Source organism: Eulemur rufifrons, chromosome 8, assembly GCF_041146395.1.
Source record: "Eulemur rufifrons isolate Redbay chromosome 8, OSU_ERuf_1, whole genome shotgun sequence".
NCBI lineage: Eukaryota > Metazoa > Chordata > Mammalia > Primates > Lemuridae > Eulemur > Eulemur rufifrons.
In genome coordinates this window covers 52,269,196-52,413,374 of record NC_090990.1, presented here as the reverse complement: position 1 = coordinate 52,413,374, position 144,179 = coordinate 52,269,196, and the positions used below count along the sequence as shown (strand labels likewise).

Sequence of the window (144,179 nt, the reverse complement as noted above, 5' to 3'; positions counted from 1 at the left end):
TTGTCTTTTACCTAAGGGAGTCCATTTATAGTTATCATTTTATGATTTATTTTATTTTTTCTATGTGATTTCATTTCTTCTTTCTCACATTCTTTTAGATTGATTGAATTCATTTCTTCAATTTTTGTTTTTGTACTCATTTCACTTTATCCCTTGTCCTCGTTTTAAAGTTAAGTTAATCACTCCACTTTATTCATTTTAATGATCACTTTAGAAATTTTACATTAAAATCTATAATTTAAGGAAAATTGCATATAAGCTTAAAATCCTTTAACCATAATCATTATCTCTTGACTTCCATTCTATTGTTCATAAGTTTAGTCTTTTAAAAAAAATTTTTCTAGTAGTTTCCTCTTTTATGATCTCAAAAATTATACATTATTATATTGCTATACTTATTAACATTATTATATTTACCCACATGTTTGATATTTTCTTCTCTCATCATTTCTTTAGCAAGAAGTTAATAGTAAATTGTTTTATACCTGAAAATTCCATGGTGATAATTGTTTTCTCTCAAATCTTTCAAGATTTTATTCCATTGTCTTATGGCTTCTCTTCCTATAATTGAGAAGTCAGTTGTCAGACCAGTTATAGTTTCTTTGTAAAAAAAAAACAAACAAACAAACAAAAAAAACATTCTTTTCTCTCCAGATGCTTTATTTTGTTTCTTCATGTTTTACTGTGTTTAATTTCTTCATATCTATCTTTCAGTCCCCTAAGCTATTTAACTCATTCATTTTATTTCTGATATCAAATGCCTGATTACCCACTTAAAGAAGTTTGTCTGGCTCTTCTTTTTATAGTTTCTTGCTTTGTTAGTTCAAAAATTTGTGTTCTATATATCTACATATATTTGAATAAAATATGGGTTGATGTATAAACCTAAGATAACAATTTTCTTATTCGAATATTTTTTTAAATATTGCCCAATTGTCTTCCAGTATTAAATGTTATTGTAAAGTCTATTTCCAGCTTGATATATTTTGTCCTTGTACAATTCAATCTTCTTGCCTGTATACAGTACACTAAATATAGGAAGAAATACAAAAAAATTTTTTTCTCGTTAAAAATTCTAAACTCATTGAATATTATAAATAAAAATAATATTAACATATTGTGGGGATTATGGTGTATAAGTAAAATATATAACAGAAATAGCATGGGAGGGTGGAAATATATAGCTATAAGGTTTTACATTGTTCATAAAGTGTCATAATATTACTTTAAAGTGAACTGTGATAAATTAAGAATGCATATTTTAAACTCCAGAGTGGCTACAAAAAAAAGAAATATAGCTATTAAAGCAATAATGAAAATAACATGAAATATTTAAATATGTTCATTCTAAACAAATGCAGAAATTGAGAAAAAAAAAGAACAAAGAGCAAATGCCCCAAATAGGAAAGAAATAGCAGATAGTAAGCTTAAATCCAAACATATAAAATTGCATTAAATATTAAGGGTCCTAACATGCCAATCAAAATATGAAGAATTGTCAGAATGATTACATTCCTCATATGGTTTTTTTGTGTGACAATTTGTCTTAGAATGGTATGACCTTTTAATTTACGGATTCAAATCTTTTGGTTCCAAAAACATTTTTAAAATTATATGTTTTAATTTTTTTCAGCCTCTGTTCTTCAGGCACAATAATCATTGGTAATTGGAATGTCTTTTTTCTCTTGAATCTTGTATTATTTCCTATAGCTGCTACAATAAATTACCACAAATTTAGTGGCTTAAAACAACATATACTTATTCTCTTATAATTTTAGAGGTCAGAAGTCTGAAGTCGGTTTTACCAAACCAAAACCAGACTGTAGGTGGGACTGTGCTTTCTCCAGAAGTTCTAGGAGATAATCCATTTCTTGCTGTCTTCAGCTTCTAGACCTGCATTCCTTACATTTCTTGGCTCATGGCCCCTTTTTCCATCTTCAAGGTCAACAGCATACCACCACCTCTCTGCTTTGTCATTACATCACCTTCTCTTTTTCTTTCCCTGTAGTCAAATATTCCTCTGCCCTCCTCCTGTGAGAACACTTATGGTTACATTTGGAATCTCCCATCACAGGTTTTCTAATTTAATCACATCCGCAAAGTCACCTTTGACATATAAGGTAACAGTCACAGGTTTCAGGGATTAGGACCTGAATATCTTTGAGGCCATTGTTTAATTTACCATGAATCTGTTTTAATTATTTGTTCATTTCCATTTCATTTTGTTTGATTCTCTCAATCTTACTGTGTTTGCAACAATTTTTATTCTCTTTTGTTATTATTCACATGCAATCGACATTTCAGGGATCATTTTATTTTACTTGTTAATTTTTTCTGAAGTCTGAGCTCATGGGTTTTTTAAATTGTTATATAATATTTGAAACCTTCAAAAAACAATGCGTTGATTTTAAAATATGTTTGCAAATTCTTTGATCCTCATGCCATTAAAAGTTGGAGCCTAATTTCCCTTCCTCTGAATGTGAGTTGGACTTGGTGATTCATTTCTAACAAAATATGGCAGAAGACATAGTATGTGACTTTTGAGGCTAGCTCATTGTATGCTTTGCCTTGTGGCTTTTGAATCACTCACCATGGGGGATGGGGACACCAACCATCACATTGCAAGGATACTCAAGCAGCCTCCCAAGGGCCCTCATAGGGAGAAACTGAAGCATCCCACTAACAGCCAGAACAACTTTCTGCCATTTAAAGGGGTTACCTTGAAAGCAGATTCTCCAGCCCCATTAAAGCTTTCAGATGACTTCAGCCCTGATTGACATCTTAACTGCAACCTGCTCATGAATTCCTGACCCAAAGAAACTATAAGGATAATAAATATTTACTGTTGCTTTAAGTTACTAAGTTTTAAAATAATTTGCTATGCAGCAATAGATACCTAATGCATAAATGTAATATTATAAATTAAGAAGCATAACAATAAAACATACATCCATGAAGTAACCACCAACTTAAACACAGAATATTGGCAATACCATTGCATCAGATGTGTTGACAATACCGTCTCTCTCTTTCATTCTGCCTCATTTATTGACTGTTTCTTAAAATATGGTACATCTATATGATTCTTCTTTTAGGTCTACCACACGTGATTTTCCTCTGTGCTAGTCTGAATCCAAGAAAGCTTTTTCAGCCAGCCCAACCATCCTACTCTTCTTGATTAAAACAAGGGGTTATTGATATTTTCCTTCAGATTATGGGTCTAATTTTGGAGACGGGTACTGTACTGATTTTCTTTCTTTTTCTTTCTTTCTTTCTCTCTCTCTCTCTTTCTTTCTTTCTTTAATCTCTCTCTGTCTCTCTTTCTTTCTTTTCTTTTCTTTTCCTTTTTTAATATCTTTACTCTTCAAAAGCCCAGATTTTCAGAACTGTTATATGAGAGACATATTCTAAGGTATATGTTAGTTTCTCATTTTTTTTTAAGATTTCTAAAATTTTATCCACATATCAAGGCAAAGAAAAGTTGCATTTCTGAACCAATACATTCTCTAGTTTCATTTTGTGCATCCAGTCACCAACTGCTAACCATTTCTTCACATATCTGTGCTTTCTCATTATTTCATTGACTTTCACTGAAGGCCATTATAAGAAACAATTAATGGAAAAACACTTGTACATTGCCTCTAAAATTGCTCTCAATTTCGTTTGCTATACTTACATATGTTTTCTATATGTTATTATACTCAATTCTCCTTACCACAAAGAAATTTAGTGATAAATGTATTTTAGGATTCAAGGCCAGGAAGGGAAAATGGGTTTCTGATGAACTAGTATATAATCTATTATCTATCTATTATATCTATATAAGTATCTAGTATCTATCTATTATATCTATATAAGAATTATGTAGTTCAGAGTTTATAGAAATGGGCTTCACGGCCATATATTTAGTGTCATCATTACATTAGGGTCAAGCAGAAAAGAAGATATGATAATAGATATGATAGAAAATAAATGATGGAAGAATTGAGTATTCACAGGAAAAACATTCATAAAATATTCCTTCTGTTAATAAAAATTATGTTTTTTCAGAATAATTTTATTTACAAGAATGTATAGAACTTTCCTAATTAACATTTTTTGTAATAAGGAAGATATGAAACTTTAGTTCCAAATCTGTACATAATACTTTCTTGCTCCTCCCATCCATGTTGAGACTCTCAAATAGGGATGCACAACAGTAGCCCTAGTTTACAGCATCATCTACACAACATTTTAGGTTAAGTATTTTCACTTAATGCCTTTTCATTTTATACCCTATTTGGGGAGGGAAGATGAAAGGAGAAAAATATATATAGAAAGAAACAGGTGTAGAGGGAGGAAAAAAATGGTGCATTAGTGGTGACTTCCTGGCTCTCTGCTCCCAAAGTAGGAGATAAAGAACGCAATAGCTACACACCAGTGGATTGCTCTCCCACAAGAACAGCATTGTGAATCTGCAGAGAAGCAGCTCATGAGAAGCAGCACTGGGGAAAAAAAGGTGAATTGGAGAATCGACCACAAAGTCTGAAGAGTGCGAGATATACAATAGGGAATAGAGCGTGGGACAGTTGCACCCATAGGCGGGCCAGGGCAGTGTGATCTGACTCACAAGAGGACGACTTTTCCTCTACTGACCTCCACATCCACTCAGGCAGGGAAGCTCCTGAAGTCAGTGCAAAGTTGAGGCACGGGATGACAGCCTATGTGGAGAAGAGACAATAGCGACAAACATTTTGAACTCTCCAGAGCTCTGTGCTAGGTCCGCACTGGGGGGAGGTGGGACTGGTGTGAGTGGACACTTCCCAGATCCACAGGAGGGAGTTTGGAGATAGGCACCTCACCTCTGGCAGTCACTGGGACCAGAACAAAAGAGGTGAATGCTGAAAGGGAGGCTTTGCCCCCAGAAACTGCCAAAGATTCGGCTGGCGCAAGGTGGGATGGAAAGTGCAGGACCCGCTAGTGGACTGACACGAGACTGATGGTTAGGGGAGCAGTGGGCACAGGGGCTCATTGAGACAGCATGCCAAACCTAGCATCTGCGACCCCCTCAGCAGTTGCCTACAGTGCTGGCTCTCTGTCAGTGGGCAGCCGTCATTTGGGGGAATACATAGCCTAGAAATGCTGTGGCAAATTGCAGTTCTGGGAACTACCCTGTCCCCAGCCCAGCAGGGCAAGCTCGGGCAATGGTCTCAGGCAATGCCCCTGCCCCTCACCCTGTCTGACAGAGCAGGCCCCACCCATGGACGAGGGGAGAAGCCACTTTCTGAACATTGCTCCCCCAACCTGGTCACTTGCCTTTTCCCACTGGCAGAACAAGCCCCTCCTCCCCTGGAGATGCGGAGTGACAAGAGAGGACACTTTCTGGTCTGAGATCCCCAGAGGCCTCAGGTAGTGCCCCTCCCTCCCCACCCCCCATCCCCGGCCACTTGTATTTCATGCCACAGGACAAACCTCACCCTGGGAGGTGCAGAGTGATGAGAGAAACCGCTTTCTGGGCTGGGATATGCAGTGGCCTCAGGCAGCATTCCTCCCCTGGCCAGGCAGCTTGACTTTCTCTTGGGCAGGGCAGACCCTGCCCTTGGAGGATGGGAGAAATGAGAGAAAACATTTTCTGAGCTGGGACGTGCTGTCTCCAGCAATGCCCCTCCCCCACCCTGGCAGGGCAGACTCCACCCTTGGGGGCAGGGAAAAGGAAGAAAAGTCGCTTTCTCTGTGTGACTGGCATGAATCTGTGGGGCCTTGGAACTAAGCAAAAGGGGGTAGATTGTTGATTTGGTCCAGCGAGTTGGTTTTGATCATCTAATAAGAACATAACACTAGGGCTCTCCCTTGGTGCCCATGCTGCTGCCAGCTTTGGGGCTTGTGGACTGGGAAGCAAATTCCTGGCCAGAGTCCTCAGCAATTGCACCAATTGACACCCCCCACCTGGAGCTGCCTCGCAAGTGTGGCAAAAGAGCCCTGAATAACACTCTAGCAGCTCTCCCCTAGCAGCAGATCAAGCAACTACAGAAGTATAGGCTCTCAGGCTTACAAGTACTTGTTGCCCTTACCCCACCTAACGTGGCAACAGGGCTCAAGTTACCCTTGGGAGTGACAAGACATTTCCCAAAGACCAGAGCACTTATATACCGCATTCAGGGGTTTAGAGCCTAACACAAAGGCATTGGAATGCCTTGATAATCAACTCCTCCACACAAACTACAAGCAACAACAGAGAGGGTAACCCCATAGCTTAACACAGTGCCTGCCATCCCAAACTATCGGAGGGCAGTGGAGTCACACACACAAGAGTGATTCACCACCTGAAAGCTTAAGTAAGGGGTCCAAACTCATTAATCTCCTTTGGCAAGTGGTGAAGACAACAGGTCAGAGATAACCCAACAATCTAAAACACCTCTTAGGCAATACTGGACCAGAGCGCATCTCCCTAACACTGTCAAGAAATGTCCCCTTGGGGATTTGGAGATAAGGCCATAAACCATCCCCAGCAGACCCAGTTCTTGACAAAGTTGCCTAAAAAGAAAGAATCAGCAAAAGAACACAGGAAACATGAAAGATCAGAGAGAAAAGTCAACCCCAATAGAAAACATTGAATCTCCATCAATAGATACCAACTTATACAATATGATTAAATTGACAGAGGAAGAATTCCAAATATGGACTGTAAGAAAACTCAATGGAATTGAAGAGAAAATAGAAACCCAACATAAAAATGCCACAAGAACAATACAGGAAATGAATGAAAAATTCTCTAAAGAAATTGAAATACTATGAAAAAAACCAAACAGAAATCTTGTAAATAAAGGAGGCATTCAAGGAACTTCAAAACACAGTAGAAAGCCTCAAGAACAGAATGGATCATGCAGAGGAAAGAATCTCAGAGCTTGAAGATAATGCCTATGTGCTAAACAAATCAGATGAAGAAAAGAGCACAGAAACAAGAGACAGGACCAAAACATACAAGAAATGTGGCATTATGTAAAGAAGCCAAATATAAGAATCATGGGCATCCCAGAGAGTGAAGAAGAAAATACACAAGGGCTGGAAAACTTATTTTGTGAAATTATGGATGAAAATACAACTGGCCTGGCCAGAAATCTAGATATCCAGATATAAGAAGCACACAGAACTCCTGGGAGACTCAATGTGAAAAGGCAATCACCATGTCACGTAGTTATTAGGCTGACCAAAGTAAACATGAAAGAAGTAATCCTTTGAGCAGTGAGGCAAAAGCAGTGAGGTTTCCTACAAAGGAAAACCTATCAGACTAACTGCAGACTTCTCAACTGAAACTTAAGCCAGAAGGGACTGGGTACCTATCCTTAATCTTCTAAAACAGAATAATGGCCAACCTAGAATTCTCTATTTAGCAAAACTAAGCTTCATCTATGAGGGAGAAATAAAGACCTTCCCAGACAAGCAATCACTGATGGAATTTGTGAAGACCAGACCAGCCCTACAGGAACTACTCAGACCTGCATTACACCTGAACAGCACAATAGAAACTCTCCAAAATAAAACCACTCAAGAGTTAAAATCTAGAAACTGGATTCCACAATGGCTCAAGGAGTAAAACAAAACAATAGGAATTCACCCAACAATATGAATGGAAATCTACCCCAAATATCAATTCTCTCAACAAATGTGAATAGCTTGAATTGTCCTCTGAAGACACATAGACTGGCAGAGTGGATAAAAATCCACAAGCCTAGTATCTGCTGTCTACAGGAAATGCATCTAACCCTCAAAGATGCTTTCAGGCTCAAGGCCAAGGGTTGGAAAACAATCCTCTAGGCAAATGGAAGCCAAAAGAAAGCAGGGGTAGCTACACTTATTTCAGATATCATAAGCTTTAAAATAGCAAAAGTAAGAAAGGACAAAAACAGCCACTATATAATGGTGAAAGGGAAGATCCAACAAGAAGATCTAACAACTCTTAATATTTATGCACCCAATCAGGGGCACCCAGATACATAAAGCAAACCCTGTCTGATCTAAATAGCATTATAAACAATAACACCATAGTAGCCAGAGCATTCAACACCCCACTGACTGAACTGGACAAATCTTCCAAACAGAAAATAAGCAAAGAAATAATGGACTTAAATAGGTCTCTAGAACAAAAGGGTCTAACACACCTCTACAGAACATTCCACCCAAATAAAGCCGAATATACATTCTTCTCATCAGCTCATGGAACTTTCTCCAAAACTGATCACATAATAGGCCACAAATCAGACCTCAACAAATTCAAAAAAATAGAAATTATACTGTGTATCTTCTCAGATTATTATGGTATAAAATTAGAGTTCAATTTCCAACAGAAATACTCACCACTTCACAAATTCATGGAAATTAAACAATCTATTGTTGAATAACTATTGGGTTAAGAAGGAAATACAGAGAAATCAAAAGATTCTTTGAATTAAATTATAATGGGGACACAAATTATCAAAATCTGTGGGATACAGCAAAAGCATTCCTGAGAGTAAAACTAATACCATTAAATGCTCACATCCAAAAAACAGAAAGCTCAAAATCAGCAAACTAACAAAGTCTCAAGGAACTGGAAAAGGAAGAGCAAATCAACTCCAAACCCAGCAGAAGAAAAGAAATAACTAAGATTAGAGCAGAACTAAATGAAATTGAGAATAAAAGAGCTATACAGAAGATCAACAAAACCAAAAGCTGGTTTTTTGAAAAGATAAACAAAATTATCAGCCCTCTTGCGAGATTGACAAGAGCTAGAAGGGAAAGGACTCTAATAAACTCAATTTGAAATGAAAAAGGAGAGGTCACAACAGACACCATGAAAATACAAAACATTATCTTTGAATACTATAAAAACCTATATGCCAAAAAACTACATAATGTGGAGGAATGGACAAATTGCTGGAAACATAAAACCTCCCTAAGTTCACACAGGAGGAAATGGAGTTCCTGAACAGACCAATATCAAACACAGAAATTGGAGCAGCAATTCAAAACCTTCCAAAAAGGAAAAGTACTGGACCAGATGGGTTCACTTCCAAATTTTACCAAACATACAAAGAAGAACTCATACCTATACTACAGAAATTATTCCACAACATTGAGAAAGATGGTATCCTCCCTAACTCATTCTACAAAACCAATATCACCTTGATACTGAAGCAGGAAAGAACATAACAAAAAAAGAAAACTGTAGACCAATATCCCTCATGAATATAGATGCAAAAGTTCTCAACAAAATTTTAGCAAATTGAATCCAACAGCATATCAAAACAATAATTCACCATGACCAGGTGAGCTTTATCCTAGAGATGCAAGACTGGTTCAACATACTTAAATCTATAAATGCAATACACCACATAAATAAAAGCAAGAACAAAGACCATATGATTCTCTCAATAGATGCAGAAAAAAGCATTTGACAAAGTCCAGCACACCTTTATGATAAAAATTATTAACAAAATAGGCATAGACGGGACATATCTTAAAATTATTAAGGCAATATACGATAAACCCATAGCCAATATCATACTGAATGGGGAAAAATTGAAACCATTCCCACTTATAACTGGAACTAGACAAGGTTGCCCACTATCTTCACTTCTATTCAACATAGTGCTGGAAGTCCTTGCTAGAACAGTTAGACAAGAGAGAGAAATTAAGGGCATCCAAATGGGAGCAGAAGAGATCAAATTCTCACTCTTTGCTGATGATATGATATTATATCTAGAAAACCTCAAGGATTCAACCAAGAGACTCCTGGAATTGATAAATGAATTCAGTAAAGTCTCAGGATACAAAATCAATATACACAAACCAGAGGCATTCATATACACCAACAACAGTCAAGCCAAAAATCAAATCAAAAATACAATAGCTTTTACAATAGCTTCAAAGAAAATTAAATATCTAAGAATCTCTTTAACAAAAGAGGTGAGAGACATATACAGGGAGAACTACAAAACACAAAGAAAAGAAATTGCAGAAGATTTAAACAGATGAAAAACTCTACCTTGCTCATGGATTGGCAGAATCAACATTGTTAAAATCTCCATACTTCCCAAAGTGATCTACAGAATTAATGTTACCTCTATCAAAGTACCATTATCATTCTTTACAGATCTAGAAAAAATAATTCCACGTTTTGTATGGAACCAGAGAAGACCTCATATAGCCAAAGCAATCTTAAGCAAAAAGAACTAACTGGAAGGTATCAGTCTACCAGACTTCAAGCTGTACTACAGGGCTATAGTAACTAAAACAGCATGGTACTGGCACAAGAACAGAGATATAGACCTTTGGAACAGGACTGAGAATCCAGAGATGAAACCATCCACATATTGTCATCTAATCTTTGACAAATCAGACAAAAATACACACTGGGGAAAAGAATCTCTTTTCAAGAAATGTTCCTGGGGAAATTGGATAACTACATACAGAAGATTGAAACTGGATCCCCACCTTTCATCTCTTACAAAACTCAATTCATGATGGATAACAGACTTAAACCTAAGGCATGAAACCTTAGGAATCCTAGAAGAAAATGTAGTGAACACTCTTTCAGACATCGGTCTAGGCAAAGAACTTATGAGGAAGACACCCAAAGCAATCACAGCAACAACAAAAATAAATAAATGGGACCTGATCAAATTAAAAAGCTTTGGCACAGCCAAGGAAACTATCATTAAAGCAAATAGACAGCCTACACAATGGGAGAAAATATTTGCTTTCTACACATCTGATAAAGGGCTGATAACAAGAGTCTATCTAGAAGTAAAAAAAAAAAATCAACAAGAAAAAATCAAACAAACCCATCTATAAATGGGCAAAGGAGATGAACAGAAACTTTTCAAAAGAAGGCAGAATAATGGCCAGCAAACATATAAAAAAATGCTCAACATCTCTAATCATTAGGGAAATGCAAATCAAAATCACATGAGATATCACCTAACCCCAGTGAGAATGGCCTTTATCAAAAAGTACCAAAACAACAAATGCTGGCGAGGATGTAGAGAGATAGGAACACTTTTACACTGCTGGTGGGGCTGCAAATTAGTACAACCTCTGTGGAAAAGAATTTGGAGATATCTCAAAGAGCTAAAAATAGAAATACCATTTGATCTAGCAATATAACTATTAGGCGTCTACCCAAAGGGAAAAAAAAAGACATTCTATAATAAGGACATCTGCATTCAAATGTTTATGACAGCACAATTCCACAAGGATGTGGAAACAATCCAAGTGCCCATCAATCCATGAGTGGATTAATAAAATATGGTATGTGTATATAATGAAATACTACTCAATTATAAAAAATGATGGTAATCTAGCATCTCTTATATTTTCCTGGATAGAGCTTGAGCCCATCCTCCAAAGTGAGGCATCACAAAAATGAAAGAATAAACACCACATGTATTCACCATCAAACTGGCACTGACTGATCAACACTAAGGTGCTCACATGGTAGTAATATTCATTGGGGGTGGGGAGTTGGGAGTGGGTAAACTCACAACTAATGGACATAGTGAGCATTGTGGGGAAAAAGGGCATGCCTCTAATCATGGCTTGGGTGTGGCAAAGACATAACATGTAACCAAAATCTTTGTACCCCCATAATATCCTGAAATAAAAAAAAAAAAAAGAAAGAAGTAGGTGTATACACATGCCAAATGCAGGGGAACATATGACTTAGTGGTCAGTAATACTTCCATGTTTTAAACAGCCATTTAATGTCAATGATCATTGTACTTCTTTTGTTGTTTGAATTGTACTTAATTTATACATTTTTTCTAGTTTCATATTTTTATAAGAGCCATAGATAGAAGTACCTACTTTATAGGTTTTATTTCATTTTCACTTAAGTAACTTTACAAGGCAGATAGCTTAACTCTACCTTATAAATCTATGAACGTATTGTTCTTTTTCTCTAAAATACTGATATTTACCATTGTTTTTCTCCCTTTGCCTCACCTGCTAACAAGATGAGAACTCAGTTTTGTGATCTATTGCTATTTCATCACCAACAGTTCTCTGTACAGTTTTCTTCTTCCTTATTTGTGTCTTCATTTCTTTATCTTTGGTAAGTTGCTTTTACCTTATCATATTTGGTTCTTTACAAGATGCCTAAAATGAATTTTTCACGTTGACAAAGTAAACATAATCAATAAAATATATGCAAAAGTCCCATGCAAAAATGCTAGTTTATTTCTGTAATAGCATTGTCAAATAGAACTGTCTACAGTGTGGACATGTTCTATATCTGCACCATCTGATAGGGTAGCCACTAGCCACATGTGTCTACTAAGCACTTGAAATGTGTTTAGTATGCCTGAGAAATTGAATTTAGAATTGTATTTCATTTTAATTAATTTAAATTTAAATAGCCGCACATAACTGGTGGCTATACCATCAGACTGCACAGCTATAACTTATATATCTTTCCCATAAGATGTAACCTTCTTATAAAATTTTACATATTTTACTTAATGCCTTAAGCATACCCATGCAAGTTCATAAAAGTTTAAATGAAAAGTAGGATAGTAATTCTTATTCTGTGAAAGAGTATAAAACCATTAAACATCTTGAGTCATTTTATACTTAATGCAAATCAATACACCACTATAAGCCTATGAGTTTCTTCATCTATAAAGTCCGGATATAATCTAATAGCTACTATATCTCATTAAGATATGTTAAGAATTGATACAAGATTTTATTACTATGCTAGAGACATAGGAAAAGTAGTAATATTCAGACGGTAACATTATTATTGTGTTATGACCTCTCTTTTATGGTTTGAGTGATGAGTTAGTTAATGTCCATAATATTAAACAATTTAAATAAAACTTTTGGAGATGGCTAAATTAAATGGTTTAATGGTATAATGTTTAGAGTTAAGCAATTGAATAAAACTGTAGGGAGCATCTGTAATCAAGCTAGATTTAAGCAACATCTGATGAACATTTATGGAATAATAGCCTTGATGATAAGCTAATTTGAGAAAAGTAGGTCCAGCTGTATATTCATTAGAATGAAGGAAAATGCTCTCTCTAAAACATAAAGCAACACACAAGAGGCAATCTAGTAAAATATCCATTAGCTTAAGGGTATGTATGATTCCAAAAGCAGTCTTAGCTCCATCCCTGACTAAGCAAGTGCATTTCGGTTCCTTCCTTTATGTCCTGATGCCTCAGGGAAAAAAAGGGGAGAACAAAAGCTCTACATTTGCCTCATACATATTATGAATACATTGTGAGTATAAGTGTATTGATGGAGACAGAGACAAGGTGTGCTGCACATTTTAGGCAGCCATTACTTCAATTTATTGAGACAAGAACCTTTCAAACCAAACAGTATTTCAAAAGGACAATATGTTATCATTGAAGATGATGTTATTTCTAAGCAGTTCCAATTTATTTGTACTTAATGACATTAATAAATGCCTGTCAGATTCTTTTAACAACTTGGCAATTTCATACAATGTTTTCAGAATGAAGATTTTTAAATGTTTGCAAATCCATGGGAAGGTACACAGTATTCCTCACTCTGTCCTCTTCACAGGTAAGGATAAGGACACCATGTGGTATATCATCAAAAAAGTGGGCTTTAAATGCCACATAAACTTGAGATTGAACATCAACCCTTACAATGAATACTTTGTTACTTAGTAGTATTGCCTCTTCCTGTCTGTTTTCTCATCTATAGTTATTATAAAATCCACCAATATGGTGTGAAGGATTAAATTAAAAACATACATATTTAGTATCTGGCATAACATAGATGCTTACAAATATCTTCTTCATTATTAATTCTGAAATCATTTATTGCTTTGTTCTCCCTTTCTTCTCTGGCTCTGCATGTCTCACCCTCTTTCTGTACCGGGGTTTGGTAACCTTTTCATGTTGGAAAGCTGTATTAATTTAGCTGATATCAAATAAGGCCACATTCAAGAAACTTCAATTAGATATACTTAAACTTAAACCGTACATTTTGTAAAAATATTAGTATGTACTTAATAATTTCAAAAAATGAAAACTATTTGTTAATTTTTATTAAAAAGAATTTGAATATTTGGTTGGAGCATGGAGGTCTATAGTTTCAGTTGATCCTCTAGAGGGGAATCAGTTATATGTGATCTTAAAGATGTCTTGATTTGGGTTAGGTAGGAAATGTAGATTAGCAGCAACAAGTGGTTGAAAAACAAGAAAGTATTTTTCTGGCATGTTGCCAAAGGTGTGGGTAGTCTACTGCATTTTTCCATATTTCAATTGGATCTTTCTTAGCATCAAACAATGACTTTAAAATTTCATCCACTGAGAGCTCAATTTCATCTGTAGTTCTTTAGGTGCCTTGGTGATATCAACTAGGTGAGGCTGTTATGCTAATTTGAGTGTGATGTCATGATTCTCAAAGTCAGTGAACCTTTCATTGTATTCTCTAATTAGCAGATGCATAACAGCTGTGTATTACTCAAATGATTCACATATATCACCCTGCTCATCAATGACCTTTGCTAACTGGGGAAAACGTGTATCTGAAATTTCCTTTTGAAGAAGTGGTGTTTTGAAAAATGATAGCTTTTTTCAAAACGCTTGGATTTTTTGCCACATATCAAATACAACTTCATGTGTAGTATCAGTTGATTCATCCGAAGTGATTAATATGTATTTTCATTTTGAAATATTGCATGAAGTTGAGGCTAATTCATCCTGTCAATCAGTTATGGTTCTTCTTGAAAGAGGTAGTAGTTTTTACTTTGAAATGTTATCAGGGTTTAAGCATCGTACAACTTTGACAATGCATCCTTTCTACATCATTGAATGGCTTCCCTTTTTTCCTGAGCATATAAGCTACTTTACAAGTTGCTTCAGTGACATTATTTCCAGGTCTTATAGCTGCTTGAAAGAATTGTCTTTGCATTTGCTTTTCATCTTTTAATTTCTGCAACACAACATTTAACACCTCTCCCTCTAATTTAAAATATTTGTGGTCCTTCTGAGTGTTATAATGCTGATGAGCATTGAATTTCTTTAATGTTGATATTGCAGTATCACAAAGCAAGCAAATCATCTTACCTTTAGCAGAAACAAGATAATATTACAATTCCCAGTCCTCATTAAAAAATCTATTTTTTTCCTTCAGCATTCTCTTGGTCTTTTTTGGCATGATGGGCTGTTAAGCAGACAGAATTAAAAAATATTGCCAAGCTGTGCAACTATTCACAAATTCCACTTCAAACAGAAACAAAGTGCACTATTGTCAAAAGCTGATAACACACTGGCATACTTGACCCCATAAACTCTTGCCAACCAGCCTCTTGTGGTTGTGGCTCCAGTCAGATGGGGGAAGTTAGAGCTGAATCATGAGCATAGCAGCTGTCAATTTAGCCCTTACAGCTTACTAATGTTCTAATTATGCTGGTCAACCTGGGAGAATTATTTCATTGAAAGTTATTTTTTCTTTGTTATTTTTTCAATTTCAAAATATTAAAGGGGTACAAATGTTTTAGGTTACATGGATCACTTTTCTAATGCCTGAGTCCTGGCCATAGTTATGCCCATCACCCAAATAATGTTCATTGTACCCACTAGGTAGGTTTTTGCCCCTCCCCTCCTCCCCCTTCCCCCCTAGTTGGTTTCCATTGAGTTTTACTTCCCTCTGTATCTCAAGAATAGAAAAACAAACAGCACACGTACTCACTATTCTTCGGTATTTTAAATACATTCATTTTAAAAATAAATAAAAATATAAAAGATGAATAAAATGTATTAATAAAAATAAAAAGATTTGTTCGGTAAAATTTGTATTTAGTCAAAAGGCTGCACTTAAGGACCTAGAAGGCCACAGGTTGCCCTCTCTTGTTCTACACCACAATTGCATCCTATGCTTCTATCACAGGGGATGATTGAAAATTCATGAGACATTTAGAAGAGAGAAAATTTCAACCATTTTCAAGTTCCTTTCTGGACTGTATTCATGGGTTGGAAAATAACCACCCAGGGACCAAAGTCAGTCAGCAGCCTGTTTGTGTATGGTTCATGAGCTGAGAATAGGTTACAAGGAAGAGGACATAAAGAAGGAAGAGGAGGATGAGGAGGAAAATGAGGAGGAGGAAGAAGAAGAAAAGAAGGAGAAAGAATATATGATAGAGATTTATGTGGTCTATAAACCCTCAAATATTTACTATCAGGTCCTTAAAAGAAAAAGTTTGCCAACTTCTAAACTCCATCTTGAATTCTTTCTGATTGGAGGCCTCTTGTTATATAGCATTGAGAATTCAGCATAATTACTGTAAGCTAATAATTAATAAAAACCTAGACTTGGAAATAACCATATTTATTAACAATAAAGAAAACAAAGGGAGATCAAAGGTATAGCAAATCTGTAAATGCTTTCAGATATTAGTAAAAATAATTCTTAGTTACCTAGAGTCTGAGTTAAAATTAAATTCACTTGAAATGTTGCTAAAATACTGGAGGGCTTCCAGTTTTGCAACCCAAAAGGCTCACTGCATCATACATTATTTGAATATTATGGTAGAGAAAGTTAAAGATGCTTAATTAAAATGCCTGGACTGTGATATTAGTAGTTATTTATTGAGCTGTTATTTCAGAGCTTTGGAGGGAATACAATTTATATTTTAAACAGGCAATAAAACCCCACCATGAAAGTCAAACTTCCACTACCTCTTACTCCAGAAGAAATTTAACTTTCTTTCCAAAGCCAATTTATTTTCATATATCCAGGCATATGGAAATGAGCATGGGACTGTGTCAGCCAAAGTACAAAAGAATGAAACTGTGGGCAAGAAATTTGACAAAAATTATGAATGTAACTGACAGTATTGGTGTCCTTACGTCCTATGAGTCATGATGTTCACTGTGTGAATATATGAGGGGTGACTGGACCACAACCATGTGTGTGACTCAACACACAAGCGTGAGACCCCTATATCCCTGTCTGCCACATAAGATCCTGTCAGCCTGGCCATATCATTTAAATTCAGTCAACCACATCTTCCTTCTAGAACTGAGTTTCAGATTCATTAATTAGTCTGTTAACAGCTTGAGCTCTTATGGAACTGAAGGAGGTTCACTTTCAGCCGTATGTATAGAGAAGCAGGGAAAAGAAAAAAAAAGAAAATCTTTAAACAAACAAGGAAAAATTCAGAAGGTTCACAGAGCAAATCCAGAACAGACAATGCCGTCATGTATCTAGAAAGGTCCCCATCGCTGCCTTTCTCCTGATGGCTTTTCTGTTTCTGTTTCTCATCCCTCAGGGGGTCCAACTGACCTTTCTCTTCCTCACATGTATTAAAGACTGTGGCTCCATATGTTGTAAACATGAATTTGTTCTGCAACACTTCTCCCTAGAGTTTCTGATTCACAGGCCTATGGTGGGGCTTGACCATTTGTAGTTCTAAAATGTTTACAGATGATTCTAATATGTGGAGAGGGGATCACATTTTGAGAATCATTACCTTAAGGTCATATACATGAGATTTGAGTGGGAGTGGGGGATGGGGTGATTACATAGTTCAACAAATTATGTTAAAAGGGCCTCTGGTCTTCAGTTCTAGATGATTTTCAGTTCTATGATGTTAACCGTCTTCTAATCACCCAAGTACCCCTCTGTACACTAGTGTTTCTACCCCCTCTGAACCATCACTTCCAGGAACTGTGGGGATTGGGGGAACAAGATGTTGGTCCCTATTACTCCTAATAGCCTTCCAACATCTGTGGCACCCAAACTCAAGGACTCTAACATTTTCTCCCCCAGGGTAGACCACTTCCATTGGAATCCTTCCCAGTCTAAAGCAATCAATTTACATCACTTGATGAGCCCAGGTTACAGCAAAGGTTCTATTTGATACCCTGTGAAGGCAAGAGCCTAGTTCACTGAAGAAAGAGGGAAAATCTGTGAATATAGAATGAAGGTACTTAGCTTTAGGCAGGTACCAGAGTGGACATATAATAAATTTGTAGCACAAGCTTCATCAAGTATAGTCTATCTCCCAGTTTTCAAGAGAAAATTCACCCATAATTCCTTAAGTAAGATCAGAAGTCTTTTGGCTCCAGAACTTCAAGACTAGTCACCTTGATATCAAAACTGATTCCAGAAGATGTTTATTTATTCAACAAATATTTGCTGAGCACATATACTCTCAGCAGAGGATCTAGGTTTTATGAGGTCTTAATCTTACAAAATTTGGGAGAGAAAGGGCTTCTTTAAAGTGTGTGTGTATATATATGTATTATAAATACAAAATTAGGTATAAAAATATTACTGGAAATAGAAAATAAATCACAACAAATTATAAAGTTTATTGAGTTGCAATATCAAAAACATAAAATCAGAAAAATAGCGTATTTGTGATAATTTGTTAAATTAACTTTTAATTTAATTTATCATTGGTAACATATAAAATTTGGGGATTATTGTCATATTTTGGAAAATCTCTACCAAGAAGAAAACCATTTTGAGTAGGTGTGGATGAGAACCCATTTCTCTACTTACACTTTACTCATCTGATATTTGGAAGAATTTTATACAAATTAACTTCTGGCTCTGAACATTTCTAACTTTGTTCTCCTCCTCTACCCACATACTTTAGGAGCTGAGGCTGTAGGATGAATTCATATTATAAAAAGACTGCCTAGGCTGCTTTGTGTGTCTCAACACTGGTTGAGTCAACACAGTGGGATATAGTAATATTCAGTAATGTTCGTGTAAAACATCCCTGCATCAGCATAGCTAGCAATGATTTAGCTATATAGGGGGATGACTGCAAACCACATAAATCTCACTAAATCAGGTATACAGTTAACCCTTGAAAAACACAGATTCCAGCTGCACAGATCCACTTATACTCAGATTTTTTTTCACTTCTGCCACTTCTGAGACAGCAAGACCAACCCCTCCCCTTCCTCTTCCTCCTCAGCCTACTCAACGTGAAGATGATGAAGATGAAAACCTCGATGATGATCCACTTACACTTATTGAATAGTAAGTATATTTTATCTTTGTTATGATTTTCTTAAAAATACTTCTTTTCTCTAGCTTACTTTAGTGTAAGAATAGAGACTATAATACACATAACATACAAAATATGCGTTAATTGACTTTATATTATTGATAAAGCTTCTGGTCAACAGTAAGTTATTAGTAGTTATGGTTTCAGGGAGTCAAAAGTTATATGTGGATTTTTGATTGCATGGGGGTTGGTGCCCCAACCCCCTTATCATTCAAGGGTCAACTGTATCCCCAAATCAATTTCCTCTAAGCCAGATCCCAAAACCATCAACAGCTACTTAAATGCCAACCTATTTCAAGGAGCAGTAAGACAGAGGTGAAGTGGAAAGGCTGTTGTTTGAAAAAAATTACAAAATTTTACATAAATATATGAACATTATTAGGGCTTCTCCCAAGACACTGGAATGGGCCTGAAACTATGCTTCCTTTAATTCATGCTAAATCTACCTCTGCATCTTCCCACTAGCAAGACCAGGAGTTAATTTTGTTTCAGAAACATGGATGATGTATAAAGGGAATATACACTGAAATCAAGGAGGCTGAGTAACAACTTCCAGGCTCCTACTTAACTCCTGTATGGCCACAGACAATGCACTTAACTTTAATTTCCTTGATGGCAATAATGTCTGCCAAAAGACCTAATTTAAGTGAGTGCAGTTTTTAAACTACAGAGCATGCTGTAGACTGTTTGTGTCCACCCAAAATTCATATGTGAAAGCCTAATTTCCAATGCAATGGCATTACAAAGTGGGGCCTTTGGGAAGTGATTAGGCCATAAGGGTAGTGCCTTCATGAAGGCACTGCAGGAGGGAACTAATCTTTTCTAAAAGGGACCACAGAGAACTCTCTGAACCCTCTTCCACCATTTGAGAACACAGAGGATGGCTATCTATGAACCAGGCTATCTACGAACCAGGAAACGGGCCCTCAGCGGGTCTGAATCTGCCAGCACCTTGATGTTAGACTTCCTAGCTTCCAGAAATGTACGAAATAAGTGTTTGTTGTTTAAGCCACCCAATCTATGATATTTTTGTTATAGCAGCCTGAATGGACTAAGAGTACCTTATAAATATTCATAATAATTTTTGTTAATAGTATCAGCACTACCATTTGCATTGTTATTAGAATTAATAATCAACTTGAGGTTATAAAAATTGCTTTTGTCTTTCTGCACTCTTAGCTTCAGTCTCTACACTGTTTTCTCCTCTGTGGCTAACCTAGATGAAATTAAAGCATAGCAAGATTACAGCCTTGCCATACATGGACTCCTAGGACACAATTATCCTTTCCCAGTGAGGAAAAGGTTTCCCTGGTAACTTGCCTTACAAAGTCCACTCCCCATAAGAACCTGAAATAGCCAAGCAATTGGCTGAGTATGCAAGTTATTTCTTTAGCAATCTCTGTAAGCTCCTAGCAATATTTTGGATGTGACTTCTTAAAGAGATTCATGCCTTTTTCCTCTTCTAAACATTGCTGAAATGCATTGTAACAGAACTATTTGATTGTTTTTATTTGTGTTTTTAACAAAGACATGTAGGGATTTGCTTATATCAAGTATTCCTGCTAATGTAACTAAAGACAGCTCATAGCTGATCTCTCAGGTAAATCTACTTGGGAACCCAGAAATGTTCCCAAATTTTCTAAGGAACTTTAAAACACAGCATTTGCTACTTTTCATTAAATTTTATTGATATTTATTGGAAAGATTGAATTTAGATTTAAATTTTCCCTTGAATGCATTCCTTAAAAATCAAGTTTTCAGAGAAGAAATTCTAAATCCTAGAAAAAGAATCTGGTATTTCAAAATGAATACAAAATTCTGACAAAATTATTTAAGTGCAAAAGAGATTATTATTTTTTTTTTATTTAATTTTTTTTTTTTTTCAATTTAGTTTTACAGAATCAAAGAGTCTAACAAAAGAGATTATTTTAATGTGATTTGGAAAAGAATGAATAAAAATATTCATGGCACTGTACCTTTTGATAATTATAAGTAAATTTGCGATCATTTCATAGTCATTACATTACAGCAGAACTCTCTATGGAAACACAGTAATGTTTTAAATTTATTTCCACAGTTCTCATAAAGTAATTATTTAACTAATAAGTATAAAGTGAAACCAAAGCATAAAAGTATAAAGTATACACAATAAACACAATGGCATCGAAGGGACCAATTTAAGAATTTTAGGTATTATAAAGTATTAAGATGACAATAGCAATTTCTCTGAGTGCATATTTCCAGGATTGTGTTTTGTCTATTGTATGCCATAGGATTTAGGATCAGTTTTTTCTATATATTACATTTGGCTTTGCATTCACTCATCATTCATACCTTCAACAAATATTTATCGAATGCCTACTATTTTGGAGATGCTGCGTTAGATATTGGGGATATAAAATAGAAAAGGAGAATAATGGTCCAGATCTCCAGTACTGACAAGTTAGTGGTGTGTAACATAACATCCCTATAGGATTTTGCCCTGTTTTCAGAAATTGCTGTAGAGGCTCAAAATTATACACGAAACATTCAAAGTGCTTGCATTCTAAGCTCAAAGATTCACTGGGAGTCTGGGCCAGACACTCATCTTTGGAGCCTAATGAGAGGCACCAACCAGTCCAAGAATATTTTCTACCACACCCAATACCCATCATTCTGACAGTCAAAACACATAGAAGTCTGTGAGGTAAGAAAGTGAGGGGCCTTTTCAGAAGTGCAGTGTCCAAGAAGAAAGACTCTTCTTCCTTTCTCGACAGAAGTCTACAAAAATATTTCTCCTTACAAACTTCACTGTGAATGAGAAGCTTCACGAATATCACAATAGTAGGATGTCTACAAGAAAAGGAGAAGAACATGTTGTTTTCCAGTTGTACACTTGTGTAATCAGCAGACTCACTAATCTACCTCCAGGTCACCATGAGCTGGAAAAAAAGAAAGAAGACAAGGCTACGAGAGAGGAAAGCAGTGAAACTTCCCTTATACTGTTAAAGACTAGGGCAAGTGGACACCTTGGAAGGTAGCTGGGTTTGAGCTTAAAGAAACTTCTCCCAAGAGGGACCTCAGTAGCAAGATGCTGCGGGACAAGGCAAGAGCAAAGGGTGCAGAAGGTGGAAAATACCAAGTCAGATTTCCCATATTAGGAAATCAGCAAGAAACCTGACCAAGGCCCTCCTGTACTCTATGACAGAAATGACCAGTGTGAGCCACAGACCTCTCATTAATTAACAAGTCACTGCTTCTGCCTCCTCTCCTTCCTCTCCACCTAAACCTAAGAGAGGCACTAGCACCTCAAAGACAAGGAGGGCTGGGGAAACTGTGCTCCAAGCTGCTGAAGACACAGCCAGTTCTAGCTATGCTTTGAAGAGAACAGAGAGTTTTGAATGGAATTTGAGGCAGAAGTCTTAAAATGTCCAAGACTGGAGGTTAAATATTGAAACAGTACTGTTCCCATAACTGAAAGTGTCTGGAATATTAGAGTTCATTCACCATCCCATTAGGAAAAGTGAATGGCATCGCTCTCCCAAGAGACTGGCCCAAGTCATGAACAAAGCTAACAGCAACAGAAATAGAACTAAGCAGGAGTTGTTTTGAAAGCAAAAGGTGGGCTTTAGGCAGGCCTGAACCCCAGAAAAGGGATCTGAACTGAAGTTACAGATTGGAAGCACTCAGAACTTCAAAATAATAACACTAATAAATAATGATATTAACAAAATATAATATTATCTTACCAACAATAATATTAACAATAACACAACATTTTTTGGCTTCTTACTATATCACTTTAGTGAGACTTTTATATGGATTATATAATTTAATCCTTTGAACAATCCTATGAGGTAGGTCCCAATTTGGGGCCCATTTTACATAAAGGAAAATGAAAATTTAAAGAACTTGCCCTAATTTCTCAGTTGGTAAATAACAGAACAGGTATCTAAAGTAGTTCTAACTACAACGGCCACTTGCTTCATCCAATTCCTTAAACTGCCTTCTGAATATTTTCAACAGTATGAAAATAAGTGTTTAGAAAGGAAAACTGTGAAAAACACTTAAAACAGAGAAACTAGAAAGATGGATGGGAAATCCAGAGAGATTAATTTAGATATTTGGTAAGATGAAGATCGTGAAATGATTACAGAAATATGAAAGGGTTTTTTCCCAGCCAGTGTTGAGAGTTCAATTTAGGCTAAAGAACATGAATTTATAATAGAAACTACCTTTGTTGATGTTTCATATGTTTTCACAGGTAAAATGCTGTTTTCTTTACAAAATAACAGTTCATTTAACAGCTCCATTCTCTATTCCTTGATAACAGCTTACAGAGAAAATTACATGATTAATAACTTCATTACCTGCATATAACTATATGGAAAAGATATAGCTAATGGATGAGTATACATCCCTTTTTAAAAATATATTTTGAGGATCACATCCTTTTAACATGATTAATTTTATGGGTTACAGAACATTCTATATTTCTGGTTAGATGCAGGAAATGGAACAAAAACTGTCAAGGTCCATTTTGTAGCTAAATACCTGAAGCTATTGCATTCCCTATCTCTCTTATTTTATATAGCTACACTTCATTTAACTGACATTGCTCAGAAATAAGGTATGCAACATAAATCAATTTTCCAAGTAGCTGAAGCTTACCCACTGTAGTATCAAACTGATTCTATTTTAATGAATTTGATGGAAACCTTCTAAAATATATCATATACTTTCAATCCTTCTTACGGAGGTGCATTATATAAAATTTATCCATTTCTTGATGATCTTGAATCATGCTCATAAACATCAGTGTTTGCATTACACTAAAATGTAGCAATGCCCTGAGGAGCTAGTCAGGTAGAGTTGTCTTCCTTTAGATCAAAACCACATCTAGTTGGCATAATTATTCAGAATAAAACAAAGCAAAACAAAGAACATCGTGTGCCTTGGATCCAGCCAGATTGGATTAAAATCTTGGCTCTCTCATTTAAGAGCTGGGTTCCTCTTTAGGAAAGTTATAAACTACTTATAATTCTTTGTTTTCCTATCAGTAAAATGGAATAAGGGCTAATATTGAGTATGTCCTAAGTGCCAGGCACTTTATACAGTGAGGTTAAATACTCAGATTCTGTGATCAGACCACTTCCTGGCCATGTGACCTTAGATAAATTACTTCTTCATGCTTTACTTTCTTCATTGGTAAAAATCAGATCATAAAAGTATCTTTCTTACGGAGTTATTGTGAGAGTTAATATATTTAAAATACTCAGGGGAGTGCTGGGATCTAGTAAGCACTGAGTAAGTAATGATGACAATGATCTCATTTTATCCTCATAGCAGTCCTGAGAGTTAGTTAATCACTCCTTATTCTAGAAATGAGGAAACTAATGCTCAGAGACCTTAACTTGTCAAGGTTTCATACCACTAGTAAGGATCTAATGATAGAACCATTAAATATGGCCACTATGTGTACCCTCCAAGATGTTCTGCTCACACTCCCAGTGACGGCTCTGGGCACAGCTCTGTGAAGCAGCCCTACCACTGAGACAGTCTGCCTCCCTACTGTGTGCAACATTTTTTGAAGGTTAAGTGAAATGTTATGTATGGAGGCAGCCGAGAATTAGTGGGGAGCAAAGAAAGAAATCTAGAGCTAAGCTAACAGTTTCTTGCACGTACACTTTTAATAAACGGTAGGCTTTTGTCACCTCTCCATGCTTCGGTTTGTTTTAGCCCTTTGGCTGCATCCAATCTGGTACATTCTAAACCTAAAGAGAAATTAGATAGCTTGTCAATTCAATAATTAATTTTAAGCCACTTCCTGGCCTGAAAAATATACCCTTATCTCCTGCTAGGAAAAGTTCATGGATGTTTTGACAGCTGTTTTATTCTGTGCGTAGTAGGCAGCTTCTAAAATGGCCCCCAGTGACCCCCTCCTCTTGATATTTATGCCCTTGAGTAATCTCTTTACCTTGAATGTAAACTGAACCTAGTGACTTAGTTATAACAAATAGAATATAGCAAAAGTGATGGATGTCACTTCCAAGATTATTCTATAAGACTGTGACTCCTATCTGGCTTGTACTTTCTTTCCTGTCCTCTCACTTGCTCACTCCGACGAAGCCAGCTGCCATGCTGTGGGCTGCCCCATGAAGAGGCCCACCTGGTAAGAAGCTGAAGGTGGCCTCCAGGCAACAGTAGCAAGGAACTGAGGCCCTCAGTCCAGCAACTCACAAGGCACTGAATCCTACTAAGGACCACATAAATGTGCCTAGGAGCAGATCCACCCCAGACAAACCTTGTGATAACTATAGCCCCAACCTTGATTGAAGCCTTGTTAGAGACCCTGAGTCAGAAGACCCCTACTAATCCAGACCCAGGTTCCTGACCCACTGAAACTGCCAGATAATAAATATTTTTAAGCCACTAAATTCTAAGGTAATTTGTTATATAGCAACAGGAAAGTAATACACTGGGGTCTCAAATCCCTGCTTGTGTTTCATATGGTACACCAAGACCACACTACTAAAAATAGACATGGTACCAGCCATAATTTCTAACATAACTTTTGCCATATAGCATTGTCATTTTCTGCTTCTTTTTTTTCCAATCATATTAGACTATGAGCTCCTTGAGGGCTTAAACTGTGATTTTTACCGTCAGTTTCTAAAAGCAAGAGCCTCATTATCTAGAATTCAAATATCTACAGCCAAAGATGAGGTGTAAGTGCAGAAGAAGCAAAAATGATTGAAGATATGGAGAGCAAAGAAAGGGGACTATGACCAAACAAGGGCTTTCCGAGTTCGAAATTCCATAAACAAAACAATCTGGAATGGAGATAAGATATGAAATGTGGCAGTACTCTGGTTGGCCTGCAAGCCATTTTTAATTAGCCCAGGAGTAGTAGCTTGTGAGAGGCAATAACCATGTGTGGACGAATTAGTGGTGGGCAAAGATTCCTCTCGTTTTTGAGAAAGAAATCTAGAGCTAATTGCTAACCACTCAAGCTCCCTCTACACCTCCTGGCCTCAGAAATGAGAGCCCAGGACCAGATCATACCCAATTTCATTTCCAGACATAGCATTGTGAAATGATGGGGCAAACACTTTGACATGTCACTTAGATTCGGCTGCTAGTCCAAAAAAAAAAAAAAAATTGTCTGTATGGAGTCTCATAAGCAGAACTTTGAGAGGTCATTGTTATATTGGATTAAGAAGAAGAAACACTTAGTATACTTTATCTGTCCAAGTTGACCTGATCTTTGATGAGAATTCATTTTCCCTAACTTTTGGAGAATATTTCAGAAATGTCATAATCTGGTTTTGTGTAATAACTGTTTTCTAACAGCTTAACTATTTCCTTAGTTTTACTGTCCTTATATTTTTGTGCTTTTAACTTAATAGAAAAAATATTAGAATATCCATGTTTTCCCAGTCTATTGATTATTACTTATATAATCAGGGACAAAATAGGAAAGAGATTACGTTCCATGGAAATAACACAGACCAGAACACAGGGGATTTAGTTTCAAGACTCAGATATCCAGCTAACTAAATGTGTTCTTAGATAATAGTTAACTTCTCTGTAGCTTAGTGTCCTTATTAATCCAATTAGTATGATAACTGCTATAGAATTTTTGTCTGGATAAAACAAGATGCTCAATGTGAAAAGCCTTTGACAAGGTTAAATGAGTTGTTCAATGAAAATTACCATATAGCCACCAATCTGTATCTATTACCTCCTTCAGGAAAGAATTAACTCACTTTCTCTAACTCCAGCCTTATCAGCAATTTCCACTAGAGTTCTCCTGTACTTATTGTGTGTTTTATATCATGTGCTTATTTATAATTATAATAGCTTTAATTCAAGTTAAAGTTATAAAAGTAGAAAATATTGTCTAAGGTAAAAATCAAAGTGAACTTCTACCTGCCCATTAGCACCAAATCAAACTAACTGTGTGCCCCCAAGTAATTTGTTAACTTCTCCAATAACCTGATTGAATGTTATACAACTAGAACATTCCACAACACCTACTCTCACCAACAGCAACAATTAGCTAACACCTTCAGAATCATATTTTCCAGGATGCACAATAGCATTATTTCGAGGAAGTAGGAGTTTATGGAGAACAAAAACCTCCCAGTTTCAGAAAAATCTGTGCCAGAAGCAAAGCCCCATGAAAAGAAGAAATGAAAAAAAAAGTCTCCACTTTGGTCCTAGGAAGCCCACATTCTTCTGCTCAACTTTCACTAATACCTGATTGGAGCTGGGCCATGGTACAACCTTTCAACACACAAGTCTAGAACTATGCCTAGAACTCCAGGTCAACATGATGCTAGGTACTTTGAGTGCCACCCCTAGGCCAGTGAGGTAAGCCCTGCAGGGCTAGAGAGCTCGACGTTAGCAGATTTTTCCTCTGCTGCCATGGGAGGATCTCTTCTAATCACCATTTTCCCTAAAACTCTTTTCCCCCGAGTCTAGGAAGTTCCTTTACACCAGGCACAAGTAAAACTGTTTATAAACATGTCATGGTGTAACTGAACCTTAGGTGATTGAGATATCATCCCAATCTTTCCCTAGAGTTTCTACTCTCACCACTTCATTGTCCCAGATTCACTTTTCCTTGACTTTGAGGGACAGGAATGGTGGCAGGGAAAGTGAAAAGAAGAGGTTGATATGTAGTTTGCCATCTCCACAAGAGTACCATCTGAGGATCCTACTACAATAGGAGCATTATAGAGATGCTAAATTACTAAGTCACCATGCAGTGAGTTAGCATTGCAGTCCCTCAATTATAATCACGGTGCCCTATTCTCGATGTACTTCTCTAGCATGAGGGCATCTGCCAATGCTTTCCAAATCACCCAACCTTCCAGTGTAGGTACTCCTATCTCCCAGGGTATACCAGTCATGCCTCGCTATTATTCCAGCTTCTAGAGAGCACATAGTCAAGAGCTCAAGAACTTTGATCTCTTTTACAAGGCAGAAAGCTGTTTTTAGATAAAACAGCACATTCCGGTTAAGGTTAGATGTCCTCTTATGTGCATGCTGGGTATGCCCTTATCAAAGCACCTATCGTAGCACTGTATTGAAATTATCCCACTTTTTCCAGCTAAATTGTAAATTCTTTGCGGATAGGTACCAAGTCTTGTTATATTTTTCAGGGCTATATATCTGTATATATCTTTGGAATTGAATTGAACTAAGTATGAGAAGTGATTCTGAGAAATTATAAATCTCTGGGTTATCCTCACTATATTTTATATGATCAAAATAGAAAATGCTCCTAAAAGCCTTTTTAATAAAAATTATAAGCAATTTTTAAACATGAATTTTCTAGGATATTGAATTTATAAATGTAAAAATAATTTATTCTTTAGTATTGCTGTCCTTAATTTTTTCAAAAATATGTACATACCTCAATCTCAATGCATATTCAGATTCTAATTCTTTGACTTAAGTCAATGTTGCTTTATTGAACTGCCATAAGATTTACTTATTAAAATGAAAAATCTAATACTTCTCATTCATAAAAGAAATATGGTAGTACAAAATAGGATTATAAAAGATTGTGGGCACTCAGATAAGCAATGGTTAGGAAGCAGAAATACATCATATTTTCTATATTAATCATGACTTAAAGAGATAATAAAGTCTTGAAACTAAGCAACTGAGTAATTGAGTAACAGAATAGAAATTGCTTTGAGTGAAAAAGCTAGTCATATCATTTTGGGTTTTAGACCATTAATCATGGAATATTCTTACTTATTGCTTTATATTAATTATTGAAGGTCTCCTGGTAATAAAAGCAACATAAATTTAGTTCTTTGTGATTCCTAATAGCCCCTTGATTTCAGAGTTGACAAATCTTCTTAGATTATAATGTTCTGTAAAATTGTTCACGCATATAGGAATCAAATGCTATCCAAGTGTATTATCTCTCTGTTGGATATTATCTCTCTGCTCCAAACCACCCACTCAACCACAAATACACATAAAGAAATTATAGGCATACAACCCATTATTTTCTTTCATATGACAGCCCTCCCTAGCTCTCTCTAAAGAGGCAGACAAGATTGGCTTTTGTGAAGAGCTCAGTATTGGAGTTCATGCCATGTTTCTTCACTCATTCCGTAACATTTATTGAATAGACACAATGCCAGCCACTTCTTTCATGGAAACTGCAGTCCAGTGGGTATATCTCAACACTAGACTTCATTGCACAACCACAACCTAAGCAAATTCAGATATTTTTCTTTAAGCACTCCACTTAGTAGAAGCCTATCTACCCATACATTTCGTAACACCCAGGTTCTCCATCAGAGAATCTAGGTCCTGAAGTGTGAAGTTCACTTGCGAATTACCTGAAGTAAATGACCATATCCCAAAGCCCTCTTGTCCATGAGCACAGAAATATTCAGTTCCACTATCACCCTATCACCCTTCAGTCATGCTCTTTCTCTCCTGAAGGCTTTGGACTCTGTAGCCTATTCTCCACTCTTTTTATTCATTCATCCACATTAGGTGGCCAAACAAGATTGTTTTTCTCTTACTATGCTATAGAAAAATATTGAGACACTAACTTGAGGGAATAAACTCAGAAATGAAACTTACAATGACAAGAGGAAGAAAAGAAAGCAAAAGATGTCTGAGAACAAGCTAGTAGAGACATTAAATTCATATATTCTATACTCCAAAGCTGTGGGGGTTTGTCTGGAAAAATGAGGATAAAATGAATGATGAAACTACCAAAAATGGGATTGATATTAACATTTCACAGAGGCAGAATGATCCATAGGAGATAAGAAATCTGGAAGATATTTGGAAATAGAAATGCAAGACAAACAAATAGATGAATGGATCTGCTGTCAGATGAGAAAACAGTGAAGGAAATCTGCAGATAGATGTCATTAAGAATTATAGGCCGGGAGTTGTGGGCCAGGCCTGTAATCCTAGCACTTTGGGAGGCGGAGGCAGAAGGATCATTTGAGGCCAGGTGTTTGAGACCAGCCTGAGCAAAAGCAAGACCCCATCTCTACAAAATAATAAAAATTAGCTGGGCATGGTGGTGGATGCCTGTCATCTCAGCTACTTGAGAGGCTGAGGCAAGAGGATCGCCAGAGCCCAGGTGTTTGAGGTTGCAATGAGCTATTATGATGCCACTGCACTCTAGCCCAGGCAACAGAGCAAGACCCTGTCTAAAAAAAAAAAAAAAAAAGAAAAGAAAAAAAAGAAGCATTATAATAAGCTTGGTTTAAGAGATGGTATACATATAAAATTATTTATTAGTAATTGTCAATGACACATGACAACATCAACTTTTCTCTATGATCAATCACTGTTTTTATTAATTTGTATATTGTCAGAATTGTATATTAATTAGGTCCTTGGCATTATTTAGAGACACAGTGTATAAAGTTTGCTGGGCACTCACTCTTTAGAACATATGAAATAACCTTGAAGGCGACCAAGAAAGCATCACTATAGGCTACACGTCTCAAGAGACCCCTTTCTGCAGAGTTTACTCTCAGGTCAAAGAGGGCTCCTATCATCTCTTCGCTTCCCTGATTCCTATTTGACTTTGCTTAGTATCCTGGCCTTCTTTGAGTTAAATGTCCCTCCTAGGTACTCCTGCAAATCTTGTATTTCTCTTATCACAGCAGCAATTAAACCTTATGTTACTGGCTTATATTTCCTGTTAGATTGTAACTTGGGAGTGAAGCTGTCTTTTGCCATCTAATATAGCCCCAGATCTAGCAAAATCTCCAGAACATAGTAGGCAGTCAATAAATACTTTCTGAAGCAATGAATGAATTCTTAGATAGGAGTGATGACTTATCAGAGAGTGAAGAATATCTAGTCTAAAAGAAATCTATTACTTCCTGATAGGTACTCCTGAAGAATCTCAAAGAGGATTAATTTCATGGCTCCTAGGAAATGTATTCCTATTAGAAGGTTAAGCTTCTAGGAATTAGGTATCCAACCTAATTATATTCCCATTATTCTGACAAAGGAAGGCAGATAAGTTAGACCCATTCCTCTCCAAGCCTGGTTCTTAGAGTCCAGCAGTTCATTTTATGTTGTCCATGACACAATGTTTCCTATACTTAGAATCCCTTCTAATGACTGCATTTCAATAAGACTAAAGTCTCTAATATGCAGATAAGATGGAATTATATTAAAGGTTCCTGAGCTTTAAAATACCAACTGCAATGCAATCCTGTTGCAATTGCTTGTACCTGTACCATATCCATTTTATAAAGAGACAACCTAGAAATAAATTAGTTTTGATCATTATTTGGTACATATGAACACTTTATTTTTCCCTTCTATTCCTTAATAGTAAACATATACCCTGAGTGTGGTTTCCTAATTTTAAATAATTTCATTTACATATGATTAAACAATGGTCTTTAGTCCTTGTAGCTAATTATTTATGAATTTCATTTTTAAATTTATTTTTCCAGTTATAAGAATAAACCTATCAAGTTTAGGGAAAAAGAAAGCAAGAATAGTAACAAAAAAAAATGTTACTTATTGCATTTTAAATTTTTAGAGAACAAATGCTACTGAAATGGTTGGGACTATTTGATTGATAAGATATTTTGAACTGTGGTGGTGGGATTTTTTTCCATTCTTTCATGCCCTTGCCCACAGGCAATCTGACAGTGGCTCGGTAACCACAGCTAAGGTGGCAATGGAGCCTAAATATCTAAGTGAGGGTAGCCTTCACCTTCAGTCAGAGAAGCTGTGGTTCAGACTGGGTAAGGCGACTCCTCTCTAACCTCTTCTGTCCCCTATCCCTTTGTTGCTTTGCACCAGATGTGGATAAAGTAACAGGAAATGTGTAGCAGGGTAGAGTAAATAAAGACCCAGCTTTTTGGCCAGAGCACTAAAAAGGGGGGGCCCAGGAAACAGTAAAGTTCAAAAAACAGTGCAGAGAGTGAGGAGTATGGGAAAGTAATATCATAAACTGTTTATGAATTCCTATGCAACACCCCTGCAGCTGCATATGTGTGCATATGACCCAAACTAGCATGCTGATGACTCTGAGAACTGAGCTATTATTTAGGCCACTGCCCAGATGCCACACTGGCTACTGTGAGTGATGCATATACAAGAAGGATCCTTTGAAAACAGAACTGACATTAAAACCACAACTTGCAGAAAGCAAGTTGAAATTTGTGGCCTGAATCCAACTTACCAATTGTTTGTTAAAACAAAACAAAACAAAACAAAACAATCAATATTTTTCATATGATTTAAATAAGACCCAGACTCATAATATTGAAAATACCCAGGATATAATCCAAAATTACTTGGCATATAATGAACCAGAAAAATCTCAACTCACCTGGGGAAAGACCATCAAAGATGTCAATGCTGAGATGACACAGATGGAATTATTTGCCAAAGACATTAAAGCAGCTATTATAAAAATGCTCTAACAAGTAAGGGCAAGGGATCTTGAAATAATGGAAACACAGAAAACATTGAAATAGATATATAAAGAAGAAAGTGGAAATTTTAGAATTGAAAAATGCAATAACACATCTAAAATCTTACTGGATGGGCCCAGTAGCAGAATAGAGATGACAAAAGAAAGATTAATGAACTTGAAGATAGAGAAATAGAGATTACAGTAGTCCCCTCTTACCTGTGGTTTCATTTATTATGGTTTCAGTTACCTGAGATCAATTAAGGTTTGAAAAATCAAATGGAAAATTCCAGAAATAAGTAATTCATAAGTTTAAATTGTGCACTGTTTTGAGTAGCTTGATGAAATTTCACTCCATTTCTCTCTGTCCCATCTAGGCCATGAATCATCCCTTTGTCCAGTGTATACAGACTGTATATACTACCCATCTGTTAATCAGTTACTAGCCATAATGGTTATCAGATCAACTATTATGGTATTGCAGTGCTTGTGTTCAAGTAGCCCTTATTTTACTTAATAATGGCCCCAAAGCATAAGGGTAGAGGTGCTGGCAATTCAGATGTGCCAAACGGAAGCCATAAAGTCCTTCCTTTAAATGAAAAGGAGAACATTCTCAATAAGGAAGAAAAAAGTAGTATGCTGAGGTTACTAAGGTCTATTGTAAGAATGAATCCTCTATCCATAAAACAGTGAAGGAAAATAAAATGTGTGCATAGTCTATATAAGGTTCAGTACTATTGGTGGTTTCAGGCCTCCATTAGGGGTCTTGAAATGTATCCTCTGTGGATAAGGAGGAACTGATATATATGATCTGATAAACAGAGAAAAAAGGATTGAAAAATTTAAATACAGCCTCAGGAACCTGTGGTGTAATAACAAAAGAACTAATATTTGTGCTTTAGTCCCAGAAAGAGACAAGAAATAATATGTTGATTTAAAAAAAAAATTGAGGAAATAATGGCTGAAAACTATCCAAATTTGGAAAAGACATAAAGCTACAGATTCAAAAAATTTAGCAAGCCTAAACAGAAAAATAACCAAAAAAACTATGCCCAGAGCCATCATAATCCAACTGCTGAAAACTATACACAAAGAAAATATCATGAAAGCAGCCAGAGAAAAATGATGTGTTACTTACAGGGAAACATTTATTCAAATGACTGCAGCTGTTTCATTGAGGACAGAAGGAAGTGGAACAACATTTATAAAGTGCTGAAAGAAAATAATTTTCAACCCAGAATTCCATATCCAGAGAAAATGTCTTTAAGGAATAAAGATGAAATATTCTCAGATGGAGGTAAATAAACTAAGAGAATTTGTTGCCAGCAGATATTTTCTAAAAGAATTGTTAAAGGAACTTCTTCTGACAGAAGTGAAATAATACTCAAAAGATGCCTGTAGCATCAAGAATGAGGGAAGAACAACAGAAATGGTGACTCTCTTGGTAAATATATTAATAATAGACACTTCTTGCCCTCTATAATTCTTTAAAATCTGTTTGATCTTTGAAAGCAAAAATGATAACATTCTCTGATGGGCTTTCAATGTATGTAGATATAATGCACAAGATAATGGCAACAGAAGAGGGGAGGATAAAGGGAACTGTGTGGTGGAAAGGCAACTGGCTGCTTCATGGAAGATAAACTATAGGAGACAAAAGTAGATGTGGGGACTGCAATCGCAATGTGCTGTCTACAAGAAAATGATTTTTAAAGGCAGAAACAAAAATGATCAGGGATAGATTGAGAGTTGTGTAAGGTGAAATCCTTTGCATATAAGCATCCTCATGATCAGACCCATGCTTATCTCTGCAACTTCATTTCTTCCTTTCTTTGCACTGTATCCCCTAGTCATATAAAAATTACTTACAATTTCACATATTAATATATTCCATACTTATATCCTCCTTGACTCTGCATATGTAGCTTCTTCTTATGAAATTTTATTTCTTCCTTTCACCAACCACCTGGATAATTACAATTCATTTGTCAAGATTAGCTCAGGCATTTCCTTTTCACATAGTTGGGAAAGTCAGATCTCCCAAAATTAGGTTTTAACCTTTCCTATGCATTCCACATATGGTTGTCATGGTGCTTAAGAAAATACATTCTCAGTTTACTTACTTCAATATTTAAATAATACATGAACTTATTGCTCAACATAAAATTTCAAACAATATAAAAAACTGTTATAGATACAAAGAATAAAAAATTTTACATGGAGTATGCATTTACTCCATGTAGCCTTCGCTTTCTCCAGGTTAGTGTGTGTTCATCCAGTTTTTGTACTATAAATCCTTTCTCTCATGTTTATATTCCAGTGGGTGAAAACAGATCATATAAAAATAAACATATGTTGATGCTGATAAGATCAGAGAAGAAAAATAAAGCAGGATAAGTGAAAGGACAAAGAGGGAGTAAGATTTATAATCATTCCAAAACAGTGTCCCTTGTGCCACACTCTGCCTTACATGTCATATTATCAACGCTCTGTGTGCAAAAACTGGAATATATTATTTAACTAGAATCTCCCTGATTATTGGTGAGTGCATATTTTCATATGTTAACTGACCATGCAACTGTCAGTTTACCTGATTATTCCACTCAACAGACCATAAGCTCTTTGCAGCCAATAATTGTATGTTTTATAACCCTGGATCCTAGCATTGTCCCTGGCATAAAGTAAGCTGAATAAATGACAATATAAGGAGAATTTTTTGTATGTATGTGTGTGTGCAAAAAACAAGAGTTCTCTTAAATCAATGCATCACAAGAACAATTTGAAAATAAACAAATTTAAAATCAATACAAATCAGTAAAAAAAAAATGCATTTAAAATTACCTCTAACATATTAACTTATTTAGTTATGGCTTGCTACCATTATTAGAATGATCTTAACTAATGTATTAAATTAAATGTCCAAAGGTAAAAGTACTTTTATGAACAATGTTTAATGACTCAGCAGAACAAAATCAAACCCAGAAAAATGAGAAAAATGTTTTTCAAAACACATCTTTAAAACTTAATTACAGTCACTGCTAAATAAATTATGTTCTGGCATTTAGTGAATTTATCATAAATTACTGGAACTGGAAGAATCTTAGACAAAAACTTTAACTCTTTTATTTTACAGATGAGAAAAATTAAGAAACGAAGAGTCAATATTCCTTCACTCCTTCCTACAGCAGTGCTCTTTATAGTACACTACCAAGCCTTTTATAGATACGATAAATTCTAAACTTATGAATGGATTGTGTTTTAAAATTCATTTATGAATCATTTGTGGCTAGAACTGAGAATTCATTTTTCCCCTAAAAATAATTCTTAAAATTTGGTTGAATTCCTAAATTGGTCCCCAAATAAAGGTGCTCTAAGGAATAGTCTTTAATTCAACAGTCCGCACAATGCGGAAGAATTAAAGTTAAGGAAGGGCTATTTTTATGTGTTGGTCCATGAACCCTTCAGGTTAAGTTCCACAAACATGTCACTAATGATTCTTCTTGTAGTTGAAAATGCAGGATGACTTTCTAATCAAGTATGACTGTGATTCTAGCACACTTTCCTGACTTTCATATTCCAACCTCATAAGAACTATATTTTGGGATTTTTTTTTTCCCTGTACTTATGGTATCTGGCAGATATTTTGTAGTTGCTAGCCATTCTCGGCTGTGTGCCTACCTGACTCCAAAATCTTTCTATAGGAGCTGGAAAGACTTTTATTAAATATGACAGATTCAACATACTCAGCTTAAGTCCAACCCACATTGACTATCCAGGGGAACTAAATATTTTTATTAGCTTAAGGGAATCCAGGTCTACCCCATAACTGAGAGTTAGTGTGAGTGTCTTCCTGAACTCATGGGCAATGTGTAAAAGGGGAGGAAGACCTAAGAAAAATCTAGGTATTATAAGGTAAATGAATGCTGTGTAATCAATCAATAAATGTCCACCACACTAAGAAAGAATGTTCCTTGTTCTATGAACTTCCTACCAGACAAAGCATCATTTCTAGACTTTGCAGCAGTCTTTTCTCAACAAAAATTTCACAAACTCTCCCCTCTTCTATAAATCCCCTTCTCCTAATGTCATTGTCATACCCTGAGTTTACCAGATTTCCCATGTACGCACTATAGTTAGAGTAGTAAAAGAATTTTTTCTGATTTGTGAATTAATAAAAATATATATGTACTTATACATACCTATGTCTTAGACCTGCATAACTGCACAGCTAAAGGCCATTTGCTTTTTAATAAATTATCTTTATTGAAAAACAAAAATCACATTAAACAAGGGTAAACCCAGACATTTGATAGTTCTATATTACAGTAGCATTTTTCATGTACACTGACTGAAATTCATTAATGAATTTTACTCCCTGCAGATATGGTCTGACTGAGCAAACTTAAAAGAGAATAAAGAATTGGCATTAGAGTTCAAAAAAAAGTAGAAGACTAAAAAATGACATATGATATGAAGAGTCCCTGCAGCCCTACAGCCTCCTCCCTAACTTCTACCTCTCTACCAGAAGAAACAAAAGACACAGGAAAAAAAAAAAGCAAAAGTAGACAGAACAAAGAAAGATGTAAGAGGAAACTACTTCATGTGAATGTTGCTATAGTGAAAAAACTAAAGCTCTGTGTTAACTGTGGAATATAATTTATAAAACTGCATTACTTTTATTATCACGCACTAAACACACACACAAATTAGAATTATTCAGAGGGAAGATCTCCAAGGGGACCTAAACATAATAATATTCAAGCATAGTAAAAACTCAACCAAAAGAAAATTAAAAAGTACTTAATTAAAATTTTTCCCACCAAATTTTTAATAACACATTTTTAAGCATTAAGAAGACATCAAAGGAAGTGATTTATTACAGAAAGATTTTCAACAATAATATTGAAACCAGTACTGTTTTGGTTAAACAGAAAATTCTGATTAGCTATATACACCCAAGTATATTTTTTTAAAATTTCAAATATAAACATGATATACGAGGGCTGTCCGGAGAGTATCCAGCCATTGTTCACATAACAGGAACTGTTTCCGCAACATCGAGGTAAACTGGTAGCCAAGGAGAGTGGACTGGGATGCACATGCATGAACAATGACTTCACTGTACTAGTCAGTGGGACATTAGACACCCATTGAGTGAGCATGTGTACTGTGTCGCCATCGCATTCAAAATGAGCGAGTAGAGAATGAATCTGTACCAAATTTTGTGTTAAGCTTGAACATTCCTCTGCAGGAACTATTCAGATGATTCAGAAGGCTTTCAAGGATGATGCAATGAGTGTTACTAAAATAAAAGTGTGGCACAAATGCTTCAAAAATGGTCGACAATCTGTTGTAAGTGATCCATGTTCTGGAAGGCCTGCAACAAGCAGAACACCTGAGAATGTTGAAGATGTACAAGTTAAGAGATGCTGGGGGAAGTGTGTGAGGTCCTAAGGTGCCTACTTTGAAGGGGACTGAGGTGTCATTGTCCTATGTACAATGTTTCTTATATCTTGTATTGTTTTCAATAAATGTCTCTATTTTTCCTATTACATGGCTGGATACTTTCCCGACAGATCTCGTATGGATGTGGGTATATAGATAGAGATATAGTTAGGATAGTTAAACAGTCTGTTTTCAGAGATTAGTTTAAATTCAAAAATGCAATATTTCCTTTGAAAAGATCTTAGATACTGGTATTAGTGTTTAAAAGTATTTTGAATTTCCTATCTCTGAAGACTTCTAAATGGGCTATGGTGTAGGCACAATCGAGCTTAAGTCAGTACACTGATGTGCTACCACAGAGAACTCCAAGGACAGTCCGGTAAAGATCTAACACAAAAGTTCAGTCCAGTGCTTTGGATCCATTTCTATCAGTACTTACAGTAACTCATGAGACCCCAACAGCCAAAATGGTGACGCAGATGGAGAGCAAGTATGCTTTTCAGGAACCCTTGGACAATGCAGGAGATAAACCTGTAGGAGAGCAAGTATGCTTTTCAAGAACCCTTGGACAATGCAGGAGATAAACCTGTAACAGTTGACTTCTTTGCCAGGTGGTGCAGGCCTTGCAAAATGATCCTTTTCTGAAAAGAATAGGTATTCCAACATGGTGTTACATGAAGTGAATATGAATGACTGTCAGAATGTTGCTTCAGAGTGTGAAGTCAAATGCATGACAACCTTCTAATTTTTAAAAAAAGGGACAAAAGGTGGGTGAGCCCACCTTATTTTCTGGAGCTAATAAGGAAAAGCTGGAAGCCACCATTAATGAATTAATCTAATCATATTTTCGAAAAACATAACCAGCCATTAGCTGTTTAAAATTTGTAGTTTTTTTATTTACAAAAAGTATGAAGTATGGAGACTCAAATGCCATCTGATTAAAAATGAGAATAAAATAAGATCTAATATACAATTATGTGAAAGCATTCACATAAACCACAAGCAGAGAGGTGGAATGTGATTCACCATCACCTTTTTATTGCTTTCCCATATATGAATGAGGTTTCTTAGAGTCATCATTTATCATAATTACATTGCAATTTTTATTATCATAGCTATCCTTAATCAGCCAAATTGCAAATTCCTGCTTCTCCTTCTTGTTTCCAATAAACCTTGGCTATGAAGCCTTTCCAATCTCTCCTGAACAGATGTGAGTCCTTCTTTCTCCTATGTTCCCACAGCACTTTGAAAATACCTCCATTATTGTACTTTTAATTGCTTGTTTGCATGACCATTTCCAAATTTTTAATCTCCTAAAGAAAAATATTTTATTATTTTGCCAAAGTAACTTCCACTTTGTTGGAGTTCAATATATACTTGTCAAATGAATGAATGATCAATCAAAACTCTGTTTCATCTGATGTGATAACAAGAATCTATTTAGAACTCAGGAAAATCAGTAAGAAAAAAATCGAACAACCCTATCAAAAAGTGGGCAAACAACATGACTAGAAATTTTTCAAAAGAAGATATAAGAATGGCTAACAAACATATGAAAAACGCTCAACATCTCTAATCATCAGGGAAATGCAAATCAAAACCACAATGAGATATCACTTAACTCCAGTGAGAATGGCCTTTATCAAAAAGTCCCAAAACAATACATGTTGGCGTGAATGTGGAGAGACAGGAACACTCATACACTGCTGGTGGGACTGCAAACTAGTGCAACCCCTGTGGAAAGCAACATGGAGATACCTTAAACAGATTCAAATAGACCTACCATTTGATCCAGCAATCCCATTATTGGGCATCTACCCAAAAGAACAAAAGTCATTCTATAAAAAAGACACCTGCACCCGAATGTTTATAGCAGCACAATTCACAATTGCAAAGATGTGGAAACAACCCAAATGCCCATCAATTCATGAGTGGATTAGTAAAATGTGGTATATGTATACCATGGAGTATTACTCAGCTATAAGAAATAACGGTGATATAGAATCTCTTTTGTTCTCCTGGAGTTGGAACCCATTCTATTAAGTGAAGGATCCCAAGAATGGAATAAGCACCACATGTACTCACCAGCAAATTGGTTTCCCTGATCATCACCTAAGTGCACATTTGGGAGTAACACCAATTGGGCATCGGACAGGGGGGAGGGGATGGGTGTATACCTACATGATGAGTGCAATGCCCACTGTCTGGGGAATGGACACGCTTGAAGCTCTGACTAGGGGGATGGGGGGGGCGCATGGGCAATATATATAACCTGAACTGTTGTACCCCTATAATAAGCTGAAATTAAAAAAAAGATGTCATTAATAGGTAATGAATAAATAAACTGTAGTACATTGTAAAAAAAAAACTCTGTTTCAAAGAGTAATTTTTCAATAAATTATATAATATAGAGTAAGAGTTAATATAGCAAGACAGCTTTTCTTTCACATTTTTCATTCCCACACTCCCTGTATTGCTATGGAAAAGGCCTTTCGTTGCCTTCTTCTTTTTTATTTTTTAACACAAAGGAGAATGTATTTCCTGCCCCAATCAAAGGCCAGCCTCTCCTCTTCCATTCCCTCTCAGTTTCTCACATAGTTTGTTCCCACAATTATCCCCTCACATGTACCACCAGTTATTCTCTTAAACCTAATTATTACCATCAGCTTACATGGGCTAGTACCTTTATCTTAAATTTTTTTAATATAAATAAAACAAATAAAAATAAACCCCTCTTGCCTTCATATCCTCTTCTAGCTACTTTCTCATGTCTCAGATCCCCTTCACAGCAAAACTTCTTGAACTTTATCATGGTATCTGCTTTAACTTCCTGACTCCCATTCTCTTGCCAAAGCACTGCAATTAACCTAATAATGCTCACCTGGACACCATAACCCAGGCCCTATAGCTTAACAATGATAACCAATCACTAATCAATGTTATATGTGTAAACAAATGAGAATTCTTTACAAACAACTTTGTATCAGCCCACTCCCTGTCTCCCTTTTTTGCCTTTAAAAATCCACTTGTAACTGCTGCCAATGGGAGTGTATATTTAGGGCAACTGGAATCAATGCTCCTGGGATACAATGCTCAAGGTAGGCCCAAATGAACTCTACTTTATTAATTTTGCCTTAGCTTCTTCCTTTTAGGTCAACAAAGAGAAATAGGCTGCAAAAGAAAAGAAAAAGGAAAATCCTAGGACAATGTGTCATAAAGCCAGACAAGAAAGGGTTAACACCATTTTGTAACATCAGTCACTCTACTACTTTTCCTTAACATAAATGGGAAATTGAGTTGATTGTTCCTGTTTACCAAGTGTTTTTTGAAAATTCCTACCCACTGGTCCTACTTAGAAAATAGATGTATTTCCATCTAAATTATCCAAGTGCCATAGTTAAGGAAAACTCCGCAGACCATTACACTACCCATCCCTAGAACATTTTTCCTTACCTCATTCTTGTAACTAAGTCCTATCCTCTCAAATTGCTGTTTAATTTCAAAATGGATTCTTCCACAGCTTCAAATCACTCAGGCAATCTCAGTCGGCTGTGCCAAGGGACTCTCAGCATCAAATAGTTTCAGACTGGGGACAGAGCATTTACTAAAAGTATGAAGTCTGAGCCAAGGGGTCCTGAGACACTGCGCAAGTTTCCTCAATGCTTGGAATTTATCTTAGTTTTTGTCATTTGAAAAATGGCGTTTGTTGCAGATTTACTTTCTAAGATCCCAGTAAAGTTTTAAGTGTATAATCACGATTTAAACATCACCAGGATTTTTACAAAGATAAGGTGGTAGGGAAGCAATCTGGTAAGCTTTACACCTTTTTCAAGCCCCACGTTGTATGTACTTAAGAAAATCTACTTAGGCTCCATTTTTACTACCCAATTTAAGGGGGTCTAAACCTACCTTTTTTTTTTTTTGCACTCAGGAAAATGGAATCATAGCCCTGCTAAGATGAGAGAGGAAGAAGATAAAAAGACAGAAAGAGAGAGAGAAAGGGACACTTCGACACCCACCCACGAGGCTGCTTTGCTTCATATGCTAACACTGCTTAAGATCCTGTAGGGCAAGGCAGAAAAGCCGGTTTTTCTTTTTTCTTTCCAAATTTCAAATTCCCTGAAACCAAAGGCTGGACCCCAAACAATCCGGTTTGGAACTAAACTGCCTCCCGCCTTCCGAACACTGAAACATAACTCGGCCTCGCCGCGGACCGCAGGAGGAAGAAACAGCGCCAGGGAAGCCGGGTGAAGCCCAGAGCTTGGCCCACCCGCGTGGCACCAGCCCACACCAGCCGGTGCCAGCCTCGGCTGCCCGGCCACGCCGCCCAGTCTCCTCGGCCCCCGCAGGCTCCGGCACCGACCACGCCCCTGCGTCACGTGACCAGGCCGCGCGACCAATCAACGCAGCCTTCCAGGGTATTCAAATCCACCGCGGGGCCGACGGTTGTGTGGGGACACGCCGCGGCCAGTGTCGCGGGCCCCGAGTGTTGCCTTCCGCCGCTATGGACGCCGCCGGGCACTGACAGACCAATGGAGAGTCGGGGTGTGCCTCCCGGGCCTTACCGGGCCACCAAGCTGGTAAGACAGAGCAGATCGACGAGACTGGTCAGCGGGTTGGCGGCGGCCACCCCTTTTGTGTGGGACCGTTCGTAGTTTTACCCTGGGCGGAAGACGGGTCCCAGGACCCCTAGGTTCGCTGAAAGGCCGGTGACGGGAATTAACTGGAATCGGACCCTTGCCGGACACGCCTCTCCCCCAGTTCTGAGGGTCTGGGCCTTTTCTCCGGGATCTCCGGGGCCACAGGCCCAAATGGAAGCGCCCCGAAAGACCGCATCATAGTCTTTGTTGGGCGACTCCTGTGCCTGGAGCATCATAGAATATTCCTATTTCAGCCGCTTCCCGCGCCTGATTTTCTACCACCAATCCCCTGCCCTTCACAATTAGAGAACAATTGAGAATGAGTTCCAAAGCTTTGTAGGGTTAGGTTGGGGACAAGCCAGAATGTGACAGTTTCATTTATTGGGTCCGTAGAATTTGATGCAGGATGTACCGGCGGCACAACAGTAGGAAACAGCTGCCTGTTTCAAAACTGTGCTTTTAAGGACCCATAAGTAACCACTGTTGGTGGTCCCTGGATTTGTGTGTACCGTGCTCTTATATAGTGTTTTGTGCATTTGGATCTTCAATCCTTAAGATACTGTTTCTGGTTATGTGACAGACATTAAGAGAGTCACTTTTGTGAGCCTCAAATTTCCACACTGGTAAAGTAGGGCTAATACCTGCTCCCCAAGTATCTGCTTGTGAAAGGGTGTGGTGATCTATAGAATAACAAGCAAGTTATCCTCTCAGGAAATTCTTTAGGTGGGCATGTATTACTAGCCTGCTTTACCAGAGTGGAAACTGAGGCTCACAGAAGTCAACTGACTCTTCTGAAGTCATAAACAGTAAATGGCAGAGCTAGAAGAATTCAGATCTTCCTGGTATAGTTGACGTGGATTCTGCTGCTCAGTAAGTTATATTTATCAATATAAAGGATAGAATTTAGAACAGGAAGGAATTTTAATCATGTAGTCCTGTCACATTATTTAAAAAGTCATTAAATTAGATGAAAAGAGTACAAGCACCTGAAAAAGAAAACTTAACACTTACTAGTATTAAATCATTTTATCATTACAAGCCCATTGTTGTGATGGGTTTACATGAGGTAGGTACCATTGTCCTCATTTTATGGTTAAGTAGATGGAGGCATAGAGATTAAAGTCAGGCTGAAAAGGTAATAAACAATAAGTGGTAGAGCTAAAGCTGGGAAAACAACCCTAGTAGCCAGACTCCAGAGCCCACTCTTAAAACTAGTACACTATGCTGCATCTCGGGAAAGTTATTCTGTAATCTCCTTTAGTGCAGAGACCCCTTCTCTCATTTTTATTACTGTTTTTCCAGGCCAGTGCATAGTGGGAAGCTCAATGTAAGTTTCTTGAATAAATAAATATATAAAATGGGGAGGTGTGGGAAAAAAAGAATACAGTCATCGTGTTTTCAGCCCTTAAATTCCGTGTACTGATACCAGGAACACATAGGGAAGATAAGTGGTAACATAGCTGATAGTGGCATAAGTGGGATTACAAATTAGGTTTCTTAACCTCTATTGTAGTATTTTTTCTGATTCAAAAGTATGATGTTTATTCTATACCACCATCACCTCCATGCTTTACTGTTAGAGCTGTCACAAATTTAAAAGTTTGGCTGATTTGAGGACAGTTTGGAAAATATCTATCTTTTTAAAATGTAGATATGTCACAGGGTCATTAAATATGCAATGGATTTACAGCTTAGTGTTCTGTGTTCACTGTAGGAATCTTAACAAAAGAGATACGTTAGTAATTACATAAGCCATTTTGATATTAAAGGTCTTTTATCAGTAAAACTACTATTTAAGAATTTTTCTGATACAATCAGATGTGAATTAAAGAATTGTCTTTGCCTAATGTGTTTCATTATTTTTTGTAAATGCAAAAAATAATGTTGCCCTGGCTGATCTTGAACTCCGGGACCCAAATGATCCTCCCACCTTAGCCTCCAAAAGTTTTGGGATTACAGGTGTGAGCCACCATGTTTGGCTGCCTAACGTATTTCAAATCAGTAAGAGATTTCATTTTTGTTTAATTTTTTAAAAATATTTTCCTTCTTTTTACAGTGGAATGAAGTCACCACATCTTTTCGAACAGGAATGCCTCTAAGAAAACACAGACAACACTTTAAAAAATATGGCAATTGTTTCACTGCAGGAGAAGCAGTGGATTGGCTTTATGACCTATTAAGAAATAATAGCAATTTTGGTCCCGAAGTTACAAGGCAACAGACTATCCAACTGTTGAGAAAATTTCTTAAGAATCATGTAATTGAAGATATCAAAGGCAGATGGGGATCAGAAAATCTTGATGACAATAATCAGCTATTCAGGTACTGAGCAGATATGTACTGGCAAAACTGAATTACAGTAAAGTTTTATCTCTGCTTTCATTATACTTTTATTAAAACAACAGTTTTTCAAAAGAAGTAATAGGGCCGGGCGCGGTGGCTCACGCCTGTAATCCTAGCACTCTGGGAGGCCGAGGTGGGCGGATCGTTTGAGCTCAGGAGTTCGAGACCAGCCTGAGCAAGAGTGAGACCCCACCTCTACTAAAAATAGAAAGAAATTATATGGACAGCTAAAAATATATATAGAAAAAAAATTAGCCGGGCATGGTGGCACATGCCTGTAGTCCCAGCTACTCGGGAGGCTGAGACAGGAGGATCGCTTGAGCTCAGGAGTTTGAGGTTGCTGTGAGCTAGGCTGACGCCACGGCACTCACTCTAGCCTGGGCAACAGAGTGAGACTCTGTCTCAAAAAAAAAAAAAAAAAAAAGAAGTAATAGTTTATTTAGAAAATTGGTACTGCTCTTAATCTAATTAAAACCATTTAGGAAAATTATAAAGTGAAAGTGAATTGCTATAAAATTCAAGCTTTTTAAATGTTAGATAGCATATATAATGAAGTAGGGAATTGGGAGGGAAACAGTGAGATATCACTTATGCATATTCTGAAAGCTTTATAACATTTCAAGGACAGCATTACTGACTTTTAGTTTCATAGATTGTAGAATTATAAGACAAGTTCACAGGTCCTTGACTTCAAATAACATAATTTAATATAACCTAAGAATACATGTGATAATAGCAAACTTTATGTAACAAATAACAGAAGAAATATAGGTTAAAGAAAATATTTATTAAGCAGTTGTCATGTACCAGAAACTCTGCTTAATGATTCACATGTTTTCTTATTTAATACCTAAAATAGCCAAGCATGGTAGATATTAGTCCCTTTTTACAGATGAGGAATGGAGACCATTCTTCAACAAATCTTAATCTGTCTGCCTGAAATGTCCTTTTACCTTGAAGCACTGTACATATTTGTCAGACTAGTACATTTACAAATTTCTTCTATACTCAGCTCCTTTGAAACCTACTCTGTGAAGCCTTTCTGACTCCCTGAGGCCAGCATAAAATACCTAGAAATAAATTTTACCAAAAATATGTAAGACCTTATTAGAGATATTTGTTAAATTGTATTGAAGGGAATGAATGGAGAAGATACCCTATTCGTGAATGAAAAAACTTAGTATCATATAGATGAGGCATGTCTTTCAAATCCCTAACATAGTTTTTTTGTAGATTTTAACAAGCAGATTCTAAAATTCATTTGGTAAAGGTGTAAGGGAATTTTGAAGAACAAGGAAAATAAAAATGCCTTACCTTACATCTGGACTTAAATTAACCTTAAAACAGGTACTGGGAAAACAAATGCACACATATGTGGGTGTGGGAATTTGGTATGTTATACATGGATTAAATACCTAAGTATGAAAAATAAAACTCTGAGGAGAGAATAAAAGAAAATATTTGAATGACATTGACATAAGAAAGAACTTCTGAGGTCACTAAAAACTTGCATGTAAACTTAATGTGTGATAAAGGATATAATAAAGTGAAAAAACACCAAACCGCATACTGTTTGTATATATTTATTAAAAGTATAAGAGCGTGAACAAGAAGGAAATATACTAGGTATAGTTTTATAGTTAAAAAACTATAGATTAATAGTTTCAGGAAGAGAGGGAAGGAAATAGAATGAACAAAGACTTTTTCATTTCTTGTTTTAAAGAGAAGTCTTTGGCAAATGTCAACAATCGCATTGGTTGATAGTTACATGAATGTTGGTTTGTATTCTGTACTTTTTTATCTTTGAAATATTTTATATTATAATGAAAGAAGGAAAATTCTTTATCAAAGGGAGCAACAGAAACCAAGTTCTGGAAATTAGGACAAACACAGTCAAACAAAAGGGAGGAAATACAAAGAAATTTGATATCTCATCAAAGGAATTTAGACAATGTGGTATTCTGGAGCCGTTTTGTGTGTACAAAATACTTCTCCAACAGAACTGATCCTAGTAGTAATCCTGAATTATCCAGAAATAAAGGTAAAATATGCACAAAATACTAAGCAAAGTAGGAAACTATTAAAATATTTTTAAAAGATTTAATAAGAAAATTTAATTTACATAGAATATTGTTCCTTGGTAATGTCAATAAATGAGCTTCTTTTGTGATTTTTAAGATGTGCTCTAAAAGTTTCTGATCTTAGATTTTTTAATTGCTTATTATTTTTAAACCAGATTTCCTACAACTTCTCCACTTAAAGCTCTTCCTCGAAGGCATCCAGAATTGAGAAAAAACAGCATAGAGAACTTTTCCAAAGATAAAGATAGTATTTTTAAATTACGAAACTTATCTCGTAGAACTCCTAAAAAGCATGGATTGCATTTCTCTCAGGTAAAACATCCTTTTACTAGTCACTAGTTTAAATATAATTACCATGTGCTTAATAATAGAATCATTAAAAGTAGATGATATATTAATATTTAAAGCCAATAGTGAAATCTCCTAACCAACATTACATTCTACAAATGTATGTGTAAAATTGTTTGGAACCGATAGAAACAAGGATAAAAATAGTAGTAATACATACTTGAAAGTGGTGTATAAATACTATTATATAAATGTATAAATAATTCCAATGTGTTTTGTTTTAAATTGATCTGAGAATACTGGGGATAGTTGCAAAACCAAGATCTCCATTACCATATGTTATATTATTTCTTCAGGAAACACTTAACCTTATAGCTGATGGACTATATTAATAGACTGGACTGATATTGATAGAATTACTAAGTATTAGCAATGATGTCTGTTAAATATTTTCTTAGTTTGAGCATAACAGATTTAACCAAAATAATTCTTGTTTCAGGAAAATACAGAGAAAATAAAGCATGAAATAATCAATGAAGATCAAGAAAATTTAGTTGATAATAGAGAAATAAGCCAGGAAGATGTTGAAGAAGTGTGGCGCTATATTATTCTGATCTAGTAAGATAAAACTAAGCTTAATAAAGTTCCCAAAATGTTTCAGTTATTAATTTGACATTTTGATCAAAATATGCAAATGAATAAGAACAGATTAATTTTCAAAGCTTAGGATTTATATGTATATATGTTTCTTAATATATGCTCTTCGTATAACTCTAGTACAGTGGAAATAGAACGTTTCAGTATGATTTGCTTTTTTCTCTGAATCAACATTATGACCATAGTTTGGGGTATATACTGGAATCCTTCAAAAGGTATTGAGATAAATATATTTGAAAGTGGATACTAAATGTAACCCTTAGAAGTTTGGTTTAAAGAAAAATATATATTCTGATGGCTTTGTCATACTCATTCATATGTATGATCTATCCTACTTATTTTATGAAGAAAAAAAAGTTTATATTCTTTCTTTTATTTAGCCTGCAAACTATTTTAGGTGTGCCATCCCTAGAAGAAGTCATAAATCCAAGACAAGTAATTCCTCAATATATAATGTACAACATGGCCAATACAAGTAAACATGGAGTAGTTGTACTACAAGATAAATCAGGTTGGTATTAATAAAAGAAATTGGAATTTTTTTCATACTTGCTAACAAAGGTTACAGCTATAAGGGGATACATAGACGCCCAAATGTAGAAAGTAAAATACTTTCACTGAGGAGGAGCATCAGAGGATGTATTGTTTTATCGTAATAGGTACTTTAGTAATAGCAGTGAAATAAATTTTAGGTGAATATTATTCATGCTATTATAAGAAATATTTTAGCTGCTAAGGTAGATTCATGCATGATTTTAACAAAATGACAGGGTTAAACATTGAAAGGGTATACAAGTATAATAAAAACTATTGATTAACCACATTTTTATTGGGAGCCTACAACATGTCAGGCATTGTGTGATAAACAAGACAGAACAGGAGAGTCCATGCCTTCATAAGGCTTACATGAACAGTTAAATACAGATTTACGGGGGTTAAAACATATATGCAAAAACCATGGTAACACACAATAAAACAACCCCAGACTCTCAAGATAAGAATTTTAAAGGGCACTGGCTTTTTTGTATTTTGTATATTTATATTGTATATTGATTTATGATATTGGTAGGAAAAATGAGAGAAATAATTCAATCTAGATGCATTAAAAAGCTTAGATTATAAGAAATGTATCAATAAATCTCTCAAAATGTTCACTCAATTTTTTATAATAAATTGCTGTCTATAGAATTAACTGACGTATACTTTGGATTTCTTTCAATGGGCAAGAACTTTGAGTTTTTAATTGTAGGAACAACATGTAAATGTCAAAACTGATGAGTTTGCTATATGGCATATGCATGTGGCTTTGGCCCAGTCCCTTCTTCCGTTATCTAAAATAACAGTATGTGCTCTCATTTAAGATTTCTATTCTCTGTAACCATAAACTTTTCAAGCCAAGTATATTCATGGTTTATGTGTTTGTGTCAAAAAACTGCTAGTTAGTAGCAATTGAAAGACTTCAAGCAAGCCTTGCTATAAAAGCACCCTAACATTCAGATAGTTCGTTTCAATCATAGGTCTCACCCAAATCAGTGATATTCAAATAGCATAGCAATAGGCAGGACAGAAACAGAGCTGGAAAGAGATAAAGATGAATGTTGAGTTCATATCTGAACACCCCTGAAAATAATTAATCCTTGATTTGAGGTTAACTAATTGTTTTATGTAATGTGAATAGAGTCAAACTCAAGATCTCTATAACTTTTTCAGACTTTTATATTTTAAAATACTGACTTGACCCTATGTCTTAGTAAACATGTAATAGTTTTTAATCCTAGTAATACACATGTATAAATACATACATTTATGTATGTACATATAATTACACATAAATATGAAATTTTAAAATATATTATCATAGAAGTTGTGTGATTTACTAAACAATATTAATTTTTTGTATGTGTAGATGACCTTCCTCACTGGGTATTATCTGCCATGAAGTGCCTAGCAAATTGTAAGTTAAACGAAATATATGTGTATATATGTTTTACATTGATATTATTTAACAAAAAACAAATTTTTTAAATAATTTATAAAAATCTTGATAAAATTAACGTTTATTATTTCTCTTGATGTTTAAATGAAAGTCAAGTAGAATTGATTACATTATGGAGCCCTTAACTTTTTCTATGTAGAAGATAATTTTTTAATTTAAGCCCATCATATATGGCTTAGTTCACATAAATCATAAAATCATAGGCTAGAGGATCTCAAAGGATTTTTAGGTAAAATCTACACTAATTGCCTCAGTAAGGTACAGAGTTCATGTGACAGCTTGTAAGTGGAAAAGTTTCAACCAGAAATGAAGTCTCATAAAGCCCACTTCTGCCTCTTTGCCATTATACATGGTTGCAACATTCAAGTTGCTTTATAACATGCTTGTATACCATAGAATGTATTAATGGGACTTTGATGTTTATGAAAAAAAGATCATTTTTCACTAATTAGCAATTTTTTCTTTTAGCATTTCATTGATCAAGCTTTTCCATAGTGATCAATGACAATTGATTTTTATAACTTAAGACCCCGGTTCAAGGGCAAAACCCTAATTGCTTTCAAAAATAATTTTTAAAATGTACAAAGGTATAGTTTTCTAAATCATCAAATGATAAATTATATTTTAATAATTTTAGTTACCAGTATAGTTTTCTGGTTCTTATAAAATTAGTATTTTCTAAAATACTAATGGGGTTTTACTAAATGTTCAGGATACATTTATATTCCTTTGTTGTCCACTGGGTGTCGGTATGACAAAATGGCATAGAACAAATACTGATAAAATCAATAATGTAAGTTTACAGAAATGTTTTATTTATCAAATTAAGGAAAAAATCTTGGTCATAAGCTTAAGACTTTTTAGTTTCTCTTTCTACCTTTTCTACCTAACTGCCCTGCTCTTTCTTTCCTTGGCTCATGGTTAGCAATTCATATAAGCATACTGTACAGGGATTTCTCTGACATCCTGTCTTTAGGGATTTGTATCTTCCCAGTTTGTGTTTTACCTAAATGATACCGAATATATAACTTACTGGATTCCAATTTAACAACAATGTTTTTAGCCAGAGGTAGTATTAAGACTTTTACTTTACTTGTTATTCAATCTCCCATAGTAATCTTGCGAGGTGTAGGAATCAGTAATCAGTATACCATCCCCAGTTTTTTTTTCCAGTGGAGAAAGCTAAGCCTTAGAGAGTCTTCTGTTAATACAAAGGAGTTAGAGCTCAAACCTATAGATAAATTCTATAATTTTAGTTCCAGTAAAACATATATTTTCTGTCTTAGAAAACTTTCTAATTATCAAATCTTTTATTCTACATACTAAGAATGTTTCTTATATCCTTATAAAATTATCTATTTTGTACTACATAAAACCCATATTAGCCTTTAACACATTGGCTGCTACACTAGAAAAAAATTTTTTTCCTTGGGGCCACGGTGTTTTATTATGAAAATAGAATAAAAACTTCAAAAACAAATGATCCTTTCTAATTTAATGAAAAATTTGTTATTTTTTTGTTTTTGTCTGTGCATGAGTATATGCAACTTGAAAAATAATTCACACGGCTCCCAAGGTAAAGAGATGCGTGAGTTATATATGCTTCACGAGGCCCTGGGCTCAAAACTAGCATGAGTTAAATACCACTCACATGGCAGTTAATGTGTTAAGCTATTGTGTGTGTGTGTGTTTGTAAATTGTTTTCTTTAATCCTTTTTCAAAAGTGTTGACCATCTAAGTTTGGTCAGAGAAGTAAGAAATATTATTTAGGTTTGGGAAAAGAGAGATTTTAACTTGCAAAATAGCATAGTAACTCTAAAATCTGAATGAATATCACAGTCACTTGGGAGACTCTCCAAAGATTCTGATTCAGTTGATTCAGTAGGTCAGGAATCTTTTTAACCATGTCCCCAGAAGGTCCTCGTAATGAAGGTTCTCGAGTCAGTGTTTGGAAACCACTCAGTGACCCAGACGCAAACATTTCTAGGTGAGTGAATTTCTGGCTCCACCTTCAAAGATTCTGGTCTGTGTAGAGGAATTTGTATTTTTAATAGGTACATTGGATGTTTCTGATGTATGTAATCCACGGACCACATTTGAAATGTTGTTGGACCTAGAAGTCCTGGGCCTTGCTCTCATTTTACACTGCCCTAAGTTCTAATTTTAACTTTGCTATCAAAGGGTTTTTTCATCTTGGGCAAATTACTCTGAGCCATAATTTTCTTATCTATAAAATGAGATCAAATCTTATTTCTGAGGAAAATACTAATGAATAGGCATGATTATTTCAGTAGTTGTGTTAAGCTTAAGAAACAACAATGTAAGGATATTATTTAAATTCATTAAGGATATGCTTCATGTCAGGCAAAATTTATTCATGAAAATGTAATTTACAAAAGACAATTGGGAGGAATTATTTGCATTATCCAAATATTCTTTGCTTTACAAAATGAATTGCAATAAAATCTCATTAAAATAGACTTCCCTGATGCTTTTAAAATATGATATTTAAGATTTTGCTTTATGTACAATTTTTAGGTGTAAAATTATTAAATAAAACAAAATGCTAGCAATTGACTGTGGTTTTTAATGAAAAGATAATAAGGAATGAGATGTACACAACCCTTTGAATTTTTTAATTGTGGCAGAATGTGTTGTTAAATATGTTGTTGCTCCTTTATGAAATACAGGTTTAAGTATATTTAACAATTATATTTAAATTAAAATATATTTTGCTTGTTTCTTCTGCCTTCTACTTCTTAGGGCCAAGAAGTAATGATATGAATAATCCAACTTATGCTGGATTTGAGCGAGATGTATTTAGAACAATTGCAGATTATTTTCTAGGTCTCCCTGAACCTCTACTTACCTTTGAATATTACGAATTATTTGTGAACATTTTGGGTATGTATGGATTTTACTTATTTAAATTTATTACAGTTTAAAAGTTTCTCATAATTTAAAAGATCTAAAAGCATAAGTATATATGAAGGTGGCAAGCTATAAATTATTTCAAAATTCAGTGATACTATGGTTGCTATTATGTCATTTTTCAATGATTCAAGTTATGTTGTTCCAATACCAGTTCTTCCTGATACCAATTGAATGTCCTACAGTTCAATTCAATTCTGACACTACCTACCTAAAGATAGCCCAGACCCCACAAGTTAAGGGCTCAGTTCCATAAGACTGCCCTCACTCCAGTGCCCAGACGCAAATGAGGTCCCCAAACTACTTGCACTTCTTCTTAGCCAACTACCAATTCAGGGATTCTTTTGATCCTCTCTCAAGTTCAATAATTCACTACAATGACTCATATAACTCAGAAAAGTGCTTTATTTATGATTATCAGTTTATTATAAAGGATAGAATTCAAGAATAGCCAAATGGAAGAGATGCACAGGGCAAGGCATAGGGGTAGGGGGTGACAGAATTTCCCTGCCCTCTCCAGGCACAGCACCCTCTCATTATGTCCATGTGTTCACCAACCCAGAAGCTCCCCAGCCTGCTTCTTTTAGAGTTTTAATTGAAGTTTCATTTTAGGCATCATTGATTACATCACTGGCCATTGTTGATTGAGCTCAATCTCCAGCCCCTTCCCCTCTTAGGACGGTGTAGGTGGGGATGAAAGTTCCAACCCTCTAAGCATGGCCAGCTGTGAGTCACTTTAGCATAAATTTAGGTATGCTCAAATAGGCTTGTTATGAATAACAAAACACTTTCATCATTAGGAAATTCCAAGGGTCTTAGGAACTCCATACCAGGAACCAAGCACAAAAACCAAATATGTATATTTATTATACCAAAGTTGTCTTATAATTAAGAGGTTTCTGGTACTTTACAGACTGAGAGCAGATATCTTTAAATGTGTTCTGGCTCAATCCATTTAATTAGTCTATTGAAATAATTGTTTTTAAGTCATTTATATCACAAGTGGGAAAACCAGCTATCAGTCTTGCACGTTTGTAACCGAATGTTGCATGTGTCCTATTTAAGTGGCTTCTGAATTAAGCAACTGCTATTTGTACTATACTAACAACATATACTATAGTGATGCTTTATTTTTTAGCTTTACTATTGTTGTTTTATTTTTGTCCACTGTCATACAGTTGCATCTTAATTTTTGTTTCATTTCCTGGTAGTTGTTTGTGGCTACATCACAGTTTCAGATAGACCCAGTGGAATACATAAAATCCAAGACCATCCACAGTCTTCAAAAACCCTTCACTTAAACAATTTGAATTCCTTCAAATCAACTGAGTGTCTTCTTCTTAGTCTGCTTCATAAAGACAAAAACAAAGAAGAATCAGATTCTACTGAGAGACTACAGATAAGTGATCAAGGATTTCAAGAAAGATGTGCTAAGAAAATGCAGCTAGTTAATTTAAAAAACAGAAGAGCAAGTGCTAATGACATAATTGGAGGAAGTTGTCATAATTTAATAGGCTTACGTAGTATGCATGTTCTATCCTCTAACATCAAACCAAGGTGCTATTCTTTGGAAGGAATTATAGATATGCCAGGGAATCCAAGTAAAGAGATGTCCAGTGTCTTCCATCAATCTGTTCTGAACATAGAAGGACAAAATAATAAACAATTTTTAGAATCTGAGCCCAAACAGGAATTCCTATTGAATCTTCATTCACAGGAAAGTAAACAAAAGCCATTCAGTGTTGGTTTTAAGAGAACCTCTACTTTGACTGTTCAAGACCAAGAGGAGCTATATAATGGGAAATACAAGTCAAAACAGCTTTGTAGGTCTCAGAGTTTGCTTTTAAGAAGTAGTACAAGAAGGAATAGTTATATCAATACACCTGTGGCTGAAATTATCATGAAACCAAATCTTGGACAAGGCAGCACAAGCATGCAAACAGCTATGGGAAGTGAACTCGGAGAGTCTAGTACCACAATCAATAAAAGACTCTGCAAAAGTACAATAGAACTTACAGAAAATTCTTTACCTCCAGCTTCTTCTATGTTGACTGGCACACAAAGTAAGGTTGTTGCTTTCAATGCATGCAATATTAACTTTAGCGTTTACTAACTCTGTGTTTTGCTTATCTGGCTTTTCTTCTCCAAAACTGCTTAATTGTTTTCCTCCAAGAGGAATTATTGTATAAGACTTTTGTCATGGCATAACTAAGATTTATTCTACTTACCTAAAGCACTTTTCTTTTCCTCTAATTTCACTTATTCTGAGTTGCTTTACTTGTAATAAGCAAAGGATTTTAATACTTAGAAATAGGTTGTAAAGAAAATAATGAGAATCTTACTATGCTTTTGAGGAATTTAGAAATTTCTAGAAATAGTTAATGAAATACTAAGATATTATTTTACTTATTTATATAACTGTATATACTGGTAGTATGAAAGCAACTAGAATCATTGATGATTTTGGGGGGGGGAACTTTGCCTTCTAGGTTTGCTGCAACCACATTTAGAGAGGGTTGCCATCGATGCACTACAGTTGTGTTGTTTGTTACTCCCCCCACCAAATCGTAGAAAGCTTCAACTTTTAATGCGTATGATTTCCCGAATGAGTCAAAATGTTGATATGCCTAAACTTCATGATGCAATGGGTACAAGATCACTGGTAAGTTGATTTCTTATAGAAAGAATAAGCTGTGGTTCATAAACCAAAGAAGGAAAACTAAATTATATAAAAGTACTGCCCAAGTGGTGTCTTGGTCTTGAAGTCCTAGATTCTTGGGTTAGAAAGTCTCCTTAAATTCTGACTTTTCCTACCAGCAGAATGTTTGGTATATTCATCCTTTGTGTGCAGTCTATTATATTTTCACTACTTGATGTTAATCTTAACTGAAGACTTGGCCTCCTCACTCATCCTGCATCACTTCAGTAATTGACCAGATAATCAGACTATAGTATGTTGCCTTGTGCCAATTCTGTATGGTGGGGAAGGAAAAGGAGATGTGGGTACTGTTGAAAGCTTAAGGGCACTGTAACTGCAGAAGTAGAGAACTAATGGGACATACTACAGTAAATTAGAATGTTTCAGAGAGTATGGTTGTGGGAAGGTATGTCATTGTGGGCAAGAAGTTAGGAGGCACTGTTGCCAAGCAGTCTCAACTTTAATTTACAAGAGGTTTTTATAGGAAGAAACCTGGAGCTATGCTTTCTTCTACTCATTATTAAGGACAGTTCTTTAAGAATGACAGACAACATAAAAAAGAATTATTCTTCAGTTATTATGAAACTATTAAAAACATAGGAAATTTAGAGGGGAAGATGTTTTGAGAGACAAGAGAAGGAAGGTGATAATTTTCATTTTGTACTTTTGAGGTTTGAAGTTACAGGACATCCAAGTGAAGTTTATCCAACAGAATGTTGGAAATGTGAGCCTGGTGAAGAAAGATCAGGGGACAAGGCTAATTTTTTTTTTTTTTTTTTTTTGAGACAGAGTCTCACTCTGTTGCCCAGGCTAGAGTGAGTGCCGTGGCGTCAGCCTAGCTCACAGCAACCTCAAACTCCTGAGCTCAAGCGATCCTCCTGTCTCAGCCTCCCGAGTAGCTGGGACTACAGGCATGCACCACCATGCCCGGCTAATTTTTTCTATATATATTTTTAGCTGTCCATATAATTTCTTTCTATTTTTAGTAGAGATGGGGTCTCGCTCTTGCTCAGGCTGGTCTCGAACTCCTGAGCTCAAACGATCCGCCCACCTCGGCCTCCCAGAGTGCTAGGATTACAGGCGTGAGCCACCGCGCCCGGCCTGGGCTAATTTTTTGAGTCATGCACATGGGAGATGATAGTTAAACCTCTGAGAGCAGATGAGCTCTGCCAGGTTAAGAATGTAGAACAAGTGCAAAAAGCTGAGGACTGAGCCTTCGAAGGAGATAGGAAAACCTGACTGACATGTAAGAATAAAACTAAAAATATTTCAATTCAGTAAATATTTTGATCATCTATTATGTGCAAAATACTTAAAACAGAATTCTGATATTCCAGTTATTTTAGAATGAGGAGTGTATGTGTTAGAGTTAGTGGGTTATATGGATATGAATGAGAGTAATGAGTTTTGAAACAAAAATTTTATCTCAAGATTTGAAGATTTATTATAGTGGAATTAAAAAATCTGTATTAAATTGCTGTTTAAAGACGAATAGAATAAGCATTAAAAACTGCCTTCCTAAGTTTCAAAAGATAATGTTGCCAACTTTGCAACCACTTATGAATATAGGTGTTCTATATGTTATATATTCTCCTGGTTTGTGTTTTTGTGGGATTCATTTAACATAATAAGTTATTGTTCTCTGGCAGTCTTTAAGCTTAAAGAATGTCTCTATATGGTATTAATAGAACCTGTGGTGTTAACTGATAAAATTGTGGCAAAATTAAAGAAAAACCTAAGCCTTTTTTAATCCTTTAGAATCGTATTAAGGAAATACTTTAAAAACAGACTTAAACAGAATAGAATTTTTACCTTCCTAATTATATAAATTATTGTCCTCATTTTTAAGCTGGTCTGCTTATCGTTTTATCTCAATACTTCATATAATGCCACCTGAAAATTACTGATATTCTAATATATATGAAACCTTGGGTTTTTAAATTCATATCTTTTAATATGTTTCTAGATGATACATACTTTTTCTCGGTGTGTGCTATGCTGTGCCGAAGAAGTGGATCTTGATGAGCTTCTTGCTGCAAGATTAGTTTCTTTCTTAATGGATCATCATCACGAAATTCTTCAAGTACCCTCTTACTTACAGACTGCTGTGGAGAAACATCTTGACTACTTAAAAAAGGGACATGTAAGTATTGTGAGTCTTAAGTTCTCCGCATTAGTCAGTTGCAAGTGGCAAACTCATCTCAAACTAGCTTAATCAAAAAGGGAGACTTTATCAGCTCATATAAACAACCTCTAAAAGTCAGGAATGTAGACAGAATATGGGACTTAAATAGCTATAGGACTCTATTTCTATCCCTCCATCTCTTATTTCTGTTTTGGTCCTGTATTTGACAATGGCTCCTTCACATGATGAGGAATCACAGGCTTAAGTTTGCAATGCAAAGGAAAGAGCTATCCCTTCACCTGTAATTTGAAAAGTTCTGGTACGGAGTCTTGACTGGCCCAATCAAGGTTAAATGGGCATCCTTTGGGAGGTTGAGAGTGAGTAGAATGGAGGGAGGATCATACTCTGGTTCTACATAGATTAGAGGAGAATTTATCTTCAAAAAAGGTGAGTACAGGGGGTAAAATGGGAAGGAACTGTTAGAAGGAGGAGAGAAGGAATACTCAGCAGCCAGAACAAGAGATACCTACCATATTCAGTCTCTGGCTCCCCAACAAATGTGTTCATGTTTTTCCTATATATACCATTCTAATATTGCCCTGGTTTATCATAATTTAAACTATCCCCTATTTATCCCCAATTTCTTTCTTATCAACGGATGTTATAGGCTTTGCCCATGCCTCTAGGCCTCAAAAACAGTATGTTTTGGAAAACTAAAAGTATTTGACTTCAGTAAATATGCTGATCATTGCTAAAAAGTAGGACATTAATTCAGAACATTAATGTTTTAAGATGAATTAAAATGTCACTTAGATTGTTATTATTTTACAGTTAAAAGAATAAGATAACTTGCTGAAGGCTACAAAGCTAGTAGATGTAGTGTTGGGATTTAGATCTTACTCATCACTACTCTCCTGCATAACACATAGTTTTCTTAATGTGTTGACTGTTTGAGTCGTAGAAAAATACTAGGTAGTATATCTCTTCAAAAAACACTTTACCATATATTTAATAAGAACATAACCAGAATTAACAAACTTATCATTTTGTTCACTACAGATTAAAAATCCTGAAGATGGAGAAATTGCTCCTTTGCCAATTTATTCATACTGTAAGCAGATCAGTGCTCAGGAGTTTGATGAACAAAAGGTTTCTACCTCTCAAGCTGCAATTGCAGAACTTTTAGAGACTATTATTAAAAATAAGAGTTTACCTCTAAAGGAGAAAAGAAGAAAACTAAAACAGGTAAGAGAATGAACAAATTTTCAATCATGTAAATATTTTCTAATACGCTGTTACTGGTTGTTTTTTAATAACATTTAGAATCTAATTTCTTTTAATATTTTGGATATATAGGCTATATATTTTGCTGCATTGTATGTGTACATTAAACTACTTCAAAAATACTTGAGTGACTACCTGATCTTATTCATTATCCTGAATTTCTAAATAATAATTATAATAATAGATATTCTCCATTACTACTTGTGTTTTGTGTAATTATAGCTTGGATTAGCCTGGGAAAGGAATTGTAAAATCTGGATTATAATACATATCTTTGACTTATCACTATCCTTTAGAATTTTTAACTCTAAAAACCCAGTAGCCACAAGATCTCGCAAGTCCAATAACAAGTCTGAGACACTCAGATATGAATTATACATCCTTGCAACCTTCATAGACTTGACCAGTGGGAAAGAAGTAGTTCTGGAAATGAGAGGGAGAATTAGCAACTGAAGAGACTCCTGGAATGTTAATGCTAAGGGAGATCTAAGAGATCTTACAGTGTATTAAATACCTTTCATATAAGAGAAAAGAGGGAGAGTCAAGGGCAAAATGAAAGGATTTTCATTTCTATAATAATTCTTTGAGAAGGCACTGAATTCTTATAAAATGTTAAGCACTGACTTCAGCTAGGGAAATAATTTTAAATACCCTCTAATTCTTTGCCTCATTTTTCAGTTTCAGAAGGAATATCCCTTGATATACCAGAAAAGATTTCCAACCACAGAAAGCGAAGCAGCACTTTTTGGTGACAAACCTACAATCAAGCAACCAATGCTGATTTTAAGAAAACCAAAGTTTCGTAGTCTAAGATACTAACTGAATTAAAAATTATGTAATACTTACGGAACTTTGATATATGAAGCCATATCTGAGATTCTAGCTACTAAAAAGGAAGTCTGTTATTAACGGGGGCTTCCTAGATAAACACATTATGTAGGGAGGTGCCAAAATAGTTGTTTATCAATATGAGATTGCTAAGAAACTACTAGTTCTCAACTGACAGCACATAACAATAGATGATACCAAATATTTTAACCAGGAGCAATCTTTTGTTTTTAATACAACTATCAGGAAAAGCTATCGTCATGTGTACTAAAATTGTATTTACTTGAATTTTGAAAACTGAGCTGTGTCCATCAAGATTAAGCTGTAATTCTATTCATAAAAGAAAACTTATATGTACAAGTCCATAGATAATTAGCTGAAGAACTAGTTGTTTAGGGTTACTTCTTTGTTTCTAAGTTGAAGAATGTGAAGACTATATGAAAGCTCAATGAACTAATTCTCAATTGCTAAATGTTGCACTCTTTTGTATATTTTTTTTCTACTTTTTACCTATTTATATATATATGTACGTATTTTTAAAACGTGTATATATTACAAGATTTTGAATTTGCCTTAAACATTATTTTGACTGCTTTAGTCATTAATTTGTTCAATGTATTTTGAATTCTTATTTTCATAATCTACTAGAAGGTAGTGATTTAAGACAAGTATAAGGCAATCATATATTCATTTAAAAGATATTTATTTAGCAACTGCTATGTGCCTTTCATTGTTCCTGATATGTGGAAATAATGATGAATAAAACAAAATATCTTCCCTTAAGGTATTTATTTTCTAATTAAGTGAGATACACCTATCAAATGCTTAAAATAAAAATATACTCACTGAAGTCAAGGTATAGGGAATCCTTCAGCTGAAAACTGACTTCTATGATTATGGAATAGTTCTCTAAGCTAGCAGTTTTTAAGCTGGTACTCATTAGAATCATGTGGGGAGTTTTAAACATCTGTATGCCCAGGGCCTACCTTATACCAATTAAATCTGAATTTTAGGGGTGTTATATTGGCATCAGTATTTTTTTTAATTCTCTAGGTGATGTCTAATATTCAGCCAACTTTGAGAATCAGTGCCTTAAATGCTTTTTTGTAAACATTTAAATAAATGTCAAGATGGGAGCACACTGACTTTGTATTCATTGGAAGAAAATGCCAAGTATAAATGCCTCTCATCTTAACACAAGGTTCTCCATATTTCTGCTTGATTAACTTGGTACAAACTTGAAGCAAGTTGTCTTCGATTTTTTATTCCAAGATTTTTTAAATATCTGTTCCTTAAGTGTAAAGAAATACATAATGCCTAGGATGTAATAGACTTTTAATGTTTAATGACTATTCTGATTTCTCAATGTAATTTCTTACTATCTATAAAATGACATTCCATTTAACAATACCATTTTTTATTAAAAACTTGGACAGAAATTATAACTGTAACTTTAACCCAGAAATCATGACTCTAAAATTATTGAGCCAAATTAGAATTCTTTACAAGGTGTTTGTATGCTAAAACTTTTCCTATTTACAAGTATGTGATAATGTGAGTTATGTTACAAATTGAGATAAAAGTTATTGTGAGTTTGTAACAATTAACTTTGCTTTTGTATTTATTGACATTAAATATATAAATATTATAAAGACAGTAAACTTTCATTTTCATTAGTGCACATACAATTGAGATTACAAAATACATGGTTTAACACTAATAACATGAACTCTGAAGTTAGGTTTGAATCCTTCCGTGCTATCAACTAGTGAGTAACCTCAGACAAGTTAATTTCTCTAAGCCCCAGTTTTCTTATCTGTAAAATGAAGATTATAATAGTACCTCTCTTTTAGGATTGTTGTGAGGATTAAGTATGAGAATGCATGTAAAGTGTTTTTCACGGTGTCTAGCGTGGAATAAGCACTCTAAATATTAGCTATTATTACTAGAATCATCTGGAATTTTAACACTAGAAGAGATCTTAGCAAAAATGTGGTCCTCTCAATTGCTTTGGGCAGACATGAGCAAAAACAAATTATGAACAATTGAGGAATCTTATTAAGCTATTTTAAGTTATAAGACAAAGGTTCTTATACACAGTGGTTGAAAATTTTTGATCTAGTGTAGAGGGAAACTTGGATGAGGAAGGAAAGTAGATATCTTCAGAAGTAATATGCTTGAATCTGAAAGCATACGGGATCCAGTGCACAAGCATACAGGGCTTAGCCTACGCTGGAGCATGGACAGATTACATTGTAACAGAAAGAAAGGAAGAATATTTAAGTTCAGATACAGAAGGTTTGATTGGTAGATTCAATGTTAGTGGCATGTAGAAATTATTCTGATTGCTTCTGCTTCCTCGGGAAATAAATTCAACTGCTGAGAGTAAAGGGGCAGTGGGAAGGATATACATTTAAACATTTAAAGAGGTGTAAAATAGTCTAACTTGGAATGCACAGTTTCCACAAGATCAAATGATGTCTGGTTGTTTTATAAATTACAGTTCTGATCGTAGAAATTATTGCCTTCTACTATCCCCAATATCTAGTGCTAATAGACCCACTCTCCCTCCCCACATTGTCCAGACAGTTATGTGGCATTTAGTAGTGGAAAATACATGGAATTTCCCACAAGCTCACCTTTCTGTCCTTGAGAAATTTAAACTCTGAGTCCCCTCAACTTTAAAATATGAATATCTACCGAACGAAGTTATTGTGGTAGTCTTGAACTTAGCAAGCCTATGTTCAATTTTTAAGTCCTTTCTTCTTGCCTTGTATTGAACTTAAGATCTCTACTCATTAAAATTCTTTTCCTATCAAATTTCTAGTATCTTACAATATATTTTCTACCCTATAGTGGTAATTTTTTGACCTCATGTTTGATGGAATTAAAGATAGTTCTGGAATTTTATACCCTGATAATCTGTAACACCAACAAATATATCACCCTTTGACTTTGAAGGTGATGAGTGTGTGTGTGTGTGTGTGAGCGTGTGTGTGTGCATATGCACATGTGTATGTGGTGTTGAAATATTTATGGGAAAGAAGTGAAGGATAGCTGGTTTTAATATTAAACTAAATTGAAAGGTCAGTTCACCCAAATAAATTTAATAGTTCTAAATACAATAAAGTATGGCAACTCAGAATAATTTAACTCAGAATTAACTTTTATTAAGAATCTTTTATTTTCTCAGAATTGAGAAAAAAGTATATCTTAGCTGTTTTATCTCTTCTGAAAACCTTTCAGAATGTGCACTGAAGAAACAGAATGTTTAAGACAAAACAGTGTTGACTTTTGCTCATTATAAAAAAAATTTTTTTGTATCAAAGCCTAGCTTCACATACATTATTTGACATCTGAATTGCCCTTTCTGCCATAAGTAGCCAGAAAACCAGACAAAATATATGAAACAACTATTTTCAGACATTGGATTTACTGAGAAAAGGAAAACAAAGGAGGTAAACCTTATGATTGCACCAGATTATTGCCTGGAGGCAGTCGCCAGGTGAAGGAACCAAAATAAAGCCCAGTGGTCTCACTGCATTGAGAAACTGGAGACAACTGAGTTCAGGATGACTGGGAAAGCTGCAAAAAGAGAAGAAAAAATAAAACAAAAACAAAAAACAAAACTCCAGAGATCTGCAGAGTAGCAGAGTAGTTTCCTAGAGGTTTTTGTTGATTATTAATTGGCATGGGTGTAAAAAATGAGTAGTCATTAAGGAGGCTAAGAAAAGAATGACTGGAAAGTAGTAAACCAAACAGTTCTTGGATCTCACAGCTGGGAATAATTCACATCCCCACCACCCAGAATGGAGAGACCTTGTGGCATGGGACATTGGGTGGCGACCTCAATAAAGCTATGCTTTAGTAGCAGGACCAAATTATAAATAATAGTTCTAGAATAAAAGCTACTATAGATTTACCCTAACATCTTAAAAGCAAACCTTAAAATGTTCAAATTATTCTTCAAGTAACCTACCATGTGCCAGAACAAAGTTCCACATTCAACAAATAGAACAAAATCCAGCATTCAGCAATGTAAAAACCACATTGTTGAGCATCCAATCAGAAATGACCAGATATGCAAAGAAATGAGAAATCTGACCCATACCCAGGGGAAAAATGAACCAATAGAAACTTACCCAGAAATGGCAGAGATAATGGAATTAACAAACAACTGTTAAAATAGTTATTATTAAAAAACTATAAACATACTCAAGGATAGAAAAGAAACCAGGAATACAGTAACAGAAATGGAAGCTATAAAAAAGATCCAAATAGAAATTCAAGAGATGAAAAATACAATATCCAATATGAAAAAAATTAATGGAATGAGATTAAGAGCAAATAAGATACAGCAGAAGAAAAGATCTGTGAATTAGAAAACAGCCATAGAAACTATCCAAAATACAGAAAAAAACAAAACTGAAAAAAAGTGAACAGAGCCTCAGTGAGCTGTGTAAAAATATGAAACTCTGTAACACGTGCAATTAGAGGCTGAAAAGGAGAGAGGAGGGAGGATACAAAATTATTGACTAAAATAATGGCTATTTTTTTTCTAGATGTGATGAAGAGCACAAACCCACAGAAGCTCAAGTAACCTCAAGCAAATGAAATATAAAACCACACCAACGCATGTATAATCAAGTTGCTGAAAACTGGTGATAAAGTGAAAAATCTTAAAAGTGGCCAGAGAAAAAAACATACAGAGGAACAAAATGTAAGAATGAAGGTAGATTTCTTGTCAAAATCTGTACAATCCAAGAAACAATTGAGTAATATTGTTTAAGATACGCTGTCTTGGCTGGGAGTTGGTGACAGCTTCCTAGGAGTATTCCTAGTTTTAACTATCTTAGGTCATGTTGCTCCTAATACTGAAACAAATACTTGTGGTTAGGAGATTTACTTGGGACCAACACTTGTAAGAAAGTGATGGAGATGGGTTGGGGCAGAATAAGAATCTGAACTGCAATGCAGTAGCGACAGAGGCCTCAGCTGATCCCATAGGGGGCTCTGGAGCAGAGATGACCTTTCAGAATTGTCCCAAATTAAGGAATGGGACTGATCTTTGTACCTTAGTATAAACCAGTCTCTGGATATGGGCTGCTCCTGGGGAGTAGATGTAACCTTGGGTAAGGCAGCTGCCTTTAGCCAAGCGCAGTCCCTAAAGAGGAATGCAGCCAATATTTCTGGCAGCTGGGGGAATAAATGACTCAGCACTGAATGAGGATCTGTTGAAAACATCCCACATTCACTACAAGGGATCCCTAGAATTAAAACAAGCAAAAAAGGGTTTGTGTTAATATGTGAGAGACAGACAGAAGAAATGAGAACAACAGTTTTGGTGATTTTTTAATTTAGTGTTTCTTATTTAAAAGTAATATCTATTTATTATAGATGATTTATCAATGAAGAAAGTTTAAATCTCCCATAATCTTATCCAGATACAGACCTATACAAATCTTGTAGTGTTCTGTCTCTAGAACTTTGGCTATTAACTACTCAAGAGAAAGGAGTTGTCTTTTTGTCTTCTAACACTCATATGATTAGCTGGGGTTAGAGATTAGCAATAACTTCTCTTAAAAATTCATGATAACACTAAAAATACAGTGATAAACGACCTGCCATGCTTGCTCATCATGTACAAAGTCTCAGGCTTTTATATTCATGTGTTTTCATTAGCTTTCTGATTTATAACTTGGAAATTCTAAGGACTGCATCCATCTTTAGATCTTAGCAGTCTCAATCTGTCTTCTGACTCTTAAGTGGTTTGGTTTGTCAGGCAGCACCTTATGCTTAAGCAAAGAATCCAAATCTCTTTTTCTTTCCTAGGTTAATTGATATTCATGTGTCTCAGCCACTCAGACTTATATCACTGTTGCTGAGCTGGAATTCTGTGAAGCGTCACACTCACTGCTCATTACGTTGAAAATTAAATGTCAGTTTCAACTATAAATTGGAAGAAATTACACAATTTATAAATCACTTAAACATTGGCTGAAATTTAACTTTTGGAATCAGTGTTGGATAGTTCCTGAAGTAATTATTTATGTATTTATTTTTTAAGAACGCTGTGAGTGAGATTTTAGAGACTCGCAGGCAGCAGTGCCACCTGCAGGCCTCCTCGGATACAGCTCTTTGTGGTCTATGGAAATCTCTTTAAAGGGATTTGCCTCTACTAAATATTTATGGCTTTATAATGTGAAATACAGTAATATTAATCACACATTTTAAAAGAGTGAATTTTCAGGTAGAGACCCCTGTTAGGAATGTTTTTAACCACTAAGCTCATATCAACTATCATATCCAGATTTATTATCAAAATATTAAACGTAATGTGCAGGATCTGGAATAGACATGGAATGAACATAGATATTGGAATCATACAGAACTGGGTTTTAATTGTGGCTCCATTACTTACCAGCTGTGTGAAACTTTAAAAATTTTACTTAATCTCTCTGAGATGCAGTTTTCTTATTTATAATATGGGAATAATACATTCTTCATGACATTGAGAGCTCCAGTGAGATAACACGTATAAAGTGCCTCATACAGAATGTGCATACAGTATGTCCTCAATTAATAATAGTTACCTTTGCCTTAAAATTAAAATTTAAAAAAAAACCTCATGACCACCTGTTGCCTTTGTACTAAGTTTAAGAATTATAAATATGTCATTACCCTTTTAGAGAAAATTAAGTTTGAAGGAACTGTCTTCCTGGGAAACTTATTCATCCTGTCCTCTATCTCTTCTCATTCTGATTTTTTTAAGACTTAAATATAGATATATATGTTAGTACCTGCATAGAATATTTCTGTAAGATATTCTCAAGATATTGATAAATAGTGGTTGCTGAATTTTGGAGATACGAAGGAGCCTTATTTCTTTATATATTTTATATATGTATATATATCCTTGGTACTGTTTTAATTTCAACCATGTACATTACCTTTTTAAATAAAAACACTAGTAAATTTTTAATTTATAAAAATTAATAAATTTTAATACATTAAAAATAAATGTAAATACCTGGAAAAGGAGCATATTTGAGAATACCCTTATATAAAAAAATGTATGACAATTACTCGTCCCCTTCTAATCTTTGCTTCTAAATGAAACAAGACAGAAAAGAGAAGTTTTAACTGAGCAATTCAGATTTTGGGTAAACTTTCTCTGAAGTCATAATATATACTCTTAAGGGAATCTGTATATAATTTTCCTCAAAATTGATAATAGAATAAACTAAGATCCATCCTCTCAGGAAGTAGGGGCTGAGCTATACATATTCACCTGCTAGCTCTGCATTATGTAGTAAGCGATGATTTCTATTTGCAGACTTTTTTACAAAGCACTCTACTTGGGGAAGCGGAGCTTGCTATTTATGTGGAAAAGCTAACATAAGTACAGTTACCTTGGTAAATACTACAATAAGATAAAATTCTTTACCTATCTAACAAAACATTTAAGACATGTTATATGTATTAATCATCCTATGACGGTCCGTGAAGTCCAGGTAGGGCTAGAAGACATAGTAAAAGCTGTGCTCTCTGAAGATACAGGCTAGAATAATCAGTAATTAATCATTTTACAGTGCTGTTGTTTCCAAAGACTTCAGAATCAAATTAATTAGGCTTTGTTAACATCTACTGTTAGCATATTATTCACAGTAATAGTCACCAAACTCTGCCACCGTTCACGTGGCTAAATCAGACTAATTCCTTAGTACTTGGCTGAAGCACCACCTCCTCTGCTAAGCAGATCTCCTCCTGTGTGTGCTCCCAAAACACCCTGTGTCTGTGTCCATTACTGAACTTACCACATTTTGTTCAAATATTTTGTTTATGTGCCTGGCTCCTTCTGTTAAACCAGGAGCTTCTGGAGAGTGGGAATTGCCTTGTTCATTTTTATTCTCTCTGGTACCTATCATAGTGCCTAGCATATACTTAGGAGCTACTCAAGAGATGTTAAATGAAATAAATGGATGGATGGATAATGTCAGACCTGGAACACCAAAGCCTGTGCATGGGAAAGCTTTGCATATGTTTCTGAAAAGTCCTCTTCTACAATGTCTGTGATTTTTCACAAAAGCAATCAGTATTTTGACTCCTCAGAAGGAAATATAATCAATTCTCATTATTCACGATTCCATATTTGCAAATTTGCCTACTTGCTGAAATTCATTTGAAACCCTCAAATCAATGCTTGCAGCACTTTCATGGTTACTCAGAGACATACCCAGAATGGTGTGATATTTGAATCACCCAACATGCACATTTCCAGCCAAGGTCAAGCTAGGTGACGTTTTGCCATCTTGTTTCAGCTCTCCTACTGTAAAAAAAAAAAAAAAAAAAAAAAAAAAAAAAAAGTGTCCTTTTGGGGATTTGTTTAGTACCACATTTTTCACATTTTTCTGCTTTTTGTTGCTGATTTCACTGTTTAAAATGGCCACCAACCCTAGTGCTAAGGTGCTGTTTAATATTCCTAAGGACAACAAGGTTGTGTTCTCTGCCTACAGAGAAAATATATGTTAGATAAACTTCCTTCAGGCATGAGTTATGGTGCTGTTGGCTGTGAGTTCAATGTTAGTGAATAAACAATATATATTAAATAATGTGTCTTTAAATAGAAATACATATAAAACAAAGTTATGTATTGATTGGTTGATAAAAATATTGAACTTACAGGAATCTAATCCTGAGGTTCAGTATTCACTAATACAGTGTTTGTGGTGACTTTATAGAACATAACTGCTGCAAAAAATGAGAATCAATTGTATTGCCATATGTTTACAAAACAGTGGAGGTATCATGGTTGATTTTTTCCCTATATATTTCTCTGTTTCCCAAGTTTATCATCATGAGCATGACCTAATTCTATTATAAGGAATAAAGTTTTTCAAAATACATGCATTGTTGGAAATGGTGCAATATGAGTAAGAAGCAATTATTTTGCAGTCAGATCTGGATTTGTCATTATTCTGCCATTTGTCACTATTCTGCCATTGACTAGCTATGTAACTTTGGAAAAACTATTTAACTTTTCATAGCCCCTTTCCCATTTGTAAAACAGGGAAAACAGGGATAATACTAGTACCGTGGGGAATTATTCTGACTATTAGAATACGTTTTAGAAATAATATATCCAAATTATCCAGCCCAATATCTAGCATATAATGAATTTCTCAATAAAAATGCAGCAATCAGTATTATTCACTTTCTCCTAGGATTAAACTACAGAAGCCCAAGCCTCAGAGGCACTCAGGTCTTTGGAAAATCATGATTTTTATCCCAGTTGTTTTCCCCATTCACAAGCACAATTTGCACAGATTCAATGCCTCAGCTTCTCTCCACTTGTGCTCATTCTATCAACTATTTTGAGTGTTCGTGATGTGCATGAATTATTCTAGCGGCGAATAAAACAGGCAAGGTTCCTGCCTTCTGATGTGTTAAATCATGTAATTTAGGCCTATTGTAGGAGAACTACAGTGATTTTGACTCCACTTATATACTCCTTTGAATACTGAGATGTGGTGTTGGAACAATTAACAATAAAATGTAGCATATTCTCCAGAGTGCTTCCTTTTTGAATAAAGTCCCATCAAATATTTGCTCAAGTACCCCCAGTTGTTTGTCCCTTGAACGGTTTAATATGTGTGGCATCAGAGTACTTGACTTTCTCACAGTAATTCTCCAAAGCTTGTTCCACATGCTCCTTTTTTTGAAAGTTTATGATATTCTCTCCCGCTCTCTGACACCCTGGGAAGATTAACACAGCCACACCTTTACACTGAGTTAGTCTGAGATGGTCCACAGGCTCTGATTACTGCACGAACTTAAAACTTCTCAAACGGAAGCTCTATTTCAAAAAGGAATTTTTGAGAATATCTGAATCTGTATCTCAGATAAATTTAATTAGGCTGAATTAACTTGTACATAATTAGTGATAGAATTTATACTTCTTAAACTAAACTACACAGTGGAAGTTCCACTTGACCTGCCATGAAGGGCAGAGCCTCAGTGTTTTTCTGTGTCTCCCCTGATCCTCCTCCGGTTACGACCTGTCCACGCGTGTTGGCCTGTTCCTCAGGGTAGGGTACATGAAGTGCCACTCCCTGTGTTCCCATTGTTGTCCACGAGGCAGACAACACTCCTCCAGATATGGCTGAGTGTCCTCTTGCTGCCATTAACAGAAGAGTTTGCCACCCTCACCTGTGGGCTTCAGCCCTTTCGCATTTTTCTATTTCATCTTGTCTCCGTTTTTATGCTGCATTCCGTGTTTCCTTACCTCACAGTGCCACGTCCTCTCTCTGCATCCTCTACTTCAGCTTCAGCTCTCAACCGTGTTGGAGAGACCAGTTACCTCTGGGAAATGATTTTATTAGTTTGCCACCAAAAAATCCCCTCCCCTCCCCAAGTGCTTCTTCTCTAACACACCCTGGTTCCTGGGAACAGGACACAGTGAGTACTCTTCCTTCCTTCCAGAACATCCTGGGCCATAGCTACACAGCAGGGATCAAAGCAGGCGCACATCAAAGCACCCCCACTGCGAGGAGCAGCCTGAAGCTTCCCGCCTCAGGCTCCGCTGGGCTCCTCTGCATCACTGCCTGAGAGTCACACGAATCTCATCTCATCTTTCCCGTCTGCTGTGCCTTCTCCACACTCTGCAAACAGACCTGCTCTTCACCAAACTTTCTTAACAACTTGAGATGAAAACTCCTGCAACTTTTCCTCCCTCCCTTCTTCCTCTCATAATTAGCTAATAGATAAATGATTTCAGCAATACTTATTCATTTACCATTTCTTAAGCTGTTACTGTATATGCCAGGCATGAATACTATGCTAAGTGATGGGGCTAAAAAAGAGAATGACACACTTCCTGTTCTCAAAGAACTTTTTGATTAATGGAGCAAGACGGACGACACATCAACGTTCCATATAGTGTGACGATGTCGACGGTAGAGGCAGGCGCAGGGTCTCTTGAGAGTAATTGGGAAGGGCATGTTTCTCACGCAAGGTGATGCCCTAGCTGCATATTTTGCCAGGCAAGTGTCCAGGGAGGTAGAGAAGGGGTATGGGGGAGCAGGGCCTCACGGACAGATGCCAGTCACGGGGGTGAGAAATAGCAGATGTGTTCTGAGCGGGATGGTTATAGAAAAATGTCGGGATTGCTGAACTACGTATTTGCAGCAGGGATTTATTAGAGAGAGGGCTGAGAATAAAGAAGCTCATAGAAATATATCTGAGTCTATTCAAGAACTTGGACTTTATCCTATAAAGATGAACTTTATTGAAATGTAATCTCCTTGTGATAGGTTGAGTAATGGGCCCCCAAACCAGTCCACATCCTGACGCCCAAAACCTGTGATTATGTTACATTCCGTGATAAAAGAAGACTTTGCAGATACGATTAAAGTAAGCATCTTGAGGCAGGGAAATGATCCTGGATTATCTGGGTGGACTCAATATAATCACAAGGGTCCTTACAAGAGGAGGCAGGAAGGGCAGAATCAGACAGAGAAGATGTGGAGGTGGAAGCGGAGGTCACAGAGGAGACGCTGTGCTGCTGGCCTCAAGGACAGAGGAAGCGGCCACAAGCCAAGGAATGTAGGCAAGGAAACAGCTTCTGCCCTAGAAGCTCCAGAAGGAAGCAGCCCTGTGGGACCATTTTCGACTTCTGCCCTTTAGAATTACAAGATAACAAATTTATGTTATTTTAAGCCACTTAGGTATGTGGTAGTTTGTTACAACAGCAATGGGAGACTCATACACTCATTGAGAACAGGAGCTTTTGTTTTGTTTGTTGCTATAGCCCCAGTGCGTAGGCAGTGTTTGGCACCTAGAAGGTGTTCAGTAAGCATTCACTGAGTGAGTGAAGGAGGTAGACTCTCAGGCACCCCACAGAGAAGCTGACGTCTAACAACTGAGTCCTCAGGGCATAGAATGTGCTTGTTCCGCTTCACCACGTTGCTCTACTGTGCTTTTCCAACAGCATTCAAGGTCATATGCCAGGCCATAATTGAAGACACAGGACAAACAGGACCCATTATTCTGCAGAATCAACTGGTCATGAAATTTTGGAGGAGGAGAAAATGCGCTTATATAAATGTGCTGTATTTGGTAGGCTATCTTTAAGAAACTCAAAGAAATTTGGTCTCTCAGGCCAGTAGCCTCTGGGTATGCCCTTGACCGTGGAGAATGTTTGGTGGGGAGAATGGAGAAGGACGTGAATACTGCTAATGACGGGAACCGCCCCACTCACGCAGAACTGCTCTCTTAAGCTCTCTGAGGTGGCATTGTCTTCTCAGGAGACCAATGTCTGAGCACTTTTCTTTACTGTTTTCAAAATCAATACGCACTTGCCACGGCTCTGCTTTTTCATGACTCTGTTACTCTGCTACCACTTTATGAATCAAGGGTCACAATTACCTCTATGACCTCTTACAAATCACTTAACCTTTTAGGGTCTCAGTTTCTTCATCTGTAAACTGAAGAGTTTGTACTAAGAGATTTTTAAGCTCTAAAGTTTAAAATTCTAGGATAATTTGTTCTACAGAATTAGCCAACTGCTTGTAGGTGGCAAAGAGTAGCAAATAAACAAATATTGGTCACTTAATGTCTATCCTTTATCTTTAGTTATAATCTTTATTGGGTAGCTATTTTTGCATTAAACGACCACTCCAAAATTTAGAGGCTTAAAACAATGACCATTTATTTCGCTCACAATTCTACAGGTCATTCGTTTTATCCCAATTCAGAAGGACAGGTTTTCTGGTCTTGGCTGGTCTAGAGTGCTCTCAGCTGAAATGACTCATCCCTGTCATTCACGTGGTTTCTCACTCTCCAGCAGGCTAGCTGGGCTTTTTCTCAAGGCAGAGGCAAAGGCCCAAGAGGCAGAGTGCAATTGTGCAAGGCCTGCAGAGAATTAGGCCAGGAAGTGGCTCTTTATGCCTTCTTCATTTCATTGATCACAAGGCCAGCCCAGATTCAAGGGTTGGAAAAATAGTCTCCATCTCTCGATAGGAGGAGTTGCCAAGAGACATTGCAGAGAGCTGGATACAGGGAGAATATAAATTGGGGCCACCATTGTCATCAATCTTCCCCATAGTCCAGTGATTCTTTCCTTTTTAACCTTAGCATCATAACTATTCTCATTCTTAACTGACAATAGTAATAATAACTAACAATTTATTGAGCATTTGTTGCCAGGCACTATTCTGCACATTTTACATTAATAATTCATTTTTTTAGAAGAACTCTTTGAGGTAGGCATAATTATTATTGCTATATTACAATGAGGAAGCTGAGGCACAAGAAAGTTAAAATAATTTACCAGGTCCTTTCCACCAGGAAACAAAAGGCCTCAGGGGATGACTTATGTGATGCTGATGAGCATTTAATAGCAAGCTCTGGGCCATCTGAGAGCATGAACACCTTTACAGAGCTCCTGTCACACCAAAGGCACGTCCTTCCCACGAGATGCAGAGACTGAAGCCCCTGCGGAAATGAGGTTGTCCTGCCATTGTTAAAGACATATTATACATTTATACATTGGTCATCTCAGCCAATGACAAAAAAAAAAAAAAGTCTCTCAATCATCTGTAACGAAAAGACTTTCTCTGTTTAAGATTTCTTCACCATCCCTATGGAATCCATCTTATTTTAATTCCAGCAATATGTATCAAGTGACAATGATGCCAGGTAGTGGGAACATTAAGACCCACACGGACTTTTAGTTTGATATACCAAAATAAACCTCAATTAGACAATTCAAGAAGAAGCACCAACTGGGAGATTCTGGAGCACTGAGCCTATTCTCAAAGCCGCTAATATCACCCAACGACCTCAATTTCGAAGCACACTCTGCCCGATAAGACCAAAATCCTCTGCCTTTGTGTCTGATCTGCTTCTGTTTAGAGCTTGCCTTTTAAACTTTTCCTTCCTGATACAGCCACCCATGCTCTGCTGTGCCTGCCTCATCTCAATTGGCTCACTTGCTGTATTTTAGTGCTTCTCAACCTTGCCTAATGTATCAAATCAAACCTAATGAGTCAGAATCTTCGGACAGAGAATCTGTGTCCCTAACAAGCACCCCCAATGATTATTATGACAGTGCAGATTTGATAAATGCTGCCATATCTCTTTACGGGAATGACTTTAACTATAGTCTAGTTCTGATTGGCTTAACTGAGTCCTAAGAGCTAAGTTAATGAAAATTGGTTTCCACAGTGGGAAGTAAACTTTGCCTGGGAACTCAGTCTGGGCATTCTATTTCAAAATATTGGATATAGCCCAACTGGGAGGCAAGACCCAGCATCCTCACCCCTCATAATTGGAAGTGACGTGGAAAAGTGCTATCTTGCCTCCATATGGGTCACACATGGGCTGTTGGAAATAAACGTTCTCTGGTGGGAAGAAAAAAATAAGACTGATAAATGCAAAAGCAAATATGCTTTAATACCTTGAAATGTAGTTGCTATTTCCTATAACAGCACCATTTCAATTTTGACTGAATGAAAGTAATGAAACCCCTCAGGCTTTCATGAATAGGTTAGATAACTAACATGTTTGAATTTTAATTTCCTAGCATGTAAAATGGGAGGTTTGAGCTAGATTATCTCTAAGCTCCTTTAAAGACAAGAATCTTGGATTCCAAGAGTCAGTTTAGTCAAACAAAATATGACAAGACACTGGTATCACTGAAACATTTATTGAATTGATTGTGGTTTTACTATACTGATCAGTTAATTCAACAAAGACCAATAAATCCATTTGTTTCTGTAAACCCAGCTAATATTTTCCATTTAATTCAAATTTGGACATGGGGGAGGGAGGAAGAAGGAACCCCTTATCATTCCTTTACTTCTTTTCTTTCCAGACCTGATGGAAGGGCCCAATGGTCCAATGATTAGTTGAAATAGTTTTCAACTATTCCAAAGTAGAGAAATTCCTTTAATGCCCTTCAGAAAAGGACGGGCCACCCTACTTCTTCTTCTACCCCATTTCAAATTTTAACTTTACTGATTCTTTCAAATATATTTTGATCTTCTAACTATGAATTTTGCAGCCATAATAATCTAAGGTAGTTCTTTTGAATGTAATAGTTAAAATGCAGTTTCCATGCAATTGGAGCATTTCTAAATCCAGTTGTTAAAAGAATTCCTACTTAAACAAAATGTCTCTACTTAATAAATGCAAAACATAATGCTTCAGGTACTCAAAAACTTGTCCTCACGAAAAATAATAAAATGGAAATTTGACTCAACAGTAGAAGATTCAGACAAAAAAATAAAACTGTTCATTTAGAAATATGAACATCATAGATCAAAGTGGTTTTTAAAGCCAAGATTCTTTGGATAATTACCTCAACTGCACACAGCCTGGGCAGATATGATTAACTTAGCTAAAGAAAGATTATGAGGGATTTGCAGTGGGGAAAAAAAAAATTGCTAGCAAAGCTGATTAAATGTAAATTTCTGCATTTACAGATTGATGCCAAGGAATGACATTGTAACAGTTTCATGGACTATTTCACAGCTTTGATGCACATTTTGGGGCCATTATCAGCAGTTGCAAACTAAGCAACACAGCTTACATGGTAAACTATTAGAATCTACTAATCTGCACCCACCCCCATACACACACAGCTTTTTTTTTCCGTATGCGAGATAAGCAGATTCTGGAAATAACTAACTTAGCAGTTCTGATTTGGGCATCTTTAATGGATTATTTTCTGCTATTTTACCTTTTAATAATTTCATTTGATGTCTTATCAAATGTTTGGCCAAATGTTTAATCATAAAATAACATTAAAACCCTGTAACTTACACATGACCTTACCACATTTCCTTTCATGTGTGGCTTTTCTCCTTCTCGTTCCCCTTGTGCCCTTGTTGTATTCTGCCGATTACACACAAGGACCTTCAGGGAAGCAACTAATTTCGACAGAGGTTTCCAAACTGACCTCTCTTTTGTAAACTTGATTGGAATTCAAGGTATTGAATCATGGCTTGAATAGCTTGGCCTGAGCTAAAACATTTATTCCACAGATATTCTAAAAAGCACCCTGCTTGCTCATTTTCTATAGTGGCCCAAGTTCATTTGGTTATAAAATATCCACTTTATTGAACAGGAAGCTTTAGAGGACACCTTTTGGGAAATGAGAATTCTATTTGTAAACCATAATGATAAGATCACCATCAGATATACATACTACTATGGAAAATGGTTTATCTTTTCTTTTTTTCAGCTATGCTCCTAGACTCATTTTACTGAGACTGAATTGGCCTTGAGATGTTGTTAATTCATCTATTTATTCATTCATTTCTAAGCATTATTCTAGATCCCAGAAATAGATACAATGGTCCTGCTGCCATGGACATGCTACATGAGTAGCTGTTGCCCTTTTTTGCCTTATGTTGGAAGATCACAGAGCTTGTCTTTACCATATTGTGAAGTAAGTACTGAGTAATGCCCAAGTGGATGCATAATTAGCTTCTCTCTTCTTTAAACTTAGTGAGCTCAAATAAGTGGATTACTGTTCTCTTGCTTAAATGCAAAAGCAAAACCTTTAAAAAATATTAGTGTTAAAATTTTAGAAATCATATACTGAGACTTAATCTATAGTTATTATTACACACTACCCTCCATGGGGCTTGAGAATAAATGTGTTGGCCATTTTGATTTACAGGTGTTGGGGCAATGATCTAATTATCTAAAAGACCCATTCAGCCAAAATAACTCCCTTGACAGTCAATCCTGGTACAGAGAATTCACACCATCCATTCATTTATTCACTCACTGATACCTGCTATTAGCTTTGCACTGTGCTGGGCAATGGGGATAAAAGGACAAAATAAGACACTCTAGTTCTGATCCTAGAGAAGTTCACAGACTGGTTGGAGAAAAAGATGAATAAATTGCTAATTATAGTAGGTTGGTGCAAAAGTAATTGTGGTTTTAGCATTGCTGAAATTTGCTGTTTGATATTAGAATACATTGTTAAATAAATGTGGTTATGTTATATATCATTTTAATGCACATTTCTCACACTCTTTTTTTGCTAATGACTTATTACTTGCTGTTTATTTTATATTTATTTTAGAATATCGAAATGATGTTAGACATAAAGAAAATTCAAATTTTCTTATTTGAGTTCAAAACGGATTGTAAAGCAGCGGGGACAACTTGCAAAATCAACTACACATCTGGCCCAGGAACTGCTAACGAAGGTACAGTGCAGTGGTGGTTCAAGAAATTTTGCAAAGGGGACAAGAGCCTTGAAGATGAGGAGCACAGTGGCCGGCCATCGGAAGTTGACAATGACCAATTGTGAGCAATCATCGAAGCTGATCCTCTTACCACTATGCGAGAAGTTGCCTAAGAACTCAAGGTCAACCATTCTACAGTCATTTAGCATTTGAAGCAAATTGGAAAGATGAAAAAGCTCAATAAATGGGTGCCTCATGAGCTGACCAAAAATAAAAAAAAATCATTGTTTTGAAATGTCATCTTCTCTTCTTGCAACAACGAACCATTTCTCAATCGGATTGTGACATGCAATGAAAAGTGGATTTTCTACAACAACCAGTGATGACCAGATCAGTGGTTGGACCGAAAGTGCTCCAAAGCACTTCCCAAAGCCAAACTTGCACCCAAAAAAGGTCATGGTCACTGTTTATGTGTCTCCTGCCAATCTGATTCACTACAGCTTTCTGAATCCCAGCAAAGCCATTACATTTGAGAAGTATGCTCAGCAAATCGATGAGATGCACTGAAAACTGCAATGCCTGCGGTCAACAGAAAAGGCTCAATTCTTCTCCATGACAATGCCTGATCGCACATGGCACAACCGATGCTTCAAAAGTTGAACGAATTGGGCTAAAAATTTTGCCTTATCTGCTATATTCACCTGACCTCTCACCAACCGACTGCCACTTCTTCAAGCATCTCGACAACATTTTGCAGGCAAAAAGCTTCCACAGCCAGCAGGATGCAAAAAATGCTTTCCAAGAGTTTGTCATATTCTGATGCACAAATTTTTATGCTACAGGAATAAACAAACTTAATTCTCATTGGCAAAAATGAGTTGATTGTAATGGTTCCTATTTTGGTTAGAAAGATGTGTTTGAGCCTAGTTATAATGATTTAAAATTCATGGTCTGAAACCACAATTACTTTTTCACTAAGCTAATATTGTAGTATAACAAGTGCTGTAATAAAAGGATAAAGCTATGATGCATATTTTATAACATATCATATGTTGTGTAATTTTTTGGTTATACATTCTCTCTCCCCACAGGATGAAATTTGATGAATAAAGAGACTTTGTATTCTCATTCACTTCCATATACATAGTGTATGATAGACCTTATTCATAGTTTTTAAGTCTAACAGTAGTCTTTCTTAGGTTTCTTGCCTCCCACATCATTGAACTTCCACTACCACCATGTCATATCTAATAGTTTTAGTTATGAAACTTCATAATCTTATATTCCCATATCCAAAGATTCACAAAGCAAATTCCCTCATACACATATAAGCTGTTCTATATGAAGCCCAGGCAATTCTCTGAAATTATTCAAAACAAATATGTATCAATTAGTGAACCAAGCTTTCAACTAAGATTGAGCACCAGGGACCATATTTACCCTCTCTCTGCTTGAAATAATTTAAAAATGTCTTCTAGATACAGGACATAAGCCAATAAAAAAAAATGATCACTAAACAGGGTAACCCATCCAATTGCATCATCTTAACTCTATAAAAAGTTTTTCCAGGCTGTGATGCTCAGAAATTGAACCTAGATAAAGCCTGACAGATTTCCTGAGTTAGAGAGATGAAGCTTAGAATCTGGAGAGAATGAGGTGACTGGAATTTATAAGAAAGAGTACCACAGAGGGGAAACCTACAGAGAGGGAACTCTGAAGCTCTGCAGAGCATACTCCTTGAGCATTCAGCTGAAATGCTAATTGGAACTACTGTGTGAAAAAATTACCCAAGGCCCAGAGAGAATCACCTGAATGGATTTGAAGTAACAGTTCTAGGCACCTTCCCAGAACTGGGAATAGAACCTATTTCCATCAGCCAGACAAAAAAACCCTGTGGTTCATGGAAAACTTGGTAAGAATACACAGAAGAGTCTTGCCCCAGTGTTGGACAGTAATAATGTATAATACAGTATTTTTTTAAAAAATTAGCCTTACACAGAACACTGCTTCAGTCCCACCTAACAAATCTTAAATGCAAAGCCCAAAAGGATCAAACAGATTTTAGTAACACTGAATCCCAGAAAAAAAGCTCAAAAATATTTAAAGGAATACAAACCAGCATCCAAGGAGGTAAAAAGTGAAATTCTGGCATCTAATTGAAAACTATCAAGCATGCAAAGAAGCAGGATAATGTAATCCATAATTTAAGACAAAAATCATTTGGCACTGACCAGAACTGACACATATGTTGTAAGTAGCACACAAGTAAAACATTTACTGTCACTATATCACTATATTCCATATATTTACAAAGTAGAGACATTAGAGATATTTTCTAAAAACACCAATCAAAATTTTAGAAATAAAAATGACAATGTTTGATATAAAAAATATACTAGATGGGTTTAACAGAAAAAAGATTTGATTAAGAGAAGACAAAAAAAGAGAAAAAGGGAAACAAAATGCAGAAGGGATGAACAGAAAACAAATAAGATGATAGAATCAATTTTAATACATCAATAATCACATTAAATATACATGGTCTACATATCCCAATTAAAAGATACATATTGTCAAATTGTATTAAACAAGAAAGAGCAAACTATATTCTACCCACTTTAAACACAAAGACACAAATAGGTTGAAAATAAAAGGATGGTTCTTTGAGATGGTTCTAAGTAGGCTGATTAATAAAAAAAAAAGGAAGAAGGTACAAATTACAAATACCAAGAATGAGAGATATAACATAACTACAGATTCTACAAATATTAAAAGGATAATATAGGATGATTACTAACAGTTTCATACCAGTATATTTACTAACTTGGATGAAATGGATAAATTCTTTGAAAGACAAAAACTACCAAATCTCAAAGATGAGATAACCTAAAGAGTACTATATCTATTAAAGAAATAGAATTTATAGTTAAAAGCCTTTCAAAAAAGAAAAGTCCAGGCCAAAATGACTTCACCTGTTAATTCCACCAACATTCAAGGAAGAAATAATAGTAATCCTACACAAACTCCTCCAGAAAAATTTAGAAGAGATCATTTCTAAGTCATTCTTTGAAGCCAGCATTACCTTGATATCAAAACCATACAGAAACATTACAATAAAAAAACTATAGACCAATATATCCTGTAATAGAATCAAAAGTTGATATTATAAAATGATAATACATATTTCTGGTTTTTCTCAGAAATGCAAACCTGGTTTAATGTTCTAAAGCAATTTAATTCACCATTTTAACAAACTGAATAAAGAATACCCACACGATTATCTTAATGAATATAGAAAAAGCATTTGACATAATCTAACATTCATTCCTGATTTAAAACCCTCAACAAGTAAGAAATTTCCTCAACTTGATAAAGGGCATCCATGAAAAACCTACAGCTAACATCCTACTTAGTGGCAAAGATTCAATGCTGCTTCTTGGGATCAGGAACAAGATAAAGATGTCCTTTCTCACCATTTCTCGTCAATGTTGTGCTGGAGTTTCTTGCCAGTGCAACAAGACATGAAAATAAAAGGAATAAAAGACATCCAGACTGGAAAGAAAGAAGTAAAACTCTCTTTGTTTATAGACAACATGATCATCTATGTAAAAATTCGGTGTAATCTAAAAACTCAGTGGAAATCAAGCAGGGGGGTAGGAGGATGGGGGAGGAGGGAATGGGCAAAAACCTACCTAATGGCTATAATGAACACTATCACAATTATGGGAACACTTATAACCCTGACTCAAGCATAACAAAACTGATACATGCAACCAAAGACATAATGTACCCCTATAATATTTTGAAATAAAAATGAAAAAATCTACTAGAACTAATAAATGAGTTTAGAAATATTGAAGGATATAAGATCAATACACACAAATTTATCTCTGTACACTACCATCCAACAAGCAGAAGTTCAAATCAAAACACATCACCACATACAATGTCCTAAAATATTTACTGACTATTTATTAAGTGATGGGTTCTACAATATAGTGATAAATAAAACAGGGCACTGCCCTTCGGAAACTCTCTAAGTCAAGAAACAAACATAAAAACAGATAATAAATAGACTCTGGTAAGTAAAGAAATAGAGATTAGTGTGGACATTCAGTCAATTACACTAACAATTTTCTCCTATTAGGAAACCTATTGTCTGAGAAGGATCTACCAAGCAATCTAATAATTCCATAAACTGGATCAGCACAACCAGGATTCCTTATGCTATTAGAATAGCTCTTTGTCTAATACCTACAGTAAGAGATTAAGTGGTTTTAATCTACACTTTTATCTAACAAACCAGTTCTCTGGCCCAAAGAGTGGGGGAGGGGAGTCTCTGCTCTAAAAGATTTCAACCTCATTCCTCTTTACATTTGCACCACTTGGCAGGACCTGAGAGCTTACAAGTGTACCACAGGCCTTCACAGCTGAGCCACCATTAATCCAATACGGCTGACCCAGAATCCTCTTTTGTGCTTTTCTTGGTGTGTGTGAATCAAGAGCCGATTAATTAAAATCGAAGTATAATCAAGATTTTAAGTAAAATATTTCAAATTCTTTTTTTCAAAAAAAAAGCAAATCAAATCCTTAACTACTCATTTATAAACAAAATTTTTATTTTTGCCTGCTCTGTTCATTAAGGCAGTTCTTCTAGTGGCCTCTACTGACTTGGTTCAACAAACAACAGGTTTTGAGTTTTTGTACTCGTACCCTGGGCATAAATAATGATGCATTTAAGTGTTACAGTAAGCCTGCTGCCAGACTCTACCTTTTTAAGATATCAGATGTCAAAACATATCATACCCAAGCCAGGGACTACAAGTAATTTCAATATTTATTACTTATACAAGCCTGTGGAATGCAAGCAGGATTCTCTAAATGAGGGGCAGAACCCACTAGCAAGAGAGCACTCTGATGTCCACTAGAGGAGAAGAGAGAGAAAGAGAGATCATACATAGCCAGGGCTATATACATACGCACACACACATATATATATAAACATATACATATATATATATTCCCCCTTCCCTGTGACATTTTTGAATGCCACCAGGGTAGACTATGTTCTGCTGGTGTTGGGGAGAAGGGAGGGACAGGGAAGGTTGCCTTGTATGTGATTTGTGGCGATGCACAGAGGTGACAGCAGGGCTGTGTAGTCTGTCAGTTTCCCCCTGAGGGAGCAGCTGGGGTGGCTGCCAGATTCCACACTGACAAGTACTGAGCAAGTAGCCAAATATCATTGTGCTGCAGGTGACAATTCTGTTTCCCTACAATAAGCAAGAAGCTTGCAATCTAAAGTAGAAAACAGACATGCTAACAAGTGAAATAACATAATGTGATCTATACAAACATAGACATATAGGAGTTTCAGTAAAAAAAAAAAACAAAGGAGAACATCCTTTCTGAGGCATCACAGGAAGGTAGTACTCTATCAGGGTTGTGATAGACACTGGGAATTTGCGAGATGGACGAGGGAAGGAAGGGAGGTCCAAGCAAAGTGCTAGACTGAGTGAATAAAGGGAAGCCTGAAACAGTGTGCAATCCATGAGAAACAATGACAGGCTTGGTCCTGCTGGAGCACAGCTAAGCGGGGAGAGCGGCAGATGATCTGAGAAGTAGGCAGGGTCCGGGTGTGCAAGATCTTACAGCTGTGCTAAAGTGTTTGAACTGTAGCCTGTAAGTTCTGAGGACCTCTCAAAAGCTTCTAAGCAAGGAAAAGACACAGTCAGATTTTTCCGTCAAAAAAGAATGTCTCTGACAGTACAGGTGAAGAAGGGTTGAAGACACAGATTTCAACGCTTCCCAACTGAATTTCCAGCAAGCCAGCTGGGAAACTTCCAGGAGCATCTGTCTATAAGGAATACTAATGAAATTTAGAAGATTGTATTTATTAGAACTTCCATATATGGATGGAATAATACATGTAAGAATGCAGGCTCAGACTGCTTTGGGTTGAATCTGACCTCCACTGAGCAATGACCTTCAGGGTAGGGAAGATCAGGGCTGTTACAGGAGGGAAGGAGCAGGATGGACAAGTCAGGGTCTTGGAGAACATGAACATCTTACCGTCTTACAGCATCTCACATTTAACTGGAAAATCTTGATATGGCCATTTCCACTCAGACATTTTTTTTCTGGTCCTGGAGAATCATATGAGACTCATTCAGTTGCTCAAGCCAAAGCCTAGAAATCCTATTTGCTCTCCTGTGTGCTAGGCTACACATATGGCCCGAATGCTACATCCTTCCCTGTATCCATGGCCTTTGCCATGTGACACTGTAGTTCTTCTCAATAAAGACTACTGAGCAGAGGCGATCTTTACATCCCTTAAAACCTAGGCTGGCCTAATGACTTTCTTTGGCTAATAAGAGATGGTAGAAGTGACAGTAGATAAGCTTAAGGCCCAGGCCTTAAGCAGCTTTTCCTGTTTCTACTTCTTTTGTTTTGTCTCTGCCAGAATATGCCCAGGCTATCTTATCGGAGAGGAGATATATGTAGCAAAGCCAAGTAACTTCGCTTATCTCAGCTGAGACCTAGACAGCCAGGCAAACTCCAGGTACGAGTACAAGTCCAGTCGTATCAGCTGATCTACCTAGCCAACCACCCCAGATACTTATTGTTGCATGACATGGAGTTTTTGGTGTTTAATTTTTATGCTACAATATTAGCAATAGATAAATGATATGCCCTTTCTTCCATTTTCTTATATCTCAGATATAGCAATCATGCAAGTGCTATGATTTCTACCTACAAAACAGATCTCAAATCCACCATTTTTCCATCTGCATTGCTCCACTCTAGTTTAAGAACCATCATCACCTCACCTGAAATGAACTACTGGTTTCCCTGATTCCACTCTAGACACTTATAATCCATTCTTCAAATATCAGTGGGAGTTATTTTTTTTCCAAAATATAAATCATATCACTTCGGTCATTCCGCTACTTAAAGCCCTCGAATATCTTCTCATGAACTGCAGAATACAATCCAAATTTCTCACCAGGACCCACAGGCCATATGATCTGCCTAATACCAGGATAAAAAAGTAGCATTTATTATACTCTGAAAAAAAGTTTCATCAAAGAAATGTGGAATAGTTCCTATTTAGAAATCGCTGCTTACAGAAAAGTGTATTGCTATTTCAATTCATGGAGTATTATTTTGGTAAATGTACCAAAATGTATCAAAATGAAACAGTTTCTTTGGCAGACACAGAAACTGAACATGAAGACCTGATTCTCCACCTTCGTTTTTCATGTCATGAAGATATGAAAAATTAAGGTGAGGAATGAAAGGAGAGGATGAAAGGAAAAGTAACGACACCCTGGAGATCCAGTGTACGTCTCACACTGAATCTACGGAAGAATAAAGTTAGACCTGGAAAAGAGGTCTACATTTGGGGCCGTAGGAGCAAAGAGGCCAAAATCATGCTTTGAAAGGATATAAACAACTGATCTCTGACTTCATACTAATGGTAGAATGGGGGAAAATAGGTTACCCCTGAGTTAAAAGGTATTAGCCAGAAGATTAAACAAAAATCAAACTTCCAGAGAACAGACATTGATAAATATCTCTTACTATTTGTGTGGAATACTTTTGGCTAAAAAACGCTTTTGCATATTTTCCCTGGCTTATACCTGAGGGCCTGAGGCACTCAGGGTTTGATGAGGCTTAATGCGCAGAAATTAGTTTTCATCTTGAATTTATCCAAGCATACTATATTGATGGCTCACACGGTCTATGAGACTCTAAGCCTTCCAGGAATGAATTGCCATGGTTTGTACTTGTAAAAGAAATATTCCTCAAGTAGCTAACTTCTAGGATCTGTATAGTTTGAAACATAAAGAATACCAAAGATGAAAAACAATGTAAAAATCATTAAAACCAGTCTGTTCTTAAACAATGTGGCTACAGTACCAGAACATCAAAGACAGCCCAGGGATACCTAAAGAGGCAATTGATGCAGTCGTGGACACCAGTAAGATTAGATTCTCATCTCCCACATAGTGATTGTCAAACTGCCCATTCCTCTGCCCTCTCTCACTCTGCATTCTTCACCAGGAATGTGCTCTCCATCTTCTTTCTGTGTTCACACCCAGCCTATCTTTCAGATTCCAATTCACTCTGCCTTCCCGTGAGGCTCTCAAATGATCATAGCTCCCAGGGATCTCATTCTTTAGCAAATAAATCAAAATCAGAATTCATTTCCTCTGCATTCCCAAAAGCTCACACACACACAATCACACAGTACGCACTATCTCGATGAATTGTAACAGTAACCAGAAACCTAGTGGTCATCCTTTTATCTGCCTCATATTTCTCCAGCACACTCCCCAATCTCAGAGTTTGATTAGGCCTCCTCTGAAATATGTCTCGAGTCTGACCATTCATATCCATCCCCAGTGCCTCCCCCCAATCAGCTATCTCCCCTTGTTTGATCTGTGCCTCCCTCTCGTTTGTCTTGCCCAAATCTCCCTTTCCAATATTTTATCCACAGTGTAATCAAATTGGTCTTAATGAAATGCAGATCAGATCATGTCACTCTTCTGAATAAAGCATTTCAATGCTTCCCCTCTTCTCATTATATGAGGTTGGATTTCCTTACACAGGACAAGGTTATATAAAACCTGGCCTATGATTATCTCCAGTCCAGTTTCATCTCTTGCTATTTCCCCACACCATGTTCACCTTCAGACTTTTATAAATTCTATAGGCTATGCCTGAACACTCTTCTACCTGCCCTTTGACTGGCTAACTTTTATACATTCTTCCTACCTTAGCTTAGATACTTCCTCTTTTGCCTGGGACTTCCTAATATCAATATAGATGTTCTTCCTGGGTGATACCATAGTATCCTGTACTACCATCATTTTATAGAAATAGGGCTTTTAGTTGCAGACAATGAAACCAACTCAGGCTAATTAAAGCAGAATATAAATATTTTAAATATTAGGTAGCTAACAGAATCTCTGGGATGGCTAAAGGATGGAGTTTGGAGGCTACCTGGCCAGTAATAATGCTTCAGCTAGAATGGTTCACTACGACTGCCTTGGATTGGCAGATACACTGCTGGTGCTGGGCACTGGGTGTTACCACTGAGATTTCTACCCCTTCCTCTGATGGCTGGAATACCGGTCACATGCCTGTGCCCTTACTGCAGGAAAGTAAGTTCCTGTTGTCTATCGTGGGGAGTTCTCAGATTAGCTGTTAAATCATTTTGTTGAAGAAGAGCTCTAGAGTAAGTAGTCATAACCACTCATTAAATTTAAAATTGTTATTGAGTTTCTTAAAAAAATGTTAAAATTGTTAGCTGTTATAGTATATATCTGGTCTGTTTTCCAGGGACTCCTTTAGGCAGTACCATGCTAGCAAGCAAGTAGGGCTTAATAAAAGAATGTGAAAATATGACTGAATTAGCACTATAACTCTGAGTGCTGAACACATACCAATGGACAGGAAGATGAGGTGGAGAGCAGGCAAGGATTAGTGACAAGGATACACTAACAAATCAAAAGGACATAGCTAATGCCTCAACCTGCTTGGAAGAATTTGGACACTGAATGGTACCGATAAGGTGGCCAGAGAGGGTTAGACATGCTACCATGTGCTTCCATAACACTCCATACTTCTCCAGTCTTAGCACTAATCAAATTTTGTTGAATAATTTGTTAATTCCTTGTTACTCTTGCAAAGTTATAAGAGCTGTGAAGGCAGGGACCATAACCATCTCTCTCTGGTCCATGGATGGTATATAGTAGATTTTTTTTTTAATAAGTGAGTGAATAAATGAATGAGGGTAAGGATGAAGGTACAGAGGTGGTGGTAGAGGAGGTAGAGGTGGGTGCCGGAGAATGGTGCCAGGTTCCAGCAGGGTGACTTGCATCGGCTCAGGCCTGCTGCCGGCCACTCCCACAGGGCTCCTTTCTTTCTAATCTGCTTCTCGTTCTCCCTGGGAGGGATTGAGGTCTCTGGAAAACAGCCAAAAAACTGTTATGGGAACAGCAAGTCCAAATAATGCTCAAGCATCAGAAGGATGTGAGCACTGAAAGCCACTTCTCTTCCCCCTCCGCAGCTGAAGGGGGTGGGGAAGGGTTCCCAAAGCCATAAGTCCTTTTGGGGGGATTTAGAAGGCATATAAAGGCCCCTGGCTGAGGACTTGCTTCTTCATTCTGCAGTTGGTGCCAGAACTCTCGATCCTGCACTGAAGGAAAATGTCTAGCCAGTAAGTATCTCTGGGAGATATTTTAGAAATGCCTCAGTGGGTTCACAGTGAATATGCCATTTCAAGAGCTTCTGAAGAGAAGCCATTGACTGATGACCTATTTAGGGAAGACCCTTGGATTTTGGTGGGGAATTTTTTTCCTATTTGTGTATTGAAGTAAATACCTAGAATTCAGATATACATTATGGTGGGGTCTGTGTGATTAAACTGGGGCCGAGAAACAGCAGTGAGGATCTCAGGTAGACTTGGGTTCCACTTCTTGTCTAGTCATTTCCTTGCTGACTTTGGGCAGGTTGCCTAACTTTTCTAAGTCTATATTTTCCATATCTAGAATGGCTATAACAATAGTACTTACCCCATTATGCTATTGTGAGATTTAAATGAGCAAATACCTAGCAAAGTTCTTTTTATGGTGTATAGCAAATAATAAGTGCTTAATAAAAGGCAATTATTATAATCTGGAGTCTGGTCAGAGATTCCACACTAAGACGTTATAAAATGGAGCCAAACAGAGGAGGTAAGAAATCAACAACAATAATCTCCTGGTCTATTTTTAAAAAGTACTGTAGCTCCTGGGGATCGGTAGAGAAATGAGATGATGAGGGGAAATGATGGTATAATATGAGTGAATAACGCAGCATGAGGGACCGGACTCGAACCCCCAGGAGGGAGAGGAATGATTCTCTCCATGAGGCGAAAGCAGTGAGCTGAGAGAGTTGATAGGGCCCGGACATGCTGCGGGAAGGAGCCTGTCTAGGATCCAAGTTCAGGAAGCGAAGTGATAGCAGCAGGATTAGTCATTTGTCTTCAGAAATAAATGAAAACGGCAGAGGGTAAGCTCAAGGCCACTGTGACCACTGACATTAATAGAGGTCATTTCCCCTGGCATCAAAGAAGCGTGAGCCGGGCCCGCGGTGTTCCTCTCCGCACGCAGGCGGGGCGGGCAGCAGCGACCCTGCGTGGAGCCAGGGAGCGCCTTCTCTCCTGGGGCTCTGCTGCCTCTGTCTCTGCTGACTTCTCGGAGCGTAAACACAGGCTTCTTCATTATTCCACCCTTCCAGAGTGGAGCATCCTGCTGGTGGTTACAAGAAACTGTTCGAAACTGTGGAGGAGCTGTCCTCGCCGCTCACGGCTCACGTGACAGGTCGGTCTGGCCCACCTCGAGCCACCCGCTGTTCCGCGGAGCTCGGTCTTGTTCCACTGCTTCTTTGCGGGCGGCTGTCAGTACCGGCTCCCCGTGGGGGCCACAGCGAGGGCAGTCGGGTGGTTTCCTCTCATTACTTCATTTCTCCAATGTAGAAAAATCCTCCCTAACTGGGATTCCTTGAGGATGGCGACTACACCTTGGTCATCTTCAAACCGTCAGTGCCTGGCACCTAGTAAATGTCCTACAAGTGTCTGTCCCACCAGTGTCTGAATGAATGGGGGGCCCGTAACAAGCACCTGTGAATAGTACATTGAAGGGTGGTGGGTTTCATGCCCGCTACGTTGGAAGAAGGTTGGTTCTGGGGTCAGGAAGATAGATGTAGACACTAATCGCGGCTCTATCATTTCACTGTCTGTGAATCTGCTAAGTTTTTTAAACTTTCTAATTCTCAATTCCCTTACATACCAAAAACCAAAATTTACCTCATGGAGACGTTGTGAAGATTAAATGAGGTAATGTACATAGAATGACTCACCCAATATGCAACACTCAAAGTGATCAATAGATGGTAGTTATTATTACTGTCATCATCATTATTAATAAATAGAAAATAATCCATTTTCTTAAAAAAATTACTGGCGATGTGCACTGTCTGGGGAATGGACACGCCTGGAGCTTTGACTTGGGGGGACAGGCGGTACATGGGCAACATATGTAACCTGAAATTCTGTATCCCCCATAATAAGATGAAATAAAAAAAAAAATTACTGGCGAGGGTTAAGCACACACTGCCAAGCACCACACTTTTCAAAGGATACTAGGGCACAAACCTAACTGGTTAAAGCCGAAGGCCTTAGGACTATCTGGGATACCCTTCATTTTGCGGATGAGGGAAGTGAGACCCAAAGATGGCGTGTGGCAAACCCTAAGCCAAACTTCAAGTCCCTGACACCCAGCCCTGTGTCCTTTCCACTATCGCAAGCTGCCTTCTATCCAGGCAGTAGTGCACACCCTCAGAGGAATACAGCTGTAGATGTCAAAAAGCCTGTATTCCTGTTGTTTCATTTAAATAATTTCCTCTATAGACACATCTCTTAAAAATATCTTTATCAAGTGCCAAAATATATCAAGCAATTTTAAAATCTTCTTAAAACTGAGATGGCAAAAGGCAAATGGTACATCTATTAGGGGGAGAATCCCATTCCCTCCAAGATGCTTTTCCCTCACTCCTCTTCCAATCCTTATCCAAACTCTGGGGCATCCACATTTCCCACCACGTGATCTCCTAGTGAAAGGAGAGTCAAGTCAGCAGACATTTGCTGAGTGCTGTCCAACGTGAGAGCTGGGAATGAAAATCATTGCCAGTTGTATAAAGAAGAGGCTGCCCCATTGGGCTGCTAATAAAATTCACCTTACCAGAGAGGAGCCCCACCCGAGGGCAGGGGTAAGAAGCAGTGTTCTGTCTCCCCTCCACCACAGGCCGCATCCCCCTCTGGCTCACCGGCAGTCTCCTTCGATGTGGGCCAGGGCTCTTTGAAGTTGGATCCGAACCATTTTATCATCTGTTTGATGGGCAAGCCCTCCTGCACAAGTTTGACTTTAAAGAAGGACACGTCACATACCACAGAAGGTATGGGGCACGAAGCCACACTCCCCATCCCAGGAGTGAGACCTAGCTCAGCTCTTCCTTCTATGTGCTTTTGAACCTCCTGAACCCAAAAGCGGACCTAGATATCCACTTCTTCCTCAGAATCCACCTGGCCTGGTGTGTCTGCATAGACACCTGGGAACACTACCATGAGATAAAGGAGAAGCTAAGAACTAGAGCTTTGGGATCCCACAGGCCTGGCTTTAAGCCCTGTGTTCAACAGACACTACTTGCCTAGGTGGGTGGCCTAATTCTTTATAATCTGTAAAATTGGAGAAATAATACTTCATAGGTTCATCACAAGGATTAAATGAGAACACAGTGTCTAGCACATAGGAAGTACTCAATAATAACAGTTATTCTGATCATTGTTATTAGTATTAAACCATTGGTTATCTTGATTTCTTTCCTCTTTTTAGAGTCAGAAAGGCCACAGGGAAGGAGAGGGAGGTGCCACAAAGTAGGGAAGGACCAAGTATTTCATAATGATACCAGAAAGAGAAGTTTTCTAAAAACAAGAGATTATTGCTAAAGGCTTGAAGACCTAAACCATCACTCCAGGAAGCTCCCTTAACATCACAATGAATACTTTGTCGTCTGTTTTAATATTCAGGCCTGTAAGTGGCTTTGTTGATCCCCACATATTTCAGACATTGTGAAAAGACATCCAAAGGAAGCATAAAAGGGAACTCGAACAGGTTAACTTGGACTGTAACAGAAGAGAAACAGATCATGTCAAGCAGCGATGTAGCTCTGACAGCATAGTTTGGAGCTCAGATAAAGCCTTCATATACCTTCTAAAGATCTGGGTACTTTTTCCTTTCCATAAAAGTATGAAATCAGATTTTAATTAGCTGTCTACATGAGAAATCCCAGGCAATGTATGTCATCTAGTCTGGGATATGGTTCAGCAGATTTGCCTGGACAGGGGATTGAATTCAAGAACACCTGTTTTTTGAAGTAGGAAAATAAATTTTAAAAATTGAAGAAAAACACAAGAGGGACAGAGAGAGATTGAGAGGAATACAATTCAGTATACCCTGTTCTGTATTTTCCCAGGAAGTGTAGCTTGATAGGTTATAGGCTACAGGTGAGGTCCTGTGTGAACTAGCCACAGGGCTGCATGGTGTGACCCGGAAAGTTCACGTGGTCCGGTGTGGGCCGACTTGGGTTTGAATCCAGCATGGCCACATGCCAGTCACTTAACTTCTCTGGACCTCAACCTCCTCATCTATGAGGTTTAGCAGATATAAATTTAAGCTCATGGAACATTGTCTCTTTCTCTTTTGGTTTCCCCAACAAAATGAGCTGACAATAATCTTTATTCTTCGTGTTGTGAATTTGTGATTCTGACTTGAAGAGGACACAGAGAATGACCATTCTAAGCTCCACATGGCATGCAACTGACTGCCCCTGTCTGTGACCCTTTCCTGTATCTCCATGTCCTTCAGGTTCATCCGCACCGATGCTTACGTTCGGGCAATGACTGAGAAAAGGATCGTCATAACAGAATTTGGCACCTGTGCTTTCCCAGATCCCTGCAAGAATATATTTTCCAGGTTACTGAAACCAAACTGCATGTTATTCAAGATATTTTGCATTAGCCCTTTTTCTCTCATGGCTTGAAAGTTATTGGACTGAAAAATTCATTTGCTTCTGCAGGTTTTTTTCTTACTTTCGAGGAGTGGAGGTTACTGACAATGCCCTTGTTAATGTCTACCCAGTGGGTGAAGATTACTATGCCTGCACAGAGACCAACTTCATTACAAAGATTAATCCAGAGACCTTGGAGACAATTAAGCAGGTGGGACACAGTGCTCAGGTGATGTCACTCAGGAATTTAGAAATTGGAACTCAGAATTAAATCAACTGTGCAACTTGATGGAAGGAACATGAGAGCCAAATTAAGTTTCGAATCCTTGCTTTTCCACCAACTACTGGCTGTGTGACATAGGGCAAACTTTGTTTCTTCATCTGTGAAACTTTAAAAACTTATATGGATTGGAGGAAAACCCTATAAAATGCCTAAAATATTCATTCATGATACAAATATTTACTGAATGCTTTCCGTGTACCAGAATTTATACTAGATGCAAGGGGTAGATCAGTGAGCAAGATAACATGGTCCCGGATTTCATGGATTTAGAGAGTAGCATGGACCTGGTACATACTGGGTGCTCAAAATATTGCAGCTATTGATATTGAAAACCATGCTATTCATGGTTCTAGGTAAACACATTGCACCAATTTGCCCCTTCTTATAGATGCTTATTAGAAATAAAGATATATGTTAAATGAAATAACATAGGACAAAATATTAGCAATACTAGAAAGTGACAATTTCACTGAGAACTTAGGCAACCTCAATGCAGCATTACTTAAAATAGATCCTCATTTTCAACCAATATTTATTAATACATATCTATTTGCAAGGCATTTTTCTTATCTTCAGGAAGCTTAATATCTAGATGGGGAAGTCAAACAAGTACAAACTATTATAAGACACAAAATGTGATGAGTCTTTTAAGAGAAGGAAAACCTAAGAAAGCACATATTAGAAAGAAATTACTTCTGGCAGTAGTTGGGATGCAAGGTGGGGTGGATCAAGGAAGGTTCAAATGGCTTGCATTTGAGCTGGAGGTTAAAGGAGAGGTATGACTTCAGTGAATTTGGAGAAAGGATGGACATTCTAGGTGAAGAGGGTAACATGATCAAAGGCATAGAGGTGAGACAATAGAGTATATGTTCATGCAAACTAGAGAATGATGTTTTTTGGATAGAGCTGCAGGATTTGTCAGTGGAAGTACTAGTGGCATTGGGCAGGAGGGACTCATCACTGCAGGGACTGTCCCATACATTGCAGAGATTTTGCATCCCTGGCCTCATCCACTAAGTCTTCAATCATTGTACAAACCTGAAATGCCCCTGACATTTCCAAATCTCCCCCTAGGGGGCAATCACACTCCCAGCTGAGAACTAGTCATCAATGTCAAAGGACACAGGATAGGGTGATACTAAAAGATTGAATAACGGGCTAAACATTTGGAATAAGTCATTTAGCTAATGGGAAGCTACTGAAAGTTTTTGCTCAAAGAAGTAGTATAAGCACAGTTGTGCTTTAGGATGTTTAAGTGGAAAGCCATGTGAGAGCTGTATGGGAGGGCAAAAGAGATAAAGTATAGCTAGCTCAGTAGGTAGAATTCAAAACCAGAACTATAAATGCAGTACTAGAAATGGAAAGAGAAATAGTCTCAACACTGGGTCTCAATATCACAAGCTGATCTATAATTCTCCACAGACTATTTACTAAGTCTTAACATATACCTTCCCCAGCTCTTACTTGTTTTTGATGTGTGTGTGTGTAAAACCCTGTACAAATGTGTATGTAGATCATTTGGAGAAGAACTGAAGCTGAGTTTCTCAATCATTCATTGGACTCTTATAGGGAATCTGCATTGCAATTGCATGGTACTTTAATTGAATATGTAGAAGTTATAGTATGCCTCCAGAATAGACTTTATTAAAGGTCAGGTTCCATTGTGAATAATACCAGACCCTGACTTCATGTCAAATTGTAGTTTTAAAAAATTGGGATTTTATTTTGTTTATTATTATTGAAATAACCTCCCAACCCAGAGCCTTTGCCTCCAGCCTGATTGCCTTAAATACAATTTCTTTAGTGTGGCAGGAACACTTTTTCTAAAATACAAATATAAATATGTTCCTCCATGTAGGGAACCCATAGTCTCCAAAATAAAGTCCAAGCAAAGGCCTTTGCAGCTGGCCCATTCTTACTTCCCCTTCTCCGTGCATGCCCTTCCCTGCAGCTGTGCTGAACAAGTAGTGACCCCCAAACAGCACGTGCTGTTTCACAATTCTATGTCTTCACATTGAGATTCTCACCCCCTGGAACACACTGTCATCCTGTTCCACCTGGCTAACTTCTAATCACCTCTGGAGCATTAGAGAGGGGAAGCCCACCTAAACCCCCAGTCTGGGTTTGATGGCTTTTATCTACAGATACTATTTTGTTCTCACTGCACTTTATACCAGCTTATTGGTCTAACATAGTGCTGTCCAAGAGAACTTTCTGCAATGACGTAAATATTCTACATTTGCATTGTTCCAGTGCTATTGAGTACTTGAAATATACTGAGAAACTGAATTTGAAGTTTTTTCTGAAAACTAGTGGCTACCATAGTGGACAGTACAGGTCTAGACTGAAGTTCTTGAAAACAAAGACCTTCTCTTTTCCTAGACCCTGGCACAGTGGCTGTCATATACCAGAAGCTCAAAGACTACTTGCTGAATGAGTGAATGAATGCATGATTGAATGTCTTGCCTATCATTTAAATAAGGGTGCTAAAAAGACCCAAGCTTTAAAAATATTTTCCTAATATAATAAAGATAATTTTGCTTAGTTAAATACGTACACCATTAATGATTCTTCCAATAAGTTTTTAATGGATAGGTTCCAGGTAGAAATTGGGCACTGATTGGCCCACATGTGCCTCTATACTCTTGAACAAGACACTTGACCTCTGTGAGACCTCAATTTCCCCTTCTGTAAACTGAGAGGTTTATGCTAGAATTGGGGATCTGAATTTCTTATGAGACTCCAAATCAAATTAAAATGCTGGATCCTTATATTTAATTCCAAGAGATTCATGGCTCTCCTGAAGTTTGTTTAGCTTAAGGCTTTCTATACTAGATGAATCCTGAGGTCCCTTTCAGTTACAAACTCATACTTGCACTTGTACTATGTACAAGACACTGAGTTTTGTATTTAGGCTGTACCATACAAAATTGCCATTTTTGTAAATTGAAAATTATTGAATATGAGCAATTTTATACAATTCAATCCAATACAATGAGAGAAGTATAAAGAAGTCCCAGGATTCAAATTTATCATTGTCTGAGGTCAACCTGCATGTTTAAAAAGAAAAGTAACCCAAGCAGCATATGGTATACATCAAATGAAGAACACAGTCAGTCACAGAGACTCCAGATTTTAGACATGTGGAGTGACAGAATGGGTGTCCCAGGAAACTTCTGCGCTACAGGTGGGAACTGAAGGTGAAAGAGCGTGGGATCCAGAGAGATGGAAAGAAAGAGAAAGTACACTTAGGGTGAAAATGCAACGGGTAGTGGTGGGGTCAGACCTATGGACAAAGGTGTACTGTACTCTTCTTTCTCTAAACGTGGGTGATATTCACTTTCCTTCCATAGGTTGATCTTTGCAACTACGTCTCAGTCAATGGAGCCACTGCTCACCCCCACGTTGAAAACGATGGAACCGTTTACAACATTGGTAATTGCTTTGGGAAAAATTTTTCACTTGCCTACAATATTGTAAAGATCCCTCCACTGCAAGCAGGTAAGTTTACCAATCTTTCCGCTTCGGAAAACGAGTACCTATATTATGAGAAAGTTACCAGAAATATAGAATGCCAGATCAGAATATCAAGATAGCATTATGTGCAGAGTTAAATTACTCTCAGGCTTTAGAACAATTGCGCTCACTCATACCTTACTAGGGGACCAATGCCCATCTCTTGCCTACAGCAAGAGATGACAACTTGAAAATACAGAAAGCAAGTGGCCAAGTTCTATGTACAATGTTTCAAGATGTTGTGTGTATGTGGATTTGATCATGTACAAATTAGATTCAAATCCAGCAAACATTATTGAACACTTATTCATGTGCCAAGCAAAATAAAATTAAATAAACATATGTGTATGCACAATAGCATACATACATATATATGAGAGTGTATTCAATATTTTGTGTTTAATTCCCAAAGCAATAAACAAATCTATTAATTCATTAATACTATAGAAAAAGAATTAAAGAAAAGGAGAGAGTACTCTAGAACTCTCTATTTATCTTCCTTTCATTGCCAGGTTCATTGATAACCATCTTAATGATAGAATTATTTGAATTTGTATGGATTTTTGTTTAGTATTGCTTAGTACAGTTCTCAAAGCGTAGTCCCTGGGCCAACAGCATCACCTGGAAAACTGTTAGAAATACAAATCTTGAGCCCCACCCCAGGAAACTGAATAAAAAATTCTGGTGGAGGAGCCTGCAATCAGTATTTTCAGAATTGTGATTCTGATGCACATTAAGGTTTAAAGACCATTGACTTAGTAGTAAATAAATTAAATTTTAACATGCATAAGAATTACTGTACAGGGTTACTGACAAACACCCATTTATGCTATACATTTTAGGCACCTTAAGATACTGCAAAAGGCATTTTGACCATACTAAAGTTTTGCATTACTCCCCTGACTTAAAACCCACCACCAGCTTTAAGATGTGACTTTCCTGTCTTCCACACTTTTCCAAATCTGCTGCTATTTGTATTTTCCCAGGTGATTGCAGCTTCACATGAAATTTCACTAAGAAATGCCAGTGACTGAGAAAATGAAAATAAGCTCTGAAAAAAAAAAATCAAGATCTGAAAATATATTTTTGTGCTTGTATAAGATATTCTAAATGCTTTGTATTAAAAAAAAAAAAAAGAGGCTGTTTTAAAGCCTTTTAAAACCACTTTATTTCAGACAAGGAAGATCCAATAAGCAAGTCAGAGGTCGTTGTACAATTCCCCTGCAGTGACCGATTCAAGCCATCTTACGTCCATAGGTAACTTGAAGGCCTGCTATGAATCATCAGGAAAACTCAAGTTTAAAGATCTGCTTTGCCTACCTTTGATACCAGTCCTGATCACAACATTTTTTTCTTGCAGAAAACTAAATTTAAACATAATTAATTTCATGTAGGCACTGTTGATTCATGTAACTAAGCATACCTTGTGTGTACATATTTCTTTGCAGCTTGAGAATCAGCTCTTTCATTCACAAGCTCATTTGTGTTTCTGAACAGTTTTGGTCTAACTCCCAACTATATCGTTTTTGTGGAGACACCAGTCAAAATTAACCTGTTCAAATTCCTTTCTTCATGGAGTCTTTGGGGAGCCAACTACATGGATTGTTTTGAGTCCAATGAAACCATGGGGGTAAGTCTCAGATTTATTTGTCAAGCTTGCGATTCTGAAAAAAAGATGTGTTTCATAATGTACACTTTTTTCCTTTTCAAATGCATCAAAATATTTTACTCACTTTTCAAGGTCTGGCTTCACATTGCTGACAAAAAGAGAAGAAAGTACCTCAATTATAAATACAGGACTTCTCCTTTCAATCTCTTCCATCACATCAACACCTATGAAGACAATGGGTTTCTGATTGTGGATCTCTGTTGCTGGAAAGGGTAAGAAAGGACATTGGACAAATGGTACATTTCCTGTTGTTCTTGGAAATTAGGAGGCTTTTACAGAGAGAGTGCTCTCAATGTTTGATCTGAATGACATCTAAAAACGCAAGAGGTATGTGAGAGTCAAAAACTATAATTGAAAAAGCAATAGGGAGTTTAGGTAATCTAAACATCCAAACCATAGTTAAGGATTAAAAACCAATCAGGCCATGAATCAGACCTGAAAATAAAAGGACCTCAGGAATGAGCTTAAACTTGACAAAATCTTTGAGGGACCTTGAACTGCACCCACTCTAGGATTGGGAGAAGGAGGTGTGCTTTTTTTCAGACTAGCCATGTCTCTAAGAAAACAATAGCCCCTAAAGTCACGAACAGAACGGTGACAGAGGAGCAATACAGAAAGTATCTTAAGGCTGTGGTTATTTAAACATATCCATGAGGTGGGTTTCTTTTTTTTTTTTTTCACCCAGTGTGGGCAGGAGGAAACGGCTCTGATACACCTGGGTCATTAGCAGTTTCTGGGTTGTGAAATAAAAAACAGGCAGGCACTTATGCTTTTAAAAGGCATGAATCATCTCTCTAAAATTACTTGTAATTGTCTGTGCTCATGTTTGACTTCTTACTTTTGCAGATTTGAATTTGTTTATAATTACTTATATTTAGCCAATTTACGTGAGAACTGGGAAGAGGTGAAAAAAAATGCCAGAAAGGCTCCCCAACCTGAAGTTAGGAGATATGTGCTTCCTCTGAATATTGACAAGGTAAACTCCTTCTACACAGATTTCAGATCTAACCAGAATGCTTCATCTCTCTGAGGAATTGTTCTCCGGCTTCATGTTTATACATAAAGTCCTGTAGTTCCAGAGCTGGAAGGAACTTTAAAAATAAACTAATTAAACTCCCCTCATTTTACAAGTGAGGAAACTGAAGCTCAGAAGAGTGATGTGACTTCATGAAAGCAACTATAGCAGAGCCGGTTTTTGTGATTCTAAATCTGCTGTCCTTTTATTTACAAAATCCTCTTAAAAATATACTTTCTTGGTGAATAGTGCAGGCCCACTGATTCCAAGGATCCTTTGTCAATAATATAAATACCTTAAATAATTTAAAATTCTGGAGAGATGAAGCATGAAAAAGTTACCCTTGTGGGGAAATCAGCCCATTATTTTGGTTTTTAATAATCTTCTAAAAATATCACTAGAGGTTAAGAATCATTAATAGCATTAGACAGTCTTCTCTTTATTTCTACTTTTTCTTCCCTGTATTCCCTGACTGTCTTTTTAGAATAAGCAGAGTGACATCTAGAATTTGTAGTGTGATGGAAATGCCAGTCAAAATCAAGAAAATATTATTTTCATGCATAGATACCTGAGCATACATTCTCTTTTATGTCTTTTATGTGCTCCCTCGTTGCACAAAAGGGGTTGAGGCAGCCACATGGAATGTAAAACATTGTACCAAAGGCTTAGATCTGATGTCGTGGAAAATTAACCCAATTTAGAACCAGGTATCACTGCTCTTAAGCAAGTTTGTGAGCTCTATGAAGAATGAGAAAAGGCGAGGTTGAGATTAGGCATTATAAATGGGCAAAAGAGCTTCTACAAAGGCAAGGAGGAATTTTAAAAGCAAAATTTAATCTAGAAATGTGAAGTAGTCACTGGAGCTGGTTCATTAGGAGCATAGGGAGGTGGGTTTGAGCAGAGGAACTGGAAGGATAGGTTGGAATGATATCGTAAGGGGCTCTATAAGTCTTTGGGCATTTTATAAATGATAGGGAGCCACTGAAGTGCTTTAAGTGCATGGGGTTGTATATGAGATTTGTTTTGTATGTCACTCTGGCAGCATCACAGAAGACAGGCTGGAAGGCAGGGAGTCCAGAGGCTAGAAGCCTATTACAGGATTAATGCAGTAGGGTAAATAAAAGAAAATAAGTACCTGAATAAAGAAAATGGCAACTGAAAGATGAAAGAAGATACAAAGTTGAGAATTAATTAGCCAGTAGAATCGGCAGGAGTTGGTGTCTAATTATATATGAAAGGTAAGGGAGAGGAAGGAGTGAGGATGCTTTCCAGGCTTCTGCCCTCAGCAGCTGAGTGAGTGATAGTACAATCTGCTGAAATGGAAGCACAGAAGTAAGAGGAGCTGGTTTGCAGGAAAAAGAGTAAGATTTATTTTATACATGTTGCATTGAAAGTACTCACTGGTCATTTCAACAAAATGTTCAATAGGCAGCTGGTAGACATGAATCTGGAGCTCAGAAGAGAGATCATGGGGAGAGATCAGTCTGGGTACCTTAAACACTCTTGCTTTCCCCTTAGGAAGCGTATCTCTGGCACATAGTTGAGTGCCCATAAAATCCTTAGTAAATGAATGAGTCAATTGATTTCAGTAAAGTCCTATTTTGCTGATAATGGTAAAATCAGAATCATTTTTAAATTAACGGCATAAAGGAGGACCACTTAACTTAAAAATCCACATTCCAAAACAAAGAAACAGGAAGGATTTTTCTAAATGTATGGTCATCATTGCCTGAAGAAAGATTACTCAATTATAGAATTTCCCCTATAGAATGGGGAAATTTTGTCATGACTAACAATGTCTAATGTCACCTCAATCCCCGCCTTCTCTTTCTTTCAATGGTTACTGAGTAACCACTACAATAGGCATTGCACTAGTTGTTTCAGTGGATACGTGGAAAAGATACACTTCTAGTTCTCACGGAACCTATTACCTAGTGCGGTGGGGAGAAGAAAGGTGATTCAGGAATGAGAATGCATGTGAGCACAAGAGGAGCTCTGTGAGGGGCGGGTAAATTGACAGTCAGATCATGAGTCATCACACTTGTTTGGGGAGATACATGGAACACAGTTATTTGCAATGGGCAGTCTTTTGGTTGGTGGAGATGAAATTGAAGCAGAACAGTTGAGGATGGGAAAAACAGCTTAAGGAGAGACAGAAAAGTGGGGAGCAGATAGAGAGAATTGGCTGTTATCCAACTGGTTGGATTATAGGCAAAAGTAGTGGAGTAAATGGGATAAAAAGCTATAAAAGTAGGTTGATAATCTTGGAAGGCTTTAAAATCAGGCTAAAAGGGTTGTACTTTATTGGGCAGGGAATGGGGAGATAGTGAAAGTTTTTAAACAGAAAAAAAGCTGATAATTATTGGTATTGAAATGATGATCAAATATACACAAATTGATAGCTAGCAGGGAGAAAAATCATACTTTAGAATAGGTTTTCTAAAAGAAACATTAAAAATTTGATTTTTTAATAAAATATTTGATAGCCAGAGAATATCGAGAGAGAAGAAAAGATAGCCAAGCACAGTAGCTCAGGAAATGTCCACGAGCAGAAAGTAGTAGAAAAAAAGAGAAGCCAGAAAAAAAACAGAAAGAGCCACCAGAGAGTCCTAGTCCTGCTAAGAGAGGGTAATCCACATAGGTTAGAGCAGGAGAGGGTTCTATGGTACCCACTGCTACAGAGAAGTGGCAAAGGATAAAGACTAAGAACCCAAGACTAGATTTGATGATCTCCAAGGGAGTAGAGTAAGGGAGACAGAAATCAGTTTTCAAGGCTTTCTATGTGAGCAGTTGTTGAGTATGTGGGAGAAGTTACTGAGTCTATGCTCTTAAAGGTTTTGCAGGGAAAGGAAAAATAGAAAGGTCATAAATTAGGGGAAGGAGAGGGAATAAACAGATCAAGAGAAGAATGGAAAGAGCTACGGAGAGGAGAGAAATGACTGAGGTTTCAGTTTACTGATTAAGATAATGGTAGCATCTTTAAAATATGTCATTACTTTTGAAAAGGCAGTACATTTAAATGGTTAAAAAATAAAAACTATACAAAAAGGTATACACTAGGAAGTCTCACTCCAGCCCCTAGCTCCATCTATTCCACTCTATTCCCCTTCACTTCTTATGTCTAACTTTTATTAATATCTTCCTTTTGTTTATTTATATGAAAATATGATATATGTATTGTATATAAAATATTAAAAATGCAAATATATATGTATATATAATTATTAGTTTTCATTCTCTTACACAAAAAGCAAGTTTCTGTATTCACTGTTTTGTACCTGGCTTTTTTCATTTAACAATATATACTAAAAATCTTGCTTTTATGTTCTTTTTGCAAATATACACAAGATTATTCAACCAATGTCTCACTGCTGGGCAACAGAATGGTTTCCAGTCCCCAGCTATTACAAATAATGCCACAAGAAATAACTTGATATGTATGTTATTTCATATATGTGCAGAAACATCAGTAGGATAGATTCTCAGAAGTGAGATTGCTGAGTCAAAGGGTAAATTCATCTGTTAAAAAAAAAAAAAAAGTAAGTCTAAAGGAGAAGCCAGAATATTGAGGAAAATAAAGATAATGTTACATATTTCTTATATTAGAAACCTAATTTAACATTTTAAAAAGATAGAACAGAGAAAAACAATTCAACTTAAAACCACGTAAAAATATGTTCAACGTGGACATTTGTACTTACTGTATGCATGTGGATAAATATTTATACGTACACACGTCACTCCATCACTCTCTTCTTCCTAACATCACCACTAAGTGCCCTGAATCTCCATTTCACAAAATCTCATAAAAGGTACTCTTCAATTTACTCCCCACCTCCCATCCCTTCCCTATTCTGAAAATTTTGCACTATTTACTCATAATTCTTATTCTACCACCAGAAAAATCTCTCTATTCAGAAGTTCCCTCTGCCTTCTTTCTTTAACCAAAATCCAGCTTTTTCCTAAGAACACTGGTCTTGATAGTCAGCAACTTGATAGCAGCAACTTCCAGCAGAAGCAGTTTCTACTCTGTACAAGGGTACAGCGCTTTACAACTGGGCCTGTGGTTGGGGTAGGTGTCCTTGTTTCTCTTTGCTTAGACCGTTGTTCCCTCCATCCACCCTTAAAATACCCCAAGTTTTCATCTCATTTCAGCTAATCGTATAGCTAAGTGGTAGGTGTACATACACATATATGCACCCCTCATTATTGCTGTCACCCACTAACCACCACTCACTCTCCCTCCTGGCTCAGTGCCACATTCTTTCCATTTCTACTCTTGTCTCTTAGTTTTTGGCGATATCAATATATACATCAATGGTGATTCTTCTAACAACCTAGCCTCTCAGTTCCTTGACCTCTTCCACCAACCCTGTCTTCTAGTCTATCGCAGCCACTCATTCTCCAGTCACACCCTTCACCTTGCCCTAGCCTGTGACTATGCTCCTTCCATAATCTCAGTTTTTATCTTGCAATAGCACTTGCCCTACTGCAATTCCCACCAGGAACTTCCAATCCATCCAACATACTATTTTCTCACTCTCTCTCACTCCCTTGAGGACTTACCTTCCCTCCTCACTCACTTTAAATGTTACGGTCAATAACTATAATCACCCTCTCGTATGGACCCTCATTTTTCTTGCCTCTTTCTTATTTTGTCAAACTCACTTGTCAAACCCACAACCCTAGTTAAATTCAACTCTCTACCCACTCCATGAGAATACCTCTGAGGCTGAATTTAAGTGCTGAAGACACACAATCATGGTAATTGGTCTGATTTTAAATGCGTGACCACAAACCTTACTGCTACATTTCCCAACTTCACTTATTCTCTCACTTTGCTAGTTAAATATTCCACACCTTTCTCTCTTCAAACTTTTAACACCTCCCACTTCCTGCCTCCACACTCATATGCAGCTGATGACTAGGCTTCCTATTTCTCGGAAACAAATGAAAGAAATCAGAAAGGAACCAGAGATTCCTGCCACCACATCTACCCGCCCACCAGCATCTGCACTCATATGCTGAATTATCCATCTTCCTATCCAGAGCTAATCTCTTTCATCCTCCCTCACCCACTCAAGGACATCACTCTAGCAATTTTCCCCCAGATGTCTCCTAGATCATCATTTCTCTACCCTCTTCAATGGATCACACACATCACACTCTTACAAAATCCTTCTCTTGACTTCATTTGCCCCAACCAGCTACCCCCTCATTCTTCCCCTTGTTGGAGGTCACTAGAACTCAGTCTCTGATTCCCCCATCTTCTGGTGGTATACTCACTCCTACTTATTTATTTTAGAAATGGTTATATGGGTCTTGCTATGTTGCCCAGGCTGACCCTGAACTCCTGGGCTCAAGCGACCCTCCAGCCTTCTGAGTAGCTGGGACTACAGGTGTGTGCCACCATGCCTGGCAACTCACATCTTTTTAAAGATTCATGCTTTAAAGCAGCCTCTATTTACATTCTTAACTTTCCCTAAACTCAATATTCTTATATCCTACTGCCAATTCCACATCTGCATTTGGATATCCAGTAGACATCTCAGGCCTACTAAGAGAAGAGCTGGACTTCTCATCTTCCCCCAACAAAAACTTTACTCCACCTACAGTAGTCTTCCCCATCTTTGTTGGGACACCATCCTTTAACTGCTCAGGCCAAACACCTTGGTGTCCTGCTCGAGACCTCTCTTACTTTCATGCCTCTTCCCCACCCTATATCCTGGGCATCAGGAAATCTTGACTCTATCTGACACTTCTCACTGACTGCACTGCTACCAGCCCCATCTGCACCGTTGTTTTCTTTTGACTAGACTACTGCAAGACCAACTGGTTTTCCTGATCCCACTCTTGCAAGGGTTGTCTCAACAGAGCAGCCAGAGAGATCCCTTAAAAATAAATCACAGCCTGTCACTCCTCAACTCAAAACCCTCCCATGTCTTCCCGTGGCTCACTCACAGAGAAAGAGCACATGCTCACAAGGACCTGAGGCTCTCCGCAATCTGTCCCCGTCACCCCTCGGCCCTACCCTGCTCTTCTCCCCTGGCTCAGTCGACTGCAGCCACACTGCATCTGTCTGATGCTTCTCAAGCCCGTTCAGCATCCTCCTGCCTCAGGTCTTTGCACGATTTGTTCTCTGGGCTTAAATGCTCTTCCCCAGATATCTGCATTGCTGACTCTCTCATCTCCTGAGAGTTTTGTCTCAAATGCCACCTTTTCAAAGATGCCTACCCTGACCACAAAATTTCAACCCACCTACCCTTCACATTTCCAATTCCCCTTCCCCTAGTCTATTTTTTCTCCCTACATTTATGGCAATATTATACACTCTATTCATTAATTATATTTGTTGTTTATCTCCTCAAACTAGAATGTAAGCCTCAGGAGGACAGGGACTTTACTCTCTGAAATATCCCAAGTGCCTAAAATAGAGTCTAGAACAAAACATGGAACCAAGTATTTGATGAAAGTATTAATAAATGGATATGTGCTTAGAAATAGCTCATGGTATCCATTGTTTCCACAAAACAATCAGGAAAATCACATGTACGTGACAAGAAATCATAGAAAAAATCTGGTCCAGATTTTTATATGTTTTATTTTATATGTTTATATATGTTTTCTTTTTTTTTTTGACAGCATAACTGCATGGGTTTTTTTCAAACAAAATCAAAATATATCCTAACTATAAAAGAGGTAAATACTCTTGTATCCCCAAGGCAGTTGAAGTCTTTTTGCTCTGCAGAAAAACATTTTTTATTTTATTTTATTTTTTTATTTATTTATTGCAGAGGCCCTTCCGAAGAGGCCTAAACTTTCCTTGAGGGTGCTATCATTTTACAGATGAGAAAATTGAGGGCTTAAGAGGTTATGTGACTCTCCGGGTGACACACAGCCACTGAGTGACGCAGGTGCAGGCAGCCTGCCCGGTCACATTCTGGGGCTCCCTCATGCACAGTTTCCTGCACTAGCCCTTCCTGCATGTTGACCTAAGAAAGAACCCAGGACAGAGGAGACTCAGGAAGTCTGCATTTACGACTGCTTGAAATTTCTTTCCTGCTCACTGAGGTGTCTGTTATTTTCTTTCCTAGGCTGACACAGGCAAGAATTTAGTCACACTCCCCAACACAACCGCCACTGCAATTCTGCGCAGTGATGAGACCATCTGGCTGGAACCTGAGGTTCTCTTTTCAGGGCCTCGCCAAGGTGAGATGATCTAGAGGAAATCTCACACAGGAGGGAATAAATGTTCTGTTCAAAGAGATTAACAGAGTTTTCCTAAGCGTGTGTTCTGTTTTGCAGCATTTGAGTTTCCTCAAATCAATTACCAGAAGTATGGTGGGAAACCTTATACATATGCATACGGACTTGGCTTGAATCACTTTGTTCCAGACAGGGTAATTAATCCATCTTACTAATATTAGAACAGAGCTTTGACTCATATGCTAGTCAAGCAAAGCATGTTAACTGATTGATTGATTGGTTGATTTTTCTTTCTTACGAACAGCTCTGTAAGCTGAACGTCAAAACCAAAGAAACTTGGGTATGGCAAGAGCCTGATTCATACCCATCAGAACCCATCTTTGTTTCTCACCCAGATGCCTTGGAAGAAGATGATGGTAATGAAAGCAATGGATGTGTCTGAACAATCTCTTTGTACTGGAGTTCTGTGTGCTTGTTCATTAGGAGAGGAGTTAGGTTGATTATTCCTTCGTGTTCAGAAATGATTTTTAATACTGCAAATAGGACAGCACAAAAGAATTTAAATTTATTTGAAAAGAAGTTTCATCTTGTGGCCAGGTCTTGTTGATTACTAGTGGAAAAAAAATGCTAAAGCACCATTTGGTGTCATCAGGGAGCATCAATGTCCGCTCTAAGATGAGGGAGAAAAGGAGGGAAAATGGCATCATGGATTCTAGGTTTTTGCCTATCCTGACCAAGACATATTTCGGAAAAAGAACAGTTCTAAGAAGCAAAACGGAGTATTCTAGCAAACCAAAGAGAATGAGAAGCTCTGTGATTCTAGTTTTGGTTTGTTCTTTTAGTAAGCTGGGACTAGAAAGGCATTCAGAGCCACAGCCTATAATACAGCAACTCAGTTACAAAGCATGTCTCAGCTAACTATGCCTAGCTGGAACAGGGAGGTAAATTATACCCTCTGGAATTAAAATATGGGAAACCACAGAGAAATGAGACAAAGAATTGTGGAGCCATTTCACACTAAATAATTTTACATATACAGCCCATCCAGTCAAAACTGCAAAAAGTTTGCTGTCATTGTGTTTGAAGGAAGTCAGCTTCCAAATAGATCTTGGAAATTATAGATATAATGTACCTTATTGCTTTCAAAATCTTTTAATACACATTTTTCATTGATAGTTACATCATTAGTTTTTCAGTAGGTAGAGCAGGCGTTATATTTTTATGTTACAGATAAGAGCACAGATCCATTCATTCAATAGTATTTAATGAATGCCTACTATATTCTAGTCATTGTCGTAGGATACTGGGACACAGTAATGAGCAAGACAAGCATGGTCACTGCCTTCCTGGAGCTTACAGTCCAGGGGACATGAACACTTTAAAAGATCTCTTCAGGTGATTTCATAGCCAAGTGGTAGAAGAATCAGAACAAGAAGTCAAGTCATAGGGTTTTCTTTATTTGCCAATGTACTACCTCCTATATTATTTAAATGACATTTAATCTATGGCCTGGGCTTTTCTGCATTCAGTACTGCCTTATTTACTTCTGATTAACAGGTGTAGTTCTGAGCGTGGTGGTGAGCCCCGGGGCAGGACAAAAGCCTGCTTATCTGCTGATTCTGAATGCCAAGGACTTGAGTGAAGTTGCCCGGGCTGAAGTGGAGCTTAACATCCCTGTCACCTTTCATGGACTGTTCAAAAAATCCTGAGTATATTCTAGCAAGATACGGTTTTGGTGACAAAACCAAAAAAACCAACATCAGGTCTGCAATCAAATTCTGTTCAACTTTAGCCTAGTCTTAACTTGGAGATGCACACAATTTTGCAGTGTTTTACAGAAAGCACTGAGTTGAGCAAGCAATTCTTTAAAAAAAAAAAAAGAGTACATATTTAGTAATCATACTTCCTCTGTGAGACAGACAGACCATAACTGAAAAACTCTTTCACGTATTTAGCAATCAAGTAGGAAATGAATGTGGACTTATTAAACTGCTTTTATTCCTATTATAAAAGTTCACTTTAGGTACCTATCTGCTCCAAGTATTTTTTTTAATATTTAAAAACCAAAGTCCTCTACATCTAATTTATAAATGGCTTTGCTGAGTCAAGGCAGTATCACGTAGTAAGGCTTAATTACTAATTGTCAAACCAAACTTTTTCTCAAACCAGGGACTATTTTCTAAGAGTAATCATAGTAATTACTTTCCATATATGTAACTGCTCAAAGATTTTCAAGCTTGTAAACTTTAACCTTTCCATTTAATATAGACAATTACTATTATTTCTGATTTTACAACAAGAAAACTTATGTCTAATCAACTGAGGCCTCTCAGGCAAATAACATCTCAAAGATTGTTATGTATTAAAAGCTTATGTAACATAAAAGCAAGTAATATAGTAGTGACTGTATTTTTTTAAAAAAAAAAAGCATAAAAATACTTATAATAGCTATTTAAAATCGAACTGTGGAGTAATGTTGGGGGTTATACTTTGTTGCCTCATTTGTTTAATTATATTTAAGCACTGGGCAATCATCTGAGAGAGAAAAAATATTAAATTATTAACATTCAGGTATTAATACATTTTAACCACTTTTGTTTTTAAATTACTTTCTTCCATGGTACAAATTACCAACAAAAAGGAAATTGACAAAAAAATTGCATTCTATATCTTAATCTTGGTATCTATGTTATGCTCAAAAGTCTTACATGTCATCTATCATATTTAAGGTGATCAGCATCATGTTCTACCAAGGGAAAATAGCTTGAAGGAACAGACTGACCAGGCTACTTGATGCATCAATTTGATTTCTTTGTTTAGATAAAGTGCACACTCATTTTTAAATTATAAGTACTCATAAAAACATACTGTCCAAAGAAAATCCAAAAATATAGAAAAGTGGAAATTATAAAGCAAAATCATACAGAGCTCATCTAAATTCAACTGCTATTAAGATTTGGGTACTTGTCTTCTTCATCTTATTTCCCTTGTGGATTTTTAATGTAATCATTATTTTGCCATGGGTAATCCCTATAAAAAACTAGAAATCTCAAAAAAGAAAAGGGAAAATGCCAGGGAATTGCATGAAATATGTTACTGTAGATAAACATCAATCCATTGTGTTTTGTCTTGAGACATGGCACATGGACAGAATTCCACAAAGAAATCTATTTTTCCATTTAATTTTAAAATGCAGAAAATAAATGACTGAGAAATTACTAAGTTTTAGACTTAAAGTCTTCCAATTTAAGAAAATTCCTACAGCTCCCATTTCCTACATTTGCTGGTCACTTCCTGGCTTCTTCCCATTCATTTTCCATGAGGTGAGTCTCACGATTCAGGATGCCCATACCTCCCCCTGTTCCTAGACCACCTCAGTGTGAAGAAGGAAGATCTGACTAAGATAACATTCTGCCAATACCATTTTACCAACATCAAAATTCTCTATTACAATCATCTCTTATACAGCAAGAAGGCTTAGAAGCTGCTATTCAAATCCAAAGATAGAACATGTGCTTTAAAAACTTAAATTAGAATAAGGGAGATTGAAGTCAGGCAAGAGAGATTAACTTGTAGATTCAGACTGAATGAAATAAGAAACCTGCTTTCTAAGAAACAGCTACCCATCTGGGGGATCTAGAGAATCATATCCTATCCATTTAAAAAAAAAATCTGTTTTAAGGAAAAAAAACTTCAGTTGAATGAATATAAATCAACCTGTTAATAAGTAGTTATTTTTAACATAACAAGTTGTTTGGAGTCGATCTTTTTTTTTTTTTTTTTTTCCATTTTGGGTACCTTATATTTTTCATAGCCCAGGGGAAAGGATAGTAAATAAAACCTTTGACATAACATCATCAAGAGGTAATTAGTAACTGATAACTGCCTCATGGCAGACAGTCTAGACAAAGTCCCTGTGCTATATTCTAAAGACATTGAAGAGAGTCTATCTTCCAAGAATTCTACAGCAGTATTACTCTGTCATGCCACAATCTGGCTAAAGAATAAAATGCACTACTTTCTTCTGTTAGCCTAAGAGGAAGGGTATCAATGGTTAGAGATTATAGACACATTCCCTAAGGAACACCAAATTGGTAAAATTCAGTCTCAATGGGAAAAATAATCTCTGAAAGACAGGAAAGAAACATACATTTATTGAGTGTCTACTATATGCTAAGCACTTTCATTCCTAATACTAAACTCATTAGGTACTATTGTTACCATTTTAAAAAAGAGGAAAGGGAGGCCAAGTTACTTTTCTAATGAGTAGTAAAACTTAAACTGAAATCTATATTGAAATGAAACACTTTTCCCTGAAAATTTAGTTTTTGATACTGTCTGAAATATTCCTGCTAATTTAAGATTTTATTTCATATGCAACCACTATCATATTACTTAGTTACCAAGTCTGGGTGCAGATAAAGTTTTTGACTGTTCAGTAACTCTTACTATTGATTAATGGGCCAACATACCCTTTGAATAATAGTTACTATGTTGCAAGTATTTATTATGCTGGGGATTCCACTAATTAGTCTCTACAAAGTCCAATGTGTAGACTTGATGATCCTATTTTGCAGGAGAGGAAAGTGAGTCTCCATAAAGTTAAATAACTTGGCCAAGTTTCCACAAAATTGGGGTCTGACTCCAAGTACCATCCGTATCTGTTGGACACTATGAATTACTAAGTGAGGTAATTCACAATTTCAACATTAGATCACTACCTTCCTTTTTTTTTTTTTTTTTCACTACATTCCTTTTGATGAGATCTTTAGAAGCTGGGTTTTTGGTGGTTGCTGTGAAAATGCAAGCACCATGCAAAAATTAAAGTGGAACAGAAAAGATGGCAGCAGCATCCAACCTAATTCCAAAGTTTGAGAAGTTGTGCAATGCCCAAAACTTTGTTCTAACAAAGTTAGCACAAAGATATTTATTATGTCATTTCCATTTATAACTACTTAATAAACAGAACCCTTAGGCATTTTTATATGTTTACATACATATATATATATGTTTTTTTTTTGTTTGTTTGTTTTTTTTTTGCCTAGTAATGCCATAAAAAAGTTACTGGGACACAAAGAGCTTCATGAACCAAGCAAGTTTGGGAATCTTCATTCAAGACTCCAGTTTTTAATTTAGTATGCAGAGCTCTAACCTCACAGGACCCAGCTTAGAGGGATTTGACTTTTTTTAAAAAAATTCTTCTTCAGAGCAAATAATTTTATATCCATTATTATATTAAAGTTACATTAAAGGACTGTACTTAAGAAATAGAAAAAATAAGGAAGATGAAAGAATCATATCCAATATTTCTGTGATATGTTTGCTTATCGACATTCTACAAGGGAGAGAGTATAAAACATACCCCAATCTTATTCAAGGACAGAACTCTTTTTTATTGGAGCATATCATGAGATACATGTTCCAAAGAACACATTGTAATGCTGATAAGCATCAGTGCTTTTAAATTAAGATGTTAATTGTAACACCCAAGGCAACCACTAAGAAACTTATTCAAAAAATATAGTAAAAGAAATAACATGGGAATTAAAATAGTACCCTAGAAAATATCTATTTAATGCAGAACAACTTGATAATGAAGGAAGAGAGGAATAAAGACAAAAGACATATAGAAAACAAATATCAAAATGGCAGACAAAAACCATACCTTATCAGTAATTACATTAAATATAAATGGATTAAACACTCCAATCATAAGGCAGAATTTGGCAAAATGTATTTTTTAAAAATGGTCTAACTATATGCTAACTGTAAGCAACACACTTTAGATTCAAAGGCACAAATATATCAAAAATAAAAGGATAGAAAAAAGATATACCATGCAAAAAGCAACCAAAAGAGAAATGAAGTGGCTATAGTAATATCAGACAAAATAGACTTTAAGACAGAAATTGTTTCTATATACAAACAAGGACATTTTATAATGATAAAAAGGGCAATCAGGAACACATAATAATTATAAGCATATATGCATCTAACGGATCCCCAAAATACATGAAGCAAAAACTGACACAACTGAAGGGAGAAAGATAATTCAACAGTAATAGCTGGAGATTGTTCAATATCTTACTTTCAATATTGGGTAGAACAAGTAGGCAGAAGATCAACAAGAAAATAGAAACTTTAGCAGCACTATGAACCAAACAGACCTAATAGACATCTATAGAAAAGGCCACGCAACAATAGCAGAATACTCATTCTTCTTAAGCACACATAGAACATTCTCCAGGATAGACAATATGTTAAGCCATAAAACAAGCCTAAATAAATTTAAAATTAAATAAATCATGCAAAGAATGTTCTCTGGCCACAATGGCATAAATCAGAAGTCAATAACAAGAAAACTTGGCAAAATCACAAATATATAGAAATTAAACGGCACACTCTTGAATATCCAATGGGCCAAATAAGAAATCACAAGGGAAATTACAAAACACAACATATCAAAACTTATGGAATGCAGCTAATGCAGGGCTTACAGCAAAATATATAGCTGTAAACACCTGTGTTAAAAAAATAAGTATCTCAAATCAATAATCTAACCTTCTACCTTAAGAATTAAAAAAAGAACAAACTTCAAATAAGCATAAATAAGGAAATAATAAAGGTTAGAGTGCAAATAAATGCAATGGAAAATAGAAAAACACTAGAGAAGATTAATAAAACCAAACATTTTTTCTTTGAAAATATTGACAAAACTGACAAAACTTTTAGCTAGAGTGTCCAAGAAAAAAAAATGGAAAACTCAAATTACTAAAATCAGAAATCAAAGAGATGCATCACTAATGACCTTAAATAAATAAATATATTTATTTATATGTTTATAATATATAATAAATATGTATATATGAGGGACTACTATGAACAACTGTATGCCAGTAAGTTAGGTAATCTAGATGGAATAGACAAATTCCTAGAGAGACATGACCAACAAAACTTGACTGAAAAGAAATACAAAATCTGAATGGACCATTTAGAGTAAAGAGATTGAATTAGTCATTTTAGAACTTCCCAAAAGCCCAGGCCCAATGGCTTCACTGGTAAGTTGTAACAACCATTTAAAGAAGATGGGGGAGGGAAGATGGCGGAGTGGCGGTGACTGCTTGGATCTGCGCTCCGGCGACGAACCGTGGATCCGGACCTGCCACAACGCTAGAGGACCGCTCCCACACAGGAACAGCGGTGTGAATCCACGGAGAATCAGCGTGGGACAAACAGAGCAAGTGAGGTCTGAGGTGAACAGAAATTAAGATCGCGGAACTCTGCGGAAGGCGCGGAACAGACAGTAGCCAGCGGAGCGCAGGCGGCTGCGCCCGCCCCCAGGTGGGGCGGGGGCAGTCTTTAGGAAAAGCGGCTTGCGCTCCTCACTGACCTCCACCCCCAATTGCTTGGAGACCCCCTCGCAAGCCAGAGCAGAATCTCCGAGCAAGACGTAGGGCATTGCAGACAGGAGGCTTTTTCGGGAGAATAGCTTGGAACCTGGGAAGTCTCGGCTGAGACAGTCCTTAGCGAGAAGGGACGGACCTGTGCCAGGGGGGAGGGGCACGATCAATCCCCGATCAGCGAATTGCGCTGTACCTCTGCGCTACTTTTGTCGGTGGTTCTTCAGCCGGTGGCCCCCGGCGGCTTTGCCCGCCAAACCCCCCGGCAGCGGCGGTCCCTGGTCTCTGCCTGCCGGGGAGCCGGTCCCCCTCCGACCCCGGAGCGCTGCGGGCGCCATCTTGAAAGCAAAGTCGGAACCGCTCGGGAGCCATAAGGTGCCCAGCAGCTCTCTCTCCCCGGCGCCCCCCGCTGGTCTCTGGGCCCGCGCCATCTCCGCCGGCGGCACTCGGCGTGAAGGGGCGGAGCTGCGCTAAGACTTAAAATAAACACTGAGTTGCCGCTCCGGAACCAACGGAGCGGGCGTGAAGGGGCGGAGCTGCGCTAAGACTTAAAATAAACACTGAGTTGCCGCTCCGGAACCAACGGAGCCGGCGTGAAGGGGCGGAGCTGCGCTAAGACTTAAAATAAACACTGAGTTGCCGCTCCGGAACCAACGGAGCGGGCGTGAAGGGGCGGAGCTGCGCTAAGACTTAAAATAAACACTGAGTTGCCGCTCCGGAACCAACGGAGCGGGCGTGAAGGGGCGGAGCTGCGCTAAGACTTAAAATAAACACTGAGTTGCCGCTCCGGAACCAACGGAGCGGGCGTGAAGGGGCGGAGCTGCGCTAAGACGTAAAATAAACACTGAGTTGCCGCTCCGGAACCAATGGAGCGGGCGTGAAGGGGCGGAGCTGCGCTAAGGCGCAAAAACACGATCATTGAGCCGCTGAACTGTATACTTCAGAATTGTGTATCCCTTCGGTTAGCGATGCGCTGAGGTGCTGTGTAGCTCTGTTTTTGTTCTTTTCTGTTTGTGTTTTCGCTGTTTCTGCGTTAGGTCTCTTTGTGTTATTTGTTAGTTTAGTTTTTGTTTTTGTCTTTGTTTTTTTTTTTATTTTTTCTTTATTTTTTTATTTTTTATTTTATTTTTTTTTCTTTTTTTCCTCTTCTCTTCTCCTTTTCTTTTCTCTTTCCTTTTCTTCTCCTTCTGTTCTTTCTTTTCACTTCTTTTTTTTTTTTTCTTCTTCTTTTCTTTTCTTTTCTTTTTCCTTATTTCTTCTCTCTTTTTGCCTTCTAACTGGGAACCCACGCTGAGCTTGGGAACGGGCCAGGCCCCTGGCTCTGGTACATACCGGAACCTGAGTAGTCACTCCCAACGCCGGCGATCTACGGGCGCGCAATAGCCACCTTGGGGCCCACAGCCAAGTCACTGCGGAGCAATAGGGTGCCAAGAGGCTCCCTGGACGGCCCCCTCCCCAGGTCCACAGACCTTATATAGGGTCCCCACCCACGTCTAAACATTGACTACTTCTCCAGAAGCGAGAGTGTGGAGCCTGGTCCCTGGGGACATTGGGCCAAGGCAGACTTTTGCCTGTGGGAGTTGCGGCAAATGGGGCGCTGAGCGAGCGAGGGCACCATCCACTCCCCACAACTAGTATTTTTCCTGCAGATAGAGACAGAAACCACCCCTATAGAGGAAGAACCAAAGGGAAACAAACAAACAAAGAGAATTTTGGCCCACTACTAGTGTGGACCCTGCCTGCCCTCTGAAAGACTACAACACAGTGTCCTAACTCACCAAAGCAGTCTTGGATCACTCCAATCCTCTAGGATTGGACCCATCAGAAGCAGTCCCCCAACTGAAATAGAAAAATTTCTAAACAATTCACAACAGTCTTCCCCTCTTGCCAAAGGAAGCAATATACCTAGACTACTCCACAGCCTAAGAATAGAGCACAGAGAGTGCTGTTAACCAGACTAAATCTATAAGTAAAGATCCAACGATTAATCTAGATGGGAAGGGCCCAGCGAAAAAACACAGGAAGCACAAAGAATCAAACAGAAAGCTCACCCCCAAAGGGAAATACCGGCTCTCAACCATTTGACACAAACCAGACTCAAAACACCAACATGTCACAGGAAGAATTCCAATTATGGATCATAAACAAGCTAAATAATATACAAGAATCAATGGACAGACAACACAAGGAAAATGCAAAAAAAATTCAGGATTTGGAGGAAAAATTCACTAAAGAAATTGAAATATTGAAGAAAAACCAAACTGAACTCCTAGAAATGAAGAATTCACTCAGAGAGCTACAAAACACTGTGGAAAGTCTCAAAAGCAGGGTAGATCAAACAGAGGAAAGAATTTCAGAAATTGAAGATAACTCCTTTCAACTAAATAAGTCAGTCACAGAGATAGATCAAAAAAGTAAGAGAAATGATCTGAGTCTTCAAGAAATGTGGGATTATGTGAAGAAACCTAACTTGAGAGTTATTGGCATCCCTGAGGGTGAAGAAGACAATAAGCAAGGGTTGGACAAGCTATTTGAAGACATAATCGAGGAAAATTTTCCAGGCCTTGCCAATACTCTAGACATACAGATTCAAGAAGCTCAAAGGACCCCTGGGAGATTCATAGCAAATAGGAAAACACCACGCCACGTAGTCATCAGGCTGACCAAAATATCCACTAAAGAGTCCCTTCTCCGAGCTGTAAGGAGAAAGAAACAGGTAACTTACAAAGGAAAACCCATCAGAATTACGCCAGATTTCTCAGCTGAAACCTTACAAGCAAGAAGAGCTTGGGGCCCCATTTTCACGCTTCTGAAACAGAATAATGCCCAGCCTAGAATCTTGTACCCAGCTAAGCTAAGTTTTCTATACGAAGGAGAAATCAAGACATTCTCAGATAAACAAAGGTTGAGGGAATTCACCAAGACAAGACCAGCCCTGCAAGAAGTACTCAAAAGAGAGTTACACACGGACCAGCACAAGAAAGATCCATGAATGTAAAACTACTCAAGAGCTAAAGATCAAATTCCAGATACCATAATGGCTCAGGAGAGAAAACATTGCAATGAAGTTCTACCCAACAAGCTGAACAAAAAACCGTCTCACTTATCAGTCTTCTCAATAAATGTGAATGGCTTGAATTCCCCGCTCAAGAGACATAGACTGTCCCAATGGATAAAAAAGCACAAGCCAAGTATCTGCTGTCTCCAAGAAACACACCTAACGAGCAAAGATGCATTTAGACTGAAAGTAAAAGGATGGAAATCGGTATTTCAAGCAAACGGTAACGAAAAGAAAGCTGGTGTGGCAATCTTAATTTCCAATAACTTAGCTTTCAAACCAACAAAAATAATAAAAGACAAAAATGGCTACTACATACTGGTCAAGGGCACAATTCAACAAGAAGCCATGACTATACTCAATATATATGCACCCAACCTAGGTGCACCTAGATTCATAAAGCAAACCCTACTAGATCTGAACCAGATGATAGATAATAATACTGTAATAGCTGGAGACTTTAACACCCCACTGACAGTACAGGACAGATCCTCTAAACAGAAAATAAACAAAGACATAATGGACCTAAATAGAATGCTAGAACAAATGGGCATGGCTGACATCTATAGGACATTCTACCCAAAGTCCACAGAATATACATTCTTCTCATCAGCTCACAGGACATTCTCTAAGATTGACCATGTCCTAGGACATAAATCATGTCTTCAAAAATTCAAAAAAATAGAAATTATACCATGCATCTTCTCAGATCACAGCGGAATAAAAGTAACAATGATCACAAACAGAAACCCTCACTCTTACTCAAAGTCATGGAAGCTAAATAACCTTCTCCTGAATAATTATTCTATAAAAGAAGAAATCAAGATGGAAATCAAAAATTTCTTTGAATTAAATGACAATGGAGATACAACTTATCAAAATCTATGGGATGCAGCTAAAGCAGTCCTGAGAGGAAAATTCATATCCATAAATGCCTATATCAAAAAGACAGAAAACATGCAAATAGACAACCTAACGAATAGACTCAAAGAGCTGGAGAAAGAAGAACAGAACGATCCCAAACCCAGCAGAAGGCGAGAAATTACTAAGATCAAATCAGAACTAAATGAAAAGGACAACAAAGAAACTATAAGGGAAATTAATAAAACAAAAAGTTGGTTCTTTGAAAAGATAAACAAAATAGACACACCTCTGGCTAGACTAACCAAGAGCACAAAAGTAAAATCTCTAATAACCTCCATTAGGAACATGAAAGGAGAAATCACAACCGATGCTACAGAGATACAAGATATCATCTATGAATTCTACAAAAATCTTTAAGCACACAAACTGGAGAACGTGGAGGAAATGGACAAATTTTTAGAGACACATAGTCTTCCCAGGCTCAACCAGGAAGAAATAGAGTACCTGAACAGACCAATATCAAGAACTGAAATCGAAACAGCAATAAAAAACCTTCCCAAAAAGAAAAGCCCTGGTCCAGATGGGTTCACACCTGAATTTTACCATACATACAAAGAAGAACTGGTGCCCATCCTACATAAACTATTCTCCAATATTGAGAAGGATGGAGTTCTCCCCAACACGTTCTACCAAGCCAATATAACATTAATACCAAAGCCTGGAAAGGACTCAACAAAAATAGAGAACTACAGACCAATTTCCCTCATGAATATAGATGCAAAAATTTTCAATAAAATACTAGCAAATCGAATCCAAGTACTTATCAAAAAAGTAATCCACCACGACCAAGTGGGCTTCATCCCCGAGATGCAGGGGTGGTTCAACATACGTAAATCTATAAATGTAATTCACCACATAAATAGAAGCAAAAACAAAAATCATATGATACTCTCATTAGATGCAGAAAAAGCATTTGACAAAATTCAACACCCTTTTATGATAAAAACGCTTAACAAAATAGGCATTGATGGAACCTACCTAAAAATGATACAAGCCATATATGACAAACCCACAGCCAACATCATACTGAATGGGGAAAAACTGAAAGCACTCCCACTTAGAACTGGAACCAGACAGGGCTGCCCATTGTCTCCGTTACTTTTCAACATAGTATTGGAAGTCCTTGCGAGAGCTATCAGGCAAGAGAGCAAAATCAAGGGAGTCCAAATAGGGAAGGAAGAGATCAAACTCTCACTTTTTGCTGATGATATGATGTTATATCTGGAAAACCCCCAGGATTCAACCAAGAGACTCCTGGAATTGATTAACGAATACAGCAAAGTCTCAGGCTACAAAATTAATATACACAAATCAGAGGCATTTATATATGCCAATGACAGTCAATCGGAAAACCAAATTAAAGACTCAATACCCTTCAAAATAGCAACAAAGAAAATAAAATATCTAGGTATATATCTAACTAAAGAGGTAAAGGACCTCTATAAGGAAAACTATGAAACACTGAGAAAAGAAATAGCAGAACTTGCAAATAGATGGAAAAATATACCATGCTCGTGGATCGGAAGAATCAACATTGTTAAAATGTCTATACTACCCAAAGTGATCTACAAATTCAATGCAATCCCTATTAAATTACCAACATCATTCTTTACAGACATAGAGAAAATAATTATACAATTTGTATGGAATCAAAGAAGACCCCGTATAGCAAAAGCAATTTTAAGCAATAAAAACAAAATGGGAGGTATTAATTTGCCAGACCTCAAACTATACTACAAGGCCGTGGTTCTTAAAACAGCCTGGTATTGGCACAAGTGCAGGGACACAGACCAGTGGAACACAACAGAAAATCCAAATATAGAACCATCCTCATATAGTCACCTAATTTTTGACAAAGCGGGAAAGACTATACTCCGGGGACAAGAATCCCTATTCAACAAATGGTGCTGGGAGAATTGGTTAGCCACTTGCAGAAGACTGAAACAGGACCCACAGCTTTCACCTCTCACAAAAATCAAATCACGGTGGATAACAGACTTAAACCTTAGGCGTGATACAATCAGAATTCTAGAAGAAAATGTAGGAAAGACTCTTACAGACATTGGCCTAGGCAGAGAATTTATGAAGAAGACCCCCAAGGCAATCACAGCAGCAACAAAAATAAATGAATGGGACATGATTAAACTAAAAAGCTTCTGCACAGCCAAAGAAACAGTCCAGAGAATAAACAGATCACCTACAGAATGGGAAAAAATTTTTGCATACTACACATCAGATAAAGGACTGATAACAAGAATCTATTTAGAACTCAGGAAAATCAGCAAGAAAAAATCAAGCAACCCTATCAAAAAGTGGGCAAAGGACATGAATAGAAATTTTTCAAAAGAAGATATAAAAATGGCTAACAAACATATGAAAAAGTGTTCAACATCTCTAATCATCAGGGAAATGCAAATCAAAACCACAATGAGATATCACTTAACCCCAGTGAGAATGGCCTTTATCAAAAAAACCCAAAACAACACATGTTGGCGTGGGTGTGGAGAGACAGGAACACTAATACACTGCTGGTGGGACTGCAAACTAGTGCAACCCCTGTGGAAAGCATTATGGAGGTACCTTAAACAGATTCAAGTAGACCTGCCATTTGAACCAGCAATCCCATTACTGGGCATATACCCAAAGGAAAAAAGGTCATTCTATAACAAAGGCACGTGTACCCAAATGTTTATAGCAGCACAATTCACAATAGCAAAGATGTGGAAACAACCCAAATGCCCATCAATACATGATTGGATTAGTAAGCTGTGGTATATGTATACCATGGAATATTACTCAGCTATAAGGAATGATGAAGATACGACATCTCTATGGTTCTCCTGGAGAGAGTTGGAACCCATTATATTAAGTGAAGTATCCCAAGAATGGAAAAACAAGCATCACATGTACTCACCAGAAAATTGGTTTCTCTGATCATCACCTAAATACAAATCTGGGAATGACACCAATTGGACATCAGACTGAGGTGGGGGAATGTTCATGGCAAATAGAATATCACCAAGGCACATAAATATCAGTCTGGCCAAAGTCAAGAAAAGGAAAAAATCTTGCAAGCTATGAGATAAAAGCATTAAGTAACTTGCAAGGGAAAACCCATCAGACTAACTGTAGAATTCTCAGCAGAAACCCTAAAAGCTGGAAGAAATTGGGGCTCTATTTATAGTCTTATTAAATAGAATAACTCCAGCCAAAAATTTTGTATCCTGCAAAGCTAATATTGACAAATGAAGGAGATAAATTTTTTCCCAGTCAACTAAGGGAATTTGTCACCCCTAGGCCTGCCTTACAGGAAATTCTTAAAAGTACTCTATACATGGAACAGAACAATTGATACTCACCAATGTAAAAATATCCAAAACTTAAAGCTCACAATTCTCATATAACAGTAACAAAATGGAGAAAAAAAAAAGCAACTAGGTATATTCAACATCATGAACAGAACACATTCTCACATATTGATATTAACATTGAAGGTAAATGTTCCTAATGCTCCACTAAAAAGATGCAGACTGACCGAATGAATGAAAATCACAACCAACCAAATGCTGTCTTCAAGAAACCCTTCTAACTCACAAGGATCCTCATAGACTCAAGGTAAATGGATGTTAAAAATATTACAAAAGAATGGAAACCAACAATGAGGAGGAGTAACTATTCTCATATCAGATAAAATGTACTTTAAATCAACAATGGTAAAAGAAAGAAAAAAAAGACAAAGACAATCATTATATAATGATAAACCAAAAGCGAGTAGGAGTAGCTGTTCTTATATCATGTAAAATTGACTCCGAATCAATAATGATAAAGAAATATAAAGATGGTCATTATGTAATGATAAAGGGAACAATTCAACAAAAAGATGTAACAATATTAAATACAGATGCATCTAACACAGGAGTACCAAGATTCATTAAACAAATTCTATTAATACAAGATCAATGGAAAGAAATAAACAACAACATAGTAGCCAAGGACTTCAGCATTTCCATAACAAAATTAGACAGATCATTGAGGCAGAAAATCTATAAACACTGAACTTAAATGAGACTCTAGGGTAACAGACATTTACAGAACATTCTACCCACAAAGTATAGAATATATGTTATTCTCATCAACATATGGGACATATTCCAAGATTGATAATATGTTAGGCCAAAAAACAAATCTCAGCAAAATCAGAAATACTTAAATAATACAATGTATCCTTTTAGATCACAGTGGATTGCAACTGGAAATCAAATTCAAGGGAAACTCTCAAAACTACCCAAATACATAGAAATTAAACAATGTACTAATGAGCAATACTTCGATTAATGACAAAATTAAGATGAAAATCAAAAAATTTTTCCAACCGAATGACAAAGGCAACACAACCTTCCAAAGTCTCTGGGTACAGAAAAAGCAATACTAAGAGAGAAGTTCATAGCTCTAAATTCCTAAATTAAAAAGACAGAAATATCACAAAATAACAACTTAATGTCTCACCTCGGGGAACTAGAAAATGAAGAAACAACCAAAGCCAAAGCTAGGAGAAGAAAAAAAAAAATAACAAAGATAAGAGCAGAACTAAACAATACGGAAATTTAAAAAATAATACAAGGAATCAATAAAAGAAAAAGTTTACTTTTTGAAAAAATAAATAAAATGAATAGACCAGAAATAGAAAAGAAAGGATTCAAATAAGCTCAATCAGAAATGAAAAAGGAGACATTACAACTAATTTCACAAAAATACAAAATATCATCTAAGACTACTATGAAAACCTCTATGCGCTCAAACTAGAAAATCTAGAGGAAATGGATAAATTGTTGCAAACATGCAACCTCCCAGCTTTAATCAGGAAGAGACAGAAATGCTGAACACACAAATAATTAGCAGAAAGATCAAAACAGTAATACAAATTCTCACACCAAAAAAAGCCCAGGAGCAGGTAGATTCACCGTCAAATTCTACCAGACCTACGAAGAAGAACTGGCACCTATCTTACTTCAATTGTTTCATAACATTGAGAAGTTCCCTCACTCATTCTACAAATCAGTATCACACTAATATCAGGGCCAGGAAAGAACACAACAAAAAAGAAAGCTATACACCAATGACCTTCATGGACATAGATGCAAAAATCTTCCACAAAATGCTAACAAACCAAATCCAATAGCATATAAAAAAGATAATTCACTATGATTAAGTGGCTTTCATTCAAGATACACAAGAATGCTTCAGCATATGCATATTAATAAATGTGATTCACCACATAAACAGAATTAAAAATGAAATCCATATGATCATCTTAATACATGCAGAAAAAGCCTTTGATAAAATACAGCACCACTTCATAATAAAAATCCTCAACAAACAAGGCATAGAAGGAACACACCAAAAAATAAGAGCCATATATGAAAAACACTCATCATACTGAATGGGGAAAATTGAAAGCATTCTCCCTAAGAAGTGGAACAATACAAGGATGCCCACTGTCATTACTTCTATTCAGCATAGTATCGGAAGTCATAGCCAAAGCCATCAGGCAAGAGAAAGAAATAAAGGACATACAAATCAGGAAAGAGGAGGTCAAACTATCCCTGTTTGCCAACAATAGGATCGTATATCAAGAAAACCCTAAAGACTCCGCCTAACAGACTCCCAAAATTGATAAGCAGACTCAATAAAGTCTCAGGTTTCAAAATTAATGAACACAAATCAGTAGCATTTCTATACACAAGTAACAGTAAAGCTGAGAGTCAAATCAAGAACTCAATACCATTTATAATAGCTGCAAAGAAAATAAAATATGTAGGGATATACTTAAGCAGGGATGTGAAAGAGCTTTATAAGGAGAACTACAAAAAACTGATGAAAGAAATCATAGATGACATAAACAAATGGACAAAGATTCCATGATTATGTATTGAAATAATCAGCATTGTCAAAATGTACATATTGTCAAAATGTACATGCTGCCCAAAGTGATTTACAGATTCAATGCAATTCCCATCAAAGCCAATATCATAATTTTTCACAGATCTAGATAAAATAATCATAAACTTTATATGGAACCAAAGGCAGCCCAAATAGCCAAAGCAATCTCAATCAAAAAGAATAAGTCTGGAGACATCACATTACCTGACTTCCTATTAGACTACGAGGCTGTAGTAACTAAAACAGCATGGTAGTGGAATAAAAGTAGACTCCTAGACTAATGGAGAAGAATAAAGAACCCAGAAATTAAGCCATCTAGCTACAACCAACTGATTTTTGGCAACTCAGACAAAAACATACACTGGGGAATTTATGACTAAGACACCAAAAAGCAATACAGCAACAACAAAAATAAATTAAAGGGACTTAATAAAACTAAAAAGTTGTGCATGCTCATTCCATGAATTGCTTATATACTTCATTTTTTGTTGGCTTTTTCTCTTTTCAATGTTGGATGCCTATACACTTGAAAAATGAAATCTTTGTAATATGTACTTTAAACATTTCCCAGCTTATTTTTTGTATTTTGATTTTGTTTATGGTCCTTAATTCTTTTGCATTTTAAAATTATTTATATACCAATTTATTTTTTCATTTTTTTCTGATTATATGATTATATATTCCACAATGATCCAATATGGTCCATATTTTGCCATTTATTATTATCTGTTTGATAATAATAAAAAGTTAAGAAGTTAAGAAGTTTCTTAACTTTTCTCAATCTCACTTTCTTATAGAGGAGTGAAAAAAATGTATCTAGTCCATTAAATACCTATGAGAATTATTTGAACATGACCATGTTTTACTCAAAACATAGTAATAGTTATTCGCTCATGTACTATTATCCTGCTAGATGGTTGGAATGTTGAAACATCTATTTATTTGTTTACATTAAGTGTTTTAATTATGTATCTTATTAATAATTACTTTAGGTTGCTTATATTATTTTTATACTTAGCTGGGAAATCTATAGAAATGAATACTTATCAGAGCACAAAGTTAGTGATTAAGAAGAACATCTTTGTGAGGATGGTGCTGGATTATTCTATGTGTTAATTTTAAATTATGTCAGTTATCAATGTGTTCTTATATAGCTTGTCCTTATTTAAATCATGCTGTAGATTATAAATATAAAAATAATTCTTCAGTTTGAGTTAGACTCCCTATGCTAAAAAGCCTAACTTTAATTTTCTAACTTTGGGGAAAAAATAAGCATATCTGTTCCATTCAATCTATTCTCTTTGTATAATTTCAAATGAGGTATAAAAATCAGCATGTTGCCAAATTCTTGTTCTTATTTGAAACTTTGAGTCTTGCTTTTTTCATTATTACCCAGATTCCATGTTCCTTCTTATGTTTACCAACCTCTTCTATAATTAGGAAATTGTCAAAACTGTCAGACCTTTCTCCTCTACTCCTCTCCTATTAGTTCATCTAGAATAGGATCAGTAGATGTGCAACAGGCACACCTTCTAACCCTTTTTTCCTCAATGATTTCTCTAACTAAAACAGAGTCTACATGCCAGCTGATTTTTTTTAAAACTCAGTTTTTATACGCAGATTTTCTACCACTCCTTCATTACCTTGTTTTATTTGAATACTGCCCCTCCTTCACCACTTTTTTTTTATTTTATAGGACTTCTGTTATTTTTATAAATATCAATTGTGATGCATCCTTCTCATTCTTGCATAGATGTAAAGAGTGCTCAATAAGTATTTTTTAAAATAAATTTGCCTAATAAATAAAATAACTACTTTGATAGTTTTTATAATAAAAAAAAAAAAAAAAAAAAAAACAACCATTTAAAGAAGAGGTAATACCAATCCTTCACAAATTTTTCCAGGAAGTAAACATGGAGGAGATGCTTCCTAACTCATTCTATGAGGACAGTTTTATCCTGATAACAATACCAGACAAAGAAATAATTTTTGAAAAAGAAAGAAAACTACAAACAAATATAACTTATAAACTCATATGCAAAAAAGGTCCTCAATAAAATTGTAGCAAACCGAATTCAATAATATATAAAAAGGACTCGACACCATGACCAAATGGGATTTCTCCTAGGAATTCAAGGTTGGTCTAACATTCAAAAATCAATATAATGTCTCATATTAATAGAATAAAGGACAAAGCCCACATGATCATCTCGGTAGGTGCAGATACAGTTTTAAAAAAAACATTCAGTAACCATTTATAATAAAAGAAAAACATATTAGAATAGAATCGAATTTACTAATCCCGATGAAGATCAGCTATGTAAAACCCACAGTTAACATCATACTTTATGATGAAAGACTGAAGTTTTCCTCCCCAAATCAGAAACAATGCAAGGATGTCTGCTCTCACCATAACTATTCAGCATTGTACAAGTGGTTCTAGCCAGAACAATTAGACAAGGAAAAGAAATAATATGTATCTGATTTGGAAGGAAAAATAAGACTATTTCTATTCACAGATGACATGATTTGTATGTAGAAAATTCTAAGAAATTCACTTTAAAAAAACTACTAGAAAAAATAAACAAGGTCAGCAAAATTACAGATACAAGGTCAATATATAAAAATCATTTGTATTTCTATATACCAGAAATGAACAATCCAAAAATAAAATTAAGAAAGCAATTCTATTTATAATTGAATAAAAAAGAATAAAATACTTAGAAATAAACTTAAAAGAAGTTCAAGATTTACATACTAAAACTGCAAAACAGAGTTGAAAGAAATTAAAGAATCATTAAAGAGAAAAACATTCCGTGCTCATAAATTGGAAGACTTAATATTGTCAAGATGACAATACAACCCAAACTGACCTATAGATTCAATGCAATATATAATATACCTAAACCCCAGCTGCTTTTAAGAAGAAATTGATAAACTGAACCTAAAATTTATATAGAAATGCAAGAGACTAAGAATAGCCAAAATAATCCTGAAAAGGAAGAACAAAGTAGAAGGACTCACATGTTCCCATTTCAAAATGAACTACAAAGCTACATTAACAAAAACAATGTGATACTGGCATAAGGATAAACATACAGGTTAAATGAATAAAATTGAGAATCCAGAAATTATTACATTTCTGCTCAATTGACTTTCAACAACAATGCCAAGAAAATTCAATGGGAAAAGAATAGTCTTTTCAACAAATAGTGCTGAGAAAACTGGATATCCACCTTTAAAAGAAAGAAAATGGACCCCTATCTGACACCATATGCAAAAATTAACTCAGAATTGATAGCAGAACTACATGTAAGTACCAAAATTTAAAAACTCTTAGAAGAAAATGTAGACATAAATCTCTGTGACTTTGATTTAGTCAATGGTTTCTTAGATGTGATACAAAAGCACAAATAACAAAAGGAAAAAAAGTGATCAATTGAACTTCATCAAAATTGTTAAAATGTATGCTTCAAAGAACAGCATCTAGAAAATGAAAAGACACACAGAATGGAAGAAAATATTTGCAAAAAATATAGCTGATAAAGGACTTATATCCAGAAAATATATATATTTATATAATTCTAATAATATTACTAGAAATGTTTATTAATAATTATTATTCACTTTGTGTTTCAAAGCTAGCATTAACAAAAGCTTACTCATTTAAAAATTAAATGTGCAGTTATGTCTGCTTCCCACCATGAAGAATAGAATTCTCATAGAATAGAGAATGTATGATACTTGACATCCTTTTAGAATCCCAGAATCTTAAAATAAAAGAGCTTGAAAAGTCATCCATCCAGGTCAGCCTTTATCTGAAGCATAAATCTTTTCCACGTTTTAGGAAAGAGATTATCTAATTTCTTTCTCAGCCCCCTACTGACAGGAACCCATTATTTCTAAGACAGTGGGTGCTCTAATTTACAGATCTATTTGTGAGAAAACTAGTCTCTACTGAGACAAAATGTACTTACCTTAGGATTATAAACAATAACTCTCTTACCATGAAGAACAGAAGAAAATGTCTGCTTTTTTCCCAGAAAGTGGTTTCTGTGAATATGTGTTATGTTAGCCTTAGATAACAAGTATATTCAAAATATATAAACCACAATATGGAAAACAATCCAGTAATAAAGAAGAATCACTAAGACAGTAAAATTTGTGTTCTTAAAAATTAAATGGAAGAATCATAATCTTGAAAGCTATAAATGTGCTTAATGTCATGTAAGTGAGATATTTCAAATAGGCACACTTAATTTTCCTGACTTCAGGGGAGTTCATTTGCAACTAACAGACTTTGCATTTAAGAAAAATATTAGTAAATCTAAATTATGGTATGAGTAGCTAGAGTTTTACATGAAGTTATAAGTAAGTCTTAACATAAATGTTGAACATAAAGGTTACTACAAGACACGTAATGAAAAAGCTTGGGTTAAGGCTCTGTTGTCATCCGTAGGAGTATGGACAAGTCTATTCACCTCTGCTCTTCAGTATCCTCAAAATCAGACGAATTAGACATGATCTTTATGGCTCCTTCCAGCTTTGAAAATTCTGTATAAGACAATAAGGCATAAGCGTTATTAGTCCTGTATGGACTTAGAATGACATAATATCCCCAGTGTTTACCGATCATCGACGGTGTGCAAGGTTCTATTCGTAGCACAGTGGTGAAACAAAATATCCCTGTTCTCATGGAGCTTACCTTCTGGTGGGTAAAGCAGATTATAAGCCATATAAGTAAGTAAAAATGAGTATGTTAGATAATGGTTAGTGCTAAGGAGAAGAAATAAAGTAGGGAAGGGGTATATGAAATGTTGGGAGGGAGTTGAAATTTAGATAGGATGGCTAGGGAAGGTCTTTCTGAGAAGGTGACATTTAATCATGTCTGAGGGAAGGATCCGCAGTGCAGTGGCAGGAGCAATGGAGGTGAGGGCAGACAGGCAGAGCGCTCTAGGGAACTGGGAGGAGGTGTGGTGACACCATGCTAACTTGAAGACTGCAAGTCAAGGGAGAGGTGTAAGCAGAGACGAACGCAGATCTGGTTTACATTTTAACAGCATCTTTTGGGAGTAGCTATTCTGAGACTAGACTGCAGAAGTAAGGGAAGCTGATAGGAAGCTATTGTAGTAATCCAAGTGAAAAAGGATGGAGGTTCAGACTAATGAAGTGGCAATGAAGGTGCTAAAAAGTGGTGGAATTCTGGATATATTTTGAGGATAAAGCTGACAAAATTTACTGACAGACCGGGATGGGAGGAGAAAGTAAGGAGTCAAAGATTATACCAAAATCTTTGTGCTGAGCACCTGGAAGGATAGAGTTACCGTTGTGGGAAAGTCAGCATGGGGATGGTCTAGAAATTGTTTAGGGATGAATATTAGGAATTGTTTTAGACATGTTATGCTTGAGTTGCCTATAGATATCCACATGACATATTAATCAAGTTGCTAGATAGAAGTTTCTGGAAGTGAGGAGAGGTCAGGGCTGCAGATATACATTTGGGAGTCATCACCACATATTAACAACTAGTACTTAAAGCCATAAAACTAAATGAGATCACCTAAGGAAGAGGTAGAGACAGAAGAAGAAGGAGGGTCAAAGACTGAACTCTAGGGTGTTCCAACATTTACAAGTCAAGGAGGTAAGAAGGATTAGCAAAGGAGGAGCAAACAGAAATGTAGGAGAGAAAACAAACAAGGTGGGTGTTATAAAACAAAGTGTTTTAAAAATGAGTGATCAACCATGTCAAATGCTGCAATCGGTCAAGAAAGAGGAAGACTGAAATTGACCTCTTTTCATTTAACTTAGCAATGCGGAGGCCATATGTTGACCTTTAAGAGCAGTATCTGTGGAATAATGGGGAAAGATGCTGGATTAGAATGGATTCAAGAAAGAATGAGTGGAGAAAATAGGAAATACAGTCGAAAGCACAGAAAGCACCTTAAACAAGTTTTTCTGTAAAGAGAAAGAAAATAATAAGAAAATGGGGGTGATTGGGAGAAGCTAGGATCCAAAAAGTTTTGGGTTTTTTCTAATTGGACAAATTATAGCACATTTATATGCTGATAAGGATGATCCAGTAAAAAAGAAAAACATGAGGATTTAGTAGGAAAAAAAGGCAAATTTCTGAGCAAAGATCAATAGACAAAAGATGGACTCAAGAGCACATACATATTGGACATATTGGACAGTTTGAGGAAGTTTAGGATCTATGCAACAAAAATATAATGAATGATCATGGAATTTAATAAGACTAACATAGGAAGACAGAAGATTGTGCTGGTTAGAGTCAGTGCATTGTTAGTCATGTCAGGTCAAATTATTTTTGGAATCAGGGAAAACAAGTGGTAGTGGTTGCAACTTAGAATGTCTGACATCAAGAGAGTTTGCAGGAAAGGGTATGACAAGATTAAAGAATAGGACATGGGAGCGAGTGGCCAAGGAAGGGTGGAAGAGAGGATTTCAAATGACTTGACACACTAGAGCATGAAAAATCATCTAAATGAATGTTGAAATTCTCCAGAATTATGATGAGAGTGATGTTGGATGGACAAAGAGTGACCCAATGGCTCAAATGTGTTCAAGGAAAGAAGGATGGCAATCTGGAAAGTATTAACATGATTACCCAGGGGCGGGTAATGGATAAAGAGTAAAGTCTGATAACATGAGATTTAAACTGGGTGTTTTTATGGAGGACAAAGGAAGAAAGGCCTGGAAATGGAAGGCCCCAAGCGTGGTATGAGGGGTTTGGGAAAGAAAACACTCGCCCCTGGGAAAGGATGCAGAGATGCAGTACTATCAGGATAGAGCCATGTTTTGGTTACAGCAAAAGGGGGAAGAGAAAATTCACAGATGAAATTAAAGATAAAGAAGATTATATTGCTAATTCACACAAAATTCTAGGGTTTCAGCAGACGGAGGTCGGGGGAGATGGGGACAGAAAGGCAATGTCAAGAGTCTTACAGGATTTGAGTATAAGTATGAGACAGCCCAGGGAGGACATGAACAGTGATGAAGGACAGACATCATGACATTAGTTCTCAGGCACCAGAAGCATAAAGTGGTTGAAAGGCTATGAGTGTTTTGGGGAGGAAGATTTGTCTTGCCAGAGCAGGAACTGTCCGGAGGCTCACACCTGGCTGCTAGGGATGGAGATGGGGATTCCTGCAAAGGGCAGGCTTAGTTTGAGAATGCAGGCACTGTCTTGAGCCTTGTTGATGGTGGTCACAGAAGATGGTCTCAGTCCACGGCTGGACACTCTCTTCCCCCTGACGGAAAGGCAGCCTGAAGAGGGGGTTGTCTTGCTTACTCACTCGCTTGCTTACATTCAGTGTGCTAGGCACCCTTCTGAGCATTTTCCATGCATTATCTCATTTAGTCCTCATGATAACTCTATGAAGTTGATACTCCTTAGCTCCATTTACAAATAAGGAAACTGATGCACAGAGAGGTTAATGAAATTGTTCAACAGCTGGTAAGTAGAAAAATAGGATTTGTACCAAAGGAGTCTGTCTGGTTCTAGAGTTTGTGAGTTTAACCACACTACAGTTGACATTTCAGTTGATTAAACAGATGCAGAAAAATGTAAGGAATTCCCTCAAGTTTATGTACTTACAGAGCCAAGACTAGGTCACAATCCAGCATTTCCAGAATTCCTTGTTTTCTTTGACATCATGTCTTTCCTGATTACAATATGATTACCATTAATATCTATTTTTACCTTTGATTGTCAAAAGTAGTTCTGAGTGCAGGACCATAGTTGAAATTAATGTTCCTATCACCTTTCTTTGACTGTTCATGGAATCAGGACACCATTTGGAATTGCTTCTATGGTGTTTAGTTCTTGGAGAAAAAAAAGAAAACTCATCTTGTGTGATCTACTATTCAAAATGCCTCACACCTGAATGAGGAAAAGTTGAAATCACTCCCCCTAAGAAGTGGAACAAGACAAGGGTGCCCACTGTCATTCGACATAGTACTGGAAGTCCTAGCCAAAGCAATCAGGCAAGAGAAAGAAATAAAGTGTATCCAAATCGGGAAAGAGGAGGTCAAACTATCACCTTTCACTGACGATATGATCTTGTATCTAGAAAATCCCAAAGACTCCACCAAAAGACTCCCAGAATTGATAAATAAATTCATCAAAATCTTAGGTTACAAAACCAGTGTACACAAATCAGTAGCATTTCTCTATACTAATAACAGTCAAGTTGAGAGTCAAATCTCAGCTACAAAAAAAATAAAATATTTCACCTCCATTAGCATGGCATAGCTTTCACTGCCAAAACAATCACAAATGACCAGAGTGAAATTTATATGAAAATGACTTTAAAGCAATACTGCCAATATCTTGACTGTAGTGACAGGTACACAAACCTACATAGATGACAAAATTGTACGTAATTAAAAATACTCAAATGAATAGAAGTACATCTGGGCAATTCTGAATAAAATAGGTGGATTATGTCAATGTCAATATCCTTGCTGTGCTAGTATACTAAGTTTTGCAAAATGTTACCACTGGAAAAAACTAGGCAAAGTTTACGTGGATCTTTCTGAATTATTTATTACAATTGAATGTGAATCTATAATTATATATTAAAATATCAATTGAAAAAACACTACTGAAGGACAAGATGATTTGAACCAATAAGAATACTTACCATAAAAAATACAAATACATATTCCATGGTAGGAAGGTCCATCATAAGTTTATTATCCCTAAATCACTCTAAAAACTTAACACCCTTCAAATTAAAATGCTAAATTTTTTTTAATCAGGCAAATTGATTTTAAAGTTCAGATGAAAAAATAAATTAGTATGCCAGGAAAACTTTGTAAGAGCAGAGCAATTAGGACTTGCTGTTCCAGATATTAAAACAAGTATATAGTTTCCATAATTAAACAGTGTGCTACTGGCACATGAATCAATAGATAACCCAATGCAGAGAATAGAAATTCTAGAATTTGGCCGGGCACGGTGGCTCACGCCTGTAATCCTAGCACTCTGGGAGGCCGAGGCGGGTGGATTGCTCAAGGTGAGGCGTTCGAGACCAGCCTGAGCGAGACCCCGTCTCTACTAAAAATGGAAAGACATTATATGGACAACTAAAAATCTATATAGAAAAAATTAGCTGGGCATGGTGGTGCATGCCTGTAGTCCCAGCTACTCGGGAGGCTGAGGCAGTAGGATCGCTTAAGCCGAGGAGTCTGAGGTTGCTGTGAGCTAAGCTGACGCCACGGCACTCACTCTAGCCTGGGCAACAAAGTGAGACTCTGTCTCAACAAAAAAAAAAAAAAGAAATTCTAGAATTAGCATAAACATATACAGTACATTTTTGAAAATCTTAATTCAGGAGAGAAAATTGGAACTATTCAAAAATAGTATCATAAGAAACAGGTATCATTTGTCAGAAACAAAAGCTGGATTCATACCACTCAGTGTCTACCAGGATACATTTTAAATGTATTAATTATCTTCATGTAAAAAATCATGAAGGTAAAAGAAAAAATGAGAAGTCCCTTATAACTTGCAGTGGGGAAGGACTTTCTAATTATAGCTTACAAAAGAAAAAATATATGATAAATTTGACTCTTAAAAAATACTCTGCATGTCTAAAAAAATCACCATTAATGAAATCAGAGAAAAATATTTGTAACTCATGTCAGAGAAAGAGAGTTAAAATATAAACATTCCTGGAAATTAGCAAATGACCAAAAACCCAATAGAATAATGAATGAAGAACATGACTGGACAACTCACAGTGAACAATACGTATATTTTTAAAATGCTCACCTCACCTATACTAAGCAAAATGAAAAGTAAAAGCATACTAAAAACTATTTCTCACTTATCAGATTGAGGGAAAAAATTCCAGTTTGATCCACATTTCCTACTGTCACAGCTGTGGGGAAACAAGCACCGTCAAATGAGACTGACGAGAATACAAAGCAACAGGAGCCTGAGGGAGTTCAATTTAGCAATAACTATTGCATTTCATCTGAGAGACACTTTTGGGGGCACTTTTCACTTTCTACCATGTAAAATTAAGATGCATCTTACAATCAATAACATCATAGAGTTATAATTGATAGTTTTCTTAATAGAAGATAAGGTAATTATGCTTCTTGAAATAAATGACATCTTAGATTTAATGAAATACAGTACCAAAATTATAATGCATGTACCCATTAAATGAGCGATTCCAATTCCAGGAATTTATCCTTCAGACATATTTGCATTTCTGTAAAAATGATGAATAGAGATAGATAGGAATTGTAATATTATTTGAAATTAAAAAATTGAAAATAACAAATACCCATTAATATGCAACTGTTTAAATAAATTGTGGTGCGTCCATAGAGTAGAATGCTATGTAGCTATAAAAAATATGGAATATTAAGTGGAAAAGTAAATTGCAGAAGAAAAGAGAGACTTTTTGAGTTAAGAAACAATGAAGAATGAAATACATTTATATTTATGTGTTTATAGTTAAAGAAACTAGAAGGATAGACTAGAAACTACTGTTTTTAAGTGGGAATTGGGCAGGTAGAAGATGGATAAGAAGGATATTTATATTTTTCACAGTGTAACTTTATGTATTTTTTAGTTTTGTCTTTTTAATGAAATAAATGTATTATTCATTTAAAACTAAAAATAAAATCTTCATAGGAATGCTAAATGTTTGAGATAACGGATAAGCTAATTGCCCTGATTTGATCATTACACAATGTATACATATATCAGAACATCATACTGCACAACTGAAGCTCAGACTGGGGGGGGGGGATGGGGAGGCATGCACTGCATAAATATGTACAATTTTTATGTGTCAATTAAAAATAAAATAACACTCTTTGAAAAAGAAGAGATGCTGAATAATTGAGGGGTAAAGTGTCACAATCTTTGTAATTAATTCTCAAATGATTCAGTAAGAACTTTTTTAAAATGACATACACTCACACCTGTAGTCCCAGCTACTCAGGAGGCTGAGGTGGGAGGATTGCTTAAGCCAGAAATTCGAGGCCAGCCTGGGCAATACTGCAAGACCTGGAGAAGTCATTAGGGGCTGAAGCTCTGGGAAAAAGCATCATAGAGCATGATCATTTTGCCCTGGTTTTGAAGAACAGGGAAAACAGAGTTTTTGAGAAATAAGGAGGAGTACACAAACAAAACCAGCTGGGACTTGATATAGGTCTCTTGATGCTGAGAAGGATAAAGGGATTCATGACAGAGAAATGTAGTGGATATGTTTGGAACAACTCAGAGAGGCATGGGAGAGGATTTTTGGATTTGATCTGCTAGAATATGGGAAACCATTATTGATCCTTCAACATAAGAATCAAATTATTTGCATAGTGTCGGGCCAAGTTCAGCTTACTCTCTTTTTCATTACAGTTAGAATTATTACCAAATAGTTGATTCTTAACAGAAAAAATGTAGATGACATTTTAAAGCAGAATCTCTCCTATAGCTATAAATTAACATTGAAAATTTCCATTTCCATAAAATAAAGAACATATATACATAATTAAAGCATGCGTAGGAAATAAACATTGCCTCACTTGCTGGTGATATGGACTTTGATCATATATTTAAAAAAAAAAAACCACTGGCTTTATGTTGAATGCTTTGATCAGCTGCATAATTTAAATCTCCTGGGTAGTTGCTACAAATAGCTTTCATTGGTTATTTGAAGGAATGAGACGCTGAAATATAAATGAGAGCAGTCATTATTCACACAAAGCCTTAGTGAGCTAGAACGCGAGGGAGCTGTTTCTCCATATGTGGATGGTGGCAGGAAGACTGGGGCAGTTTCTCAGCCAGCCAGTGACAGGCAGGGTTTGAAGATGGACTTGGGTTTGAGTCCTGCCTCTGCCATTCCTAAGCTAATTCCAGTGCCCCATTGGTAGGAGGGGGTTGATGAGAGTACCTACTCACAGCTACTGAGAGGATGAAAGGAGAGAAAGCTTGTAAAGTGTTAAGCACAGTATCTGGCACTAGGCAAATGCTGAATGACATGTTGATTATGGTCAGGTGCAGTGGCACACACCTGCAATCCCAGCTACTCCGGATCCTGAGACAGAAGGATGCCTTGAAGCCAAGGGACCAGTTTGGACAACAGAGCGAGACCCCCACCTCTAAAAAAGTAAAAAACAAAAAATTAACTGAGCGTGGTGGTGTCCACCTGTAATCCCAGGTGCTCAGGAGACTGAGACGAAGAGGCAATCTCTTGAGCAGTTTGAGGCTGCAGTGAGCTATGATGGCACCACTACACTCTAGCCTGAGCAACAGAGAGAGACCCTGTTTCTACAAAATTTAAATTAAATCACATTTAAAATTATTGATTGTGGTGGTGGCAGTGTTCATGGTGGTGATAGTTGTTTGGGGATCATATCAGATTTTCTCTCAAGCAGCAGAAAGGGCTTTAGGGTCAGATAGACCTAGATCAGAATCCATGTTCTTCCACTTACTATTTTTGTGATAGTTCATTTAATATATATCTTCATCTGTAAAATGGGAATAATAATGGTAACTATCTTATTTCCTTCTCTAGAAAGTAAGTGGGTTAAAGCTAAAGGCCATAGCTTATACTTCCTTATATAATTCTTGACATACTGCCAGACCCTTAGGTGCTCAATAAATTGTATTTATTCACTAATTGATAGACTATACTCAAAGCCTTAAAGAAGAAGGGTACAAAGGTTGTGTTCCAAGGAGCTTTGCATAACACATTTCCAGGCATATAATAGATGCTTAATATTATTGACTTCAATGGAATGTTACTCATTCTAACCATGCACTGTGCAAGATCATTCCAAAGCATGTGGAATGTCCAAACATTATCTGAAATCTGTCATTCGCTATTTAGTTCTAAAAGGGTAGAACAACTACTGTGTTTATAAAGCTCTTGTTTGGTTTCCAGATACAACAGTTTGTCACAATATACACAATATATTGGTAAAGTAATCAGTATTCCTCATTTGCTTATTTGCTTCTTAGTGTTTTTAAGGAGTAAACTAAAGTTCAGAAAATGTAAGTAATTTGCCCAAATATTCTCATCTAATAAGTAGTGGAGGAGAGATCAAAACTCAATCCCATCTAAATTCAAAGTCCATTCTTTCCTACCATTGTTCACTACATCTAAATTAAGCAAAGATAGAAGAGAGACAAAAACACAACCCATTTGAAGGGGTATTAGAAGAAGCTGAAGCAGGCTCACGGCAATGTCTATAATTACTGCCTATCAATGACTTTATCCTTCTTCAAAGCAAATTAGGCAGCAGAATGTAAAGAGAAACCCTGGGTTCTAGCCCTATTCTGCTTCTCATAAGCTATGCAATTTCACCTGGGCCACTTACAGCTTATCCACAAAGTTGAGATAGTTATATTTGTCCTAGCAGCCTTCCAGGATTGTTGTTAAGAGACATGACATGACATATATAAACATCTTTAGTAAATTGAGAAGGATCCAAATGCAAGGCACTAATTCAAATAATGTAACTTTTAATTATGAGAAAAATAAATGGGCCAATTAGCAGTAAAGTTTAAAAACCAAAAACTTAAGAAACAAATTAGGGACAGTTTCCAAAGAAGGAGTTAGGTCACTTTTACTCCTGTTATTGAAAGCAGTTTTTTGTCATCCATGTAGGTGGCTTGGGAAACCATTACCAGTAGATTACAAATCCCTTGACGCTCACCCACCCACACACACACACACACACACTCACACTCACTTCACATTGTTTCCTTCACAGAATATTCTTAGGAGTGGTCCCAAAGGGGTTTTGAAACAGAGAATCAAAAGGTTGAGAGGCCTCTTGGAAAAAGGAGGAAGAACAAACAGGGTCATAAAGTTATGTGAGTTGCTCCCTATTTCCCACAGTCCAAAAGGAAGATGTGTTTATCCAGAGGAACAGAAACCCTGAGGAAACGCCATCCCTAAAACATGACCAGCAGAAACAATTCATTGTGCATCCGTAGAACAAAAAGTCCTCCATGGACCTGGAGGCCACAATGGAAACAAAAGCTCTTCAACATGCCCAGACCACTCACCATTTGAAAAGAGCCTTTGGTTCTCAAAAAAATGCTATGAGGTAGGCGACGCAAATATTCTTTGTTCTCTCAACCTTTTCTCTCAGCTAATACTTATTGAGAAACCACTATGTTCCAAGTACTGTCTAGACCAGTAGAGCTTTCTGTGAGGATGCAAATGTTCTATGTTGTGTTGTCCAGTGCTGGAACTACAGGCCACGTGGTTACTGAGCACTGTAAATGTGGGTAGTGTGACTGAGGAACTAAAGTTCTAATTAGCATTTTTATAAACAAGGAAAGCCAGTCTCAATAAGCATATTATTGCTGTCACCAGTATCTCCTTTCCCCACCCACACCCTTCCTTCTCAGGGATCGAGGACCAGTTTGGAAGCCTCTCTCTTTGCCTGAGCCCTGCCTCTGACTTTCATCAGTGCCCATGTGGGTGGCCAGCCTGCTCCAACTACCTGAGAAAACTCCCCTTACAGACCTCCAGTGTGGGCTTGGCCACTGCCCAGGATGCATGCCTTAGTTGCCATATTCTGGTTGCACCAAGCCTGAATCATTTCTTCATCTTCCAGGCTCAATATTTCTAATGTGTTGCTGCCTTTGCTCTGGAGAAGGTTATAATATACCTATTCAGGTAAGGTGTATCTCCAGAAGCCAACAAATTAGATTTCCGGGAAAAATGTATCCTAGGATGCAGAGAAAAAGAAGCATGCTAAACTAAGAGAGAATCCTATGATAGGGATTTTAAAGATGAGTAAAGAAAATAGAAAAGGATTCCTCATTTGTGTCTTCCCTAATCTTTTTAATTTTACAGAACAGATAGCAATAATATAAATATTGACAACTGACACTCATTGAGCACTTATAATATGTGCCATATTATATATGTGCTCTATTTTAAGTATTTTACATATATTATATCATTTAATCCTTCCTCAATCCTTATTTTACAGATGAGAAAGCTGAGGCACAAAGAGGTTATGTGACTTGCCCAAGATCTCCTTTCTTGTTGGGATCAGAGCTAGGATTTGGACCAAGGTAGTCTGACTCCAGAGTCTTCACTCTTCACCACCAGCTTGGGCTCTTCAGTATTAAGCTGCTGCGATCACTCTACTACTAATTCTATTTCTAATTGTTCCATAATTATTCTCCCCCTCCTCCTCCTCCTCCTCCTCCTCTTTCTCCTCCTCCTTCTCCTTGTCCTTCCTTCTCCTCTCCCCTTCCTCTTACTCTTTCCTATTTGACTATTGCTATTACTATGTCATACTGGTTAAGAGCACATTTTCTGAAGCCAAATTGTCCAGGTTTAAAATTTGGCTTCACCACTCATGAGTAGTGACTTGTCAAGTTATTTATCTATTAATTGCCATAGTCTCATCCATAAAAATGAGGATGATCACAATACCTACTTCATAGAATTGTTCTGATGATTAAATAAAGAATTATCTGTAAAGCAATTAGAACAAGTCCCGGCACACAGTAAGAGCTCAAAATATGATATTTTGTTACCATCTCAGCTTAGTTGGAGCATTTCATATAATTATTGGAAAGTCTGCTTATAGTTTATTACAATGATGTCTGTTTCAGTTATTTCCTAGAAAACTTGATCAAGGAAAACCGTTCATTCTTGGTCCAAAAGGCTTTGGGGTACCACTCCAAAATAATAAAAATAATGAAACATATAGATAATTATACTAGGTTTATTAAACCAATTGTTCTCACATCTGTAGAAACTCAAAATTTATGACTGTGCCCAGCACATTAAAACATACCCAGTGGATACTCATTAACTACCTGTGATGATGATACATGATCCAGTATAATTTGCCTCTTAATTACTTTGAAAAATTTGAACTCAAGTGCTAAACAATGAGCTTTCCCTGGAGAAAATGAATTTGCCTGACATAAGCAAAGTAAAAGCAGTTTAAAGCAAATGGCATAGCACTCATTTTTATTTTGAGCTGTTGAGGATTTGAATGCTGAAACAAGTTTCCCACTGCAGAACCCTCTCGGCCACCTGGAATGAGACTGATATTCACATCATATCATTCTGTCTGATGAAACTTAATTTGAAGTTCTGTTTCACACATAAAAGCACTTAGTTCTCTCATGTGCTTGATAGAAATAAAGGCTAGAAGGACAAGATCTAGGTTATACGTGAAAGGATTAGCCTTGACAGGAAAGAAAAATGTTTTGTCCTCTTGTAGCTTAGCTTTACAAGAAAGATGCATTCATACAAAATAAACCTTACCCTCCCAGATAAGCAAAATCATTAAAGGTATTGTTTCACATTCTGCTTTGAATTCGTGGATTCGACTTCCATCTGTCCACAGGTTCAAAATCTACAGAAGGCATGTGATATATGAATGCATGACTCAACTAATTAAAATGGCCTTAAGATATACTTTGCAGAAATTTATCAGTTTGAGTTTTAAATTTGTAAATAAATTCACTTAATTAGTATTTGTCTTTTCCACTGCCAACTAAGTTCATCTGGCACATAGGAAGTAATCAGTGAGTATTTACTGAATAAATTAATGAATGAATGAACAATTTAAAAACTGATTGTATCCAGACATTCATTAATTTGTTCACTCAACAAATATGTGTCAGTCACTCCAAAGGATACAAATCTTCGTAAAAACGTGAAGATAATGAGCAGACCCTTTTCTTTTTTGCTTTATCAAATAATAGCAATTCTCTCCCTGCTAGAAGTTTTGGCACCTACATAATAGTCAGTAGTATAATAGCTATTATTTTTTTATCATGAGACAATTTACATGAATATCTCATTGAATTTGTACAAAAATCTTATGAAAAAGATGCATCAATGTACTCATTTTGGATAAAGAAGTTGAGACCTAGAGAGTAAATAACTTACTCAAATCACATGGTTAGAAATGGTTACAAGGGTATTCAAAATCAGGGTCATTCCAAAGGCTGTTTTGTGACTACCATGGTTCTTCTGTTTCCTAAGACTGAGCTCTTAGGAAGAGAAAGTTCTTTTAGAACTTCTATAATTTAAAGATATCTTTCCTGCCATTAGTTATTTCTCTAATTTCATAGTATCCTGGGACTAGACAGTCACAGATTCTATTTAACATTTTCTTTTGTCTGGTTGTTTAAAATATACTATGTTAGTATATTTGAGAGCTTGAGGACAAAAATCACATTTTAACAGGAGTCATCAAATCCCATCAAGTTGACATCAGCTTGAAAATGCATCAGACTTATAAATAATTCAAATTAGTCTCTAGTTGACTAATCAAGTTCCAAAATTTGTCTATATCATGTCTTTATGGAACAGGTAATTATTATTTATCACTGAGCTTTAACTTTTATTGCCACATTTAATAATACATCTAAATACTTCACATAAGTATACCACAATTTTTAGTGGAAATGATTAATCCATTTAGAACCAAGATCACTTTGTTTGTTTTTACTAATTTCTCATCTAGATGAGATTCAGATTCTTGAGGGGCCAGTCCATTTAGCTCTCTGGGCTATAAAAATGATCATCATATTCCACAGGTAGAAATCTGTAATTTTAATGTGAGAAAAATATTTCTAACCTGGTTGTAGGCTTCTTCAGGAGATGCAAAATAGTTAACCACTAACTCTAAATAGAAACAAATTAGGGGATAAACAGGAAAATTTTTAATTCAAAATATCAAATAATAGATAAAAATTTCAGCTCACACATTAGTAAAAAATTATGTTCTCACAGACTCAGTGCATATTTTGTACATATTTTCCATCAAGAAACAATCTTACCTGATCTTGGTATCAAAAGGGTTGTATTTCTCTTGAACAATTGGACTGTTTTAATGTTTTGTGATTTATAAAATTGATTGAATTCCTTTTGCCGATGGTTGCTAGAAAGGTTAGAATCAGATTTGTGTCCCAGTGTTTAGAAGTATATAAGATGCTATGGTACCTGTCTTTTATAGTCTCATTCCTGAGTCTGTTTTATGTTCTTAATCTGGCTGTGCCATCTCCTTTTTCACTTACTTTTAACTTTAATTAATTTTTTATACTTCAGATAACTTAGTAAACTGCCTTAAAATCCTTAAAATGGTAATTTATTCCTTCATTTTCAATCCTTACATTTTTTTCTTACCTTGTTACATTGGCTAGGACTACCAATATAAGTGTGAAGTGATGGTAGCATCCTTGTCATATTCACAATCTCAAATGAATGGTTTTCAACAGAATTTTTTGTAAATACCTTTTATTAAATTAAAGATATTCCCTTTATGCCAGATTTCCTAAAAATTTTTATTATGAATGGATGTTGACTGTTAACAAATGATTTTTCGGTGTCTAAGAAGATATGGCATGTCTTTTGTAGTCTGTTGATGTGATAAATTCCATTGATTTTCTACTGAAAAACCAAACTTCCATTATTAGAAATAAACCAGGTTAGTTTTGTTCTATTTTTCTTTTTATAAATTCCTGGATTTCACATGTCAATATTTTATTTAAGATTTGGTATCATGGTTCATGAAAAAAAATTGGCCTGACATTTTCCTTTGTATTTTAAGCTCTTGTCAGGTTTCATTATCGAGGTTATGGAGGTCTCACAAAAAAGTTGGGAAGTGTCCTTTTTTTCCCTATTTTCTAGAAAAGCCTATGTCAGATACATTATTTTTTTTCTTTACATACAGTCATGCACCACATAACAACATTTCAGTTAACAACAGACCACGTATACAATGGTGGTCCCATAAGATTATAATACTGCAATTTATATGTCTAGATATGTTCAGATACAAAAATACTTACCATTGTGTTATAGTCACCTACAATATTCAGCACAGTAACATGCTGTACAGGTTTGTAGCCTAGGAGCAATACTATATAGCCTAGCTATGTGGTACGATATAACATGTAAGTTTGTATAAGTACATTCTATGATTTTCACACTATGATGAAATCACCTAACAACACATTTCTTATAACATATGCCTATCGTTACGTAATGCACGACTGTATGTTGAAAAACTCATTGGTAATGCTATCTGTATTTCTTAGTCTGTTTGTGTTGCTATAAAAGAATACCTGAGACTGAGTAATTTATAAAGAAAAGAGTTTTATTTGGCTCACAGTTCTGCAGGTTGTACAAGAAGCATGGTCCCAGCATCTGCTTCTGGTGAGGGCCCCAAGGAGCTTCCATTGATGGCATAAGGTGAAGGGGAGGTGGCATATGCAGAGATCACATGGCAAGAAAGGGTGCAAAACAGAGATGGGGGGAGGTGCCAGGCTCACTCCCCACTCCCCCACCCCAGAAAAGGCTGTAATCTATTCATAAGATTAAATTGGTACTTAAAATCAGTGCTAAAATTGCCTATCTTTTGAGAAAAGGGTGAGTTGGATTTCCACTCTCCATAATACACAAAAATGAATTCTAGATGAATTACAGATCACAAAGGAAAGGGAAATTTACTTTTATAATATTGGAATGAGGGGCTTTCTTACATATGATAAACTCCAGAAATAAATCAAACAAACAAAAAAGGGCAAGATTTAACTGCAAAAAAAATAACAGTTTCATAGGAGAAAAAACTATAAGCAAGTTAAAATTCAAATGAAAATATAGTAGAAAATATTTGTAGAATACAACAAACCAGCAGTAAAACCCCAAATATATAAAAAGTTTCTACTAATCAATGACTAACAACCAAAATGATCTAATAGATAAATGGGCAAAAATATAAACATGTATTTCACAGAATAAAAAATGTAGCTGTCCAGTAAACATTTGGAAAACTTTCGATATCAGTAATAATTTTAAATATAAAATTAAATTAAAATTTTTAAAAATTTAATATATCAGTGAAATTTTTTTCACTTAAAAGTTTGGGAAATAAAAGGACTAATGTTCAGTGTTAGTAAATATGGGAGAAAGTTGGCATTCTTCTTTATTATTAATAAGGGTCTACATTCATTCAGTATTTTGGAGTATAATTCTTCACTGTCTAGTAAAATTTGCTTTCTTTCCTTTTCAATATAATTTTGTTTTAGTTTTCATTGAGATATAACATAACTCAAAGGTATGTCAAGTGCACTCATGTTAATTATGCAATTCAATATGTTTTTTAGACACGTAACCCATTATGTAACCATACCAAGATTAAGATATGGTAACTCCCATTATAATAGATTCCTTTTGCCTATTTGGACTTCATGTAAAAGAAATCATACAGTTAGTATTCTTTTGTGTCGAATTTCTTCGTATAACTTGTCCATGATTTTCATCCAAGTAGATGAGTATATCAGTAAGTCTTTCATTTTTAATGCTGTGGAATATTCTAATGTTTGAGTATACACCAAACTCTTTGTCAATTTCCTGTTGACAGACATTTAGATTATTTCCAGTTTGGGGCTGTTAGGAATAAAGTTATTGTGAATAGTTTTGCACATGTCTTTTGATGGGCATGGATCCTCATTGCTCTTGGGATTCCTGGGTCATAGAGCTGGAATATTTTTAGCTTTAATAGTTATTTCCAGTTTTCCAAAGCTCTATGTCAATTTACACTTCCACAAACTATGGATGAGATTTCTAGTTGCTATATATCCTCTATCCATCCCAGTATTCAGTATTGCCAATCTTTTTAATTTTAGCCACTGTGTTTGGGGTATGGGGGCACCTCTTTGTGATTTGCATTTCCCAGATGAATAATGATGTTAAATACATTTTCATATGCTTATCATTTAACTACCCCCTTTTGTTAAATGCCTGTTCCTCATGAAATTTGAAATGCACATACACCTTAACCCAGCACTTCCACTTCTAGGAATCTATTCTATAAATATATTCACCCTATTTCTGCAAGAAATATGTATATTGGAACATTGCTTATAATACCAAAGCACTGAAAACAGCCCGCATGTTCTGTTTAGGGAAACATTATGAGAAACTAGGCAGTTATCTGTATAATGATGCGAATCCATGAAAAATAGTTTGAATGCTTTTCTTGCCCTTGGGAGATATACAGAACAGAACCAGGGAGGAAATGTCCTCCCAGATAGAAAACATTTATACGTTTTTAGAGGTCTGCCACTTTCCGTATATATGACAGTCTCCAAAATAAATATTAATATCTTTCAATCAATATCACTGATTTTTAAACAGAATAAAATGAGATTAACTATGTAAATGTATTTTTGGAATGATGCAAACTGATGCACTATACAAATGTTTTTCATAATTCTCCAAATATCCAATAAATCTGTCAAAATTTCAACCATTAAGAATTTAGTAGAATATTTTAAAGATGTAATTTAAAGAAGTAATAATAACTGCTAATATTTACACAGTACTTTCTGATTTAGATTATGTATTAAATATTTCCTATTATAATAGCTTGGTTGAATAGGAAAGGCAAATATCATTGTTTTTGTTAGTGGTGGTGGTTATGGTAGTAATATTAATAGTAGTACTACTAACAATACTGGTAGTACTACTATCACTACTACCATCACTAGTAACAACTAGTAGGACTTGTTGTAGTGGAAATAATAGTAGTAGTTCTATTCAT

The 144,179-nt window shown here is 36.5% G+C and overlaps 2 protein-coding genes across 6 annotated transcripts; both read left to right on the top strand.

Annotated features, from left to right (window-relative positions):
• The first annotated feature begins 42,340 nt into the window (after positions 1-42,340).
• On the top strand, positions 42,341-61,932 carry DEPDC1 (DEP domain containing 1). 2 transcript variants are annotated; one of them, XM_069478064.1, is made up of 12 exons: positions 42,341-42,472; positions 44,589-44,854; positions 47,112-47,268; positions 47,744-47,862; positions 48,282-48,412; positions 49,808-49,855; positions 52,661-52,801; positions 54,040-54,891; positions 55,318-55,490; positions 57,493-57,669; positions 58,711-58,896; positions 59,614-61,932. In XM_069478064.1, the coding sequence occupies exons 1-12, from the start codon at positions 42,425-42,427 to the stop codon at positions 59,752-59,754; spliced, it is 2,439 nt and encodes an 812-aa protein (XP_069334165.1). In that variant the 5' UTR covers positions 42,341-42,424; the 3' UTR covers positions 59,755-61,932. The 2 variants fall into 2 exon arrangements, with proteins under 2 accessions (XP_069334165.1, XP_069334166.1); XM_069478065.1 differs by lacking the exon at positions 54,040-54,891.
• A 25,203-nt stretch (positions 61,933-87,135) lies between these two features.
• RPE65 (retinoid isomerohydrolase RPE65) lies at positions 87,136-107,890 on the top strand. 4 transcript variants are annotated; one of them, XM_069478060.1, is made up of 14 exons: positions 87,136-87,195; positions 88,257-88,339; positions 89,822-89,972; positions 91,442-91,549; positions 91,653-91,794; positions 95,220-95,367; positions 96,558-96,639; positions 96,880-97,012; positions 97,124-97,263; positions 97,898-98,027; positions 105,161-105,275; positions 105,372-105,466; positions 105,577-105,688; positions 106,830-107,890. In XM_069478060.1, the coding sequence occupies exons 1-14, from the start codon at positions 87,185-87,187 to the stop codon at positions 106,979-106,981; spliced, it is 1,602 nt and encodes a 533-aa protein (XP_069334161.1). In that variant the 5' UTR covers positions 87,136-87,184; the 3' UTR covers positions 106,982-107,890. The 4 variants fall into 4 exon arrangements, with proteins under 4 accessions (XP_069334161.1, XP_069334163.1, XP_069334164.1 ...); XM_069478062.1 differs by lacking the exon at positions 88,257-88,339; XM_069478063.1 differs by lacking the exon at positions 89,822-89,972.
• The last annotated feature ends 36,289 nt before the right edge of the window (positions 107,891-144,179 follow it).

Bases quoted from the DNA above. Each gene is read 5' to 3' on its own strand.
- DEPDC1 (XM_069478064.1), top strand. From the start codon at position 42,425: ATGGAGAGTCGGGGTGTGCCTCCCGGGCCTTACCGGGCCACCAAGCTG. The intron at 42,473-44,588 runs GTAAGACAGAGC...TTCTTTTTACAG, and splicing joins CTTACCGGGCCACCAAGCTG to TGGAATGAAGTCACCACATC. The intron at 58,897-59,613 runs GTAAGAGAATGA...CTCATTTTTCAG, and splicing joins AAAGAAGAAAACTAAAACAG to TTTCAGAAGGAATATCCCTT.
- RPE65 (XM_069478060.1), top strand. The intron at 105,276-105,371 runs GTGAGATGATCT...TCTGTTTTGCAG, and splicing joins CTTTTCAGGGCCTCGCCAAG to CATTTGAGTTTCCTCAAATC. The intron at 105,689-106,829 runs GTAATGAAAGCA...TCTGATTAACAG, and splicing joins TGCCTTGGAAGAAGATGATG to GTGTAGTTCTGAGCGTGGTG.